This window comes from Dendrobates tinctorius, unplaced genomic scaffold, assembly GCF_039654945.1.
Source record: "Dendrobates tinctorius isolate UK_male_01 unplaced genomic scaffold, ASM3965494v1 ptg000064l, whole genome shotgun sequence".
NCBI classification, from domain to species: domain Eukaryota; kingdom Metazoa; phylum Chordata; class Amphibia; order Anura; family Dendrobatidae; genus Dendrobates; species Dendrobates tinctorius.
In genome coordinates this window covers 5,872,413-5,981,123 of record NW_027361732.1, presented here as the reverse complement: position 1 = coordinate 5,981,123, position 108,711 = coordinate 5,872,413, and the positions used below count along the sequence as shown (strand labels likewise).

General features: G+C 44.7%; 1 protein-coding gene across 2 annotated transcripts; it reads left to right on the top strand.

Moving 5' to 3' along the window:
• Nucleotides 1-7,332: 7,332 nt before the first annotated feature.
• On the top strand, nucleotides 7,333-80,710 carry LRRC63 (leucine rich repeat containing 63). Of its 2 annotated transcripts, none has more exons than XM_073580261.1 (11): nucleotides 7,333-7,448; nucleotides 10,152-10,277; nucleotides 12,106-12,222; nucleotides 14,718-15,203; nucleotides 43,603-43,656; nucleotides 45,648-45,796; nucleotides 49,269-49,367; nucleotides 56,270-56,406; nucleotides 56,840-56,923; nucleotides 78,584-78,820; nucleotides 80,268-80,710. In XM_073580261.1, the coding sequence occupies exons 2-11, from the start codon at nucleotides 10,154-10,156 to the stop codon at nucleotides 80,449-80,451; spliced, it is 1,671 nt and encodes a 556-aa protein (XP_073436362.1). In that variant the 5' UTR covers nucleotides 7,333-7,448; nucleotides 10,152-10,153; the 3' UTR covers nucleotides 80,452-80,710. The 2 variants fall into 2 exon arrangements, with proteins under 2 accessions (XP_073436362.1, XP_073436363.1); XM_073580262.1 differs by having other exon boundaries at nucleotides 7,349-7,425.
• The last annotated feature ends 28,001 nt before the right edge of the window (nucleotides 80,711-108,711 follow it).

Below are 108,711 nucleotides of genomic sequence, written 5' to 3'. Positions count from 1 at the left end.
GCTAAAACTGCTGCGGGTCCGCAGCGGCCAAAACCGCTGCGGAAACGCAGCGGAATCCGCAGCGTGTGCACATACCCTTAGAATAATGGGGACACGAACCAGTTTATAAATATAATTCCTTATTATCTGTTATAAACCCCTATGCGTGTTCAGCATTATTATAGATGTAACTGAGGTGGAGAAACATCTTGTGAGGTCATTTTCACCACAAATGAATGAACACAGTTTAAAAAATGGAAGAATTATTTTTTCCACAGTTTTACCACATTTTAAACCTTTTTCCCTGTTTTCCAGAACATTGAGTGATAAAATAAATAGTGGCCTGCAAAACTACAGCTTGGTCCAGTAAAAAAAACAAGTCCACATACAGCTACATTGGCAGAAAAATTTAAAAAAAGTTATGTGTTTTCGAAGCAGGGAGGCAAAAAACGGAAAATTACTCCGTCAACAAGAGGTTAACAAATATAGTGCCAGAGCATATATTATAATTTTAAACAGAATTATGTAAATGAGCAGGGAATGTCTAATATTTGGGCTTTTCATTAATCAAAACTGTCCAATAGCAAAAAAGTTCCTGTTGCCCATAGCAACGAATCACAGCACAGATTCCATTTCTTAACATTCTATAGAACAATGAAAGCTGCATTGTGATTGGTTGCTATGGACAACAAGGGCAGTTTTTCTGCAATTTGGATAATTGTGACCAGTGCATAATATTAGGAGCATAATCCCCTTCACCCCAGTCTCATTATACAGAGCAATTTCCATCTTACCTGGCTTCTCTTTATCCGGTGAGGTGTTTGGTGGAGAATCACTCAGCTGTTTGTTCTCTGGGATGGAGATGTTCTCAGCTGATGTCCTGGACCTCCGTAATGCACCATTCCCATTTACAATGGGTTTGACATAGATGAGACGTCTCCTACATTGGACAACCCAGTCTCTACTGTTCCTGATCCTCCTCTGGGCTGCCACTCTTTGTAGGTTCTGTGTCTCCAGACTTTCAGATCTGGAGAGTGTGACATGTCTCTGTGTTTCCTGGAGAACCTCTTCCAGCTCTAACTCTCCGCTGATGTTTCTCCGCTTATTGAGGATGTCATCTTTGTTCCTCCTCCGTATTTCAGGGACCAGATCTCCGATTTTTTTCAAGGAAATTATAATGGCCCTCTGAAGCTCAGCGGAGGCTGCAGAGTGAGACTCCATGAGGGTCTCCATTTTCCTTTTCTCTGTAAGGATCTCATGTCTTTTGGTCTTTCTCATTTTCTCCAGAGTTTGATGTTTGGGCGCCATTTCTGAGGCGCCAGTGTCCATGTCCGGTAGAGTAAAGTCTTTTCGCCCTAAAGCGAACAATGGTATCTGCTCTTCATTAGTTCCTCTCTTCTCGCTCAGAACCCGATCTCTTTGGGCTCTTCTTCTGTCTTTATCCATTTTGTAATCAATTTTTGCTTCGTTTGTCACGAAAAACAAAAGGGGTTGCCTCATCCTTGGGAGTCTGTAAGGCTATGATTTCCCTTAGGCCGCAACAATGAAATATAGAATGTGATGATGTCATCACATAACTTGTGACATCGGTTTTATTGTGATGTCACCATGAGAGAGATGATAGGGAAGATAGATAGATAGATAGATAGATAGATAGATAGATAGATTTTTTTCTTTATAGATTGATAAACATAAAATTTGGAGTATGCATGCCAAACTTTTTCTGGTGTATACATATATATAAATATATGCACTGTGCGTTCAAGTTGTATTTTTGATGAAACCTTTAATTATTGAACAACTACAGCACTGTCGGATAGTTCAAAAGGTTAATAAACCTAAACCCTGAATATTTAGGAAAATGTAAGTGAGGCTTGGTCTTTCTTATGAGAATATCTATGTGCAGAATTATTATTGTTACAATCGTTGGTAAATTTTAAAACAATGTTGCAGGTATTGTATCGCACAATTAACAATAGATAACTGCAATACAGTAAAATATATTAATATATAGGACATTGCCCTCAGCTGCAGTATCAGAATTATGTGAATGTACCAGAGATCAAAGTATACTTTAATTCAAGAAAACAGTATACTCTTCTTGATCCATTTTTTATTCAGAACCTCATCATCCCATGAATTAAGGGATCTGGAGCACATCTGGCTTTTCCTATTTATTATTATTATTATTATTATTAATTCTTTCTTAGTAATGTTTTATTTTTTATTACTTATTGTCTATTTTTCATTTTTTTCTCTTTTCTCTTTGTTTTTTGCCCTTTTTTATTTTTATTAATTTTATTTTTTATTTTTATTTTTTTCATGTTTATTTCTCTTTTATTTTTCTTTTCATTTATTCAGTGTTTTCTTGTTGTTTTTTTTTCTTCCCTTACAATTTTTATCTGCTCCTAGCATGGTTACATTTTCCATCTCTTTCTCTTTTCTCCTGTTTTCTTTACATTAAGGCTATGTGCACATGGTGCATATTCTGTGCATGCATTTTCTGTGCAGAATTCACAAAATCCGCAGGTCAAATCACCTGCATTTTTCGTGCGGATTTCTTCCTTTTTTGCGGTTTTCTTGCGGTTTTTGTGCGGTTTTCCACTGCGGTTTTCAACATGCGGATTCCTATAGTGGAGTAGGTGGAAAACTGCAGGAAAACCGCACAAAAGAAGTCACATGTTTTGCTGTGTTGTTTTTCACACAGATAGTAAATTCACCCCCACACAGTAAATACCACCAACACCCAGTGAATACCCCCTCCACACAATAAATACACCCTCACAGGCGGTAAATACTCCCCCAGGCAGCAAATCCCCACCACACAGTAAACACCACCCACACCCAGTAAATATTCCCCCACACACAGTAGATACTCACCCAGGAAGCAAATACCCTGCAAACACATTAAGCACACCAACGCACACAGTAATACCCCCCACACCGTAAACACCACCCACACCCAGTATATACCCCCTCCACACTGAAAATACACCCTCACTAAATTCTCCCCCAAGTTGTAAATACCCCCTACATGCAGTAAATACTCCCCCCACAAGCAGTAAATACCCCCCTCCCCATCTTCGGTGTGTTCAGCTCCACCAATAATCCTGGAGTTTAGCGCTTCACTTGTACTTGTGTCTGTAAGACGTGAATACTATTGATTAGAATGAATTGGCTAATTTATGCGCTAAACTTTCTCATTTTTTCATATTCCTAGTGCAGTAATGCAATTCAATTTTCATATTTCATATTTGCATGCGCTACAGAGTGCTGCTTTATTTGTTTGATTGTATATGAGTTGGTGACTCTAGGTAAGCACCTGTTCACAGCTAGTTTATGTTTGGATGTGACGGTCAGTTCCTTGATTTGTATTCATTAGCCTTCTCACTGAGGACTCCACCTCTTAGGCCCCTTTCACACTTCAGTTTTTTGCAATCAGTCACAATCCGCCAGGTTTTGAAAAAAAACGGATCCTCAATTTTTTTTTGAGGATACGTTTTTTCCCCATTGACTTGCATTAATGGCGGATTGTGACGGATGGCTGTCCGTTTTTTTTGAGGATCCGCCAAAAGTTGCTGTCCGTCACCATCCTCAAAGATTTCAAAACGGAGCTTGCAACGTTTTTTTTCTGGCGGATCCTCCAGAGACTAATTTAACCCGAAATTCTTTCTGGTTGCCGGACAAAATGAAGAAAATCAATATCTCTCTCTCTCTCTCTCTCTCCTTCCCAGCCAGCGTTTCCTTTAAATTTCCTCATTTTCAGGATCCCGTGCCATCCGTTGACATCAGTTCAGAACGGATCCGCTTCTCTGCCTTTTTGGCGGATTTGAACTGATGCAAAAAAACTGAAGTGTGAAAGAGGCCTTAGCCATTGTTAATCACATCAGGACCCTAACCCCTCCACAGAGATATAGATTTCAGTCAAAGAGAGGATTCACATTAGGTTCCCATACAGATGAAGACTTTAATCTAAGAGAGGATTGGCCTTAAGTTAGGCCCTGGAAACAAGAATTGCCTTAACATGTCTTCCAAGTACACATGAATTGGCCAATTTATGCACTAAGCAACCTCAATTTATCATACTTCTAGTGCAGTTTTTATATTTCATATTTGCTACAGAGTGCAGCTTTATTTGATTGTGACCTAGTGGAATCACCCATGACTACCTCCCCTCTGCCAGCTTGTTACAACTAATAATAATCTTTATACAGCACTAACATATTCCACAGCACTTTACAGTTTGCACACATTATCATCACTGTCCCCAATGGGGCTCACAATCTAAATTCATTATCAGTATGTCTTTGGAATGTAACCAGAGTACTCAGAGGAAACCCACACAAACACAGGGAGAACTTACAAATTCCTTGCAGATGTTGTCCTTGGTAGGATTCAAACCCAGGACTCCAGCGCTGCAAGGCTGCAGTGCTAACCACTGAGCCACCATGCTGCCCAACTGCATATGAACAGAAAGAGACTGCACATGATGAAGTGGGGGCAGGGGAACTGCACATAAACAGAAGGGGACTGCACATGATGAAGTGGGGGGGGATGGGGGACTGTAAATGATGAAGTGAGGGGGAGTGAGACTGCAAATTATGAAGTGAGGAGAGAAGGGGGACTGCAAATGATGAAGTGAGAGGGAGGACAATAAATGATGAAGTGAGGGGGACTGCAAATGATGAAATGAAGGAGGGGATACAGCAATTGAATTAAAGGTGGGAGATGGGGAGATCAACTGAGGACCTGGGGAGAGCAAATAATGATGAATTTTGAGGGTGATGGGAGTCAATGATGTACTGAATGTGGGGGAGAGCAGTTGATAATGAATAGAGGGTGGGAGAAAGAGAAGACATGACAATGAATTGGGGCAGAAGGGGCATGTACATATAATGAATAGGGGGAGTGGGAGGCACATAGTGGGGGCATTGAGGATGCAGTGACTGGTAATGAATTGAGGGAAATAGTACAAGGGGTATTATGAATGGGTCACCGAGGAGAAAAAAGCAAAACAAGCTAAGTCACAGAAAACCAGAGAGGTTGGTAACTATGCAGATTGCAAATCCCTGATCCTACCACACAACTAGCAGTAGCCGTGGAGCGTACCTACGATGAACCTAGACGCTTCGTCACAGCCGGAGGACTAAATAAGCCTGAAGCGTGAAAAGGGGAAAACTAACTGCCCCAGAGCAGACCCCAAAGGAATAGATAGCCCCCACACATGTATTGACGGTGAAACAAGATGAAGGCACAAACACAGGCAGGAAAATAGGCTGAGCAAACGATGGGGCCAAAACTAACTAGAAAGGAAAGGAAAGGAAAGATACTGTCTGCAACCTGCAAAAAACCCTACAAAAATAATGTCCAAAACTTCTGATAGCAAAATTAACCCTGAAGTCACTAGACTTCTCCCACTATATCAGCACTCTGAAATATTCTGAAACAGAGCAAAAAGAGACCAAACTAGTAAGGGACAAAAAGCAAATTGGAAAAATACTGATAAATAAGAGTGGAAATTCAGCACAGCCCCCAGCCGGGGCTGGCTGACCACACAAAAAGCTGAATAGACCAACAAAATCAAGTGTGAACATTAGCAGAAAAACTTAGCTTTAGATCACTGGAACAGAGCTGAAAACCAAGAGCTGACAAGCCAGAAGGAATCACCAGCAACTGAATAGGGCGTCGGCTGTCTTAAATCCAATCTGAGACTCCTGAGGTCCAATTGTCATCCTCATTCTCAGGTGGCAGATCTCCACCGATCAAATCAGCCTCACTAACTCCTGTTACCACCAGAGGTAGTCTGGAAGGAGAACTCACAACTGGTGAACCAGAGAATGAACTCAAAACACAGGGGCTAATTAATGTATATATTAGGTGGTGAAAATGGCTATTTGTAGTTGGTGGGGGCGCAGTGGTGGATTATAATTTATATTTGGAATGGCGGATTCCATAATAGCTAATTATATATTAATGGTGGGTGCACGCCTGTATTCAGATGTGTAGTGTAGAAGAAACGGAAAAAATGGGGAATGTGCTCTGGAAGCCGGGCTCTAGGTAACTTTGTTATTTTATGCAGAGACAAGTCCTAGCTGGAAGAAATTATGGCGGTCTGCGCTGCATGAAAAAGACAAGCAAAGATGATGGACTTCAGGTAGAGATGTCACTGGTGAGTCAGTGTGTTACCTGTACAGTGACACTATACACTCTATTACCTATTCGATGTACACTAAAAACAGAGCTCCTGTATATAAAGTCACTGGTGATCACTGTATTACCTGTACACTATATACTATTTACAGCGCTCCTGTGTATAATCTCAGTGGTGATCACTGTATTACCTGTACACTGACATTATATACAGAGCTCCTGTGTATAATGGCATTAGTGTTGTGTTTTTTATTAATGATTAGTATTGTAGTATTCGTTCACTATGTGGTGGTAATATGTGATCTGGTCATGGAATGGAGGTCTTTGTTCCTTGTATGTGGTATTATTTGGTCACTATGTGGTGGTAATATATGGTCTGGTCATGGTGTGACAGTTTTTGTCCCCTGTATGTGGTATTAATGGTCATTCTAAAAAATATATATGACTAATTCCCTTAAAGAAAAATAAATAAAAATAGACCTAAAAAGAGTTTTGGATATTTTAAGAAACGTTTAATAGGTTAGAGTAGGGTCCCGCCAAAAGAGTCTACCTTGTCGAGGTGGCTGCTTAAAAATTCTTTTGGCCTAAACAAAAGTTGCTGGCTATGTATGTGATCTGGTGTCTGCTGGGAACAGTTAATATCAGATTGGTAAGAACTTGGTGCAGAAGATGAGTTTTTGCAAGAGCGAGCGGTAGGACTGTGGAAGGTTTTGTTGTATGGAGGCGGAGCTGCGGTGGAGCCTGGGTGGGATCTTAAGGGGGCATGAAAATTTTGCCAGTATGGGGCCCCGAAATTCCTAGTGGCAGCCCTGCCTTACTGTACGTAAGAGGGTAAAATAATACGTATGTGTACAGACTGTGGCAGATTTACCTTTTCCTATAAAAATGTTCCAAAATTATATTATATTCCAAAACTAATCTGTGACTTGTCCCCACAAAAGTCAGACTGACTGGGGACAAAGCCAAAAACATGTGTTATATGTGCTCCTGAAGCTCAAAAATGGCTTAGACGATTTTTTATTACGAGAAGTATAGCGACGATACTCGGCGTATGGAGGGGACGAGTGCTGAGAGAAATGAACATTATGGGATACATGAGAGACCGGAACGTTATGGGATAGATTACACGAGCGCACATTGCTGCAGAGGATGCTGCCTCTCGCCATTGATCGACAGCACGGGGCACTGCTGCGCATGCGCTCTGGGAGCCGCTGTGCTGCGTCGTCAGGGCCGGTTGCTAGGGACACTGAGGACTCGGAGCGGTTGTGAATCCATGAAAGGTCGGATTTGTGGAAGGTCTGTGGTCACGTGACAGGCGGGTGAGAGGACGCAGGGTGTAATATATGAGTTCTGTGGTGTCGGCAGTGGCAGGCACGCTGGTGCTGCAGCGTCTGCACAGGATATATGAGTGCTGCGAGACCGAGGAGCCACTTGTGGCTTCACAATGGCCAACTCCCAGCAGTGAGGCCTCCAGTGGCCGGGCCCTGTCTGCGCCATTATTACTGCCTGCTCCTTCTTTGGCCTTTTTGTGTTGTATGGCAAATATGAAAAAACCACCATGAATTTCACGCACTTGTCGTCTTTATTTGCCAGAAATGTTTTTTTTTTTCTCAGTCATTTTTATGACTCTTACATTGTGCTCATGCTGTGCCAGTAGCTGCTACTGCTCAGGCAACGGCGGCGCCATCTTGGTGGAGACAATTTGTTTTTTCTCTAGCAAGATGCTACTCCGCCGGCGCAGCCGCTGCCATTTTCAAACTTTTGTAAGGAATCTATGGATAACATGAAAGAAAAACAAAAGGATATATATGTATAATATTCATTATGTAAACTAGGGGGACAATTTTCAGAAAATGTACATGTTTATAATTCCGCACCACTGAGCCTTTTTTACCCCAACATCGTCTGTAGGGGGTTTGGAGGGAGTTGAGAGATGACCTTGACTAAGGACACAGTTTTCAAAGCTTTTACTCCCAAACAGTGGCACTGAATCTTTGAAAAGTCTCAAAATGTTGGTGCAACTTGCAGTTGTGCCAAAAGTTTCTGACTTTTGGCATATTAACGCCAATTTCTCTAATCTCTGCAGAGCTGGGGTGTGAGACAACATCCATAACAAGCGTCTAATTCATAACTAGCAGTGGCAGTCCCTGACTGGAGTAAGATTTCTGGTGTAACGGACGGAGGCACAAACCACTCGTCAAACACTCCAGATTCATGACACCTCTTCATGAAACTGGAGCTTCTGACTCCACTACGCCCCATATCAAGACTGGCGAGCCTCGATGAATCAGGGCCACTGTGTGATGGAAGTTTATTAGTGTTGTGTCTGTGCAGAACTTTCTCATCAGTTTTACTTCTATTTAATGACTGAATAAAGAATTTTTTAATATGGCGATTAAGATGAAAGTGGAGGTACTGGGCCTGGGACTTCTAGTGCACTTTCTATAATCAAGCATAAAAGAACTGAAAAATTTGTGAGTTCTTGCAAGTTATTTTACCATTTGTCACTTTTTGGGTCAAAAACTGACATCAGTATTTAGATAGTCTTGATTCTCATTTCTCCTGGCTGAATATTATATATAGTAGCTTCTCCTGCCCAGTTCTGCATTAAATTGGATGTAAATCATCAGCTCCTCATTTCCTTTGCAATGTTTTTGAATCACCTAAAAACTGTTACGTTTGCTTCCACCATAACTAGTGATGAGCAAAGGTTCTCTGATAAAGTGTTATCGGCGCCTGCTCGTGTGCTAACCGAGTGACTTTGGCGTGCTCCAGTAATACGTTCGAGTCATGCAGCCATGCGGACTCGAACATATTTTTCGAGCACGCCGAAGACATTTGGTTAGCACACAAGCATGCTTAGATAACACCTTATCAGAGCACATTCGCTCATCACTACTTAAAAGCAGACATTTAGCTACTGACAGACCTCCACCCTCCAGCACTGCCCTGATCAGTTGCTATTTTAGCTTACAAATTGCATACACAATAGTTAAAAGTCATCCGAACCTCCTGACGTTGGGGGGGATCGCCCAGCAGTCTAATGGGTATAGGGGACACCTGACACTCCCTAGACGTCATAGGAGAAATATCCGGCCCGTTGGATCTCCAACGCCGATCCTTTTGGTTTCCCAGGACATAAGCAGCTGCCAGAGGAGTGTGACAGCGGCTCTCTCATAGAGAATACAGCAGTACTGAAGGAGTTGGGAGAGATCGCTGCCAAATGATCATTCCGCTGACAGCTATTTAATGTAAATCTGAGCCTTTAGTTGTTAATAGTATTAGCTGAGTTTATCAACTGGGCTGTGGAGTCGCTAAGCCAAACCTCTGACTCCAACCCCCTCAATTTCCATGACTCCTGCTCCACCAAAATGGGCTCCGACTCCACAGCCCTGTTTATCAAGATGTATAAAACTCAATTTACACAGAAAAAATTGATTTTATTTTCCATTGCCGTTCTTGGTTGGCAGCATCATTATTACCTTGCAGCAGCTTTCCGAGGAGCACAGTGAACAATAGACAGTTATTAAAAATAAACTTTACTAAAAATTCCAACTTTTTTTCTTGTTTATCTAAGGATGACATTTGACATCACATTTAATATGTGTTACGTCTGCCATTCTCAGTAAGCATTTCCTTCAGTAGGACTCATCACAGCTTCAGTTTTGGTTCAGCACTCAAATGATATTTCCATTTCTGTTTGATTTTGGCCTGGTTCAGATGGTCGTATTCGACCACAGTTCAAATACAGACGCAGTACAAAGCCTGAGCGTGGTTCTCCTGTCCCACAGTTGCAATCTCATCTACGCCTCTCAGGTTATACGTTCGTCTCAAGAGACCTGCGCTCAGTCTGGACATAGCACTCAGTCTACACACCATGAAATGTGACTGTCTGAACCAGACCTTCTTATCTGGGTTATAAAACAAAATAACTATTGGTTGCTGTTATCACATTGGTGGGATTCTGGCAGGTGTATGATTCCACCAGCATGATAGCAAAATTTGCATTTCTTTCTCTTTAGTAATGGAGCTTCCATGTCTGCCGCTGAAATGTTTGTTGGAACCACCAAAGCTCTTGCGTAGACCACTTCCTCCAAAAATCCTACCTGCACTCAGTGGAAAACAACCAAACTCAAGCCAAAAGACAGGTAATGTGAACTGTAGCTACTGTTTAACTCAGAATGCCATTTATCTCATGCCACAAAAGTGGAGCTAGTTATTATAGGACATACTAGCATATACTGGACTTGGGCTTAGGTATGTCCTCTTGCCGAATTCCACATCCAATCTCTTGTGTTGGCAGGAAAACTCTGTATAAATTACTCACCTTTTTGATGCATTTTTTACGTATGTTTTTTGTTGTATTTTATTCCCCACTCATTAGTGTGAGTCAAATCTGCTGCAAAAATGCTGAAAGAATTGACATGCTGCAGATTTAAATCTGCATCAAATCTACAAGGAAAAAAGCATCATTCACTTTGCTGGAAATCCTTCAGGCTTTGTGAAAAAACTGCCAAGAAAAAAATGCCACAAAAATGCATCATGTGCACAGACCCTTACAGTTCTAGAGAAATGAATTGGATTCATATAAATTTCATGCCCACTGTGCTTTTTTTTTAACTGCGGTGAGTTTTCAAAATCCGCACCATATACATTTTTTATATTGAAGTAATGAGGATGTGGAAAATCTGCAGGTAAAAAAATGAATATGTGTTTTATTTCTTTTCCCGCAGTGAAATCTGCACATGACTTTATCAATAATATGTTATCAAAGCTAAGTACCAGGAAATATTCAAACATTATTTGTATTTAAAACATTACTTACTGAAAGGAGACAAAAACTGCAGCTGAAAAAAGCATGTTAAAAAAAACACACTCAAAATGCAGTGATAAAACACAAGTAGCTTCATTTAGCTAATTGGTGCAAAAATGCTGCACAAAATCCTCAACATCAAAAATGCACCAAATAGTCATCATGGAAACGTAGCTTTAGGCCTCTTTCACACGTCCGTGTCTCCGGTACGTGTGGTGACAGTTTTCACACGTACCGGAGACACGTACACACGTAGACCTATTCAAATGAATGGGTGTATGTACTGTACATGTCAGTGTGTTTCCATGGACCGCGTGTCCGTGGGCAAAACACTGACATGTCCGTTTTTTGCTGTCATCACGGACAGCAAAACGTGCACACGGAGAAGAGAACACACATTGATGCCCTCCGTGTGCAGGGACGGCCGCCGGGGATGGAGTGCTACTGTAAGCGCTGTTCCCCGGTGGCTGGTGCTGAAGCCGGCTGTCTTTCTGCCCACGAGCAGAGGAGAATGATGAGCGTTATATTAAAGTCCGAACGACAGCAGGTGGGGGCTTTTGGGACTGTTACCCCATCATCCAACACCTGCTGTCGCTAATAACAGTGACAGTAGGTGCGGATGACACTCCGCACAGGAGACACGATGGAGGGACATCATCACTTCTACTGTCTCAGTTGCACACGCTGAATGATGGAAGAAGGAACCAGTTTCATGTTCCACTATTATATTTGCATCCTGAGAATACAGATGGCGGTTAAATCGGGTCTCTGAGTGCATGTTGCGACCCATGGGTTATTGTTTTCAGCCCTTTCTAATTGATGCAGCCATCTGTGTTTATTTCCCCACAGAAGTTCCATATATAAGTTATCTGAGGTTTAAGAGGTAGTCCAATACTTTTACATTGATGCGCTATCCTTACAAGTAGACAGCCAAGCTCCTTCACCACCTGCACCGATAACTTCTGATCGGCGGGGGTGCCGAGTGCCGAACCCTGGAAGATCAGATATTGATGATGCCCTATACTCAGGAAAGGGCATCAATGTAAAAGTAGTGGAGACAACCTTTTTAACAGAGAACAACCAAACAGTTGATAGTATATTAATGAAATTAGCTTACATTAAAACCTAAGGTCTAAATATAAAGCCTGTATTTGCGTTTTTAGGAAGTCCACCTTGTTGTACACGAGAAAACCAACCACAGCTCTCATTGCTACAAAGATCAAATCATGGAAACAATGCATCCAACGATGTTATGGAAAAGATGGACCTTCTCACTGAAAGTATGTATGTTTATATAGATCCTTTTAAATGACAGCTAAAGCCTTGTAAACCCACCAGACCTCTAAAGACTGATGCTTACATAATAGAGCCCCAACCAGATTGTTATTATGTATGGTTTGCTTTGTTATGGCCTAGCTATAGCAAATCAAGTGGCTACTTTGCAACTGTTCTACAGTTCCTATCTAGACCTTTGTGTCTCCATAGCAACAGACTACAAGCAAATTCTGTGTAGTCTGATTCTGTAGCCACATTCTGTTTATCTGTCTTCTACTCCTAACTAATATACATTTGGTAGGTTAGCAAGACGCAGTGGAGAAATGATGGAAGACTTGTTTGTAGTCGGCAATCAATGAGGGTTTTTTTCATCAGGAATAAGTACGTAGTTATTAATTATTTACAGTGGGGAAAAAAAGTATTTAGTCAGTCAGCAATAGTGCAAGTTCCACCACTTAAAAAGATGAGAGGCGTCTGTAATTTACATCATAGGTAGACCTCAACTATGGGAGACAAACTGAGAAAAAAAAATCCAGAAAATCACATTGTCTGTTTTTTTTTTTTTCATTTTATTTGCATATTATGGTGGAAAATAAGTATTTGGTCAGAAACAAAATTTCATCTCAATACTTTGTGATATATCCTTTGTTGGCAATGACAGAGGTTAAACGTTTTCTGAAAGTCTTCACAAGGTTGCCACACACTGTTGTTGGTATGTTGGCCCATTCCTCCATGCAGATCTCCTCTAGAGCAGTGATGTTTTTGGCTTTTCGCTTGGCAACACGGACTTTCAACTCCCTCCAAAGGTTTTCTATAGGGTTGAAATCTGGAGACTGGCTAGGCCACTCCAGGTCCTTGAAATGCTTCTTACGAAGCCACTCCTTCGTTGCCCTGGCGGTGTGCTTTGGATCATTGTCATGTTGAAAGACCCAGCCACGTTTCATCTTCAATGCCCTTGCTGATGGAAGGAGGTTTGCACTCAAAATCTCACGATACATGGCCCCATTCATTCTTTCATGTACCCGGATCAGTCGTCCTGGCCCCTTTGCAGAGAAACAGCCCCAAAGCATGATGTTTCCACCACCATGCTTTACAGTAGGTATGGTGTTTGATGGATGCAACTCAGTATTCTTTTTCCTCCAAACACGACAAGTTGTGTTTCTACCAAACAGTTCCAGTTTGGTTTCATCAGACCATAGGACATTCTCCCAAAACTCCTCTGGATCATCCAAATGCTCTCTAGCAAACTTCAGACGGGCCCGGACATGTACAGGCTTAAGCAGTGGGACACGTCTGGCACTGCAGGATCTGAGTCCATGGTGGCGTAGTGTGTTACTTATGGTAGGCCTTGTTACATTGGTCCCAGCTCTCTGCAGTTCATTCACTAGGTCCCCCCGCGTGGTTCTGGGATTTTTGCTCACCGTTCTTGTGATCATTCTGACCCCACGGGGTGGGATTTTGCGTGGAGCACCAGATCGAGGGAGATTATCAGTGGTCTTGTATGTCTTCCATTTTCTAATTATTGCTCCCACAGTTGATTTCTTCACTCCAAGCTGGTTGGCTATTGCAGATTCAGTCTTCCCAGCCTGGTGCAGGGCTACAATTTTGTTTCTGGTGTCCTTTGACAGCTCTTTGGTCTTCACCATAGTGGAGTTTGGAGTCAGACTGTTTGAGGGTGTGCACAGGTGTCTTTTTATACTGATAACAAGTTTAAACAGGTGCCATTACTACAGGTAATGAGTGGAGGAAAGAGGAGACTCTTAAAGAAGAAGTTACAGGTCTGTGAGAGCCAGAAATCTTGATTGCTTGTTTCTGACCAAATACTTATTTTCCACCATAATATGCAAATAAAATGAAAAAAAAACAGACAATGTGATTTTCTGGATTTTTTTTTCTCAGTTTGTCTCCCATAGTTGAGGTCTACCTATGATGCAAATTACAGACGCCTCTCATCTTTTTAAGTGGTGGAACTTGCACTATTGCTGACTGACTAAATACTTTTTTTCCCCACTGTACATTATTTTTCATTGTAATTTTATTGAAATTTTGCAAAGAAGTAAAGGGAGAGTAAATCAAGAATCAACACTTTCAGACATAACCAAAGTATCAAAATCTGAAATGTCAAGAACCACATAAATAAAAGCATGGGCAGTATTAGTCCCAGGTAAGATGGATGAATGAAAAAAATAGAAAAGTGGTCACGAGAGCAGTATAGTGCTTACATATAACTTCTGCCGAATAGGTAAAGAACCGTTTTTTTATCCAAAATTTATCAACACAGATTTACAAAGTAGCAACTCATCCATAACTGTGTACGTATGATCATGGTTGTTGGTAATCGTAGTAAGCACATTACTCTTGTGGGCGAACCTCTGGATTGCTGCTTGCGTTCAAATGAAAATAGGAAATTAATTAGCATATTGGGCAACCAAACCAAGATAGAAGCATACGTTAAACAATATGTAATATCCAAATAAACACTGCGGTTTTTACTTGACAGATTGGATCCCTGACAATGAAGCCCCTACCCCAGCTGCAAGTCGATTACACAGTGATGATTACCCATTACACTGGAACAATATGAGCACATTGAGTGGTAACCATGGACCACACAAGTATGCTATCTCTGAGCAAACACACAATGTGGAGTTAATGCACAGCAGACCTGCAGACTTTCCATTAAAGGGGCGCCACAAACGGCAAGTAGTAAATGTTCTATCAAGTGAGAATGAAAGTCTTTCCTATCAACTTCCGCCTCCAGAATTTACCTGTAATGACATTATCACAAGGACAGATCACCATGCAGGAAACCTAAGTGATTTATTAAAGACGCAAACAGTCTCCAAATTGCACTACAGGATCATGGAAGACAACATCGCTAGGTTACAACAGAAAACGCAAGAAAAGGTTCACAGCGTGGTATTACCATCTCATCACCTACCTGAGATATCAAAACGAATCCCACCACGACTGCAGCTTGCCCTCGGTAACATATCTTGTTATTTACATTGTATGACACATTTATTGCTGTTGATATGTCTTAACATATTACCTGTTTTCACTGACTAACAGTTGGAAATCTGACTATTGGAGAGTACTTATCAAAATTGTTTGTAGAAAAAAAAATCTAGTGTTCCTTCCTCCTGCAGCATAGCGCGGTGTTAGTTCTACTCTTTTAATAGATTGTTAAGAGTTTATTATGTGGATTATCCAAAGGATGAGGAAAAAGCCAATATGCTAATTGACTTTTTTCAACAGTATTTACACTGTCAGACTAATCTAATGAGTTTCTATGAAGAGGTAAGTTCCGGAATGGACCAAGGAAATGCAGTGGACGTAGTGTACATGGACTTTTCAGAAGCTTTTGATACGGTGCCACACAAAAGGTTGATACATAAAATGGGGATAGGGGAAAATATGTGTAAGTGGGTTAAGAGCTGGATCAGGGATAGGAAACAAAGGGTGGTTATTAATGGAACACACTCGGACTGGGTCACTGTGGTTAGCAGTGGGGTACCACAGGGGTCAGTATTGGGCCCTCTTCTTTTTAACATATTTATTAATGACCTTGTAGGGGGCATAGAAAGTAGAATTTCAATATTTGCAGATGACACTAAACTCTGCAGGGTAATCAATACAGAGGAGGACAGTTTTATATTACAGGAGGATTTATGTAAACTAGAAGCTTGGGCTGATAAATGGCAAATGAGATTTAATGGGGATAAATGTAAGGTCATGCACTTGGGTAGAACAAACAAGATGTATAATTATGTGCTTAATTGTAAAACACTGGGCAAAATTGTCACTGAAAAAGACCTGGGTGTATGGGTGGACGACACTCACATTTAGTGTCAGGCAGCTGCTGCAAAGGCAAATAAAATAATGGGATGCATTAACCCCTTCATGACCCAGCCTATTTTGACCTTAATGACCTGGCCATTTTTTGCAATTCTGACCAGTGTCCCTTTATGAGGTAATAACTCAGGAACGCTTCAACAGATCCTAGCAATTCTGAGATGGTTTTTTTGTGACATATTGTGCTTCATGTTAGTGGTAAATTTAGGTTGATAATTTTTGCATTTATCTGTGAATAAAATGGAAATTTAGTGAAAATTTTGAAAATTTCACAATTTTCAAAATTTGAATTTTTATTCTGTTAAACCAGAGAGTTATTTGACACAAAATAGTTAATAAATAACATTTCCCACATGTCTACTTTATATCAGCACAATTTTGGAATCAAAATTTTTTTTTTGTTAGGAAGTTATAAGGGTTAAAATTTGATCAGCGATTTTCTCACTTTTACAACAAAATTTACAAAACCATTTTTTTTAGGGACCACCTCACATTTGAAGTCATTTTGAGGGGTCTATATGGCAGAAAATACTCAAAAGTGACACCATTCTAAAAACTGCACCCCTCAAGCTACTCATTCAAGAAGTTTATTAACTCTTCAGGTGCTTCACAGGAACTAAAGCAACATGGAAGAAAAAAATGGACATTTTAATTTTTCCAACAAAAATTTTGTTTTATCATCAATATTTTCATTTTCACATGGGTAACAGGATAAAATGGATCCTAAAATTTGTTGGGGAATTTCTCCTGAAAACACCGATACCTCATATGTGGTCATAAACCACTGTTTGGGTGCACAACAGGGCTCAGAAGGGAAGGAGCGCCATTTGACTTTTTGAATGGAAAATTAGCTCCAATCGTTAGCGGACACCATGTCGCTTATGGAAAGTATGTAGTGTATGTCAGGTTGGTGTGTGGTGTAATATACACCACACATACGACAACAACATGATGTACACTATATTACACCACACACCACCCTGACGTACACTACGCCACACACACCAACCTGACACTACTGTACGTCAGGTTGGTGTGTATGGTGTAGTGTACGTCAGGTTGGTGTGTGGTGTAGTGTACGTCAGGTTGGTGTTTGTGGTGAAGTGTACAGCACACATACTCACCAACCTGACGTACACTAGGTCACACACACCAACCTGATGTACACTACACCACACACACCAACCTGACACACTACGTCAGGTTGGTGTGTGTGGTGTAGTGTACGTCAGGTTGGTGTGTGGTGTAGTGTACGTTAGGTTGGTGTGTGTGGTGTAGTGTACAGCACACATACTCACCAACCTGATGTACACTAGGCCACACACACCAACCTGATGTACACTACACCACACACACCAACCTGACACACTACGTCAGGTTGGTGTGTGTGGTGTAGTGTACGTCAGGTTGGTGTGTGGTGTAGTGTACGTCAGGTTGGTGTGTGTGGTGTAGTGTACAGCACACATACTCGCCAACCTGACGTACACTAGGCCACACACACCAACCTGATGTACTCTACACCACACGCACCAACCTGACACACTACATCAGGTTGGTGTGTGTGGTGTAGTGTATGTCAGGTTGGTGTGTGTGGTGTAGTGTACAGCACACATACTCACCAACCTGATGTACACTAGGCCACACACCAACCTGATGTACACTACACCACACACACCAACCTGACACACTGTGTCAGGTTGGCGTGTGTGGTGTAGTGTACGTCAGTTTGGTGTGTGTGGTGTTGTGTATGTCAGCCTAGTGTGGGTGAGTTCTGTCGTGGAATGTCTGGATGTGTTTAGTCCATGGATGTGTGATGAATTCTGAAGCATTCATTCAAACACAGTCCAGGTTTGTCAGGACAAGTTTCACATTGGAAACGAGTCGTTCTTCTTGTCCCCCTTTTATAGCACACCCGGCACCTTTTTCTTGTTATCCCCTCACTGGGAAAATGTTGCCCTGGTACCATACGGGAAACTTGAGTTCCAGGGGTGCTGGGGCGCGCTCCGTCCTCCTCTCCAAAAATCATGGCCTTTATCACCGCCTCCTGGATCTGAAGGAAGGTGTGGGTCTGGCCTGCACATCGTGATAGCACGCATGCGTTATACAGTGCCATTTGTACGATGTGCACAGCCAGTTTTTTGTACCACACCTTCACCTTCCGCATGGCACTATAGAGCTGAAGGACTTGATCAGAAAGATCAACTCCCCCCATGTGATGGTTGTACGCCAGGACACAGTCCGGTTTGTGGACCGATGCTGGGGTTACCTCGAACGGTAGTGGCCGTGGTGCCGGGACCATGGATTGTGGTCAAGACAAAGACGTCTCTTTTGTCTTTGAACTTGACCACAAGCATGTTGCCGCTACATTGGGCTCGGCTCTCACCCTTTCGGAGAGGCTGCTCAATTAGCGGCAAATGGTGGACCAAATTCTGAATAAAAGAAAGACTATGCAAAGAACTAATTTAGGATCACCACACTGATAACTAATAATTGTGAAAAAATCATGAATTTTATTGTACATCAGGTCATGAAACACTACACACAATAAAAACATTTAAAAACAAGGTAAGGGATTGTAACAAACAAAAGGTCCCATAGTCCACAGTATGTCCACCAACTGCCTAGACAATATACAAATCACATATAAATTACTATTTAGTAGTAGTATGCTGCTGGTTGTTCCATTTAGGTAAGACCATAGGTTGTGTCAAACAAGACCTGATACACAGTAGTTATAGTATACTCAGATAAAGTGTAATGTCACATCAAGCATAATAACTAAATAAATAACCACACAAAGAATGTGTTCAATCCCATTAGTCAATGGCTATAGCAAATCAGAAGTGAAATGCTGAAAGATGCACTAGCCCTGGTTGTAGTATAGCTATACATCACCATTTCCCTATCAGGATAAGTATCGGAGTCCGGTCACCCAGTCAGCAGTCAGACAGGCAGCCCATCAGGTGGCATAAAGAAACCCACGCGTTCCGACACACAAGGTGTCTTCCTCACCTTGAGGAAGACACCTTGTGTGTCGGAACGCGTGGGTTTCTTTATGCCACCTGATGGGCTGACTGCTGACTGGGATGACTGGGTGACCGGACTCCGATACTTATCCTGATAGGGAAATGGTGATGAATAGCTATACTACAACCAGGGCTAGTGCATCTTTCAGTATTTCACTTCTGATTTGCTATAGCCATTGACTAATGGGATTGAACACATTCTTTGTGTGGTTATTTATTTAGTTATTATGCTTGATGTGACATTACACTTTATCTGAGTATACTATAACTACTGTGTATCAGGTCTTGTTTGACACAACCTATGGTCTTACCTAAATGGAACAACCAGCAGCATACTACTACTAAATAGTAATTTATATGTGATTTGTATATTGTCTAGGCAGTTGGTGGACATACTGTGGACTATGGGACCTTTTGTTTGTTACAGTCCCTTACCTTGTTTTTAAATGTTTTTATTGTGTGTGATTTGGCTTGTATCCTAAGTCATACTACAAGACTCGTTAAAGGGTTGATTGTGACTTGTAGGATCGCTACTACCAATAGGTGGCGCTGTAGAGTAAAAGTCCTCTTTCTTTCTGAAGAGGCAATTTGCATTTTATTGTGTGTAGTGTTTCGTGACCTGATGTACAATAAAATTCATGATTTTTTCACAATTATTAGTTATCAGTGTGGTGATCCTAAATTAGTTCTTTGCATAGTCTTTCTTTTATTCAGAATCTATAGTACTTCTATGTAAATTTGGTGATCCCAGTAGGTTATATTTTTGTACTATTTACTGATGGTGCCCGCTTAAATTGTCTTTGAAAATGGTGGACCAAATCCCACATTATTTTCCCACTCACCCCCAAAGCAAGTGGACATTCTGGGGGCTGGATCCTACTGTCCTTTCCTTGGTAAACTCTAAAGCTGAGAGTGTACCCTGAGGTACTCTCACACAGCTTGTAGAGTTTTATCCCGTACCTCGCCCTTTTGCTGGGCAGGTACTGATGGAACTGAATCCTCCCTTTGTAGTGGACGAGGGATTCATCCACACAAATTTCCCTTTCGGGAATGTACACTTCAGCAAACTTGTTGCTGAAGTGTTCGATGAGTGGCCGAATTTTGAACAGTCTATCAAAATTCGGGTCATCGCGGGGAAGACTTTCAGTGTTGTCCCTGAAATGGAGAAATTTATGAATCGCCTCAAAACGTTCGTTTGCGAAACATAACCATGCCAAATACTGGAGTTTGATATAAAATATCGGTACTCCAGTATTGGCGAATTGCTGGTTTCTTCACAATCCCCACGTGAAGGACCAGTCCCCAATATTTAATCATTTCTACAGAGTCCATGGGACTCCAAGTAGAGAATGAAGAAATTGGGTGTTCGGCCAAAAATTGCTGGGCATACAAGTTTGTTTGTTCCACCATGAGACTGACGATTGACTCAGAGAAAAAGACTTTGAAAAAGTCTATTTCCCTGAAGTTGGCAGTCTCAAACTGGATTCCTGATTGGGTAACGAAATCAGGAATCCATGGAGCAAAATTTTCAGGGACGGGGGTCCAGGAGGGAGCACTAGTGCTAGGTTAGGCGTGACTAGCACTAGGTTGGGGGAAACTCACACTTGACTGTGGGACTTCCTCCACGGTACCCGACTCTTCCTCTAAGGCCTCCAACTCTTCCTCCCTGGGCTCCGGACGATTTCTCGTCCTGCGACATCTTGGTGGTGGCAAGTCTATGTCGCTGGAAGAGGAAGAGTGGGAGGTATAGAGAAAGGTGGGGTCCTCCTCACTATCAGTTTCGGAGGCAATAATTTCATATGCCTCCTCAACTGAGTAGACCCTTTGTGACTGGGGTGACTGGGATGAGCGGGACATTGTGTGTGCGTGTGCAAAAAAGCTTTATTATAGTGTGCATGGGCGTGTGTATGTGCGAGTGTTTGGTGAAAAACTTTCTACTGCAGGATGGGGCTGTCAGGTGCGGGTTGTTAGGCGGGGGCTATCAGGCGCGGGCGGGGGCTATCAGGCGCGGGCGAGGGCAGTCAGGCGCGAGCGGGGCAGGAAGGGGCTGCGGAGATGCAGCAGATGGAGCTGGCAGTAGCAGCAGGTGATCAGCGGGGCAGGGGGTGATCAGGGGGGCAGGGGGTGATTGGGGTGATCACTGGGGGGGTGATCACCAGGGGAGGATGGGGCTATCAGTCGCGGGGGGGCAGAAGGGGAGTAGAGGACCAGCTACAGATGGAGCCGGCAGCAGCAGCTGATCAGGGGGGATCAGGGAGGCACGGGGTGATCAGGGGGGCATGGGGTGATTACTGGGGGGGGTGATCACCAGGGGAGGATGGGGCTATGAGTTGCGGGGGGGCAGAAGGGGAGCCGAGGACCAGCTACAGATGGAGCCGGCAGCAGCAGGTGATCAGGGGGTGATCAGGGGGGCACGGGGTGATTGGGGTGATCACTGGGGGGGTGATCACCAGGGGAGGATAGAGCTGTCAGGTGCTGGGGGGGCAGGAGGGGAGCAGAAGGGGAGCAGAGGACGAGCTGTTTATGGCGCCGGCAGCAGCAGTAGGTGATCAGGGGGTGATCAGGGAGTGATCAGGGGGGCACGGGGTTATCAGGGGGGCACGGGGTGATTGGAGTGATCACTGGGGGGGTGATCACCAGGGGAGGATGGGGCTATCAGTTGCGGGGGGGGGGCAGAAGGGGAGCCGAGGACCAGCTACAGATTGAGCCGGCAGCAGCAGGTGATCAGGGGGTGATCAGGGGGGCACGGGGTGATTGGGGTGATCACTGGGGGGGTGATCACCAGGGGAGGATAGAGCTGTCAGGTGCTGGGGGGGCAGGAGGGGAGCAGAAGGGGAGCAGAGGACGAGCTGTTTATGGCGCCGGCAGCAGCAGTAGGTGATCAGGGAGTGATCAGGGGGGCACGGGGTGATCAGGGGGGCACGGGGTGATTGGGGTGATCACTGGGGGGGTGATCACCAGGGGAGGATGGGGCTGTCAGGTGAGGGGGGGCAGGAGGGTAGCAGAGGACCAGCTGTAGATGAAGCTGGCAGCAGGTGATCAGGGGGCAGGGGGTGATCAGGGGGGCACGGGGTGATCAGGGGGTGATTGGAGTGATCACCAGGGGAGGGAGGATGATGCTGTCAGGTGCGGTTGGGGGCAGGAGGGGAGCAGAGGCCAGCAGAAAATGTAGATGGCAGCAGTAGGTGATTGGGGGGGCAGGGTGTGATCACAAGGGGAGGAGGACAGAAAATGGAGCTGTCAGGCGCAGGGGGGGGCAGGAGGGAGGAGGGGAGTAAATGGAGCCTGCAGGAGGAGGTGAGCAAATGCAGCAGGTGATTAGGGGGGGCAGGGGGTGATCACCCATTCAGGTGGTGATCGGGGGGCAGGGGGGAGGGAGCTGAGGTTGGGGGAGTGGAGGACAGGAGGGGGGAGTACCTGTCCTCAGCACACAGCAGCGGTGGTGCTAGCGGCGGCGGCAGTGGCAGCAGCAGCGGCGGCGGGCAGCGGCGGCGATCGCGGGCTCTGTGGGGCAGGTCAGCGGTCAGGCACCTCGCTCCTCGGCTTCCACAGATGGGATGAAGCTGAGGAGCGAGGCAGACATTGTTTTTCTCCGCCCCTCCACATCTGATTGGAGGGCTAGCGTCACATGGACGCTAGCTCCAATCAGATCAGAGGGGGGTGACAAAAAGGTCACCAGGAGTGATCGTAGACCCGGGGCGGCTAAGCCACCCCCCCTGGGGTCAAGTATAGGTCCCCCTGTACCTGCGTGCCGGGTGACCTTTCATTCACCCCGGTCACCCGGCCCACAGGAGGGCGATCATTCTGTGACACAGGGTATGCGTCACAGGACGGATTGGCACCGACTTTCATGACACATACGCTGTGTCACAGGTCGGGAAGAGGCATAGATGCTCATGAGGAGAACATAATTTTACCTCTATACAAGTCACTAGTGCGACCACACTTAGAATACTGTGTACAGTTCTGGTCTCCGGTGTATAAGAAAGACATAGCTGAACTGGAGCGGGTGCAGAAAAGAGCGACCAAGGTTATTAGGGAACTAGGGGGTCTGCAATACCAAGACAGGTTATTACACTTGGGGTTATTTAGTTTGGAAAATCGAAGGCTTAGGAGTGATCTTATTACAATGTATAAATATATGCGGGGACAATACCAAGACCTTTCTAATGAACTTTTTACTTTTAGACCTGTGACGGGGACAAGGGGGCATCCTCTACGTCTGGAGGAAAGAAGGTTTAAGCATAATCACAGACACGGTCTTTACTGTAAGAGCAGTGAGACTATGGAACTCTCTGCCATATGATGTTGTAATGAGTGATTCCCTACTAAAATTTAAGAAGGGCCTGGATGCTTTTCTTGAAAAGTATAATATTGCAGGGTATATACACTAGTTTCCTTAATATTGCGTTGATCCAGGGAACTAGTCTGATTGCCAAATGTGGCGTCGGGAAGGAATTTTTTTCCCCAATGTGAAGCTTACTGTTTGCCACATGTTTTTTTTTTTTTGCCATCCTCTGGATCAACATGTTAGGGTAGGTTAGGATAGGATATGGGTTGAACTAGATGGACTTAAAATCTTCCTTCAACCTTAATAACTATGTTACTATATTAAAGCCGTCCATTAGTTGGCTTAGGCTAGTTTCACACTTGCGCCTTTTTGCGCAGCGTATCGAGCGCACAAGAAACGCATGTCAAAAGCGCATGCAAACGCTTGTAAGCGCTGCGTTTTTTTGTTGCATTATTGTGCGCATAATGACAAAAAATTGCAGCGTTTTTATGCGTTTGTAAGCGTTTTTCATGCATTTGCATTTTTTATGCGCAATGGTGTCACTTCACAGGAGAAAAAATCTTTGAAAAATTCTTGCAACACACTCCACCAATGGGACAGCAGTGGGCGTGTCTTATGGAAATTCTTTATATAGACCCTGTTTACAGCTGAATTCTTCACATTTGCTTGCATTTGACTTGAGAAACATGGATCTGCGCTGGAAGAGCTTTTACTTTGACTTGGATCTAGACATGAGGATGTCTCAGGCTTAAGCAGTTGCTTGCCATGAACAGAGGGAGAGAGAGAGGCAGCGAAGATGGCAGCGGCGGCGTTTGTGGATACATCCCATTATTGAACTCCGGGAGAGCCGTGGAGCGTACCACACCCTCTACAGCAAGTTACAGGCAAACCCGGATAAATTTACGGATTATACCCGGATGACCCAAGAAACCTTTAACTATTTGCTTGGTCGGGTGCAAGAAGTCATCCGGAGACAGGACACGCAGCTCCGGCGTGCGATTACTCCTGAGGAACGGCTCCTGGTCACATTAAGGTACGTAGTTTTGCAAAACCAATGCCTGCAGAATTTTATTAGTTGTGACATGTACTCTTCCAAATCTGGCAGAATTAGAGTTCTGCCATGTATTTAACAAAAGGCCGCGGTAATTTTTTTTATGGCATGTATGAACAAAAGGCTGCAGATATATAATTTTTTTTTTTACTTTTACGTGTGTACAAAAATCCCTAAACACAAATATTAATTTTTGTTTTTTTCTTTGTGTTACAGATTCCTGGCTACTGGAGAGACCCTCTCTTCACTGCACTTCCAGTACTGGATTGGAATCTCCACGTTGTCTGGAATTGTAGCGGACACCTGCCGGGCTTTGTGGAACGTTCTTTGTCTAGAATTCATGCCCCTGCAAACCGCAGAAAAGTGGTTGGAAATCGCCGAAAGATTTTGGACTGCCTGCAATTTCCCTAACTGTTTGGGAGCGGTGGATGGAAAACACATCCGGATTATCAAGCCCAAAAGAACTGGATCAGAGTACTACAACTATAAAAAGTACTTTTCTACTGTACTCATGGCCATTGCGGATGCAGACTGTATGTTTATTGCAGTGGACATTGGGGCATTTGGCTGTGGGAATGACTCCCAGGCTTTTAAGAACTCCGACATGGGCAGGAGGTTATATGGCAACAACTTCAATTTCCCCATGCCACGGCCTCTTCCCCACACCGAAGCTCCGCCACAGCCCTTTGTAATGGTTGGTGATGAAGCGTTCCAGATGTGCCAAAACCTTTCAAGCCCTACTCCAGCCGGGACTTGGACCACAACAAAAGAATTTTCAATTACAGGCTGACCAGGGCCAGGAGAACTGTAGAGTGTGCCTTTGGTATACTTGTATCTAGATGGCGCATTCTTTGCACAGCTATTAATCTGAAACTGGAAACAGTGGATGAGGTGGTGAAGGCCTGTGTTGTTCTCCATAATTTTGTAATTGCTCGAGAGCACCCGAACTTAGATTTTGATGATGTTGCTCCTAATCCATTGCCTGAATTTACACAGCACCCTCTCAGGTCATCCGTTGAAGTTGGCCAAATGAGGGACCAATTTGCGGCCTACTTCAACTCAGATGTAGGATGGGTGGAATGGCAAGAGCAAATGGTGTAAAAAAAATTTCTTGTTGGTATGTTAATAACAAAAACTGTTTTGATACCTGTTGTTGGTATGTTAATAAAAAAAACTGTTTTGATACCTGTACTGAGTGCATTCTCTGTTTTTACACCCCAATACCATTAGCAAGTAGCCAGGTGTATCAGTGAATTTATGATGCTGTGTTTTGTGCATCATGAATTCTTCACTAATACTCCTGAGTAGGTAAGTAAACATACACACACAAGTTGTATTATCTTTATAATCTCTACAGTCAATATTAATCAGTTTCTTCAACACACGCAATAAGAGTATGTGGTTAATTACAAGGTATATCTATAGTTCCTTGTCTTTTCTATAATAGTTAAATGAGGACGGTACAAAAGATGCAAGGTAACAATAGATATGCCTTGCACTCAACACCATCCTCTATGACAGGGTTTTCAAAATCTATTCCTAAATGTCCACCAACAGATCATGTTTTAAGGATGTAATTTTTTTTCCCTCAGGTGATACTGTTATCACCAGAGTAATGGAATTACTTAAAACATGATTTATTTGTTGGCATTGAAGAATGGAGTTGGGGAACCCTGCTCTGATGTTTCTTGTGTGAGTATAGGACAAATTCTGACTTGTCTTTTCCACAGCAGTCTCTACATTCTTTTAATATTGTACAGACTGGATCCAGCAGGGTTCCCCAACTGCAGTCCACCAACAGATCATGTTGTAATGAAATCCATAGCTCCGTTGATAACTGCTTCACAAGAGCCAAAATAAAAAAGGATTCCATACAACATGATCTGTTGGTGTCCCTTGAGGACTGGAGTTGGGGAACCCTGCTGGATCCACTCTGTGCAATATTACAAGAATGTAGAGACTGCTGTGGAAAAGACAAGTCATGTAGATTGGTTTTGTTGACAACACATATCTCCAAGACTGACACAAGAAACATGTCTCAGTAATGGAGAGATCTGGTGGCAAAAACGCTAAGTGTACGGCGCAGTGTGTGTACTCGGCGATTGACACAGTAACCAATCCAAATATTTTGAAAGCACAATTGCACATTTATTTTTTCACAAAAACTAAAATAAAAAAAAAAGTTTTATTAGGAATGACGTTTGGGGGAAGATTGGGATACTTTGGGGGTGTGGAGAGACGAGGAACGACTGGAAGTTGAGGAAGGGGTTCTAGGAGAAGGGGCGACAAAAGTACTGGGGGAAGGGAGCTCTGGAATGGACATGGAGGCAGGTTGAGAGATACTAGGAGGAGAGGGTGGATGAACGAACAAAGTTTTTGTTTTTTCTTTGGCGCAGGAGTATCCTGCCTGGACCGACTTTCACCGCGTGACCGCCGTACTTTGCTCGACCGCTTGGTGATGGTGGACCGTGGCGTTGCCCTGTAAAAGATGGAATGCGGGTCACCAATTTGCTCCTCTGTGGTGGCGGTGGCTGTGCTCCTAGAAGTGGCAGTGGTGGTGCTCCTAGAAGGGGACAAAGTTAGGTCGGTGCTCAAAGAAGTGGCGGTGATCCTTGGAGATGTTGTTGTGTCCGTGCTCCTAGAAGGAGGCTGCCTGTCTGGGATCTGAACAGAAGTTCTGGCGGGACTACGAGGAGGAGAATTGGTGGCGGTGCTCTTTGGATGAGGAGTGCTGGTGGTGCTCCTTTGTTGAGGAGTGCTGGCGGTGCTCCTTTGATGAGGAGTGCTGGCGGTGCTCCTTTGATGAGGAGTGCTGGCGGTGCTCCTTTGATGAGGAGTGCTGGCGGTGCTCTTTTGCTGAGGAGTGCTGGTGGTGCTCTTTTGCTGAGGAGTGCTGGCGGTGCTCTTTTGATGTTGACTGGTGGTGTCGGTGGCCCTAGCAGGTTCTGTGGTGGTTTGGCTCCAAGGTGGTGGTGCTGTGGCAGTGGTGGTGCTCCATACAGGAGCAGCGCTTGACATAGTGGTGGTGGCGGAGGAGTGTCCAGCAGCACTCAGACTTGGGGTGGTGTAGTGGTGTCCGGCTTCGCTGAGAATGCAGGTGGCCGTGCTGTGGTATGCAGCAGAAGTCAGTAGGGAGGTGTAGCGAGTCAGCGGTGGAAATGACACCACTGACTGCTGCACATACCGATTCTGCTGAATAGCCTGCAAGTAAGCAGTGTTGCAGGCCTGTAACACACTCAGCTGTTGCTCAGGACTAAGGTGTTCCGCCATGCCCTGTTCAATTTTACTGAAAAAATGGTGCGCTGGTCTGTTGAGGTCGGCCTTCAGACGGTCAAGACGCTGGTCGACAGAGTGGAAGCGGTGTTCCATGTGGTTAAAACCACGTTCCATCAGGGAAAAAACGCTTTCCATTCTGGCGGACAGCGCCTTGAGGCTGGCCTGAAAGGCCTCGCTCAAGTGCATGAACTCGGGCATGACAGGCCTGTCCAAGGCCCGCTGCCCCTGGCAGAGACCTGGAACAGGGGAACACCTGATGGACCAGCTTCCTGGTCACCAGCTGTCTGTGTTGCTGACCTGCAAGATGCTTCCTGGCTGTCGGGTGGTTGGGACGGGTCCGAGGTCGATCGATGAAGAACCGCTCCCGGGACAGGTTGCAGGGTGCTGCTCCAAGTGCTGTGGAAAGAAAGGGAAAACATTAGGATCATGCATTAACAAGAAGCATCCGCTGTGGAATAGAAAAGCACATAGTAATAAAAAAACAAACAAAAAAAACTTACGCTCTGCTGGCAAGGACCGGTCTCAGGAAAGCCAACTCGCAATGATAGCGGTACTTTCTTCTGTGCCTTGCCGCTGAACCACTGCGAACCTGTCCCTTTAGCATGAGCATCAGTGTTGAAGCTGTCCTTCATCGAGCGCCAACGTGTGCGGATTTTGTTCACTGTTGGGAAAAAAAAATAAAAAACGTTAAACAATGCACTGAAGGCAACATAATTATCAGCACACACACCTGATAGAACTTTGCAAACAGTCAATGCTGCAGCACAAATACATTTTAGACACAATGCAGTCACTGTTGATCCTGAGGACACTGTTATGTTTCCTGCTAGAATATATGTAGCAGCCAAAACAACAGTATCATCAGGAGCAAGAGTGAAAACAGGATCAAGACAGCAGTTGAAAAAGCAATCACTGTTTCCCACAAGGCATTGGTGTGTTTGATGCAAGAATATATCTTGCCACAAACACACCAGCACCATCAGGACCATAAATCAATGCAGCTTCAAGACAGCAGTTCAATACAAAAAGCAATCACTGTTTTCCACAAGGCATTGGTGTGTTTGATGCAAGACTGTATCTTGCCACAAACACACCAGCACCATCTGGTCCAAAAATCAATGCAGTATCACAGAGCATCGTTATACTTACTGAACGCCCTTTTTGAAGTTGGAGAGGCGCTGTCCCAGCCATCCATCATTGCTGCGGCCACCTCATTCCAGAGCTGCCGGGTCACCACTGTGTCTTTGTACTGCTGGTCACGGCTGTCCCACAATGGGATACGCTCCTCAACAAGGCGGATCAGTTGCTCGTTGTCTATGTACACTTCTTCGTCATCCCGTTGTGGAACCTAGAAAAAAAAAATATTAGAATATTTGTAATTTTGGAGAATGAAAAAGATAGAAAAAGAAACAGAGAAGACGCAAGATAAAAGATGAAAATAAAGACAGAAAAAAAAAAAGGACAGATTATATACTAACATTGCGTCTCCTCGCCACGACTTGACTACGCTGCTCCCGCTCAGAATCCTCCCGCTCAGACCGCTCCCGCTCAGACCGCTCCCGTACTTCACTTTCACTGGCCGTGTCCGATGTCTGTAAAGGAAAAAAAAATTATAACACATTTCTAGAGGCAGCTAAACTTACCCAAAGGCAGCAACATCCTCACCTCACGATCAGCTTGGGCCAGTTCTTGCCGAGATGGCGAATAGACCGATCCAGAAGAAGACATGCTGAAATTTAAACAAAAAATACATTAGTACATTATAAAACTGTACAGGACACACAGACATTATGTTGAAGAATACTCACATTTTGGCTTCTGAAGCTTGAATCCACAGTAGGAAAGCTCTTGTAGGTTCTTGTCTGGTCTCTGCAAGGCTGTCTGTAGAGTATTGGTCTGACCCTGAAGACACTTTCTTTTATCTAGACTCCTCTCAAACAATGTTGCTTGTTTAGGGGGAGATTTAGACAAGTGTCTAGACATTGTTTACTCAAATCACGTGCGCGCACAAAGCGCTGACATGCGCGCATCCAAGCGCATGTCAGCGACCCCAAAGACTGTAATGCTATTTTTGGGTGCACATCGAGCGCAAACGTGCGAGCGCGATTTTTTTAACTATGTAGGCGGAACAAAAAATGCAACATGTAGCGTACGGTGCGTCAGGGTGCGCACCTGTAAAATGCGCAGCGCGCACTAAACGCTGATGAGCGCGTACAATCGCAAGACCCTGCGACCACCATGTTAAAGATAGGGGAACATTGCGCGTGTGCCCGATAGCGCACGATGCGCTGCTCGATAAAACGCTAGTGTGAAGCCAGCCTTACTTTGCTTGAATAATTTGCAGCAAAATTATTGACCAATTTTGATGCATTGTGTTTAGCAAGTAGCAGATCCATCCGTGGAATTTGAGTCACTTTGAAATTCAATTTGTGATTTACAAAAATAAATTGCACCATTTCCCACCCTAGCGAAGCATCAGAGAGTGGACTAATGTACTTTTGCGAAACCAAGTGAGCTCCCCGTAATGTCCTACAGCTATGACATCCTAGTTTATCAAGCAGATAATCATACCTTTTACAGTGGTGGTTAGTAAACTACTGGTTCATCTGAGATCAGCACTTCCCAGCGGAGTACAGTCAGCAGTGGACTGGTGATATGTACAATAGAGCTGGATTGTTGGATTCAATCTCCAGTCTCATGGGGGAAGACAGATCATATCGAAATGATATGTATTATAAATTTGGATGTTCTCCCTCTCTCTGATTCTCCCATTAAGTATGAATTTATTTGCCACAAATCATATTTTTCGGCCAAAATTTGACAAAGTCAGGTAATAAAAATTTCAATTGATCTTCTCACTTCTAACCTTGCTGCATCTCAAACAATGCCCTGGTTACCATGAAGCCTCATCTTTTCTAAGCCATGTCCTCCATGGAAGAAAAAGTGGCTAAAAACACATAAAAAAAACAGTGTAGGATATGAAAGATAGTGTTTTATGCAAATTCAGCCCGAATTCAGGTATATTTAGTTTGTAAAGCCCCATAGTGTAAGCCCTGCTAAGCCTTCTTGCTCCTCTCTGTCCTGAATACTGAATATTTTGATTACTGCGGACAGTCTATTATTACTATTACAGTGTCTGGGATTGTTACTCCACAATTCAATATTTAGCGACTCTGTCTTTTCACAAAAGACCCAAAAGATCCCTATGCATTATATGGGGTGACCAGTACAGTACTGAATCCCTAATACAGACTTTTAATTGGGCCGAGCAGCTTCAACTTACGTCATGTATGACTCGATTGTCCATCTCAAAGCTATGTTGGCACTGTGATAATAGTGAAGGGAAAAAGCCACTCGGCAGCTGTCATGTCTCCCCTTTTTCCCCTATTTGGGCTCCTGGTGTTTTGTTGGACAGAATCCTCTTAAACCAGTGAAACATTTTACCAGTATAGTCAGATGACTTATGATGGAAATAAGAATTTTGTCAACATGCAAATCTGAAGACAGAAGCAGATAGACCTAAAGCAGCACTCCAGCGCTCGGTTTTTACTTTACTGCTGGAGTGGTTGAGTGGTTCTTCTAATATAAGGTCCCTGCCCCTACTCTCACACTTACCTACCGCCATCTTCTTCTATCGCCACCGCTCCCACTGGTCTCCAGGAGCTTGTGTCCTGCCGGATTGCTTCAATGTCTCATGGAGCAAGCCTGAGGTCACTTTTCAATACAAGTGTATGACAGCCTCGTTCTGCCTCACATAGACTTGTACTGAGAGCGTGTGATGTAACGTCCGATTTTCGACCAGTCAGAAGCTGCGTTTACAAGATCGCGCCGAAAAAAGGGTGAAAACGGCAGTGGGTGAGGATAAGACTATGGTTAAGGACTTCACAGTAAGATAAATGCTGGAGTGGTACTTTAAAAAGTAACCGTTGTTTTAATTTTTAATTCCTAAATCAATAGTACCGTGTAATACATCTTATGAGGCAATTTTCGGCTTCTTTTTCCAACTGGACTGATATCTCAATCTCAATTCAAGAGTCAATATTAATAAATCAGTAAATACATGTAATTAGCAAATCATTATCATTTTGTCTAGGGAGGTAATCACTATAGAATTAAAATGGCTGCCGCCTTGTTACACTGATAGAAACCTGTCCTACAATGTTAGCACAGGTGCCTGTGAGCATGTGCAATAGGAAGCTCCGCCACTGAGACCTGGAGATACTGATATTGTTATTCAGAAAGACAGGGCACACAGCAGCGGCCTCTTCTTCCCTCAGAACTTCTGGTATCTCCGGTAATATTAGTGGAGCACATCTTCCTACGTCTGAAGGAGGGCAGCGCTTCCTACTGCACATGCTCCAAGGTACATGGCCTAACACTCTAGTTCCTCACTTTGAAACAAGGCGGCCATTTTAATTCTAATTAATTATCTCACTGGACACAATGTATTGTGATTTGCTATTTAAATATATTTAAAAAAAATATTTAAATTGACTATTCTTTAGTTATTTAGTTTTCTCCATTAACAGAGAACCCCTTTGAAGTGTAACTGTCATTTTAGAACTTACAGCATAATGTCAGTGTCTTCCTCTCGCTCCACCTACCCTCACCACTGAATTGTATCTCAGTAACAGGAATATCTGTCTTCAATGAATACAGATTCTACCTGGGGAAGTCAGTAGCAGATTTCTCTGATAAGATATGTTACACAGTTTCTTATTTTCATATATAATATTGATTTATGAAATAAAAATTAGATTGACAGTTACTTTTTAAAGAAATTATATATACACTCACATTTTTAAAATCATGGCCAACAGTAATTTATATGAATTAACAAATTGTATTTTTGCTCCTCTACAGTTCATGGGTGTATATATTTTTTGGTTCTTTTTTGGTCTATATATAAAACCTGTGGCTCTTAGATTAACCACAGATATTGCCTTGTAGTATTCTCACATATATACAGTTAGGTCCATATATATTTGGACAGAGACAACATTTTTCTACTTTTGGTTCTAGACATTACTGCAATGAATTTTAAACAAAACAATTCAGATGCAGTTGAAGTTCAGACTTTCAACTTTCATTTGAGGGTATCCACATTAAAATTGGATGAAGGGTTTAGGAGTTTCAGCTCCTTAACATGTGCCACCCTGTTTTTAAAGGGACCAAAAGTAATTGGACAATTGACTCCAAGGCTATTTCATGGACAGGTGTGGGAAATCCCTTCGTTATGTCATTCTCAGTTAAGCAGATAAAAGGCCTGGAGTTGATTTGAGGTGTGGTGCTTGCATTTGGAAGGTTTTGCTGTGAAGGAAACATGCGGTCAAAGGAGCTATCCATGCAGGTGAAACAAGCCATCCTTAAGCTACAAAAACAGAAAAAACCATCGGAGAAATTGCTACAACATTAGGAGTGGCAAAATCTACAGTTTGGTAAATCCTGAGAAAGAAAGAAAGCACTGGTGAACTCATCAATGCAAAAAGACCTGGGCGCCCACGGAAAACAACAGTGGTGGATGATCGCAGAATAATCTCCATGGTGAAGAGAAACCCCTTCATAACAGCTAACCAAGTGAACAACACTCTCGAGGAGTTAGGCGTATCAATATCCAAATCTACCATAAAGAGAAGACTGCATGAAAGTAAATACAGAGGGTTCACTGCACGGTGCAAGCCACTCATAAGAAACAAGAATCAAAAGGCTAGACTGGACTTTGCTAAAAAAAACATCTAAAAAAGCCAGCACAGTTCTGGAAGAACATTCTTTGGACAGATGAAACCAAGATCAACCTCTACCAGAATGATGGAAAGAGCAAAGGCGTGGTACAGCTCATGATCCAAAGCATATCACATCTGTAAAACACGGCAGAGGCAGTGTGATGGCTTGGGCATGCATGGCTGCCAGTGGCACTGGGTCACTAGTGTTTTTATTGATGATGTGACACAGGACAGAAGCAGCCAAATAAATTCTGAGGTATTCAGAGCTATACTGTGTGCTCAGATCCAGCCAAATGCAGCCAAACTGATTGGTCGTCGTTTCATACTACAGATGGACAGTGACCCAAAACATAAAGCCAAAGCAACCCAGGAGTTTATTAAAGCAAAGAAGTGGAATATTCTTGAATGGCCAAGTCAGTAACCTGATCTCAACCCAATTGAGCATGCATTTCACTTGTTAAAGAATAAACTTAAGACAGAAAGGCCCACAAACAAACAGCAACTGAAAACCACCACAGTGAAGGCCTGGCAGAGCATAAAAAAGGAGGAAACACAGCGTCTGGTGATGTCCATGAGTTCAAGACTTCAGGCAGTCATTGCCAACAAAGGGTTTTCAACCAAGTTCTAGAAATGAACATTTTATTTACAATTATTTAATCTGTCCAATTACTTTTGGTCCCTTTTAAAAACAGGGTGGCACATGTTAAGGAGCTGAAACTCCTAAACCCTTCATCCAATTTTAATGTGGATACCCTCAAATGAAAGCTGAAAGTCTGAACTTCAACTGCATCTGAATTGTTTTGTTTAAAATTCATTGTGGTAATGTCTAGAACCAAAATTAGAAAAATGTTCTCTCTGTCCAAATATATATGGACCTAACTGTACATACGAACATGTACTGAGACATATAGTGAGGGCATAAGATGATGCAGTTGTGTGAAAGTGTTTTTCCCCTCCTTGATTTCCTATTCTTTTGCATATTTGTCACAGTTAAATATTTCAGATCACAACACAAATTTAAATAGTAGACAAAGATAACACAAGTAAACGCAAAATGCAGTTTTTAAATGAAGGTCTTTATTATTAAGGGAAAAAGAAATCCAAACCTACAAGGCTCTGTGTGACAAAGTGTTTTCCCCATCCCCTAAAATGTAAATTATCACATCTTTGGTAAGTTGAGTTCAAATTCCCTTGCCACACCGAGGCCTGATTACTGCCACACCTGTCCTCAATCAAGAAGTCACATAGGACATGCTTGACAAACTGACATAGGCCAAAAGCTTCTCAAAAGCTACACATCATGCCACGATTCAAAGAAATTCTGGAACAAATGAGAAACAAAGTAATTGAGATCTATCAGTCTGGAAAATGTTATAAATCTATTTCTAAAGCTTTGGGACTCCAGCGAACTACAGTGAGAGTTATTATCCACAAATGGCGATAACATAGAACAGTGGTGAACTTTCTCAGGAGTGGCTGGCCAACCAAAATTACCCGAAGAGAGAGTGATGACTCATCCAAGGTCAGTGTTCATGACTCCACTGTAAGAAAGAGGCTGAGCAAAAATGGCCTGCATGACAGAGTTCCAAGGCGAAAACCACTGCTGAGCAATAAGAACATAAAGGCTCATCTCAGTTTTGCCAGAAAACATATTGGTGATCCCTAAGACTTTTGGGGGAATACTTTGTGGACCGACGAGACAAAAGTTGAACTTTTTGGAAAGTGTATGTACCATTACATCTGGCGTAGAAGTAACACAGCATTTCAGAAAAGGAACATCATACCAACAGTAAAATATGCTGGTGGTAGTGTGATAGTCTGGGACTGTTGCTTCTGGACCCTGGAAGACTTGCTGTGATAAATAGAACCATGAATTCTGCTGTCTACCAAAATATTCTGAAGGAGAATGTCTGGCCATCTGTTCGTGACCACAAGCTGAAGCGCACTTGGGTTATGCAGCAGGACAGTGATCCAAAACACACCGCAAGTCCACCTCTGAATGGCTTAAGAAAAACATGAGCCGTGACCTAAATCCTATTGAGCATTTTTGGAAAGAGCTGAAACATGCTGTCTGGAAAAGGCAACCTTCAAACACGAGACAACTGGAGTAGTTTGCTCTTGAGGAGTGGGCCAGAATACCTGTTGAGAGGTGCAAAAGTCTCATTGACAGTTACAGGAATCATTTGATTGCAGTGATTGCCTCAAAAGGTTGTGCAACAAAATATTAAGTTAAGAGTACCATCATTTCTCTCAAGGCCTATTTCATGAGTTTTATATTTTTTTTAAATTCTGTGGAAGCATGGTTGAAAAGCAATGTCTGACTTTCATTTGTTCATTTTTATAGATTTTTGATTTATTATTACTTTTGTCCGATTCAAGTTATTTCTGTGACCATTGTGGGCTTTTCTGTCATTAAACGAGGGGTACCAACAATTTTGACCACCTGTGTAGATATCAGGTATAAACAATACTAAAATGTTAGGGTATACATAGATACTGTGACGCTAGTCACTTCTCACGGTCAAGCCGTGAGTCAGAGTGGTCAAGGAATCCAAGGTCAGAAGCCAGGAGGGTACGTCATAAACAGAAGGAAGAGACAAAAGCGTAGTCAGGTACCGTTCGAGAGGTCAGAGTACCAGGAGGATATCGAATCGGAGAAGAAGGGGTTAAACAGGCGGATGGTCAGAACGAAGTCCAAGGTCAGGCAACAGATCAAGCACACAGAACTCAAGACACAGGGAAGCACAAACCTCATGTATTGAATGTACATCTGGCGGTGGTCTGGAAGAAGCTGCTCGGATAAGTAAGCATGGCAATTACCCAGGATATTGATCACCTGAGACAGCCAACACCTCCCAGTTACAGATTGGCTAGTCGAGCTGTCAATCAGCACACTGACAGCTCAGCATGCCCCTGAACCAGATTGGATGGCCATGCTGTCAGTAACTGCATCCCAGACACCCTGAGGGGTGGAACCATGACAGATACACGCAAATTTTACATGGGTATAATAACTATGAAGGACACAGTTAAAGAGAGTTCTTGAGACAAACACTCCACTGAAAAGTATAGGACTGGAGGAATCAAGTTCTTGAAAACATAGACCTTAAAGTATAGTGTGTGTACACCGTTAAGGGGCAAACAGTAAGGTGGCTAGCTCAAGATTGATTCTCACCCATGTTGGTCGCAGTGTTTGGCAGCAGACTGCCCACCCCGTATGCCCAAATTACAACAATTCTGCAAAGATGAGTGGGCCAAAATTCCTCCAGAGCATTGTAATTAACTCATTGCCAGTTATTGCTGCTAAGGGTGGCTCAATCAGTTATTAAGTTTAGTGGGTGTGAGACAGTGTGGGGAATTATATGCGAGGGATTTTATGTATCCGCTAGAATGTGCTCAGAAGCATATTGAACCCGAGGAAGTAATCACTGTGGTTGCAATGTAAAATAAAAGTAAGTGTAGACTTGGTCAAGTTATTTGACCAGGTCAGTTTTAGGAAAACTTGATATGGGCTTTTTTTTTGGAGAGCCCGATAGGATTGATAGTGGGATGGGTCTCTCTCTCTCTCTCCACTCTGGGTTTTGGGAGTGGCCCATGTCCACAATTCGAATTTAACCCTTTAATGACAGCCAATATGTCTTTTTACTAACCTGAGATATAAGTGAATAGCATCCCCATACATGTGACAATCCAGCATCTGTCGGCTGTACACTATAGCTGACAGCTTGCTGTATAAGCCACGATTAGTGTTGGCACCGACTATGGTCATTTAACCCCTTATATGCTGCTGTCAATAATGACTATATCATATAAATGCTTAACAGAGTGTGGGGGCTTCCTCTTTAACCCCATTGGCACCCTGAGATCTTGATTGTGTGGTCCTGATCTTTGCCATGGCAATTAATGGCCAAATAATGACCTTACCGTCTGCTGGCTGTAGTAACCTGTTCAGAAGTTAGCGACATTTAGGTGGTAAAAATGCACTTTTTCATTCCTGTCATGCAACTTTGCATTAATTCCTGAAAATCACCAGAAGGGTAAATACACTACCTGACAGCAGTTTTCAATATGTTGCGGGGTTCTGTTTTTAAAATGGTATCACTTCTGGAGGTTTTCCAATACATAGGTCCCTCAACGTCACTTCAAACCTGGATAGGTCCCTCAAAAAAATAAATTTTGTAAAATAACATTTTACTAATGGTGCTGACATAAAGCAGACATGTGGGAAATGTTATTTATTAATGTGTTTGTGTGGTGTGAATTAAAGGGATAATCATTCAAAATTTGAAAATTGCTTTTTTTTTTTTAATTTTTGTCAAATTTCTGATATTTTTTGTAAATAAACACAAAACATATCAACCTAAATTTAGTATTATCATAAATTATAATGTGCCATGAAAAAACAATCTCAAAATTACTGGGATTTATTGACGCATTCCAGAGTTATTAACACATAAAGTGCCATTGGTCAGATTAAAAAAATTTGGCCTGGTCACCAATGTGGAACTTGACACAGGCCAGAAAAAACAAAGCCACTGATGCACCCACAAGCGATACTGTGGTGTAGCCGCCCATGGCAACAGAGTTAGGGACTGTTATGCACGATCCAGCTGTGATCCGGAGGATAACGTTTGCCTTTTTGGTGTGATTTGGCAAAATAAAGACTTTTAAGGCCTCTTTCACACATCAGGTTTTCGCCGTCAGGCGCGATCCGGCGCTTTTGACAAAACCGGATCCGGCGAAATGCAATGCCAGATCCGGTTTCCCCCCCATTGACTTGCATTAGAGCCGGATCGAGCCGGATGGCCATGCGTTTCATCCGATTTTCGCCGGATCCGGCAATGTGACGCGATCCGGCGTCTGGAAAAAACGGCTACTGTAACGTTTTTTGTCTCCGGCGAAAAAGCCGGACACGCCGGATCCGGCGTGTCCGGCTTTTTCATACAATGAAAGCCTATGAGCGCTGCAATGTGCCTGATCCGGCGACAGCCGGATCCGGTGGCCGGATCCGGTTTTTTTGGTCTGAGCATGCTCAGTAGCTCTGCCCACAAGACATATATAAAAGCAAGACAGTGGGACCCTCAGCCACACCCAACATGCCACCCAAGCCAAGAACCAGGAGCAGGAGAAGGCAGCAGACATCTGCAGCAGCACCATCAGCACCACCCCAAATGGAGCAGCATGCTGAACAACGGGAGGGGAGTCCAGCAGCAGATGAGAGACGGTAATTATCAAATCCCCCATTCCTCCAAACTAGGGCTATGGAATATCAAGATATTCATTGGCCCTTTGTTTCTCTTTATTCAACAGCCGCCCAATAGATGCAGCAGCAGCAGCAATGGCAGCAGCAGGAACACCACCCACAGCCATGGAGTCTGGCCATCAGGAAGACAGCACATCTTCTTCTGGGAGCCCTCCCTCGCATCGTCAGCGTTTGACGGTAAGTTTTTATTTCCAAAATCCATCATCTCTGTAATATATGTCTATTCATTGCCTTTTATTTCAAAACAGGAATCACAAGATGAAGAGGAGCTCCCAGAAGAAGAAGGAAGGGGTGGACAGACACTTGGAGTGGGCTCACAATTGGTAAGTTTTTTGCATCAAACACAGAAACACAACATCACACTACACACAACACATAGAAAACAATGTTCTGCAGACCACACACAGCAAACAAATGCCTACATCCAAAGACATAACATTTTTTGTTTTCTTCTCTAGTCTTCCCAATCTGGTGCTCGGCCAAGAGGTCCTCGCAGTGCCTCCCAGGGTCGTCGGCGACAGCAACGCGGCGGTCACCAGCGTGTAAGTATAAATATTTTTGCTTTGTTTTTTTGCACTTTTTATTTCATTTCTTTTGTGGAGGCTAATTATGTTATTTTTGTCTTTTTCTTTAACAGCCTTCACAGCGTGCTCCCGACTCTGACGGTGAGGATGGAGGAATCGATGTGGACCACCTCATCAATCTCGTCAGAGAAAGGGAGCCGCTCTGGAATATGGCTGACCGCTGCCACGCTGACCTTATCGTTACCCGACGACTCTGGGAGGAAATCTGTTCGCTCCTTGTGGACCGCTGGGAGGACCTCGAAGCTCGGGCCCAGATTAAAGAGCGTAAGTATATACAGTACCGGTTGCTTGATTTAAACCAGTGTTTCCCGAACTCCAGTCCTCGTGGTCCCCGCGGATCATGTGTTCAGGATTTCTATTTACTTTGGAAATCCTGAAAACATGACCCCCGGGGACCATGAGGACTGGAGTTTGGGAAACACTGATGTTGTATACTAACCACTTTGTCCTTTCTCGTTTCAGGGGAGAGAATTGTGAAGCGGTGGCGGTCTGTGAGGGATCGTTTCAAGAAGGAGTTCAATAAAGAGATGCGGGCCCCGAGTGGATCTGGAGGACGCAGGAGCAAGTACAAGTACGCACGAGCCCTGTCGTTCCTCTGGAAGACAATGCTCACCAGAAGGTAAATATTACACACCACATGTGACAAAAAAATGTTTAGATGTAACTTTTTTTTTTCAGCCAGGGCCATACCATGTCACTATTTTAATTGTTTTTTTTTCTCTTTATTCCACAGCACGGTGAGCAGCACTCGGGAGCCTGCACGATTGGACCCTTCTGAGGCGATCCCTGAGGAGACCGGCACCGAGGGACACTTCGACCGCCCCGGTACATCTGCACCTTCCCAGCCTTCCCACACATTCGACCCATCTGTTCCATCCACCAGCACAGGAGCATCGTGGCCGCCTACATTACATGAAGCTGCTGGTGAGGAGATCGCTTTCCCTTTACCCCACCCTTCTGCCCCTGCCACCTCTAGTACACCTGCGGGTACTGGGCGGCAGCGGCAGAGGGGTCAGGAAAAGAGTTATGCGCCAGAGTTCTTGCATCTGAATGCATCTTTCCAGAACTGTCTAAAAGTCTTGTCAGAGCAAATCTCCGCAGGCTTTCAGCAGATCAACTCCAGCATTCTGGAGGTGAAGACACTTCTGCAAACCATGCATTCAGAAGCAAGATCTTCGCCAAACCACACCTTTTTCAGGTCTGTTGTGGAGCGCATGGCAACACTATCTCCTACCCAGCAGATGCATGTAATGCATTCGTGCCACGGTGCTCTACAGCAGGTTACCTCCCAACCTCCACCTCCCACCACTGTAGCTCCACCACCTGCACCCCCTCCAGCCACTTTCCATCCTCCCCCTCCTATTACATACCAGCAACCTCCCCAGTACCAGCAACCTCCCCAGTACCAGACATCTCCCCACTTCCAGCAACCTGCCCCGTACCAAACTCCTTCCCCGTACCAAACTCCTTCCCCATACAACTTTCCATCAACATCATCTGCTCCTACAGTCCCTGCCCAACCATCCACTCCACCGCCCACCACCTCTTCTGCCTCCCACATGTCCACCCATTCTGTAGCTTTTTCCACACCATCACCTCTAACTGTTCCTTCCCCACCACGATCCCAGTCCTCTCTCCACACTCCCATTGTCGAAGTGTCCCGCAGCCCCTCCAGCAGTATTTCCACCCCACACTACACAGATTTATGATGTGTTTTGTAATAAAAATGCCCAGTTGGTTTCAAACCTTTATTAAAAAAGTTTTTTTAACTTTAAAAACAGTTTACAAAAAAAAAATATTTTAAATAAAAGTTAAATTATTGTTTACACTGGTTGTCTGTCATTTCTTTCTGCGGCGAAATATGTTTCAAAAAAAGGTTAAATACAGGGTATTTAAAAGGTAAAAAGGTATTCAAAACCAGGTATATAACTGTGGGTAAATTTTAGCTTTTTGCCACAGTTGTGTTCCTGGTTGTGTTTGAAGCAAAGTATTTCACCTAAAAAGTTGTGTTTATTGTTGGTGATTTCCTAACAATGTACACAACTTTTGTTAAAAGGTGAAATACTTTGCATAAAACACAACCAGGTACACACCTGTGGCCTAAAGCTAAAATTAGAGACCATAACAAGATAGCCAACTTTGGTTGGCAAAGGTATATACTGTTGGTACAGAAGGTACACAAGTTTGGTTAGGGCACAAATCTTTCACACTCTGTCATCCTGCCAGTGTACTCTGCCTTGAGGTGACATAAAGTATAGTGCAACAGAACTTCTAGTGGTAATGTCATGGTAATCTTGCAAGGTGGTTTCTTCAGAGGTGTCCTCAATGGAAATGGGTTCCTTGCAGATAACAAAATTGTGGAGTACCATGCAAGCTTTGATCACCTCGTCAACAGTTTCTGTCTTGAGGTTGATCGCAGTCAATAGGACCCGCCATTTGGCTGTCAGAATACCAAAGGTACATTCAACCATTCTTCTTGCTCTTGTGAGGCGGTAATTAAAAATGCGTTTTGGTCTTGTCAATCCTCTGCTAGAGTACGGTTTCAAAAGGTGTTCTGACAGCTGGAAGGCTTCATCCCCTACACAGACAAATGGCATAGGTGGACCAGATGTTTGCGGCAGCGGTCTAGGTGGTGGGAACTGGAAGGTGTTTCCATACAGTTTACGCCCCATGGCAGACAGTTTGAAAACTTGAGAGTCATTGGAGCGGCCATAGGCCCCAATATCAACAGCAATAAATTTGTATTCCGCGTCAGCGATGGCCATGAGGACAATTGAAAAATATTTCTTGTAATTGAAATATTCCGATCCCGATCCGGCTGGCTTTACAATGCGGATATGTTTCCCGTCCACAGCGCCCAAGCAGTTGGGAAACTGACATATCTGTTGAAACTTGTCAGCAATTTCAATCCACCTCTCTGTTGTGGGCTCTGGTAAAAACTCTTCAGCTAAGGAGTCCCACAGTGCACGGCATGTGTACTTCACTATTCCAGATATGGTGGAAATCCCGAGTCTGTACTGGAAATGCAGTGACGAAAGGGATTCTCCAGTTGCAAGAAATCTGTGGGGAATTAAAAAACAATAAATTAGTTTTAAATCACAGCATTACATACCAAAACTCAGCTATAACACTTGGAGATACAAACTACCACCAACAAGATTGCAGTGAAAGTGTGCTCTGATGCGATCACATCCAATAAATGTGGCTTACCTTAAAGTCACCATCAGACGCTCTGCGGGTGAAACAGAGAAGTGGCAATAGGTGTCCGCTTTTCTTATGAGGTGTGCAATGCGCTCCACCAAGTAATCAAAATTCTCCATTTTCATCCGAACATATCCAAAAAATTTATCCGGGTTTCGTCGAAGGTCCATGCAGAGTGTAGAATAGACCCCACGCGTCATTCTCTTGGCTGTGATGGGGTGGATCCACAAACGTCGTCTACGATGCCTGATGCGCTGCTGTCTCGCTCTCTCCTTCTCCAGAACAATCACCCTCAAACGATTCGCCTCCGCTATAAAATCCACCAAATTCTTCAAAATATTTCCAATGACAACATCCATCTTCGCCAGTAACTTGCTCTTCTCTCCAAACTGCACTTTCTCCTCTACAACCTGTCAAAGAAGGGCTGTAGGAACATGCTATATATAGTTTTCCAGTAGCCAATCCCGTTCGGAAGGCCACAAGGGTCAATTTTAAAAACCGGATCCGGCGTAATCCGTCGAAAAACTGATAGAAAAACGGATGAACCGGATGAGACGGATCCGGTTTTGTCTGTCAAGAACAAGACGGATCCGGCAGAAAACCGGATCCGGCACATCAGGTTTTACAAAACATTTGCCGGATCCGGCGTTCCGGCACGACGCCGGATCGCGCCTGACGCCGAAAACCTGATGTGTGAAAGTAGCCTAAGATGGACTAACCTGGGTTACTGCCTCTTTACCGCACTGAATACTGCTGCACTACAGGGGCAATCACTTTTTCACACTGGGCCCTGTAGGTTTGGATTTCTTTTTCCCTTAATACTAAAGACCTTCATTTAAAAACTGCATTTTGTCATTACTTGTGTTATCTTTGTCTAATATTTAAATTTGTTTGGTGATCTGAAACATTTAAGTGTGACAAACATGCAAAAGAATAGAAAATCTGGAAGGGGGCAAAAACTTATTCACACAACTGTATATGGAGTCTGGTAAAGTATAGGAATGTTTTTCATACATAGTGTGTGGCTTTAGGACAGAAAACAATTAGAATTTTAAACACAGCACCACATTTATTAGGATATGTGCACTTACGTGTTATGTTCTTGTAATTAACAGAACAGCAGCAGGCCATGATAAAAGAGGAAGAAGATGCCAACCTGCAAAATCTAAGTAAGTGCCTGCCATTAAAACTGTGCTGCTCTGTTGAAAAGTGATTCAGCTCAATATATCATTCTTGTCCTACCTTATTACAAGGCCGCTTGACTACACCCGTCTTTGTTAGCCTGCCGATGTTCTGTTCTTACGGCTTGATATATCCATATACAGAGATGGAGCAGAATTAGCAGTAATTCCATTCGGCAATTGAGAATCATGATGGCTTCATTTGTCACAATACAATACAGTTCTTAAAGGCAATTTGCCATATAATTTGTCAATAGCTGTGTTATTTGCTGCATCTCTAGCAGTTCTCTAATGCTGAGCTCTGCATGACCCTGCCCCCACCACTGATTGTTAGCTTTCTGTATACACTGTGCATAGGCAGAAAGCTGCCAGTATATAGTAGTGGCAGGGTTATACGGAGCTCATGAATGTGGATGATTACACAGCAGCAGGTTTAATAGTCCTCTAGTGGTAATACACAGATTTTATTAAAACTGCAGCAAGCAGCACAGTAAGTGACACATCAATGGATTCAGGGTTTCTGTCTCGACATCATGCTGCTGTCAGAATAGATAACAAAAATCTGGTGACAGATTCCCTTTAACCCCTTGCAGTCCAATGACGGACACATTCCGTCATGGCCAGATATCAGTTCCCGCACCAGGACGGACTGAGTCCATCATTCATTTAAAATATGACTGCATGTAAACATGCAGTGATAGTTCAGTGCCGACAGCTGTCTGTGACAGCTGAGAGGCACGGGAAGAGGTGTGGGGACCCGTGCTGCCATTCCTCGCACCCAGATCGCTGTGATCGATCAGTCAATCTGACTGACCGATCACAGCATGATCGCGCAGGAGATGCTGAAATATCAGCACCTCCCGCCCGATCAGTGCAGGAGCTCAGCACTGCCAGTGGCTGAGAGTCTACACTAACAGCCAGGAGCGGTGTCAGTGCCGCCCATGGCTGTTAACCTCCTAAATGCTGTGATCGAGCCACATGGGGCTCGATCGCAGCACACATCCCCATGTATCGGCGTACTCAGGAGAAATTGCACAACAAATATTGTGGTTCCTTTTCTCTTTATACCCTTGAGAAAATTCCAAAAATTGTGTCCGAAGTAAAATTTTTGTCAAAAAAAGTTGTGTTCATTTTTTCTTCCACATTACTTCAATTCTTGTGAAGCACCTGAAGGGTTAATAAACTTCTTGAATGTGGTTTTGAACACCTTAAGGGGTTCAATTTTTAGAATTGTGTCACTTTTGGGTGTTTTCTGTCATATAGACCCTCAAAGTCTCTTCAAATGTGAGGTGCTCCCTAACTAAATGGTTTTGTAAATTTTGTTGGAAAAATGAGAAAAGTCAACTTTTAACCCTTATAAGTTCCAAACCAAAAAAAATTATGTTTCAAAAATTGTGCTGATGTAAAGTAGGCATGTGGGAAATGTTATTTATTAACTATCTTGTGCGACATAACGCTCCGATTTAGGAGCATAAAATTAAAAGTTTGAAAATTGTGAAATTTTCTACATTTTTACCAAGTTTACATTTTTTTTCACAAATAAACACAAGAAATTTTGAAGAGATTTTGCCACTATCATAAAGTACAATATGTCACGAAAAAAAAAATCTCAGAATCAGTGGGATCCCTTGAAGCGTTCTTGAGTTATGACCACATAAAGTGACACTGGTCAGATTTCAAAATTGAGACCTGGTCATTAACCTACAAAGTGGCTTGGTCCTCAAGGGGTTAAATCACTTCCTATAGTAATTACTTCACTTCTTTTAGCTTCTCTTTTTTACCAAGGTGCTTGGTGGGTGAATCTCTATAGCGCTAAATGTAATCTGGAGCAACTGTCAGAACAAACCGATGACCACCAAAGATTGGGAACGGACTTGGTTTCCTGTGAGAATATGCGTCTTCTGGACGTTCATCTCTCACTATCCAGGTGCCTGAGCAGTAGGAGTCATTTCTCTCATTTCTCTCTTGTGATTTTGTAGGGGAAGATTCCATTCATCAGCTCTTTAAATCACAGAGGTTGCAAAATTATCAAACTTTTTATAGTGAGCAAAGTAAGATCTTAGAGACTCACTGTGACCTTGCGATGCTGGACTGTCTTGTGAATGGAGGACACGCTTTAAGTTTCAAGGTGAGACGCTATGCCTGTTAGGACATTATGATATGAAGTGATCCCACTCAATTGCAGCCAGCAGCCACTCTCATAAGAGTAATATGAGTGCCTTTGTATCCCTGCAAAACTTAGTACGATTGTGGTCTTTCTCCCAATCTCTAGGTCCTTGGTCTTTATGATACTATTATTCGGATGTAACGTCCCCCAGTCTAGTCACCCATTTATGTAACTCCATATATTCTACCCCATTGGCCGTAGTTTACTAAGGGATAGAATTCAGTGTATTTGGAAGAGTTCTATATGAAAAAATGTTTCAGTATCCATGGAGGGAAAATTACTTTCTTTCAACTTTTCAGACAATTTAAATGTGATGTGAACAACTCTCATCCATATGCTGCAGACATTTTCCAATAAAAAATAATTTTTGCTGATTTGTTAAAATCTTTTTTAAGAGCCCCGTCACACATAGCGATCTCGCTAGCGAGATCGCTGCTTAGTCACTAGTTTTGTGACGCAACAGCGATCTCACCAGCGACCGGCCCCCTTGCCGGTATCGCTGATCGTTGATGGAAAGCCCTGGACATTTTTGGGGTCGCTGGTCTCCCGTTGGTCAGCATGCATCGCTGCGTGTGACAGGCGGGAGACCAGCGAGCAGGAGCTGGTAACTAAGGTATACATCGGGTTTCTAAGGGGGCGCGCTGTGCCTAGAAACCCGATGTGTACCTTAGTTACCAGCGCGCTGATGCAGGGAGCTGGTAACCAAGGTACAGATCGGGTTTCTAAGTGACGCACGCCCCTTAGAAACCCGATGTGTACCTTAGTTACCAGTGCGCTGGTAACTAAAGTACACAGTGACGCCGCGCGCTCGGCGTCGCTGGTGCTGATCACTGGTGAAGCTGTCTGTTTGACAGCTCACCAGTGATCATGTAGCGACACACCAGCGATCCTGACACGTTGATATCGTTGTCGGGATCGCTGGTGAGTCGCTATGTGTGACGGGGCCCTAAGCCTTTCTGCCGAGGTTGATCTGGATTTCACCTTCTGCTACTCTGATTTTCAGCACTGCTTAGTTTTTTTTTATCTTAGGAAGATCTGCCATATAGAACTTTCCAATCCTTGATGGCTGCTCAAGTAAAAAAAAAAATGCCGTTATTCAATTAGGGTTAGCCGCGCATGCGCGGCGACGAGCGGCTCCCCGCACATGTGCACTGAAGCTGTGTGCAGTATCCAGCTTCACTGACTGTGCGGCCGGAGCCGCTCGTCACGACGCATGTGCGGCTCCCTGATCGACACTGCGCAAGTGCAGCTCCATGATACACTGCACAAGCGCAGGATTTTCAAAATGGATTTGAGTGGATGGTGCTAATCGTGACTGAATAAAATGAACCACACCCTTATGAGCAGGTACGATATAACTATATAAAGTGTTTTTTTCAACAGGATTAGACCACCTTTTTTCTTGAAAGAAAACGTATTAGTGATGCACATTGCATCAGTAACAATGCACTGGGGACAGCTTACATGCTACAAAAGACATGACAGGTTCCCTTTAAAGTGATTTATAGAGGCGTAATAATATATTAGAATCACAAGATATTATCTCTTTATATACACCATAATATCTCGCTAACTTTTGTGGCTGCTGCTTGACATTGAGTACTGCTGCTCAGCTTACTTGTAACCAGAATACCCAAGTCCTTAACCTGTTCTGTAGTCCCGAATGTACTCCCATTTAATGTATATGCAGCAACATGATTACTGCATCCTAAGGGCATTACTCTACATTTATCAACATTAAACTTCATCTGTCAAATGTTTGCCCATTCAGTCATCTTATCCAGATCGTTTTGTCATATTATACTCTCAAGCTCATTTGTTATTAACCTACAAAGTTTTATGTCATTGGGAAAGACTGAAACTTTACTTTCAGTCTCATTCACAGGGTCATTAACCCATTCAGAACAAGACAATTTTTTGTGTTTTTTTCTTCCCTTTCAAGAGCAATAGCTTTTATATTTTTGTATATAGTTGTATGAGGGCTTGATTTTTGTGGGACATATTGTAATTTTGAATGACACCATTCATTTTACCATATCATGTTCTGAAAAATGGGGAAAAAATTTCAAAAGTGAAATTGTGAAAAAAACTGCAATTCCACAATTGTTTTTACGAAATTAATTGTGCATTAAAAATACCCTGGCAACAAGATTTTACAGATCAGTACAATTCTGATCATTTCAAAATTGTCTAGTTTTTTTTTTATATTCTAGTAGTAAAAAAGATCTGCAATCAAAATATAGAAAGCTGAGTGTATGTATGTGTGTATGTATCAAGCCACGCCCACTCCACATAGCCACACTCATAGTCTCCTCCTTCTCTGCCGTGAGGAGATAGTAGCGATATGGGAGGTATCTCCTCCAGGGATCGGTGCTGCCTCTCTGATTAATGCCCTCCTTGCCTGGGCTGAGAGTGTTGGTTGGTGGCCCTCTCTTTGCAGGTTTGTTGTGGTACCATATTCTTTACCTTTGATGATAATGGATTTGATGGTGCATTGGGGGATAATCAGATTGGGAGAGATTGGGATATTTGGATATTTTTTTATAACCCAACTCTGACTTGTACTTCTCAAAAACTTTGCCCCTTAATTGTTTGGAGATCTCCTTGGACAAAGCACAAGGGGCTTAATAAAGAGATTAAAAAGAATTGAGCGAACATTGATCCATGTGTTACACGCTGCTGTATTATTTGTAGAGTGTGCCATTATCACTGTTTGTTTTCTGTCCTTTAACCAGTTTCTTACCCATCTACATACAGTTTCTCTTAAGGCCCTTTTACATTTAACGATGCACCAGCGATCCGACCAGTGATACGACCCGGTCAGGATCGCTGGTGCATCGCTAAATGATCGCTAGTGAGCTGCCACACAGGCAGATCTCACAGCGATGCAGCAGCGACGCAGCGGACGATAGTCACCTTTCACACACAGCGATCCAGACGTCCTCCCGCCCGCGTCCAGCGTCGCTCGTCTCACACAGCAGGAAGCCCAGCAGGAAGCAGATGACGAGAAATGGAGCCGCCCGATCTCGCGCGATCAGCGACAGACAGCGGGGGAGCCGGTCGGAGGTAAGTATCACATATCATATAACGTCACAAAATCAGTGACGTTTTAGCGATATTGCTAGCGATATCGCTATGTGTAAAACCCCCTTTAGTCCCGGCTTGTGAAGCTTCAGTACAAGGCTGCTGTCTTGTACAGTATAAAATGCCTTTGCAAAGTCCATATATATTATATCAGCTGCATGGCTAATGTCCATAAGTGCCCCATTATGATTGACCTCTGTGAATGCTAGTAGAAGCACATTGTCTATGGCACAAACAAGGTTAAGATCCCTAATATAGAATTTCTAAAAGTGAGTTTTAATAACTATCTGCAGCAGTATACAATGTTAATAAATCTTCTTCCTGCTATAAACAAGTCTTTCTATTTTAGGCATACTTTATATCCAAGCTTCCAGACCTGACACCTTTGTATAATTCTTTATTCTACCTCAACCTTTCCTTTAATGAATTCTGGCAATTCCCTGTAGAGGTAAGTTGCATTTTTATTAAAATGTATTTTTGCATTGCTGGGTTTAGAAGCTCTGCTTAAAGAAAATCTGACACCAGGTTTTTGCCCCGTATTCTGAGAGCAGCATAATATAGAGACAGAAATTCTGATTTCAGCGATGTGTCACTTACTGTATTGCTTGATGTAGTTTTGATAAAATCAATGTTTTACCTCTAGAGGACTAGTAAACCTGCAACCATGTTGTCCTCCATATTCATGAGCTGTTTATTACCCTGCCCCCCCTCCACTAATTGGCAGCTTTCTGTCTATGCACAGTGTACACCAAAAGCAGCCAATCAGTAGTGTGGGCGGGGCTATACAGAGCCAAGCATTCAGAGAATTTGTAGATCTGCAGCAGATAAAACTGCTCCCAGATGGTTTAGCGAGAGCCTGGTTAAATTAGATTTACCCTATAAATCAATGCTGTAATATGAGTTTTTTGTTTTGAGGCTGGCATATTATTATGGGCACTATAAAAATAATATTTGGAAGCTGATTGTGTCATGTTATGTCACATGCAACTAATGTATCTTTCCAACCTTAGAGATAGAAATCTAAAAGTACACAAAGCAGTGGTTAATTATAATAAAACATGTTTCAATAAAATAACATTGACTGTACTTGAGGAAACATTATGTCAAACATAAGCTTGATAAGCTTGAAAGACTTCTTTCACCTCCAATGACTTTACTGGGACCACAAAAAACATCATACTTTAGTGGATTAGTGGGAACAAAATAATAGCAAAAGCTGGCAATTTTTGTCTTTGTGACAGATTCTGATTAAGAGGGTACTGCAGGCAGGGCTTTCCACATGGTATGTGGATAATTGAGGACCAGGACAGTAGAGCATGCAGTACAGCAGGCAGACTAGCAGATCAGTAACAGAACCAGAAGTGTAGATTTACACAGGAACAGAAGTGTATAGTAAGTCTAGAACTTTCAGCTATCAAATGATTAATCAGCAGACTGATAGTCGATGGCAGAGACATATGCAATCAGCAAGTGGGTGGTTAACTGCATTACTGATGAACAAGTAAACTGGATACTTACGCAGAAAAAGGTTACCGTTGCCGCAGTGTGATAGTGTGTGCAGCTCCAGTTTTAGCAGAGAAGAGTTATTCTTAGGCCTCTTTCACACATCAGGTTTTCGCCGTCAGGCGCGATCCGGCGCTTTTGACAAAAACCGGATCCGGCGAAATGCAATGCCGGATCCGGTTTCCCCCCCATTGACTTGCATTAGAGCCGGATGGCCATGCGCTTCATCCGATTTTCGCCGGATCCGGCAATGTGACGCGATCCGGCGTCTGGAAAAAACGGCTACTGTAATGTTTTTTGTCTCCGGCGAAAAAGCCGGACACGCCGGATCCGGCGTGTCCGGCTTTTTCATACAATGAAAGCCTATGAGCGCCGCAATGCGCCTGATCCGGCGACAGCCGGATCCGGTGGCCGGATCCGGTTTTTTTGGTCTGAGCATGCTCAGTAGCTCTGCCCACAAGACATATATAAAAGCAAGACAGTGTGACCCTCAGCCACACCCAACATGCCACCCAAGCCAAGAACCAGGAGCAGGAGAAGGCAGCAGACATCTGCAGCAGCACCATCAGCACCACCCCAAATGGAGCAGCATGCTGAACAACGGGAGGGGAGTCCAGCAGCAGATGAGAGACGGTAATTATCAAATCCCCCATTCCTCCAAACTAGGGCTATGGAATATCAAGATATTCATTGGCCCTTTGTTTCTCTTTATTCAACAGCCGCCCAATAGATGCAGCAGCAGCAATGGCAGCAGCAGGAACACCACCCACAGCCATGGAGTCTGGCCATGAGGAAGACAGCACATCTTCTTCTGGGAGCCCTCCCTCGCATCGTCATCGTTTGACGGTAAGTTTTTATTTCCAAAATCCATCATCTCTGTAATATATGTCTATTCATTGCCTTTTATTTCAAAACAGGAATCACAAGATGAAGAGGAGCTCCCAGAAGAAGAAGGAAGGAGTGGACAGACACTTGGAGTGGGCTCACAATTGGTAAGTTTTTTGCATCAAACGCAGAAACACAACATCACACTACACACAACACATAGAAAACAATGTTCTGCAGACCACACACAGCAAACAAAACCCTACATCCAAAGACATAAAATTTTTTGTTTTCTTCTCTAGTCTTCCCAATCTGGTGCTTGGCCAAGAGGTCCTCGCAGTGCCTCCCGGGGTCGTCGGCGACAGCAACGCGGCGGTCACCAGCGTGTAAGTATAAATATTTTTGCTTTGTTTTTTTTGCACTTTTTATTTCATTTCTTTTGTGGAGGCTAATTATGTTATTTTTGTCTTTTTCTTTAACAGCCTTCACAGCGTGCTCCCGACTCTGACGGTGAGGATGGAGGGATTGATGTGGACCGCCTCATCGATCTCGTCAGAGAAAGGGAGCCGCTCTGGAATATGGCTGACCGCCGCCACGCTGACCTTATCGTTACCCGACGACTCTGGGAGGAAATCTGTTCGCTCCTTGTGGACCGCTGGGAGGACCTCGAAGCTCGGGCCCAGATTAAAGAGCGTAAGTATATACAGTGCCAGTTGCTTGATTTAAACCAGTGTTTCCCGAACTCCAGTCCTCGTGGTCCCCACGGATCATGTGTTCAGGATTTCTATTTACTATGGAAATCCTGAAAACATGACCCCTGGGGACCATGAGGACTGGAGTTTGGGAAACACTGATGTTGTATACTAACCACTTTGTCCTTTCTCGTTTCAGGGGAGAGAATTGTGAAGCGGTGGCGGTCTGTGAGGGATCGTTTCAAGAAGGAGTTCAATAAAGAGATGCGGGCCCCGAGTGGATCTGGAGGACGCAGGAGCAAGTACAAGTACGCACGAGCCCTGTCGTTCCTCCGGGAGACAATGCTCACCAGAAGGTAAATATTACACAGCACATGTGACAAAAAAATGTTTAGATGTAACTTTTTTTTTCAGCCAGGGCCATACCATGTCACTATTTTAATTGTTTTTTTTTCTCTTTATTCCACAGCACGGTGAGCAGCACTCGGGAGCCTGCACGATTGGACCCTTCTGAGGCGATCCCTGAGGAGACCGGCACCGAGGGACACTTCGACCGCCCCGGTACATCTGCACCTTCCCAGCCTTCCCACACATTCGACCCATCTGTCCCATCCACCAGCACAGGAGCATCGTGGCCGCCTACATTACATGAAGCTGCTGGTGAGGAGATCGCTTTCCTTTACCCCACCCTTCTGCCCCTGCCACCTCTAGTACACCTGCGGGTACTGGGCGGCAGCGGCAGAGGGGTCAGGAAAAGAGTTATGCGCCAGAGTTCTTGCATCTGAATGCATCTTTCCAGAACTGTCTAAAAGTCTTGTCAGAGCAAATCTCCGCAGGCTTTCAGCAGATCAACTCCAGCATTCTGGAGGTGAAGACACTTCTGCAAACCATGCATTCAGAAGCAAGATCTTCGCCAAACCACACCTTTTTCAGGTCTGTTGTGGAGCGCATGGCAACACTATCTCCTACCCAGCAGATGCATGTAATGCATTCGTGCCACGGTGCTCTACAGCAGGTTACCTCCCAACCTCCACCTCCCACCACTGTAGTTCCACCACCTGCACCCCCTCCAGCCACTTTCCATCCTCCCCCTCCTATTACATCTGCACCCCCTCCAGCCACTTTCCATCCTCCCCCTCCTATTACATACCAGCAACCTCCCCAGTACCAGCAACCTCCCCAGTACCAGACATCTCCCCACTTCCAGCAACCTGCCCCGTACCAAACTCCTTCCCCGTACCAAACTCCTTCCCCGTACCAAACTCCTTCCCCATACAACTTTCCATCAACATCATCTGCTCCTACAGTCCCTGCCCAACCATCCACTCCACCGCCCACCACCTCTTCTGCCTCCCACATGTCCACCCATTCTGTAGCTTTTTCCACACCATCACCTCTAACTGTTCCTTCCCCACCACGATCCCAGTCCTCTCTCCACACTCCCATTGTCGAAGTGTCCCGCAGCCCCTCCAGCAGTATTTCCACCCCACACTACACAGATTTATGATGTGTTTTGTAATAAAAATGCCCAGTTGGTTTCAAACCTTTATTAAAAAAGTTTTTTTAACTTTAAAAACAGTTTACAAAAAAAAAATATTTTAAATAAAAGTTAAATTATTGTTTACACTGGTTGTCTGTCATTTCTTTCTGCGGCGAAATATGTTTAAAAAAAAGGTTAAATACAGGGTATTTAAAAGGTAAAAAGGTATTCAAAACCAGGTATATAACTGTGGGTAAATTTTAGCTTTTTGCCACAGTTGTGTTCCTGGTTGTGTTTGAAGCAAAGTATTTCACCTAAAAAGTTGTGTTTATTGTTGGTGATTTCCTAACAATGTACACAACTTTTGTTAAAAGGTGAAATACTTTGCATAAAACACAACCAGGTACACACCTGTGGCCTAAAGCTAAAAATAGAGACCATGACAAGATAGCCAACTTTGGTTGGCAAAGGTATATACTGTTGGTACAGAAGGTACACAAGTTTGGTTAGGGCACAAATCTTTCACACTCTGTCATCCTGCCAGTGTACTCTGCCTTGAGGTGACATAAAGTATAGTGCAAAATTGTCCCTCATTACTGAAACCGTCACAGATCTTCTAGTGGTAATGTCATGGTAATCTTGCAAGGTGGTTTCTTCAGAGGTGTCCTCAATGGAAATGGGTTCCTTGCAGATAACAAAATTGTGGAGTACCACGCACGCTTTGATCACCTCGTCAACAGTTTCTGTCTTGAGGTTGATCGCAGTCAATAGGACCCGCCATTTGGCTGTCAGAATACCAAAGGTACATTCAACCATTCTTCTTGCTCTTGTGAGGCGGTAATTAAAAATGCGTTTTGGTCTTGTCAATCCTCTGCTAGAGTACGGTTTCAAAAGGTGTTCTGACAGCTGGAAGGCTTCATCCCCTACACAGACAAATGGCATAGGTGGACCAGATGTTTGCGGCAGCGGTCTAGGTGGTGGGAACTGGAAGGTGTTTCCATACAGTTTACGCCCCATGGCAGACAGTTTGAAAACTTGAGAGTCATTGGAGCGGCCATAGGCCCCAATATCAACAACAATAAATTTGTATTCCGCGTCAGCGATGGCCATGAGGACAATTGAAAAATATTTCTTGTAATTGAAATATTCCGATCCCGATCCGGCTGGCTTTACAATGCGGATATGTTTCCCGTCCACAGCGCCCAAGCAGTTGGGAAACTGACATATCTGTTGAAACTTGTCAGCAATTTCAATCCACCTCTCTGTTGTGGGCTCTGGTAAAAACTCTTCAGCTAAGGAGTCCCACAGTGCACGGCATGTGTACTTCACTATTCCAGATATGGTGGAAATCCCGAGTCTGTACTGGAAATGCAGTGACGAAAGGGATTCTCCAGTTGCAAGAAATCTGTGGGGAATTAAAAAACAATAAATTAGTTTTAAATCACAGCATTACATACCAAAACTCAGCTATAACACTTGGAGATACAAACTACCACCAACAAGATTGCAGTGAAAGTGTGCTCTGATGCGATCACATCCAATAAATGTGGCTTACCTTAAAGTCACCATCAGACGCTCTGCGGGTGAAACAGAGAAGCGGCAATAGGTGTCCGCTTTTCTTATGAGGTGTTCAATGCGCTCCACCAAGTAATCAAAATTCTCCATTTTCAACCGAACATATCCAAAAAATTTATCCGGGTATCCGGGTCCATGCAGAGTGTAGAATAGACCCCACGCGTCATTCTCTTGGCTGTGATGGGGTGGATCCACAAACGTCGTCTACGATGCCTGATGCGCTGCTGTCTCGCTCTCTCCTTCTCCAGAACAATCACCCTCAAACGATTCGCCTCCGCTATAAAATCCGCCAAATTCTTCAAAATATTTCCAATCACAACATCCATCTTCGCCAGTAACTTGCTCTTCTCTCCAACCTGCACTTTCTCCTCTACAACCTGTCAAAGAAGGGCTGTAGGAACACGCTATATATAGTTTTCCAGTAGCCAATCCCGTTCGGAAGGCCACAAGGGTCAATTTTAAAAACCGGATCCGGCGTAATCCGTCGAAAAACGGATAGAAAAACGGATGAACCGGATAAGACGGATCCGGTTTTTTCTGTCAAGAACAAGACGGATCCGGCAGAAAAACGGATCTGGCACATTAGGTTTTACAAAACATTTGCCGGATCCGGCGTTCCGGCACAACGCCGGATCGCGCCTGACGCCGAAAACCTGATGTGTGAAAGTAGCCTTACAGCAGACAAATGGTTAAACGCAGCCAGGAGGTACATACAGATAGATAATAATCAAGCAGGAGTTCAATGAAGAGATGATTTAACTTGTGAGAGAAATGAATGATGAAGCAAAACTCCTGGAGTACATGTGCTAACTGAATGCAAAGCTATGGAAAAAGGCAGAACATAGCTGTCGGTCTTATAAAACCTTGTGTGATGATGTCAAAGAAGCTCTCCGGGTTACTTGAAAAAAAAGCAACGTGGAGAAGAGAGGTGGCCATAGGGAATGGTAGCAGGACCTGAGGGTTAGATAAGTGAATCCGTATAGGCTAGGATCCCGCAATGTGGCTTACAGCCATGCCTGCTTTTGGCATCCAAGGAGTGCATGAGCTTGTAGTAACAATGAAGTATTATCTGTCAACGTGTGCTCTTTTGCCCATGCAGGCGGGATTGGCAGTGGGTAAATGCAGCAAGGCTTATTGTGGTCACTATTTTACATTACAGATGTGCTGCCATTAGCTCACTAACTGCCGGTAGAGCTTCATCCACGCAACTAGCCACAGCTTGTGACTGCATCCTTACTATTTCTGCCAAATTAATCTTACTTCCCTTTATTGCAGGTGTACAATCTTGAATATTTGGAATCACTTAAACTAAGGAACAACCCCATGAAGGAAATCCCATATGGTATTCACAAGCTGAAGAGGCTCCGAACTTTCATCGTATCATTCTGTTCTTTGTCATCTCTTCCTGCTGGGTATGACGCTCACAACACCGCGAAAAGCTTAAAGGAGGATTTCCATCTGTTATATGTATAGCATGTCCACAGAATATGCTACGAATGTGTGAGAGATGCACGGCCCATCTAACTCAAGGACAGACCTTACTGTGGGCGGCTGCCAGTGAAGAGTTGGCCTAATAGCCAGCTCTCCCTTATTATGTTTTACACTTACTAAAGTTTGTACAGAATTTTATCAGAATTTTATATAATATACTTTATGTAAAATAGTTTTACTTTAGTTTTATACAGTATTAAACATTGGTATAACTCAAACGTGCTCGAAACCATACACGTTACATTGGAATAGTGGATATTTTAGACCATACCGGTCTTCTTCTCTACATCAGTGTTATGTCTGTGTGTTTCATCTTTGTCTCTTTGATAAACATTATTTTTAATATTTTTGTAGGCTGTTTCTACTGCCATATCTGCAGGTGCTGGATGTGTCCTACAATAACATTACTTCAATTCCAAATGATATATCTAATCTCAGGTAATAAATAATAAATGAATATTGTCATACTTGCATAAAGGCAATTCTAACTTCGCTTGTGACTTGTTTTCATATCCTGCCAATGGCATTACTGGGCTGTCACTACATAAATATTTAGTCGATATAAACATTAGACTAGGCTATCTGATAATGAGCCAGATTTATAACCGTGGATCCTGGATTGTATTTTCATATCCAAAAAAATGGACAGTTTGAGCTCTAATATAGTTTTTTTAACACGTGATCCGTAATTCATCTGTTTATCTGAAGTTGTCATCCACATTACATCTGTATTGCATCCTTTTTATACAGGAGAATTGAAAAGAAATTATACAAGGCCTATGATATATTAATAGCAGTGGATCCATACCACGAGGGTGTCACGTCCCCTTGGGAGACCTGGAGTTAGAAGGTCACACCGATTAATGAATCGCAGGTCCTTTTTAAAAACAATCTTATTCATGTCCCATTTTAAATGGATTTCCTGTCCACAGTGCTGAAAGGTTTAAGGGCTCATTCCTTGCTGGCTGAGAGCATACAGCCTGATTGTTCTCAGTTGCAACTGCTTATCATTTACTCTTTGTATATATACTGGCTCTGGGTGTTTCTTCCTTGCTGGTGAAAGAATCTTCCTGGAAAGAGATGTACTGTGTTAGTTGGGAGTAGTAGTTTAAGGGATCTGTATGCAGTAGCACCATGTGTGTTTATCTCCTTGTCCTTATTCCTATTTAGTTTGTTTATTTCTCTCTTTCCCTATCCACCTCCTTATTTGTTGATGAGTACTTTTGTACGATAGTGGTATTCATGTATCCCCATTTGTCTATGTGTCTTGTTTTCCTCATATTTCTGTCCCATGCCTCATGGGGTGGAGGAACCGAAGCATAGTAAGGTAAGATACCCAGGCCTCGCTACCATTAAGAGTACCCCTGGGACAGGGATAGTTCCACTTCCATGGACTGTTTTAGGCCTCTCTCCCTTATTTCAGACCTTCACATCATGACAATCCATTAAAGAATGGATGCCATCCTGATGGTATCCTTATAACATCCATTTTTAGTGAATCCATTGAGTTTATTTAATTACTTGTCTCCCTGATGAAGTTGTGTAAAGGACGATAGACGTGAGCTTTCTGTGCATTCCAGGCCTGTGACTTAATCCCCAACAACCCCAAGTATTTGTACTTGCCTTTTAAGGTATAGGAGGGTCTGTTGAGACACAATATTGTGTTGATTGTCCTGTGGAATTGTGTTTATTTTTAGAAGTTTTTATAATATATGGATGTTTGTCTTATTTTGCTGTTTACCGGTAATTGCATTTTATAGAGATTTTTATGTTTTACATATTACTTGGATATGTGACTGAGTCAGCTTCTGCTGAGTCGATTTCTTCAGTGGACCCTCTGGGTCGTGGCACCCACCCACCTAGGGCGAGCTGACCTTGTGAGGAACCACCCCCTATACAGGGAGTGTCAGGGACACGACCAAGGGGGTGAGTCACCACGACAGCTGGATCCAGACGACCGGCCCAAGGAAGACACAAGTGCGAGTGTCTGGCAACAGGGAACGTGCAGGGTACAAGACAAAGCGTGGTCACAGGGTTTCTTCAATAGAGTGTGGTCTCAGGGTTTAATCAGGTTCAAGACGTGATAACAAGGAGAAAGTGATACATAGCAAGGCGCGTGCGAGGGCACACCAAGGTCCAAGGCATGATACCTGCTAGGTGGCACGCCAGGGTTCCGGTAAGGGTTAGATGGCATCAGACTCCCGACATCAGGTAACGATCGACAGGCTCCGGACATCAGGCTGTGGACATCAGCTCCGGACGTCAGGCTGCAGTCATCAGGCTCTGGAACTCTGGCAGCGATCGGCAGGGTCCGGGCATCCGGCAGGCAAGCCAGGGTTCAAGCAAGGAGGCACGCCAAGGTCCAAGGCAGGGTTCAAGGCAGGGTGCATGCTAGGAGACACACCAGGGTCCAAGGCAGGGTTCAAGGCACGGTGTGTGCTAGGGGGCACACCAGGGTCCAAGACAGGGTGCAAGGCATTGTGTGTGCTAGGGGGCACACCAGGGTCCAAGACAGGGTGCAAGGCAGGGTGCGTGCTAGGGGGCACACCAGGGTCCAAGGCAGGGTGCGTGCTAGGGAACACACCATGGTTCAGGCTAAGGCAAGGGCCTGCGCATGCTAGGAGGCACGCCAGGGTTCAGGTTAGGGCCTGTGCGTACGTGCCAGGAGGCACACCAGGGTTCAAGGCAGGACCTGCGCATGCTTTAGAGAAGCACGGGGAGGTGTGCCAAGGAGCAGGCTAGGGCCTGCACATGCCAGGAGGCACGCTAGGGTTCAGGCTAGGGCCTGTGCGTGCTAGGAGGCACGCCAAGGTTCATGGCTGGAGCTGCGCGTGCTTTAGAGATGCACGGGGAGGTATGCCAAGGAGCAGGCTAGGGCCTGTGTGTGCCAAGAGGGCATGCAATGCACAGTCCAGTGACAGCGTGAGTGCAAGGAAGCACAGAGAGCACGGCTGGGGCACTGGCTAGCTGGTCGGGCTGAGGCTCAGACAGGCGGGCAAGACTGAGGCGAGCACGGCTCAGGAACAACAGGCGGACACAGCTAAGTCACTGGCCGATGAGCACGGCTGAGGCACAAGCAGGTCGGCACGGCTAAGGCAGGCACGGCTGAGGCACAAATAGGCAGACGAGGCAAGGCCAGGCGCGAGCAAAGGGCACACGGAGAAGCAAGGCAAAGTACAGAACAAGGAGCAGAACGTAGGCTGAAGCACAGAGCCGGGTACAAGAAAGAGAAGCGGAGCATATGCTAGAGCCCAGAGCAGGGTAACAGACGAAGCACAAGGTACAAGACAGGGCTTGTGCTAAAGGAGCACAGAAAGGCAGAATACAAAGATAAGACAGAAAACAGAGTACATGAATAAAGCGCGTACAGAACGCACGGCAAGGCACTGTACAGAAACAGGCTTTGTGCAAGAGAGCACAATAGGACAGAGTGAAAGAAAGAAGCAGAGCTTGTGTTAAAAGAGCACAATAAGACAGAGTACAGAGAAAGCATACAAGGCAAGACACAGGACACAAGGCAAGATACAGGACACGAGACTAAGACAAGACACCAGAAGAAGTACAAGACAAGGACAAACACAGGACACCAGACTAAGTACAAGCACAGAGCGTGTGCGAAGAAGCACAACAGTGCAGAGTGCATGGGGCACAGAATACAGGGAGCAACCGAGCATACCAAGCAGCCTATCAGGGAAGCAACACGATACTCAGGCCCTGACCATAGGAAGGGGCGGTCTGATATAGGGCATTAGCACCTGGACTTCTAGGTCAGGACCCTGAGGGGAACTTCCGGGTCAGGTCCTCAAGAACCATAGAGCGGATCGCTGGGTCAGGTCCTCCTGGACCATAGAGAGGATCACATGATCGGGTCCTCCAGGGCTATAGAGAGGATAGCTGGGTCAGGTCCTCCTGGACCATAGAGAGGATCACATGGTCGGGTCCTCCAGGACTATAGAGAGGACTGCTGGATCAGGTCCTCCTGAACCATAGAGAGGATCACATGTTCGGGTCCTCCAGGACCATAGAGAGGATTGCTGGATCAGGTCCTCCTGCACCATAGAGAGGACCACATGGTCGGGTCCTCCAGGACCATAGAGAGGATTGCTGGATTCGGTCCTCCAGGACCAGACAGGACTGAAGGAGGCAGAGCAGAGATGGGAGCGCACACAGCAACGGCATGCAGCCATTGTGAGGTAGGCGTGCACACTAGCGCTGGCGCACAGCCATGAGATGAAGCGCACAAGCAATGACGTACAGCCATGGGGTAGAGCATGAGTGCGCAGCAGCAACGGCAGGCAGCCATGAGATGAGGTGCACATGCACACTGCTTCAAGGGTCATGCAGCACAACAGACATGACAGGATATTCATTACTGTCTTTATCTATATGAAGTGTGCTTGTTTTAAGGCCCCGTTACACATAGCGATGTCCCAGCGATCCCACCAACAATCCAACATGATGGGATCGCTGGGACATCATTAGGCTGATCGCTGGTGAGCTGTCACAAGACAGCCCCTCCAGCGATCAGGACCAGCGACGCTGGACGCCGGTTTCCAAGGTAAACAGCTGGTATCCAGGAGCCGCGCGGCTCCTGGATACCGGATGTTTACATTAGAAACCAGGATCGCTGGTCTCTCGCTGCAACACGCAGTGATGCGTGCTGGCCAGCCGGAGACCAGCGATCGAAAAACGGCCCAGGACGATCAGCGATAACTGGCAGGAGGGCCAATCGCTGATCCCCGTCACACGCAACGATCTCGCTGGCGAGATCGCTGTGTGTGACGGGGCCTTTATTGTACTTTGTTCTGATCCAAAACATGAATCAGACTAATACAGGCAATGAATTTTACAAGCTGACTATTGCAGTAAAAGTTTAATCTCAACTACCCATTGGTTTACAATGGTCCATTTGTCTGTTTGGCACATGTACCGCATACGGAACAAAGCTACACTCATTTCAAAGGGCCCTGAGAACTATTTTATTCTGCACACAAAATGTAAGGTATGCACTCTTTAAAGCTAAGCCATGCCCTCTCTGTGGGGCCAATTCTCTTTTGCATGAGGAGTATACAGGAAGTATAAACTAATGGTATATACACACAATGTGTTTTAGACGCCAGTTGTATTCATTGAGTTTTTCAAACAAGATGGTTTAGGAAAACGCCAACGGTGGTTTTTCCTAAAGCATCTTTTTTACCATCTTTCCTATCAATTTCATGGAGAAGCAGAGTCTTTCTGAAGAATGGTCAGGTCACTTCTTTTACCTACTTTGCAGCTTTTTTTTTTAGAGCTGACTGAAAAAGATGTTGTGTGCACATACCCCCTAGACCAGAAAGACTTATCAGCATGGCTCATGCTGTTTGAGAAATTTAATGCATCTTTAGACTACAGTGTCATATGAGTTTAAGATACTCATTAGTTGGCTTCCTTTGCACCAATAATTTAGGACCAAATTTTTCAAATAAAGCCTTTTTCACCAGCCCACATCCCTAACCAAGCAAGTCACAAAAAGCTTCTAAAACATACAATAAATGTGGCTCAGTGCATTTACAACAGGTTTTTTTGCATAGCTTAATTTCTGGTTTGTCTAGCTTGGTAAATCTCCTCCATGTAATAATGAGGTCTAAAGCTACACATGACAATTTGCTAAAAAATGGGGCATTTATTGGCAAAAATGTGACTCTCACATTATTGAATCTGCCCCATTGTACTTGAAATAGTATTGGAGTTGATAATGCATTGAGGGATGCAGTGTTTTACAAGCACTTGTTGCCTTTCGCAATCAGATACAGCTGAAACCAGAAGATAACATACACTATATAAAAAAATAAGACACACATGCATGTTTTTCTCAATATCTGTCATGAAATCAGAATAAACCTTTACCGTTTAAGGTCAATTGGGATTGCCATAATTATTAATATTTGCCAAATGCCAGAATAATGAGCGAGAGAGAGACTGTTTTAAGGCATCTTTATGACTTACTGGAAAGTCAAAAGTTTACATACATTTCATTAGTATTTGGTACCATTGCCCTTAAACTGAATGACTTGGGTCAAACATTTGGGATTTCCTTCCACAAGCTTCTCACAATAGTTGGTTAGAATTTGGGCCCATTCTTCCTGACAAAACTGGTGTAACTGATACAGGTTTGTAGGTTGCCTTGCTCGCACCGGCCTTTTCAGCTTTGCCCATAAATTTTCAGTAGGATTGAGATCAGGGCTTTGTGATGGCCGCTCCAAAACATTGACATTGTCATGAGTCATTGTCCATTTTGAAGACACATTTCCGCCCAAGCTTTAACTTCCTGGCTGATGTTTTGAGATGTTGCTTCAGTATTGCCATATAATCTTCCTTTCTCATGATGCCATCTATTTTGTGAAGTTCATCCTGCAGCAAAACAACCCTACAACATGATGCTGTTGGGACGGTGTTCTTAGGCTTCCAAGCTTCTCCCTTTTTCCTCCAAACGTAACGATGGTCATTATGCCCAAAAAGTCTTTATTCCTGTGTGCATCTGCAAACATTAATCTGTCTTTTTTATGTTTCTTTTGGAGTAATGGCTTCTTCCTGGCTGAGTGGCCTTTCAGCCCATGTTGATACAATACTCGTTTCACTGTGGATGTTGACACAATCTTACTAGTTTCCGTCATCATTTTCACAAGGTCTTTGGCTTTTGTGCTTGGGTTGATATGCAAAGCACATCCATCTCTGAGACACAGAACCCATTTCCTTCCTGAGCCGTATGATGGCTGGACATTTCCCATGATGCTACACAAAGAAGTAGTGTGTGTCAGGTGTGCATGAAAATACATCCACAGATGTGTCTCTAATTAAGTCAGATATTGCCAAAAAACACGTCATAATCATATTGGCAGTCCAGAATTGTTTAAAGGCATAGTAATCTTAGTGTATGTAAACTTTTGACTTTGCAGTAAGTAATAAAAATGCGTTAAAACATTGTCACTCTCATTATTCTGGCATTTGGCAAATATTAATAATTATGGTAATCCTAATTGACCTAAAACGGAAAAGGTTTGTTCTGATTTCATGTCAGATATTGAGAAAAACATGCATATGTGTCTTTTTTTATATAGTGTATGTAAACTTCTGGTTTCAACTGTACCTTTGTCAGTATCTAGTCCTGGAATCTGTTTCTCTTGCCCTTAGACTTGCCCTTAGTTAACATGGATCTTGATGTTTCCACGTCGGCCATCTTGCTTCCTGCCAAAGCTGTATATAAAGCCAGCACCTGCTCTGATTCATTGCTTGTGTATTATGTATTGGACTTTGTGCCTCTGCAGTCCCAAGCCTGGACTTACTATCCCTGTTGGTCCTCTCTTAACGGCGGAGTCCTCTGCCAACCTGCACGTCTGGATCCCTGCCTGCTGACCGAGTGATTGCTGAACACTTGACTTCAGGAACCTCTGCCTGACTACACCTGCGGTGAAGTAAGAACTCCAGCCAGCTAGTGTGTTCCTCCGCTCTGCAAGAGTCTGTGTCTTGTGCCCGCATTGCTCAGTGACTTTGCATGCTGTGTCGCAGAGTATCAGCTCTGCTATTACCTTTTATCATATTGACTGAACATTTATCTGGACTTATATGCTATATTGCATTCAGATCATTAATACAATATTGCTTGCACAACCCACTGTGTCTGTAGTCTCTTTGACCTAGCCACTGGTGTCCATTTGTATCCACTAGTATCGTGACAGGATACACAAGCCTTAAAAATGGATGCCGCTGGGTCAGAGACTTTAGAAGTGCGTGTTAAGAAGCTAAATAATATCACTGCCACTGTACACGCTGAAGTGCAGACATGGAAGAGCAGAATAGAAGGCCTAGAGGGGCAGACTAAATATGATATACAAGTGCTCAGTCAGACCCTTCAGGAATTGCGTGGCCGAGTTGCGGCTCTGGAGGCACAATCTCAGGCTTCTGTTCCTACCATCCCCAAACTACCACCATTTAGGTTTGGTGGCGACCGAGACAAGTACCGTGGGTTTCTGAACCAGTGTCGATTATACTTTGCTGCACATGTCACACAGTTTCCTACAGACCGATCCAAAGTATTGACTATCATCATGTTGCTGACTAATAAGGCCCTTGCCTGGGCAAACCCTCTGATAGAATCACAGGATGCATGTCTGAATGACTTCAATATGTTTATCGCCGCCATGGGGCAGATGTTTGACGATCCGAACCGTGGCCTTACAGCTGAGACGGCCCTGCTGAATTTGCGTCAAGGTAAACGCCCAGTGACTGAGTATGCTATGGATTTTAGAAGGTGGGCTCAGGACACCACCTGGAATAGTGCAGCGAAGTACTCTATATTTAAGAAGGGGTTGTCCAGTTCTATCAAGGACGAGCTTGCACGTGCGGAGGCTCCCACTTCTCTAGGTGATTTCATCAATCACTGTATTCGCCTAGACGCTCGCATCTCCGAACGAAAACTAGAAAGGTGGTCTGAGATGAAACGCAGCAATAAATCGCTTCTTCCTTTCCTTCCTAAGGAGATTCCGGACTCAAGTCCTCAGGAGTCCACACCTGAGCCGATGCAGGTAAATTCCCTACGAAGTCGAGTAAGTGACGAACGGAAGGAATTTCGCTTCAAGGAGAATTTATGTTTTTACTGTGGGAAGTAAGGACATTTTATTATCAACTGCCCCAATCGTTCTCGCAGAACAACCGCAGCCGTGGTAGAACGCGACTTCTCTGAATCATACTCCATGACTTCCGAATCAGGGCCACCCGAAATTGCAGCAACCACTCCTGATTATGACTTTTCAGATATGAACTCTGTTACATCCGAAACGATACTACCCATTAATGCTGTTATTCTATCTTCTGCAGTTTCATACCCTTGCAATAAGAAAAAAGATTCACATTGTTACCTTCCTATTAAGATCTGGATTGACTCCCGTTGGGTGAACAGTTCCGCCATGATAGACTCTGGGGCTAGCGGTAACTTCATGGACACTTCTTTTGCTAAGGAATATGGAATCCGATCACAGAGAAGAGTGTCTTCAATTCTGATGGAGACTGTGGATGGGTCCCCTTTGACCTCGGGGCCCGTAGACCAGCAGACTGAACCACTGAAGGTCCTCATGGGAGATGATCAACAGGAGAAATTGCCCTTCCTTCTGATTTCCTCTCCACATTTCCCTATTATCTTGGGTTTACCCTGGTTGCAGGCTAAAAATCCCATCATTGACTGGGAGACTAAGAGATTGCGCTTCCCAGCTAAAGAGGTAACTTCTGAGAAATCGACTGATCCATCTCCGGCCAACCCATCATCGGACCTAGAGTTACCGGCAGTTTATAAAGAATTTTCGGACGTGTGCGATAAAAAGAATGCAGATAAATTACCACCACACCGCTCTTATGACTGCCCAATCGAGCTTCTGCCTGCTGCTACCATTCCTTTTGGTAATATTTATCCATTGTCCGGTCCTGAGCTCAAGACTCTCAAAGAATATATCGACGAGAACCTGTCTAAGGGGTTTATACGCCCCTCATCCTCTCCAGCCGGTGCACCCATCTTTTTCGTTAAAAAGAAGGATGGATCCCTCAGACCCTGTGTTGATTACCGGGAAATTAACAAGGTAACCATCAAGAACCGCTACCCCCTGCCATTAATTCCGGAGCTTCTCGAGAGAGTTTGTCAGGCCAAGGTCTTCTCAAAATTGGACCTACGCGGGGCATACAATCTAGTCCGTATAAGACCTGGAGACGAATGGAAAACAGCATTTAGGTCTCGATATGGACACTTTGAGTATTTGGTCATGCCATTTGGACTTTGCAATGCCCCAGCAACGTTCCAACATCTCGTAAATGATATTTTCAGAGACATTCTTGATATTTTTGTCGTAATCTATTTGGATGACATTCTGATTTTTTCTAGCTCCATGGAGGAACATCAGCAACATGTCAAGACTGTCTTACAGCGGTTGAGGGAACACCAGCTGTACATCAAGCTGGGGAAATGCGAATTTCACAAGTCGGAGATTCAATTCTTAGGTTATGTAATTTCTCCACAGGGTCTGAGTATGGATAACAGCAAGATCAAGGCGATTCAGGAGTGGCCATCCCCAAGAACGTCAAGGAGGTCCAACGTTTCATCGGGTTTGCTAACTTCTACAGACGTTTCATCAAGAACTTCTCTGACATCGTCTCGCCCATCACCCGGTTGACACAAAAGAAGACAGCATTTATTTGGTCCCTTCAAGCCCAAGAAGCATTCTCTCGGCTCAAGACCAAGTTCACGTCAGCACCAGTACTGATCCACCCTGACCCGGAACTCGCCTTCATTATTGAAGTGGATGCCTCAAACTGTGCCACCGGGGCTATACTGTCCCAAAGAACAGGTGAGAAGAATTTACTTCATCCTTGTGCTTTTCTTTCCAAGCGACTGTCTCCTGCCGAAAAGAACTACGATGTAGGAAATAAAGAATTACTGGCTATCATCGCCGCCTTCAAGGAGTGGAGACATCTTCTGCAAGGAGCCTCACAGCCGATCGTGGTCCTCACGGATCACCGCAACCTTGAGTTCATCAGGTCAGCAAGATGCCTGACCCCACGGCAGGCCCGCTGGAGTCTTTTCCTTAATCAATTCAATTTTACAATCTCTTATAGACCAGGTTCTCGCAATGGAAAAGCAGATGCTCTATCCCGGATGTTCTCCACTGACGCTGTTCCAGATGCTCCACCTAAGACCATACTTTCTGATTGCAATTTTGTAGGAGTCATTCAGAATCAAGATTTGCTGCAGGTCATCAAAGAAGCTTACAACTCTGATCTTTTCCTGTCTCAGCCATCTGATGAGGTAAGCCTTCTTTTTAGGAATGGAGTTTGGACCCGGGAACGGCGCCTCTACATTCCTGAAGCCGTGAGGTTAAGAGTGTTGAGATTGGTTCATGATTCCAAGGTTGCAGGGCACAGAGGAATTCAGAAGACTCAAGAATTCTTATCTCGCTTCTTCTGGTGGCCAGGTTTTCGGAAGGATGTCCAGAAGTACGTTTCATCTTGTGAGGTATGTGCCAAATTCAAGGTTCCACGTGCCTCCCCTACTGGTCTGTTACAGCCTTTGCCGGTGCCGTCTCGCCCGTGGGGATCCATTTCTATGGACTTTATTGTAGAACTGCCCCTTTCCGAGGGAAAGAGTACGATTTTGGTGGTGGTCGATCGCCTGACCAAGGCGGCCCATTTCATCCCTTGTTCCGGTTTACCCTCTACGAAGGACACTGCTGACCTAATTATCCAGAACATCTTTCGCCTGCACGGGGTTCCGGATGAAGTTGTTTCTGACCGTGGAGTTCAATTTACTTCAAAGTTTTGGCGAAGCTTTTGTTCAGCATTAGGCATAGAAGTTAACTTATCTTCTGCTTTCCACCCACAGTCCAACGGGCAGACAGAACGTACCAACCAAACACTAGAGCAATACCTTCGCTGCTATGTTTGCCATTTGCAAGATGATTGGGTAAGGTTACTCCCCTTGGCCGAATTCTCTTATAACAACTCCCAGAGTGCCTCCACCAAACAGTCTCCATTCTACGCTAACCTGGGATATCACCCTAGCATTCTTCCCAGATTACCGGTAGATACATCTTTACCAGCAGTTGCCGACAGGATCTCTTCACTTCAACAGAACCTTGAACTTCTGAAAGAGACTTTGGGTTCCGCACAAGAGAGGTACAAGAATGCAGCTGACAGATTTCGCAAACCAACACCAACATTTAAGGCAGGAGATTTAGTCTGGTTATCTACGAAGAATTTAAAGATGAAGATCCCTTCCCCTAAGTTGGGACAGAAGTACATTGGTCCTTATAGGATCAGTGGTCTGGTAGGTGCTGTTGCATGTCGCTTAAAACTCCCAAGAACACTGAAGATACATCCTGTCTTTCATACTTCCCTACTAAAGACTGTAGTACCAAATCCTTTTCCAGGATGTTCATCTCCTCCTCCCGATCCCGTTCTTGTGGATGGTCAAGAGCAGTTCATCGTTGAGAGGATTCTGGATTCAAGAATCTACAGAAATCGACTGCAGTATTTGATTAAATGGCAAGGCTATTCCTCAGAGGAGAATTCCTGGGAACCCGTGGATAATATTAACGCCTCCCGACTGATTGAGCAGTTCCATCAAAGGTACCCTGGCAAGCCTGGTTTAGGGTCGTCCGGAGGCCGTTCTTGAGGTGGGAGTAATGTCAGTATCTAGTCCTGGAATCTGTTTCTCTTGCCCTTAGACTTGCCCTTAGTTAACATGGATCTTGATGTTTCCACGTCGGCCATCTTGCTTCCTGCCAAAGCTGTATATAAAGCCAGCACCTGCTCTGATTCATTGCTTGTGTATTATGTATTGGACTTTGTGCCTCTGCAGTCCACACCATGGACTTACTATCCCTGTTGGTCCTCTCTTAACGGCGGAGTCCTCTGCCAACCTGCACGTCTGGATCCCTGCTTGCTGACCGAGTGATTGCTGAACACTTGACTTCAGGAACCTCTGCCTGACTACACCTGCGGTGAAGTAAGAACTCCAGCCAGCTAGTGTGTTCCTCCGCTCTGCAAGAGTCTGTGTCTTGTGCCCGCATTGCTCAGTGACTTTGCATGCTGTGTCGCAGAGTATCAGCTCTGCTATTACCTTTTATCATATTGACTGAACATTTATCTGGACTTATATGCTATATTGCATTCAGATGTGCAGGTTGGCAGAGGACTCCGCCGTTAAGAGAGGACCAACAACCCACAACCCACTGTGTCTGTAGTCTCTTTGACCTAGCCACTGGTGTCCAGTTGTATCCACTAGTATCGTGACAACCTTCTTTACTTTCTAGCCTTCCATTGCAACTGTCATTACTTGTACTACTCCTGATACGTAGGCTACACTGGTGTAAAATGTGTATTCCCACACCTTCTATCAAACCTCTGAGGCCTCACTTTGTTTTTGAGAAGCACTTTGTTCCTGTCATTGAAACTTATGTAGAGGTATCAAATTGAAAATATGTAACATATATATTCTTATATTTCCATGTATGTTTTTTGAATGTTTATGAGCACAAGTTCATGGTTTCTCAATCCCGAGGCCAAAGCAGGACAGAATATTGGTCATAAACCACAATCATGTGTCAGCACAATCTGCGAGTATTTCACACTCTCCCTTATGGGGCTGAACCGAGAGCTGCAGCATCTTTTTCATTCATTGCAGTATAGGAACAACGAGCACCTTCAAACCAATTTCTGCTTCCTCTATTCAAATTTTTGTATTTAAAATGAAATAAACATAGTAGCTAAAGAGACTTTTATAGCCAAGATGTTTCAGCAATGTCAATAGCTGCAGAACGCTCTCCCAGCTTGGATTTAAGATATGTCAATGACATGGAAAGGGGTAATGAAAAACTGTCACCCAAATCCATTTTTTTTTCCCATGTGGATGAAACAGCAATTTTAGGCCTGGGTCACACTTGCGAGAAACTCGCACGACTCTCGCATCTCAATACCTGGCACTTCCGCCAGCACTCGGTACCGGAGTGTATGTCTGCATGTGTTTCTTTGCAGCTGAGTGTCTGCGGCAGTGCCGGGTATTGAGATGTCCAACTCGTGCGAGTTTCTCCCCCGGCCTTAGATTTATATACAACATATATTCAGTGAAATGTGAGGGTCATTCACTTTATACAACTTTAAAGAGAGTTTGTCAGCAGTATTGACCCTGCAAAACTTCTGATGTCGATAGATAGGAGAAGTGCAGTGTCGTTAGATAGGAGAATCATTGTGTAAGATTTTTGCAGCAGCATGACCGAAAATTGTGTACCGTATATACTCGTGTATAAGCTGAGAGTTTCAGCCCATTTTTTTGGGCTGAAAGTCCCCCTCTCAGCTTATACGCGAGTCATATACCAGGGGGGTTGACGGGGGTGTCAGAGTTCATACTCATCCCCTCCTGTCTCGTCTCAGCAGCCCCCCTGCTTGTTCCATGTTCTCCGCGTTCCTGCTTCAGCGGTCACGTGGTACCACTTATTAAAGTCATGAATATGCGCATATACATGAGTTTAATGAGCGGTACCACGTGACCGCAGAAGCAGGAAGAGCAGCGGCGCCGAGATTGTGGAACAAGCAGGGGGGCTGCGCTGCAGAGACGAGCGCCAGGAGGGGGTGAGTATGAACGGGAGGAGCCATATTCACCTGTCCCCATTCCACCGCTGCTCTGCTGTCTTGCATCCTCTGCAGTGACATTCAGGTCAGAGGGCGCGATGACATAGTTAGTACGCACCCTCTGCCTGAACAGTCACTGCAGTGCCGGCAACGCTGATGAGCAGCGGGCAGCGACTGAGGTGAGTACACAGGTTTTTTTTTGTAACGGAGGCAGCAGCAGCAACATGATGGGGCCACTCACTGTCCTCATTATCTGGGGCCAGTCACTATGCAACAAAACTGGGGCCACTCACTGTGCAGCAAAACTGGGGCCACTCACTGTGCATCATTATTTGGGGCCACTCACTGTGCATCATTATTTGGGGCCACTCACTGTGCAGCAAAACTGGGGCCACACACTGTGCAGCATTATCTGGAGCCACTCACTGTGCAGCATTATCTGGGGCCACTCACTGTGCAGAACAACTGCGGCCACTCACTGTGGAGAACAACTAGGGCCACTCACTGTGCAGCATTATCTGGGGCCACTCACTGTGCAGCATTATCTGGAGCCACTCACTGTGCAGCAAAACTGGGGCCTCTCACTGTGCAGCATTATCTGGGGCCACTCACTGTGCAGCATTATCTGGGGCCACACACTGTGCAGCATTATCTGGGGCCACACACTGTGCAGCATTATCTGGGGCCACTCACTGTGCAGCATTATCTGGGGCCACACACTGTGCAGCATTATGGGCCACTCACTGTCCTCATTATCTGGGGCCACTCACTGTGCAGCATTATCTGGGGCCACTCACTGTGCAGCAAAACTGAGCCACTCACTGTGCAGCATTATCTGGGACCACTCACTGTGCAGCATTATCTGGGGCCACTCACTGTGCAGCAAAACTGGGGCCACACACTGTGCCGCATTATCTGGGGCCACTCACTGTGCACCCTAGGCTTATATGCGAGTCAATGAGTTTTCCCAGTTTTTTGTGACAAAATTAGGTCGGGTCGGCTTATACACGAGTATATACGGTAGTCTTATTCTCTCCAAAATGGAATTTCACCAGACCTCATCTTTAAAGAGGCACTATGAATTTTTTGATTCCCTAAACCTGTGTAGTGTATATATGTGTATTAGGCTATGTGCCCACGTAGTTTTTAGGTTGTGCGGATTTTGTTGAGAAATCCGCACGACAAAAGTCCTGCGGTTTATCTGCGGATTATCCTGCGGTTTTGCCCTGTGGTTTCACACCTCATAATAATAAGGTGTGAAACCGCAGCGGAAACCGCACAAAGAATTGACATGCTGCGGATTGTAACCCGCAGCAAATCCGCGCGGAAAAATCTGCAGTATGTGCATTGCTTTTTTTTTTCCATAGGAAATAAAGGTACTGTACAACGCAGCAGAATCCGCAGCGTGTGCACATACTCTTAGGGTATGTGCACACGTAGTTTTTAGTCTCTGCGGATTTTGTAGAGAAAACCGCAGGAAATCCGCAGGACAAAGTGCTGCGGTTTATCTGCGGATTATCTGCGTTTTTTCTGCGGTTTTACACCTCATAATGGATGAGGTGTAAAACCGCAGCGTTTCTGCACCAAACAATTGACATGCTGCGGATTGTAAACCGCAGCAAAACCGCGCGGAAAAAAACGCAGCATGTGCACAGCTTTTTTTTATTTCCATAGGAAATAAAGGTACTGTACAACGCAGCAAAATCTGCTGCGTTTCTGCAGAGCCAAAAACGCTGCAGAAACGCAGCAGAATCCGCAGCGTGTGCACATACTCTTATGTAATGTAGTGTTAGGGCAGAGACAGACTGCTGTATAACTCGTTCGATCATCGCTTCGCACTGCATGAACTGGCACAGCACCTCTCCTGACCTGAGTGTCACAGTGTAATGTATTTCTATGCAGCTGGTAAGCTCAGGTCAGGAGAGCCGACAGCAAGAACGAGGTTTACAATGCAATCCTCGCACCAGTTATATAACAGACTGTCTCTGCCCTAAGTGTGATAGGTCTTGTTCATATGTTCCTTTTTGCTGCTTTTCTTAATGCAAATTTTCAGCTGCGTTTTACAGTACCAGCAAAAGCGATGAGATTTCAGAAATCTCATGCACACAAATTGTTTTTTTTCATGACCGAATAGGAAAACTGCGATGTTTTTAGAAACTGCAGCATGTTACTTCGTTCAGCGTTTTTGCAGCGGTCTTTCACCCATAGAGAGCAATGAGTAAGGCTGGTTTGACACTTGCGTTTGGAGGTGCAGCGGACACTCACCGTGAAGCTCCGCCCCCTACCGTGCCTCCTCCGGTCAGCTCCGCCTATGGGCGCATGCTGCTGCATGCGACCTGCGTACCCTATCTTTAGCATTGGGTACGCAGACCGTGCGCAGGTATGCTTTTGCCGCCGCATGCGTCCTTTTGACGGTTCCGGCGATCGCACCAAAATGCAACACGTTGCATTTGGCGCAGGTCGCCGCACCGTCAAAAGGACGCATGCGGCGGCAAAAGCATACCTGCGCACGGTCTGCGTACCCAATGCTAAATAAAGGGTGCGCAGGTCGCATGCAGCAGCATGCGCCCATAGGCGGAGCTGACCGGAGGAGGCACGGTAGGGGGCGGAGCTTCACGGTGAGTGTCCACTGCGCCTCCAAACGCAAGTGTGAAACTAGCCTATGTGCAAAAAGGCAGGTATCAGGTTTTGCTGCCTTTTTGGTTCAAAAACCTAAGGAAGTTGCATCATATTTTCTTTTGGGGCACTAAACTCTTATCAGGATGCGCAAGAGACAATAAAAACGCAGAAAAACCGGCTTTTTGTAAGCAGCTTCTTTACTGCCAAGAGACCAGGTTGTGCCTGCAAAAAAAAAAAAAAAACGCAGCAAAAATGCAATGTGTGAACATATCCTAAATATTCTTAGTGTTTGATGTCTTCCCCAGTTTTCAGCACCGCTCCGGTCCTCTTCCGACTCATGTGACTTGTTAGATCTTACTTGGGTCTGTGTGTGAGCTGGAAGTCGTGTTTACAATGTAAGCTTATGGAACCTGACATTCCATTGCTTTACACTGTAAGGGTATTTTCACACGAGTGTATAAAAAAATCGGTCAGAGTTTCATCCAGAAAAATTTGATGATTTCTTTTTTTTTTGTCGCTTGTCATCCATGCGTAGTCTGTATGCAACCCGCTTTTTTGCAGCAGCAGCTATTAAAGGGATCCTGTCACCATGAAAGTGCAGACCAATCTGCAGGCACTTTGTTACATTGTAGTGGGAGCTGAGTCGTTTAAAGGGTTTGTCCGGTCTGAATTGATAAGTCTGCAGTTACTGTGTGCTGCGAGGATAGGCCGGTTTGTGAGCGGGAACCGCAGTGATGCTTGTGATATGTATACTCCTGGGCAGAATCCATCTAGTGGGCTCTGCCTTGCTCCATGCACTTGTATTGAATGAGGCCGCACCTACTAAATGGCCATGTCAACTGGACGGCCGCATCACTAGACGGGGCGCGGTCTCTCTCTATACAAGTGTATGGAGCGATGCCGCAACCACTAGACGGATTACACCGGGAGTAGACATATCGCATTCATCATTGCCATTCCCGGCTCAGAAATATTAACGCCCTTACCCTACATTTCATACACATTTGCACAGGTTTACAGAATAAAATATTTTTTTTGTGGGAGTGCTTCTTTAAATGATTCAGAAAAAGATTTAACTGAACACTATTACAAGTTAAAAAAATATTTTAGGGTCTGGGGTTTATTTTTTTCAGCAGTCAAAAACACCAAGTTTTCTAGGGGAAACTGCTTGAGGAAACTCTTTCTTTGGGGAGCTTTGAGGAGTTTTTAATTTCCGTGAAGCTTTTTTTTTTTTTTTTTTTTTGCTGCCTTTTGATTGGACGGTGCCTAGATTGTAGCGTTTTCAATCAGGTGACACTTTGAAGTGACATCCACTAACCTTTTCATTACTAGGCGTTTTTGAAATACTGAAGTATTTAAAAGGCACTCAAAACACTGGATAAACATGATCATCAAGTCGTTTTTCCATAAAAGTGAAGACGAAGATTCTTTTGGGCATTTTGTGTGGACGCCTCAAACTACATCGGAAAAAGACGTAAACTTTTATGCCAGTGGTAGATTAAAAACTAAAAATCTGATAAACAAATTCTGATATTCACTTTCTTGTTCTTGTATTTTGCTCTGCAGTCATTTCTAGGCAGCGATTTTTTTTTTTTTTTTTTTTTTTTTTTTTTCCCCCCCCCATCACTGCCTCCCAAGAAATATGCATGTTTTATTTTTTCAATGACATAGCCACATGAGTCCTTGTTTTTTGTAGAACTAGTTGTATTTTTGATATTTAATTTACTAAAAAACTTTTAAAAGGTTTTATTTTTGTGGAGTAGAATGGAACAAATAAAACTATTCTGTAACTTTATAGCATTGTTTTTTGGGTTCTGTTTTGATGGCATTCCCTGGGCAGTAGAAATTTTAAATTTACACACTGGCTTTCTTTTGTGGGTCAGTATGGTAATGGTGATACCAAATTTATAGAGTAGTAGTATTATTTTTAATGCTCATAATGTTGCTTTTACATAAAAAAAAAAAAGAAAAGAAAAAAGAAAAGTTATGGCTCTGAGAATAAGGTTACATAAACTAAATAAATGATATGGAACTTGTGTAATGGCTCTTCTCGGGGGTGCTGCAGTTTATATTTACTACTGTGTTAACCAACAGATGTGGTGGTATCGTTTTACATATTTATATTTTATATACAACATATTTTAGTATTTTTTGTTTAGATTTTTTAAGTTATTATTGGAGAAAGATTTGGTACTGTATTTTATTCCTGACTATTTGCCCGTTTGGACAGGCCAGCAAACATCTGAAGAACAAGCGAAATGCAAGTTTAAAACCGGACATGTGCTGCCAATCACAAGGTGTTCTACAGACACAGAAAAATGATTTTGTAACTTTTTTTTTATTCACATAGATTTCTGGTTGACCTGTGTAAACAGATCAGGAAACAATCTGCGATATTCTTGTATGTCTTCGATCAGCGGTCATTTATCAACCTTGCTTCTGCCATGTAAACCTGTCATTTACCTGTCAGTGTGATGCTAATTAGCCCGGCCATTACTCACTATTGTACTACAGGAAAGATGTATATCTTTGTACCGTGTTAGCCAGTAGATAGAATATTTAGAATTGAGAGTCCTCAGTGGTTGATACCTTTTAATGGCTAACTGAAAAGATGGTAACACATTGCAAGTTTTCGAGGCTACGCAGGTCTCTTCATCAGGCTAGACTAATACAAAATCTGAAGAGTCACATATTTATACACAAGACAGCACAGAAATAACGCAATAGATAAGACAAGTGACGTGAAGCAGAAGTCATTATGGGAGAGGGATAAACATAAATATTGGAGCAGTTCATAGATAAGGAGCGTGAAAGTTTTATTTCCCTCTGATTGGGGTCTAGTTCTGTGTTGTGATGACCCTAGTGGTCTGAAGAGCAAATTCCTTAATTGATGTAAAAAGACATAAATCCATGTGACACATTCATTCCTGCGCTGAGTGTGTCAAAAGTTGTCATAAATTTGTACTCCCAGACTCTTCTCTCTCTCTGAGACTTGAAGTTACCTTTTAATATAAGTAATTTAATATCCATCATGCTATGACCAGGGATGCAAAAATGTTTTGCCACAGGTAGATCCATTCTTTTTTCTCATTGTGTGACGATGAGAATTCATCCTTGTTCTCAGTTTTTGCTGTCTCCCCCACATACAGACCCCCAGCTGGACATTTAGTACAAATAATTAAGTACACTACATTAGATGTAATGCAGCTGAAAGTACCTGGGATCTTGTAGTCCTAATGTGAATTGGGGATCTTTATCTTGTCTGTGGTCATTATATATGGACAGATTTTACATTTTTTCTGGTGCAATTTGTTACCATTTTTTCAGTTAGCCATTAAAAGGTATCAGCCGCTGAGGACTCTCAATTCTAATTATTCTTCTTCACTATTGTACTGTGATCATTTGGTTGGTGGCTAATTATGTTTTTCTTAGCATATTTTTAGGGTCATGCTCATGTCGATACATCACATTTATTGCAGCCCAGGTTTTTATTGTCAGTAGATGGTTAATACAGTAGTTTTGCTGAACCGTGCAGATACGATGCGGTTCTTCAAAATGCCTCAATGCAATTAGCTCTGTAACTGAGTAAAAAGAACAGTGTGTGCCTGACTAATAAAGAGGTAAAAGGCAGATCGGAAACAAGTATTCAGGACATCTACATCATCAGTGAATACTTGTGCAATATGCAAGTGTATATAAAGGTACTTTGTTACTGAAACATCCAACTTAAATAGTCAATAACTAGATTTCTCCGAGGGGAACCCTGAGCCAAAAAACACTAATCAGTATAAACATCCTCTAATTAGAATTCATGCAACTTTGATAAAAATTATTCATTCTAAAATATGTGATGAATTGATATTCACACAGGTTTTACTGTGCCCCAATCCTTTGGTATCAATACTATAACAGGAGACTACAGTTTTACCTATGAAAGGGCATCTGTCAGCAGGTTTTGCTATTTAATATGAGAGTAACCTAATGTAGGGCACGTGAGCCTGATTCTGACGATGTATCACTTAGTTTACTGGGTGCAGCAGTTGTGACACTTATCAGAGTTTTTACATGTGGCGTGCAGCAGAGCTGAGAAAGCTGACCCCGCCCACACCAGATTCTCTATGTACATAGTCTATTGACAGTGAGCTGCTTATCAGAGGAGGGGGCGTGGTCAGACCAGGGCTCAGGGGCTGTTGAAGGAGTTGGCGGATGTTTTAGTCCAGGTCTGGGAGAAGATCCCTCAGGAGACCATCCGCCGCCTCATCAGGAGCATGCCTAGGTGTTGTAGGGAGGTCATACAGGCATGTGGAGGCCACACACACTATTGAGCATAATTTCCCTGTCTTGAGGCATTTCCACTGAAATTGGATCAATCTGTAATTTGATTTTCCACTTTGATTTTGAGCATCATTCCAAATCCAGACCTTCATGGGATATTCATTTGGATTTACATTGATCATTTTTATGATTTATTGTTCTCAACGCATGTCACTATGTAATGAAAAAAGATTTGCAACTGGAATATTTCATTCAGTGATATCTAGGATGTGGTATTTTAGTGTTTCCTTTATTTTTTTTGAGCAGTGTAGTTCTATATATAATGGCTCTGCATAACCTCGTGCACACCACTGATTGATAGCTCTCTGTTTACATTGTGCATTGGCTGAACGCTGCCAATCAGTGGTCAGGGTGGGGTTGCACAGAGCAGGAGGACTGCATGACACAAGACAATTAGTCCTCTAGTGATAATCTCCTGCTGATAAAACACTGATTTTATTGATTTTACATTAAGCAGTCCAGTAAGTAACACATTGATGGAATCAGGGTCTCTGTCTCAACAGATTACATTGCAAAAACCTGATTTCCTTTAAGAATAAGCAGGCACATGTTTTAAAGTTTTTCACCATGAAAATATTGAGCTCAATCTATATAATATTGGCACTACATGCCCTATTAGTGTATATAATATAGCGTTTGTAGCCACTGTTGGATGTATAAGCTTAATAGGAATACATCCAAAAAGGCCGACAGTCTAGATGGATGCCTAAACATCTGTCCACAATGGGGACCAATTGCAAAAATGAAAAAAAGTATACCGCACAGCATAGGATTTTTTTGTGGTGTCCCGCTGAATTAGAAACTACCCTTTGCTATGCCGTTAAATAAAAATGATGAGGCTGCAGAGAAATCAGATGGAGGCAAAAAGCCCACACTTTGGGATTCGGCTTGGTGAAATGAGGCTATGGCAGTGGAAAAGTATCAGGAAAAACTTTTGGGTTTTCGGCTAAACTCTGAAACTGCGGGACATGTGTAAATGGAATAAATGTATCTTCCTAGGGCGCTGGAGTTCCTAAACGTGGAAGGAAATAGTTTACCTGCATTACCCTGTGGAGCGCTGAAGCTGAAGTTAAAACACCTACGTGTGGGGAACAATCGGATGCACCCTCTGTTCTGGGGGGAAAACACCCGCATTCAACCACAACGGCTACTGGACTTGGCAGCCATGTCCTTTGGCAAAAACATGTTTCGTTATTTCACAGCTATTCCTAGCGAAGTGACACACATACTACAGAAGTAAGTCCTTCCATCCTCTTAGTTGTAAGTATAATAGCAAAATTGGGTGTCAGGAGTAGAAAGTGCCACAAGTACCTCTATATATGCCTATTAAGAGAATGTGAAAATGTAGCATAGATGTTCACACATACAACCGCATAATAACATAACAAACAGGAAGTTACAATACAGACCATGAACAGAGAAAAAGTGAAATAACAAGTAATAGAAATATTAAGTCCTATGAATATTGTACCAATCAGCCTGGTTCGCACAGCACAGGTATTATTGCATCCAGTGTAATACGTAGAAATCATCAGGCCCCATAGCAAAAGTCCTAAGTGCTCCCCTTGACCACACCTCTCTCCCCCTCAAAAAAAATTACAACGAAAAAACAGCGGAGAAGGTTGGGTCACGGCCCATCGGCATAGTCACAGAAGGGTGTATCTCTCAACCTTCAAATAGTGAAAGACACGTACTAAAGAATTTACAAAGTAATTTTGCCTCTACTTAAGCCCCTTAGTGTTCCCACCAATTATGAAAGCACTTCATGGCCTCCATAAAGACTGATGTCAACTAAAATGCCTCCCCCTCCCCAAAACAGTATGATACACCCCTGAGTGAATTCCCCAACAGTACCCTCCACACGTAAAGTATAATGCCACCACAGTTCCCCCAATACAGTGATGTTCTTACTGTTCCCACATACATATTATGAGTCCCCCGAGTGACTGTAACACATTATGATGGCCCCACAGTCCCATAATACAGTATAATGGCCCCCACAGCCCTCCACTCAGTATAATGGATCACACACAATGTGAATGCCCCCACAGCTCCACACACTGTTTGACCACCACAGTCCCCCCACATACAGTTGATGGCCTCCCAAGCTCTCCACACTTTATGATAGACCAACATCCCCCTACACACATTATGATGGCCTGAAAATATATACCCCGCACACAGTGTATCCACACACACACACACAGTATATCCTCATAAACAGAATTATAGCTCCATACTAGTTGCTGAAAAAAAGACACATCTAACCACCATTCCCCCACTGATCCAATTTCTGCAGTGTGTTTTCTGAAGCTCCATGCAATGGGCGCATTGTAGTGACGTTATTGTGCCCGCTGCACTGTGAATCAGAGCTTAGTTGCACAGAGTGAATGATGGAACAGTGGGCATCCTAATATATACAGTAACGGGCCAACATAGGAACTCCATACATATCACACATTGTTCCAGAATATGTTGGCGTTAGATGAGTAAAGATTATTATTGTAATTATTTTGACTAGTTTTAGGTCTGTCCTTTTCCTGCCTTGAAGACTCACTCTAGGCTTTGATGTAGATTCTAGGTTTTCCGTATTTTAGTTTATCTGCCCTGTGTGCACTTGACCTTAGTTTGTCTTAATGTTAACAACATCTAAGTTTAATATGATATTCCCTTTTCTATCCAGCTTAACAGTCTGTGACTGCTGCAGAGGTGTCTTATCAGGGGAAGGACTTCGCTTTATTCGACCTTGTGATAAAATCTTTGGAATCCGCAAGCTGCCATTTATCTTTCATAGCTGCTCGTCCTCCTGTTACAGAAGTTTTATGTGCCAGACAGAGTCACTTACTCATCATCTCTATGACAGTTGATGTGCATTCTTCATAGTAGTTAATGAACAACATCTTTTTAAGTAATGAGAGACCATCAAGTCCCAAGCCGCCACCCTTACAATTTACAGGCCTATTCCTTCCATCCAGGAAAGTAACAAACATTTCTACCTGTTCAATAACAACTTTAAATTAGCACTCCCAATATTTTTTTTATAAGCTAAACCTGTGTAAATGTGTGTTACTGTAGTGTAAGTGTGTTAACCCCTTTTACCCCAAGGGTGGTTTGCACGTTCATGACCGGGCCAATTTTTATAATTCTGACCACTGTTCCTTTATGAGGTAATAACTCTGAAACGCTTCCATGGATCCCACCAATTCTGACATTGTTTTCTCGTGACATATTGTACTTCATGTTAGTGGTAAAATTTCATTCAAATAACTTGCGTTTATTTGTGAAAAAAATGGAAATTTGGCGAAAATTTTGAAAATTTCGCAATTTTCCAACTTTGAATTTTTATGCCCTTAAATCACAGAGATACGGCACACAAAAAACTTAATAAGTAACATTTCCCACATGTTTACTTTACATCAGCACAATTTTGGAACCAGATTTTTTTTTTTGTTAGGAAGTTATAAGGGTTAAAAGTTGACCAGCGATTTCTCATTTTTACAACACCATTTTATTTTCATGGACCACATCACATTTGAAGCCACTTTGAGGGGTCTATATGATACAAAATACCCAAAAGTGACACCATTCTAAAAACTGCACCCCTCAAGGTGCTCAAAACCCACATTCAAGAAGTTTATTAACCCTTCAGGTGCTTCACAGGAATTTTTTTAATGTTTAAAAAAAAAATGAACATTTAACTTTTTCACAAAAAAATTACTTCAGGTCCAATATTTTTTATTTTACCAAGGGTAAAAGGAGAAATTGGACTGCAAAAATTATTGTGCAATTTGTCCTGAGTACGCTGATATGTGGGGGGGAACCACTGTTTCGGCGCATGGCAGAGCTCAGAAGGGAAGGAGTGCCGTTTGACTTTTTCAATGCAAAATTGGCTGGAATTCAGATTGGACGCCATGTCACATTTGGAGAGCCCTTGATGTGCCTAAACAGTGGAAACCCCCCACAAGTGACCCCATTTTGGAAACTAGACCCCCCAAGGAACTTATCTAGATATGTGGTGAGAACTTTGAACCCACAAAGGCTTCACAGAAGTTTATAACGTTCAGCTGTACAATTAAAAAATCATATTTTTTCAGCAAAAAATGATCTTTTCACCCCCAATTTTTATTTTCCCAAGGGTAACAGACCCCAAAACTTATTGTGCAATTTGTCCTGAGTACGCTGATACCCCATATGTGGGGGTAAACCACTATTTGGGCGCATGGCAGAGCTCAGAAGGGAAGCAGCGCCATTTGACCTTTTTGGCTGAAATTGGGATTAGACACCATGCCGCGTTTGGAAAGCCCCTGATGTGCCTAAACAGTGGAAACCCCCCACAAATGACACCATTTTGGAAACTAGACCCCCCTCAAGGAACTTATCTAGATGTGTGGTGAGCACTTTGAACCCCCAAGGGCTTCACAGAAGTTTATAACGCCCGGGCGTGAAAATAAAAAAATCATATTTTTTCCACAAACATGATCTTTTAGTCCCCAATTTTTTATTTTCCCAAGGGTAACAGGAGAAAATGGACCCCAAAAGTTGTTGTCCAATTTGTCCTGAGTACGCTGATACCCCATATGTGGGAGAAAACTACTGTATGGGCACACGTCGGTGCTCGGAAGGGAAGTAGTGATGTTTTGGAATGCAGACTTTGATGGAATGGTCTGCGGGTGTCATGTTGCCTTTGGAGAGCCTCTGATGTACCTAAACTGTTGAAACTCCCCACAAGTGACCCCATTTTGGAAACTAGACCCCCCACGGAACTTATTTAGATGTGTGGTGAGCACTTTGAACCCCCAAGTGCTTCACAGAAGTTTATAACGCCTGGGCGTGAAAATAAAAAAAATCATATTTTTTTTCAACAAAAATGATATTTTTGCCCCCAATTTTTTATTTTCCTAAGGGTAACAGGAGAAATTGGAACCCAAAAGTTGTTTTGCAATTTGTCCTGAGTAGGTTGATACCCCATATGTGGGAGAAAACTACTGTATCGGCACACGTCGGGGCACGGAAGGGAAGTAGTGACGTTTTGGAATGCAGACTTTGGAATGCTCTGCGTGTGTCATGTTGCCTTTGGAGAGCCCCTAATGTACCTAAACAGTGGAAACCCCCTACAAATGACACCATTTTGGAAACTAGACCCCCTAAGGAACTTATCTAGATGTGTGGTGAGCACGTTGAAAAAGTCAAACGGCGCTCCTTCCCTTCTGAGCACTGCCATGCGCCGAAACAGTGGTTCCCCCCACATATCAGGTATCAGCATACTCAGTACAAACTGCACAATAACTTTTGCAGTCCAATTTCTCCTGTTACCCTTGGTAAAATAAAAAAAATTGAACCTGAAGTATTTTTTTTGTGAAAAAAAGTTAAATGTTCATTTTTTTTTTTAAATATTCAAAAAATTCCTGTGACGCACCTAAAGGGTTAATAAACTTCTTGAATGTGGTTTTGAGCACCTTGAGGGGTGCAGTTTTTAGAATGGTGTCCCTTTTGGGTATTTTCTATCATATAGACCCCTCAAAGTGGCTTCAAATGTGATGTGGTGCGTAAAAATAAAATGGTGTTGCAAAAATGAGAAATCGATGGTTGACTTTTAACCCTTATAACTTCCTAACTGCTGATGTAAAGTAAACATGTGGGAAATGTTACTTATTAAGTTTTTTGTGTGCCATATCTCTGTGATTTAAGGGCATAAAAATTCAAAATTGGAAAATTGCAAAATTTTCGCCAAACTTCCGTTTTTTTCACAAATAAACGCAAGTTATTTGAATGAAATTTTAACATGAAGTACAATATGTCACGAGAAAACAATGTCAGAATCACCAGGATCCATGGAAGTGTTTGAGTTATTACCTCATAAAGGGACAGTGGTCAGAATTATAAAAATTGGCCCGGTCATGAACGTGCAAACCATCCTTGGGGGTTAAGGGGTTAAGTTGCATAGAGAATTACAGTATGTAAAAGCTGATGTTAAAAGCTCATTTCATGCGAATATCATACAGATGTCATATGGATGCTAGGTGAGCAAAACAATGTGCACTGGCATGACATACTGATGTTAAGTGAGAAAAGAAACGCCTGGCACTTTCCTGACAGGCTCCAACTTTTCATGCTGAGAATCGCAGAGATCTTATGTACGCAAATGTGAGCAAACCCTAAAAGCCATTTTGGCTCATACTTAGACCCCAGTTTGATCCAGGTAGTTAGAACAAAAGTAACGTGAATGTGAAGATGACTGGAGCAGCACTGAAAATTGGGAAAGACACTGTAGTATGTTAACACAATTGCACTAAATTACACACACGTTTACACAGGTGTAGCTAATAAAAAAAAATATTGTGAGCTTCTTTAATTTATCTCTTTTCATATGGATACCAGCCAAGACTAGTCCAGCGTCAGATCTATAATTATGCCCCGCTTATGTTTTTATCCCTAGAAATCTTGTGTGCCACACACTCTCTAAAAGGCTATGGATTGTATAGATCATAAGTAAATCAAACTTATTAAAGATTTAGGCTTTAATATAAAAATATTCAGTGCTTACAATAAAAAGGTAAAAATAAAACGACACAGAAAGATGAAAAACAGTTATAAAATAAAAAGGGAGAAAGAAAATAAATACCTATTGTTGTTCTGTTTCCTTGGGGGAAGGAGAAAATTAATTATGGATCACAAGCAACCAAGAAAGGCCTCTGATACTGAACAACTTTCTTTTGTGCCACCCAGATTTTTATAGTCCTGACCATAGGCTCATATTTCCAGGATCACCTGAATTGCACTATTTAAAAATTGCTGTTTATGGTTGGACGGTGAGCTAAGGACCTTGCATTTAAAATATTTTGTGTCCCCCCACTCTTCTTTATATAGTAAATAGGAAATATCCTGCCTAGTTACAGATGATTTGTTTCCCTTTGAAGCTCAGGGTCCAGGAGCTCACGTACCATGGATTAAAAACACACATGTGACATGCACAATGTGAACAAGTCTGTTGGACCATGTTCACACCACCCTGACTGAAACACAAACAAAAAGCACAGAATGACAAATGTGCAAAAATACCTTGCAATAAGACATAACAGTAATCAGCAAGTGCTGATAAAAGGTAATAACAAACACAGGGTATTTAGTCGATACGTTTTTTTGCAAAAAATGTATGCCAAGCTGCCTCACCAACGTCAAGAAAACCCATATTGAAGCAGTCCCTATCTAATGTATTTAAAACCTGAACATATGAACAGTGTCTAAATGAGCAGGATTAAGACAGGCGCTTTCTGGTATGGGCACGTGGTGCAAGACAGCTCCTTATGTGCATGTCACACAAGAGAGGGGTGTGGTCTCTCAAATGCATAAGCATGAAAAAAACTGGATTAAAAACACACATGTGACATGCACAATGTGAACAAGTCTGTTCGATCATGTTCACACCACCCTGACTGAAACAAAAACAAAAAGCACAGAATGACAAATGTGCAAAAATACCTTGCAATAAGACATAACAGTAATCAGCAGGTGCTGATAAAAGGTAATAACAAACACGGTATTTAGTTGATACTTTTTTTGCATGTTTGACACCTTCAGCAAAAGTCACATTGTGTTTGCAATACTGTTATATCCAGTTTCACCCTTTTGTCAACTAAATGTAAAGCCCCCGTCACACACAGCGAGATCGCTAGCAAGATCGCTGCTGAGTCACAAGTTTTGTGACACAACAGCGATCTCACCAGCGACATCGCTGTGTGTGACACTTATCAGCGACCGACCCCCCCCTGCCGGGTATCGCTGATCATGCTCGAATGGCCTGGACATTTTTTGATCGTTGGTCTCCCGCTGGCCAGCACGCATCGCTGCGTGTGGCAGGCGGGAGACCAGCGAGCTGGTAACCAAGGTAAACATTGGGTTTCTAAGCGCCGCGCGGCGCCTAGAAACCCGATGTGTATGTTAGATACCAGCGCGCTGGTGCAGGGAGCTGGTAACCCAATGTTTACCAGCGCACTGGTATCTTAACGTACACTGCGGGTAACTAAGCGATGTGCGTCGCTTGTTACCCGCGTGTCGCTGTCCTGATCGCTGCTGAGATCTGCCTGTTTGGCAGCTCACCAGCGATCATGTAGCGACACATCAGCGATCCTGACAAGTTCATATTGTTGTCGGGATCGCTGGTGAGTTGCTATGTATGACGGGGCCCTAACTCTGCTACTGTTATATTTTTCCCCTACTGATTATATATTTCCTTCACCAGCCCATGAGCTTTTATTGAAGTAAATGGAACCTGAGCTGCAGTACTGAGGAACGTCCACTACGCAGTGCAGTAGGCTGTGCTGTTCTGGCCCTGTACACTGTACATACGGAGAAGCTGATCGTTGCGGGGATTCAGGATGTTGGACCACCACCAATTTCATACTGATGTCCTATCCCAGGGATAGATCATCTACAGCTCTGGCAAAAATTAAGAGACCAATTGCAATTTTAAGAGAGGAGATCCACTGAGGACCATACTTAAGGCCTCTATGTTGTGCTGGTCGTGTGTATGCAAAAGAAAGACTAGCTCTTCCTCTTTTTCACTCGAGAGGTTGAGACTCCCTTATCTGTCTCCTGTCAGGACTTCTTTAAGATCTATGTTCGACAGCTGGACCAAATTTCCGATCACTTTTGTAGATGACTTGATGGACAATAATAGAGTCATACCCTTTGAGTCATTAAAGAATAGATTTGGGGTTCCCAATTCGGAGTATATGACATATCTCCTACTCAAGGAAGAATACAACAAATATAAGAAATACCTTTTTAGAGTAGTTCCAATTGACCATACTATTAACAATTTTTTATTTAATATGTCATTTAGACATAAGAGTTATCTTAGACCCTTATACAATAGCCTGACCAACAAAGACACCTTCACTAATGAAGGATGCTTTGAAAAATGGGAAACCACATTACAGAGACAGCTATATATCTATTTCTTGACAAAACATGGGAAAATCTCAAAATTGAAGATTTAAGTTTTATAATTTTTAAAGGGAACCTGACAGTTGATAAATGCTGCCCGTCATGCCACAGGCATTTATCAGACACTGGCTGTATACTGTAATTTCAGCCCCATATATTTAACTCTGAAATTCTGTGGCATTTCAGAGAAAAGCATACTTTAAAATCCATCGAGTGTAACCAGGTTGCGGGATGCAGTGACAAACCGGTAGGCAGAGCAAGGGTTACAAATTTAATTAACAATAAAGGTACACCTCACAGGGAGATAAACACTTAAACTGGGAAAGAATAAGGGTGAATAGCAAAAAAAGCAACAGTTCACTCAGTAAACTTATCGTGTCTATGGTTTCCTCAGCCGCAAATGTTCCGATGAGAGTAGCAGTCCTTGTAGCTGTCAACAAAATGTCATCAAGAGGGGCCTAAGGTTAGCGATCCGTCATCTGGCAACAGTGGTCGGTCTCTGCTACCTTCCGCTGAGCCCATAGTCCATAAGCTGGTGCAGCCAACTCAACAATAGCTGCAGCAATCCAGGGGTTAAACGAGGGTTGTGGTACGCTGTCCTGCAGTAAGTTTCGCAGTGTACTGTCCTGCAACCGGCCCTGGGCTCTCTGCACGTGCACCGACTTTACTGTCACTGGGTGCGCCGTGCCTTCTACACTAGCAGTCTCGCTGGTGGCACCGGAAGATGTCTGCTGCAGTCCGTCACAGCGCCGGTGCTTCAGGTTTCCTGTCTAAGCACGCCCCCACTGCCCAGGTCATGGGGCCTGTCCAGTCCCCCATTCCTTTCCCCCAGGAAACATGGGATGCAGCCTCGACAGTTCCGGACCCGGCTCAGTACAGGTACTCGCAGCCCGGGCTTCCTCCTTACACGGGGACCGAGCCACACTGGAGACTAGTCGGGCAGGTGGTTCCTTGGCAGCTTTCCTCCACCTGCTTCCCTGGAGTGACAGGTCTCACCCTGTATGTGTATAGGGAGAGACCATTGATAGCGGGTGGTGAGAAGCTAGACCCACCTTTCCGACTTGACACCCTTGCGACTTGCGCAGCATTGCAGAAGTAAACATATATGGCTAAAATCACGTAGCAAATGTCTGATGAATGCTGCCATAGATCGACGTGTCAGCTGATAAACTCTCCTTAAGGTTGAAAGTATATGTTCTGTTGTTTCCTGTCATGGGTCAGACTCCTTGGATATCTCCAGGCTTTTTATTACATGAGACTTGTGAAGCATTCCTCCATTACAAGATGTCTGCTAACAACTAGCCAACAAGTTCTTAAACTCTATAGTACACACATCAACGTAGTGAGACCCCTAGAGGCCATATCATCTTATAACATAGTGCTACAGTATACTTCATCCTAAGGGAATAATCTCACTTTAACTTGATTTGTCATCCTTAATTACACACAACAAAGGGAAGAGGGTAGAGAGATTTTTTGTTTGGGGGGGTGGGAGAATTTGGTTTGTAACATGTTTGAACAATGGTTTATATGCTTGCTACTCATGTTGTATAAAGCTCTGTCTATTGCCAACTTGTGTAGCTCTTGACATTGGTTTTAATATATTTCTTCATTAAGAAAAAAGGTTGAAAGTAGAAATAAGTCAGTTGAGTTTAACCTATAACATGTTGATTCAGAGGAAGGCAAAAAGCCCAGGAGTCAGATGCTAATTGTCCCATATTAGGAGATAATTTCCTTCCCGACTTCACATACAGCAATCAGACTAGTTCCCTGGATCAACATCCCATCAGAGAATCTAGTACCCATAACCTGTAATATTATGTTTTTGAAGAAAGGTTTCCAGGCCTCCTTGTACTTTAGTGCATCGACAATTACATCATGTGGCAGAGTTCCATCGTCACACTGCTCGTACAGTAAAGAATCTCCATTTCTGATTATGACATCCTTCTTTCCTCTAGATGTAGAGGATGTGCCCTTGTCATCATTGCTGTACTAGATGTAGAAATATCATTAGAAACACCTCTGTACTGTCCCCTGCTATATTTATACATTGTAATAAGATCGCCCATAATTGTTTGCTTTTCCAAATGGAATGATCCCAAATTTGATAACCTGTCTCAGTATTGCAGGCCATCCTTTCCCTTAACCCCTTAGGCCTGTTTCACACATCAGTTTTTTCAAATCAGTCAAGATCCGCCATTTTGCAAAAAAAAACGGATCCGCCATTTTGCTTGGCAGATCCCTTTTTTTCCCATTGAGTTGCATTACCGGTGGATCTTGACGGATGGCCATCCATTGGATCCTTTTTTTGTGGATCCGCCAAAATTTTGGCGTCCGCCGACATGTCTGGACGGACAATGCAACGTTTTTTCGGGTGGCCGAATCCACATTTTACATTGCGCATGCCCGGAGGATTTGCCTTGGTCGCAAATTTTTTTTTATAACCCAACCCTGACTTGTACTTCTCAAAAGCTTTGTCCCTGCATTGTTTGGAGATCTCTTTGGTCTTCATGGTGTTGTTTGGTTAGTGCTGTCTCTTTCTTAGGCTACTTTCACACTTCAGGTTTTCGGCGTCAGGCGCGATCCGGCGTCGTGCCGGAACGCCGGATCCGGCAAATGTTTCTGAAAACCGGATGTGACGGATCCGGTTTTCTGCCGGATCCGTCTTTTTCTGGACAGACAAAACCGGATCCGTCTCATCCGGTTCATCCGTTTTTCTATCCGTTTTTTCGACGGATTACGCCGGATCCGGTTTTTAAAATTGACCCTTGTGGCCTTCCGAACGGGATTGGCTACTGGAAAACTATATATACCGTGTTCCTACAGCCCTTCTTTGACAGGTTGTAGAGGAGAAAGTGCAGGTTGGAGAGAAGAGCAAGTTACTGGCGAAGATGGATGTTGTGATTGGAAATATTTTGAAGAATTTGGCGGATTTTACAGCGGAGGCGAATCGTTTGAGGGTGATTGTTCTGGAGAAGGAGAGAGCGAGACAGCAGCGCATCAGGCAACGTAGACGACGTTTGTGGATCCACCCCATCACAGCCAAGAGAATGACGCGTGGGGTCTATTCTACACTATGCATGGACCTTCGACGAAACCCGGATAAATTTTTTTGGATATGTTAGGATGAATATGGAGAATTTTGATTACTTGGTGGAGCGCATTGCACACCTCATAAGAAAAGCGGACACCTATTGCCGCTTCTCTGTTTCACCCGCAGAGCGTCTGATGGTGACTTTAAGGTAAGCCACATTTATTGGATGTGATCGCATCAGAGCACACTTTCACTGCAATCTTGTTGGTGGTAGTTTGTATCTCCAAGTGTTATAGGTCAGTTTTGGTATGTAATGCTGTGATTTAAAACTAATTTATTGTTTTTTAATTCCCCACAGATTTCTTGCAACTGGAGAATCCCTTTCGTCACTGCATTTCCAGTACAGACTCGGGATTTCCACCATATCTGGAATAGTGAAGTACACATGCCGTGCACTGTGGGACTCCTTAGCTGAAGAGTTTTTACCAGAGCCCACAACAGAGAGGTGGATTGAAATTGCTGACAAGTTTCAACAGATATGTCAGTTTCCAAACTGCTTGGGCGCTGTGGACGGGAAACATATCCGCATTGTAAAGCCAGCTGGATCGGGATCTGAATATTTCAATTACAAGAAATATTTTTCAATTGTCCTCATGGCCATCGCTGACGCGGAATACAAATTTATTGCGGTTGATATTGGGGCCTATGGCCGCTCCAATGACTCTCAAGTTTTCAAACTGTCTGCCATGGGGCGTAAACTGTATGGAAACACCTTCCAGTTCCCACCGCCTATAACGCTGCCGCAAACATCTGGTCCACCTATGCCATTTGTCTGTGTAGGGGATGAAGCCTTCCAGCTGTCAGAACACCTTTTGAAACCGTACTCTAGCAGAGGATTGACAAGACCAAAACGCATTTTTAATTACCGCCTCACAAGAGCAAGAAGAATGGTTGAATGTACCTTTGGTATTCTGACAGCCAAATGGCGGGTCCTATTGACTGCGATCAACCTCAAGACAGAAACTGTGGACGAGGTGATCAAAGCGTGCGTGGTACTCCACAATTTTGTTATCTGCAAGGAACCCATTTCCATTGAGGACACCTCTGAAGAAACCACCTTGCAAGATTACCATGACATTACCACTAGAAGTTCTGTGACAGTTTCAGTAATGAGGGACAATTTTGCACTATACTTTATGTCACCTCAAGGCAGAGTACACTGGCAGGATGACAGAGTGTGAAAGATTTGTGCCCAACCAAACTTGTGTACCTTCTGGACCAACAGTATATACCTTTGCCAACCAAAGTTGGCTATCTTGTCATGGTCTCTATTTTTAGCTTTAGGCCACAGGTGTGTACCTGGTTGTGTTTTATGCAAAGTATTTCACCTTTTAACAAAAGTTGTGTACATTGTTAGGAAATCACCAACAATAAACACAACTTTTTAGGTGAAATACTTTGCTTCAAACACAACCAGGAACACAACTGTGGCAAAAAGCTAAAATTTACCCACAGTTATATACCTGGTTTTGAATACCATTTCACCTTTTAAATACCCTGTATTTAACCTTTTTCGCCGCAGAAAGAAATGACAGACAACCAGTGTAAAATAATTTAACTTTTATTGAAAAATGTTTTTTTTAGTAAACTTTTTTAAAATTTTAATAAACTTGTTTAATAAAACTTTGAAACTATAAAACTGAAACCATAAAACTGGTCATTTTTATTTAAATACACACATTATAAATCTGTGTAGTGTGTGGTGGAAATACTGCTGTAGGGGCTGCGGGACACTTCGACACTGGGAGTGTGGAGAGAGGACTGGGATCGTGGTGGGGAAGGAACAGTTAGAGGTGAAGGTGTGGAAAAAACTACAGAATGGGTGGACATGTGGGAAGCAGAAGAGGTGGTGGGTGGTGGAGTGGAGGGTTGGGCAGGGACTGTAGGAGCAGATGATGTTGATGGCAAGTTGTATGGGGAAGGAGTTTGGTACGGGGCAGGTTGCTGGAAGTGGGGAGATGTCTGGTACGGGGCAGGTTGCTGGAAGTGGGGAGATGTCTGGTACGGGGCAGGTTGCTGGAAGTGGGGAGATGTCTGGTACGGGGCAGGTTGCTGGAAGTGGGGAGATGTCTGGTACTGGGGAGGTTGCTGGTACTGGGGAGTTTGCAGGTACTGTGGAGGTTGCTGGTACTGGTGAGGTTGCTGGTGCTGGGGAGGTTGCTGGTGCTGGGGAGGTTGCTGGGGAGGTGGATGGTGCTGGGGAGGTGGATGGTGCTGGGGAGGTGGATGGTATGTAATAGGAGGGGGAGGATGGAAAGTGGCTGGAGGTGGATGGTATGTAATAGGAGGGGGAGGATGGAAAGTGGCTGGAGGGGGTGTAGATGTAATAGGAGGGGGAGGATGGAAAGTGGCTGGAGGGGGTGTAGATGTAATAGGAGGGGGAGGATGGAAAGTGGCTGGAGGGGGTGCAGGTGGAGGAACTACTGTGGTGGGAGGAGGAGGAGGTTGGGAGGTAACTTGCTGGAGAGCAGCGTGGCATGAATGCATTACATGCATCTGCTGGGCAGGAGAGAGCGTTTCCATGCGCTCCACAACAGACCTGAAAAAGGTGTGGTTTGGCGAAGATCTTGCTTCTGAATGCATGGTTTGCAGAAGTGTCTTCACCTCCAGAATGCTGGAGTTGATCTGCTGATAGCCTGCGGATATTTGCTCTGACAAGACTTTGAGACAGTTCTGGAAAGATGCATTCAGATGCAAGAACTCTGGCGCATAAGTCTTTTCCTGACCCCTCTGCCGCTGCCGCCCAGTACCCGCAGGTGTACTAGAGGTGGCAGGGGCAGAAGGGTGGGGTAAAGGGAAAGCGATCTCCTCACCAGCAGCTTCATGTAATGTAGGCGGCCACGATGCTCCTGTGCTGGTGGATGGGACAGATGGGTCGAATGTGTGGGAAGGCTGGGAAGGTGCAGATGTACCGGGGCGGTCGAAGTGTCCCTCGGTGCCGGTCTCCTCAGGGATCGCCTCAGAAGGGTCCAATCGTGCCGGCTCCCGAGTGCTGCTCACCGTGCTGTGGAATAAAGAGAAAAAAAAACAATTAAAATACTGACATGGTATAGCCCTGGCTGAAAAAATTTTTTACATATAACATTTTTTTTCACATGTGGTGTGTAATATTTACCTTCTGGTGAACATTGTTTCCCGGAGGAACGACAGGGCTTCTGCGTACTTGTACTTGCTCCTGCGTCCTCCAGATCCACTTGGGGCCCGCATCTCTTTATTGAACTCCTTCTTGAAACGATCCCTCACAGACCGCCACCGATTCACAATTCTGTTCCCTGAAACAAGAAAGGAGTGGTTAGTATACAACATCAGTGTTTCCCAAACTCCAGTCCTCATGGTCCCCAGGGGTCATGTTTTCATGATTTCTATAGTAAATAGAAATCCTGAACACATGATCCGTGGGGACCACGAGGACTGGAGTTCGGGAAACACTGGTTTACATCAAGCAACCGGTACTGTATATACTTACTCTCTTTAATCTGGGCCCGAGCTTCGAGGTCCTCCCAGCGGCCCACAAGGAGAGAACAGATTTCCTCCCAGAGTCGTCGGGTAACAATCAGGTCAGCGTGGCGGCGGTCAGCCATATTCCAGAGCGGCTCCCTTTCTCTGACGAGATCGATGAGGCGGTCCACATCAATCCCTCCATCCTCACCGTCAGAGTCGGGAGCACGCTGTGAAGGCTGTTAAAGAAAAAGACAAAAATAACATAATTAGCCTCCACAAAAGAAATGAAATAAAAAGTGCAAAAAAACAAAGCAAAAATATTTATACTTACACGCTGGTGACCGCCGCGTTGCTGTCGCCGACGACCCTGGGAGGCACTGCGAGGACCTCTTGGCCAAGCACCAGATTGGGAAGACTAGAGAAGAAAACAAAAAAAGTTATGTCTTTGGATGTAGGCATTTGTTTGCTGTGTGTGGTCTGCAGAACATTGTTTTCTATGTGTTGTGTGTAGTGTGATGTTGTGTTTCTGCGTTTGATGCAAAAAACTTACGAATTGTGAGCCCACTCCAAGTGTCTGTCCACCCCTTCCTTCTTCTTCTGGGAGCTCCTCTTCATCTTGTGATTCCTGTTTTGAAATAAAAGGCAATGAATAGACATATATTACAGAGAAGATGGATTTTGGAAATAAAAACTTACCGTCAAACGCTGACGATGCGAGGGAGGGCTCCCAGAAGATGTGCTGTCCTCTTGCTGGCCAGACTCCATGGCTGTGGGTGGTGTTACAGCTGCTGCCAGTGAAGCCAGTGCTGCTGCTGCTGCTGCTGCTGCATCTCTTGGGCGGCTGTTGAATAAAGAGAAACAAAGGGCCAATGAATATCTTGATATTCAATAGCCCTAGTTTGGAGGAATGGGGGATTTGATAATTACCGTCTCTCATCTGCTGCTGGCCTCCCCTCCTCAGCATGTTCTATTTGCTGCTCCATTTGGGGTGGTGGTGGTGCGGATGGTGCTGCAGTGGTCTCCTGCCTTCTCCTGCGCCTGGTTGCTGTCTTGGGTGGCATGTTGGGTGTGGCTGTGGGTCCCACTGTCTTGCTTTTATATATGTCTTGTGGGCAGAGCTACTGAGCATGCTCAGACCAAAAAAACCGGATCCGGCGCATTGCGGCGCTCATAGGCTTTCATTGTGTGAAAAAGCCGGACGCGCCGGATCCGGCGTGTCCGGCTTTTTCGACGGAGACAAAAAACGTTACAGTCACCGTTTTTTCCAGACGCCGGATCGCGACACATTGCCGGATCCGGCGAAAACCGGATGAAACGCATGGCCATCCGGTGCGATCCGGCGCAAATGCAAGTCAATGGGGGGGAAAACGGATCCGGCATTGCATTTCACCGGATCCGGTTTCTGTCAAAAGCGCCGGATCGCGCCTGACGGCGAAAACCTGATGTGTGAAAGAGGCCTTAATGGTGTTGTAGCCTCAGAATAGGTGTGTATATTCTTACAGACATATGACACTTAGATTGTACACAGGGGAACTTCCTGTCACTAAGCATGTGACATATGAAGGTAATTGCTTACACCAGAAAGTTTTAGGGTATGTGTCCACGAACCGGATATACAGCTCTTTGGACGCAGCTGAAACCCGGCTCCACCCAAAGCGCTGCCCCCTTTTGTACGCGCGGTGATTCCGCATGTGTTCATTGGACACATGTGGAATCACCGCATCTTATTCATAGACTGGGTTATTTATCTTGCGGAGACGGAGCGTATCCACAAAATAAATAGACACGCTGCGGTCTATAAAGACGCGCCGCATGTCCGGTTACGCAGGGCTGCCGAATGCGACCGTGCACGCATAGTGGAGATGGGATTTCATGAAATCCCCTCCACTGTGCTGTAACATCTGGACGCTGCGACTGGACACAGTGTCCAATCCGCAGCAAATCCTGAAGGAATCCTGACTGTGGAAACATACCCTTAGAGGCTTCATCGCAAAAGGAGTGAATACATATGCACACGTCAATTTTTAGCTATTTTATCAAATAAATGTAATTTATGCTTTTATTTTTCTCACTTCGCAAACATAATATTAAGTGCTGATGCATCAACACAAATCGGATTACAAAAATATTTAAAGACAAGTTGTAATGTGACAAAATAGGTGAAAAGGCAGGGGTTGAATACTTTTGCAAGCCACCTTTCATGTGGCTCTGTATCTAATTTTTATGCATTATTAGTGTGTGACCTCTGTCTCCCTCCTGTTGTCTTCCATGACATTGGCAGATCACCTTTCTCATAATCGAGCTGTAGCATAATTGTCTCTTTATAAACGTGTGATCCCTGGTGCGAATGACAGTATCATTGGTCATGTGCCATATATTCAGTCACCACACTGAAACCAATTAACGGCAGTAGTGGTTATCTATGAATGTATGGGCTGTATTGAACAACCAGAGACCACCGAGGCGCCTGTGCTGCAGCGTGGAGGCGGAATTAACGGACAAGTTACTTATTAACATTCCCTGCTTTTAGTAAAATTTCTGGAAAAAACCCTTTTAATTAGGTCTCCCTTGTAAGCATTCCAAACATAGCTGATTCACATTGAAAGCTGGGGGTTCACAAGGGCAGTGGACTTTCTGCTCTCCTTCCCTGATCATCCCTTTACCTCTCCTCCTAGGACTATGATGGACACAGGCTGTACACGCCTGCCATCTGCTGGACCAGAGGGAATTTACATGATGGTTTACTTTTAATCCCTGAGATGGCAGAATAGTCAGATAGCAGGGGGGCTTCACAGCTCCAATATGTGGCAACAGCATATTCCTACTGTGCAGAACTCTGTCCTAGCACCTCTCCATCCTTGTGCATCTGCATGTTGATGGATGTAATGTCCCGTTTGGTAAATGCGGTGTATGTCCCTTTTGGTTGTTGTACCTATAAACTTCACTCATCAATGCAACATTAATTTTATTCATTTATCTGATAATTTATGACTGATGCCTCCCAGAAACAAATGGATCTGGCTGCAACAACAAGACAGACCGATAATTGCCATATAAGAGCACAAAGTACAGACCCCACCTGTCGATCCCCTCATCTCTAGTCAGAGGATGTACTAGGCCCCCTGTTTAGGACCTTTCAGCAAATGCTCTTAGAAGTATTCCAAACCGTACTCAGACCGTGAATAAGACTCATCGCAACGCGTCGGTCCGAGACCTCTTTTGCGCCACCGTTTTGCCAGTCAGTCCTTACGGAGCACTTTTATATGGCTACGATAAAAGCTATGCTTTAGATGTTACATTTGTTTCCTCGCTGAAACTTTCCTGCCTTTTGATGTTCGTGCTGCAGCTTCTCTGGCTCCGTGCGTGCGAGGAACCTAGAGCTCCACACCCTGAAAGGTGAGCGGACCACTGGTGGATTTTTTTTATTGCTTTCAACAAATGCTCTTAGAAGTATTCAAAGGAGCGCTTGTTCCGGTCATACTGGCGGAAAAATAAAACATTAATTTGCGGGCCGACTGGTTGGTGTTTTAAGGGGGTCTGCAAATCATCACTGTCGCCAGCACATCCCCCTGTGAAAATAGGGAATGTGCTGCCGACAACATGCATGCTGTATGAGGACAGAACAATTGTATTAGGCTGGGTGCCCACTATCCGGAACTAGCAGCACTGTGGACGCAGCGTATATTCACTGCACCCAAAGTGCTGCCGTTTATCGAGCATAGGTAAATCCGCATGTGATCACTGAGCCGGGCGGATTCACCACGTTCAGTACATTCTATGGGTGACATTTCTCTTGCGGAGACGGAAGTCTGGAAAGACGCGCCACTTGTCCGTCTCCGCGGGCGTCTCTGGACGCATAGTGGGCATGCGAAATCCCATCCACTATGCTGTTACATCTGGATGCTGCACAAGTGCGCAACGTCAAAGCCACAGCGATTACTGATCGAGTGCACATACCCTTAATCATTATTGTGTCCTTGTACAGTTTATTTTGACCTTTGTGAAAGGGCCCTTAACCCCTTTGTGACAAAGCCAATTTTCAGCTAAATGACCAAGCCCCCATTTTTCAAATCTGATCCGTGTCACTTTATGTGATAATAAATCTAGAACACGTCCATATATCCTGGTGATTCTGTTTATTCGTGACACATTGTACTTTACACATTAGCAGTAAATTTAGGTCGATACATTTTTATTTTTTTGTGAAAATATCTGAATTTTGATGAAAAGTAAAAATAAAAATTGCTATTTTCCAACTTTGAATGCTTATATCCCTAAGGCTACTTTCACATTTCCGGATTTTAAATCCGGCGGGCTGCGGCGAAAAGTTGTCAAACCTGATCCGGTAGGAGCCGCAGCCCGCCGGATCATGTATTTCTGCCGGATACGGTGCCGGAGAGGGAGAGGGAAAAAGAGTCTTTGCGCATGCGCTCTGCAAAAAAGCGGTCCGGCGCTGTCAAAAAACGTTGCATGGAACGTTTTTTTGCAGACGCCAGACAGGCATTTTTTGCCGTTTCCGACTAAAGCCGGACACGCCGCATGGCCATCAGGCGCAATGCGGCGATAATGTAGGTCTATGGGAAAAAAGCCGGATCCGGTGGCAGCAGGCGCCGGATCCGGTTTTTCCATTTTTCGCCGCATCGCGCCTGATGCTTCAAAACGGAAATGTGAAAGTAGCCTAAAGGGAATGTGTTACCAGGTTTATACTACCTCATCTCTGAGCTCCTTGGCCAGTTCCTTTGACCTCACGATTCTCATTTAGTCTGACATGCACTGTGGGCTGTGAGGTCTTATATAGACAGATGTGATCTATTTCAACTGTTTATTTCTGTTAATGTTGATGATTATGACTTACAGCCAATGAAAACCCAAAAGTCATTATCTCAGTAAATTAGAATTAACAAACAACACCTGCAAAGGCTTCCTAAACTTTAAAAAAGGTCTCTTAAGGTCCCGTTACATTTAGCGATGCACCAGCGATTCCGACAACGATATGACCCGGTTAGGATCGTTGGTGCATCGCTAAATGGTTGCTAGTGAGCTGCCAAACAGGCAGATCTCACCAGCGACGCAGCGATGCTCAGCGGTCATTACTTACCTGTCAGACGGCAGCGATGATGACGTCTTCCGCCTGCGTCCATACATCGCTCATCGGCGCCAGCAGGACTCCAGCGAGAAGACAACGGCCCAGGACATTCTTGCGCGATCAGCGTTATCCAGCGGGGGGGCCGGTCGGAGGTAAGTGTCACATGTAGCGAGATCGCTAGCGATATCGCTGTTGTGTCACAAAATCGGTTTCGCTTTAGCGATATCGTTATGTGTAAAAGGCCCTTTAGTCTGTTTCAGTAGGCTCCACAATCATGGGGAAGACTGCTGACTTGACAGATGTCCAGAAGGCAGTCATTAACACACTCCACAAGGAGGGTAAGCCACAAAAGGTCATTGCTAAAGAAGCTGGCTGTTCACAAAGTGCTGTATCCAAGCATATTAATGGAAAGTTGAGTGGATGGAAAAAGTGTGGTAGAAAAAGGTGCACAAACAACCGGGATAACCGCAGCCTTGAAAGGATTGTTAAGAAAAGGCCATTAAAAAATTTGGGGGGAGATTCACAAGAAGTGGACTGCTGCTGGAGTCATTGCTTCAAGAGCCACCACACACAGACGTATCCAGGACATGGTCTACAAGTGTTGCATCCCTTGTGTCCAGCCACTCATGACCCATAGACAAAGCCAGAAGCGCACTGGACTGTTGCTCAGTGGTCCAAGGTGTTTTTAGATAAAAGTAAATTTTCCCGTCTCCCATGACGGCACACATGAGAGAGGGGATCCGCCCAGTCAGGACAAGAACCCTACTGAAGATAAAAGGGCGGTACCTCTCCCTCGCTTCAGTTGGGTTTCCTGTCCTGACAGAGACCCGTGTGCTGAAGACCGCGGTCCAGGAAAGCATACCTGCCCACCCCCGTGCCAGCGTGGAAGATCAGGCACAGCCTGTGCGCTGGGCGTCGGGGGTGGAAGCGCCGTCCGCGGGTCCTCCGGGGCTCAGCGTCCGAGCGGGCGTTAGCGCAGCACGGCCTGGGGTCCAGGGGCTCTTCTGTGTCTGCCACGCCGCCCTCCTCCCTCTGCCGGTGTCCAGGAGGGGCAGCCGCTGCTGGGTCACGCCCCTCTAACGTCACGCGCGAGGCACGGTGGGAATGGGCGAGCTCACGTGATGTCGGGGGCGGAGCCGAAATCCAAAATGGCGGCGCCCATGGGAAAAACGCCGGCCAGCAAAAGATCATCCCGGCGGCTTGGCAGGGGGGAGGGGCTTTGAATGGGCACCGGAGGAGGCGGAGAGAGCAGTGGATCCCTCTCATAAAGAGGGATGACCACAGAAGACGCACTCATGCTCAAAACTTCACAATGTAAGTGGGGCAAGAAGAGCAGCAGCGACAGCAGCAGCAGCAAGAGCTCTCGCCAGATGCCGTGCCGAGCCGCCAACATACCAGGAGTAGCCGCTCGAGTGGGAGCGGCAGTCGTAAACACGACCGGCATGACTCAGACATCCAGGAAAAAAGTCACGAGTGCATCTGAGGAGCCTCCGAGGTACCCTTGATTGACAGCGGTGGTGAGTGATCTACGTGAATGTCACCCTTATGGTAACGGGGTTCCATTTTTTCTGTTTGATCACTAGGGGTCAAGGAAGTCTAGCGGCAAAACAAAAAATAGAGAATGTGCCCTATGCAGAGACCCGCTGGCAGATCAGTGGCAGAAAGACCTCTGCACTGACTGCATAAACAAAACCATACGGGAGGAAACCCCTGATTTGGTGACTAGCCTTAGGGCTATAATACAAGAGGAGGTGAAAGGCTCCCTAAAGGCAGCCCTTAAAAAGACGGATAAAAGAAGCCGCAAAAGGGATTCTGATTCAGAGGCCTCGCTAGTGCAGAAAGGTCGAGAAAGATCCCTGTCCCCCTCCACCTCCTCTTCCACTACTCAGTCCTCAGAATCCTCCTCGGACAGCGATATAGGGGGCCGTCCGTGTTTCCCAACAGAGGACGTGGAAAAGCTGGTCAAAGATGTCAGGTCTACAATGGGCCTTAAGGAGGAAAAGACTCCTAAATCATTGGAGGATGTTATATTCGGAGGACTGGAGGAAAGGAAAAAACGCACCTTCCATGTAAATGATAAGATAAGGGCCTTAATTGACAGGGAATGGAAAAAACCTGAGAGGTCCGGTGCCTCTACATCAAAAAGGAGGTACCCATTTGAACAAAAAGACTCAGAAACCTGGGAAAAAGTTTCAAAAATTGATGGTGCCGTAGCTAAATCCTCAAAAGAGGTATCCCTACCATTAGAGGACTCTGGCATAGCTGGTACTTGTACCGCTCGTGCCCTCATGGTCTGGCTACAACAAATAGAGGACCAGATCAGGGATAAAGTTCCTAGGGACGAAATACTGTCTAATCTGACACTGGTACATGGAGAAGCGGCTTTCCTAGCAGATACCTCAGCAGATTCCACGAGATTAACAGCTAGAGCGGCGAGCTTGTCAAATGCGGCAAGACGAGCCCTGTGGCTTAAAGGGTGTCCGGGGGATTTGCCATCGAAACATAGACTATGTTCCATTCCATGTGATGGCCAATTCCTCTTCAGGAAAAAACTAGAGGAAATTTTGGAGCATGCGGGGGATAGGAAGAAAGGCTTTCCCCGATTTCCGGGTGAACCCAAAAAGCAGCCCTTTCGGAGGAGAAGATTTGACAGGAGTCATCCCCTGGGAGATAGGAAAAATTGGGACTTTAAAGAAAGGAGAGGATCGGGCTATATGTTTAAAGGGCCCTCTACTTCCACCAAAAAATCTCCCCAATGACATCAGGTCGGAGGTAGGGGGAAGGCTTTCGCTCTTCCTTTCCGCCTGGGCAAATATCTCCCCCAGTACATGGGTCCTAAGCATAATCAAGGACGGGTTAAAAACGGTAATTAGACCTACCGGTAATTGTGTTTCCAGGAATCCATCCTGACAGCACACTTGGAGGACGTCCTTCTCATCCGCAGTGGGACAGGAAACCACGAGAGTTTAAAAGGACCCTCCCCCTACCATCCCACAGTGATTTCGCAAAGTAACACCTCTGGATGGATTCAACAAAAAATTTTATTTAAACCAACATTTTCCATACACATGTTACATCACAATTGCATGGACGTGTTTGTCGGGAGGGAAATAATAGTGCTGTCAGGATGGATTCCTGGAAACACAATTGCCGGTAGGTCTAATTACCGTTTTCCAGGTCACCACCTGACAGCACACTTGGAGTAGTACCAAAGAATATTGGTCCTAGGGTGGGACTACCGCGTGGAGTACCTTTCTTCCAAAAGCCACCTGTGCAGAGCTCACGTCTAATTTATAGTGTTTAGAGAACGTACTGAGACTGGCCCAAGATGCGGCCCTGCAGATTTGTTCTGCCGAGGCTCCGCCCCTCTCTGCCCATGATGTGGCCATGGCCCTAGTTGAGTGGGCTCTAAGGCTCCCCGGTGGGCTCTGACCCTGTGCTCTATATGTTGTGCTAATAACGGATTTAATCCACCTTGCTATTGTGGATTTCGATGCCTTTTTCCCTTATTAGGGCCTCTGAACTGGACAAAGCGATTACTATCCTGCCTCCAAGGCCTGGTTGCGTCCAGGTACCTGAGCACTGTTTCCCTGACATCCAGGTTATGGTAAGCTTCCTCCTTGCTATTTTTAGGAAACTGACAAAATGAGGGGAGCACTACCTCCTGATTCATGTTCGAGTCTGAGACCACCTTGGGGAGAAAAGCCAGGTCCAGTTTTAGGACTAACCGGTCGTCGAATATTTGTAAGTAGGGATCCTAAACCGATAGGGCCTGAAGTTCCCCTAATCTTTTGGCTGACGTAACAGCCACTAAGAACGCTGTCTTCAGAGAGAGGTTACCGATAGTTATTTCTACCCCTAGCTGGTATGGCTGTCTACATAGCGCGTTAAGGACTAGGCTAAGGTCCCAAGGCGGGACGGTCCTTCTTATCAAGGGCTTAAGTCTCTGCACAGCCCTTGAAAACCGGGCTATCCAGGGGTGAGATGATAGGGTTGTGTCATAGAACACGCTTAAGGCCGCAATCTGTACTCTCAGGGTGCTGGGTCTGAGGCCCTTTTTGAACCCTGCCTGTAAGAAGTCAAGGATCTTCGGGATCTGGGGTTGGTCAGTTTCGACTGTCACCTCTCCACAAAAGCTGCAAAATTTTTTCAAAATTTTGTTATATATTGCTGCTGTTACGGGCTTCCTACTTGCTTGTAGAGTGGTTATAACTTCATCTGAAAGACCCTTTGTTCTTAGGATCTGCCGCTCAGGATCCAGGCTGATAGCTTGAGGGCTTCTGGCCTTTTGTGGAAGACCGGACCCTGGTGAAGAAGGTCTTCTCTTTTTGGCAGAAGAATGGGATCTTCCCATGATATCTTCCTGAGCAGAGGAAACCAGCTTCTTCTTGGCCAATAGGGAACCACCAATATGACCCTGGCTCTGTCCTCATAGATCTTCCTGAGAACCCTTGGGATGAGAACTAGAGGCGGGAAGGCGTACAGTAGGCCCCTGTTCCAGGACTGCGATAGAGCATCTATCCCTGTCGGGTTTCCTGCCAGGTTTAGGGAGTAGAAGGCTTTGACCTGTGTAATCCCCTTGTCTGCAAACAGGTCTATTTCTGGTTGTCCCCAGTGATTGCACAGGCTGCTGAACACTTCTTCGTTGAGTTCCCAGTCCGTTGCGGTTATCCTTCTGCTGAGAAAGTCCGCCACCTGGTTGCTGGTGCCCTCCAGATGTACTGCTGAGATTGAGATGACCTCTCTTTCTGCCCATCTGAAGATCTGCTCTGCTAAGCCCTGTAGTGCTGGGTGTTTCGGTCCGCCCTGATGGCGGAGAAAGGCTACTGTCGTGGTATTGTCCGAAAATATCTTGACATGCTTGTTCTTCACCCGAGGCCAGGCAACGAGTAGTACCTTCCAGACCGCAAGTAGCTCTCTGAAGTTGGAGGACCTGTTGCTGTCCTCCCGACTCCATCGCCCCTGATAGTACTCTGCTCCGATGTGTCCCCCCCAGCCATACAGACTTGCGTCCGTGGTTACTATGATCTCTGGGGACTGAATCCATGAGACACCGGTTTTTAGGTTTCTTGGGACGGTCCGCCACAGCAGCGACCTTTTGACCTGGGGAATTAATTGTATCTTCTTGTCTAGTGAGCCTTGCCTTCTGTCCCAGGACGCTAGGACTGCTTGTTGTAGTCTGCATTAGTGGAACTGACTCCATCTGACACAGGAGATACACGAAGTCATCAGCCCCAGAATCCTCATTGCGTCTCTGATCGACACCCGGTTCTTTGAGAACTGGCGGATCTTTTTTGGTATGCTGGTCTGCTTTTCTTCTGGAAGATAGGACATTCTTCTTTCCGAATCCAGCATGACCCCTAAGAATTTTATTCTGGGCTTGGGTATAAGATCTGATTTTGACCAATTTATTATCCAACCCAACCTTTGCAGTGTGGCGATTGAGGACTGACAGTCGACTGTGAGCTGGGCTGCTGAATCTGCTACGATCAAGAAGTCGTCTAAGTATGGGACCACCGTGATGTTTTGGGCTCTTAGGCAGACCACAACCTCTACCATTACCTTCGTGAAAACTCTTGGGGCTGATGCTAGGCCGAAGGGGAGACAGCGAAACTGGTAGTGGTGAACCCTGCCCTCCTTTTCGACCGCAAACCTGAGATATTTTTGGTGGTCTGGGTGGATGGGGACATGGTAATATGCGCTTTTTAGATCTAAAGTGCACATTACCACTGCTTCTCCCAGGAGCGGAATCGTGGAACTTATTGATTCCATCTTGAAGCGTTTGTATGATACCCACTTGTTTAAGGGCTTGAGATTTATTATGGTCCTGGTCTCCCCCGACGGTTTTTTTATCGCGAAGAGGCTCGAGTAGTGTCCCCTTCCCTCTTCTTGCGTGGGAACTGGTATGATTGTCCGACCTCCCCCATGTGGTTAGATATCCAGGACCTCCTAGAAATGGAGGCAGAGTCGAGAGCTGGTCACTGGGAACCTGTTCGACGGTAGGGATTTGAATTCTATCTTGTATTCTTGTGAAATTACTTGCAGTACCCAGGGGCTGGTGGTAACCTCTCGCCATTCTTCCCTGAACCTGAGCAGTCGCCCCCCCTACCCTGGTGGCGTCATTTCTTCCGGGAGCTAGACCCTGGGCCGTAGAAGATGGTATCTCTGCTCCTATTTCTACCCTCACCCCCTTTGGGGTAGCTCCATCGACCTGACTTCCCCTTCCCTCTGTAGTCCGTTCTCTGGTTATAACGGGGTCTACGAAAGGGCTGATACCTCTTACGTTTCTCTTTAGGGAACCCCCTTTTTTCATCTGATGCCTTCTCTAAGATATCGTCAAGCACAGGTCCGAAGACTCTACCTCCCGAGAAGGGAATTGAGCACAGCTTATTCTTTGACTGCATGTCACCCGACCAACTTTTAAGCCAGATAGCTCTTCTGGCTGTGTTGGACAATGATTGGGTTCTGGCCGTAAATCTAACGGACTCTGCTGAGGCGTCAGCCAAAAACCCTGTGGCTAATTTTAGCAAGGGAAGGGATTTTAGAATAGTTTCCCTCGGAGTTCTATCTGACAAATGTTCCTCTAAATCATCTATCCATAGATGCATGGAGCGTGCCACTGATGTCGCGGCTATATTTGTCTTTATGACTGCTGCTGAACTTTCCCAGGCTCTCTTCAAGAGCCCGTCTGCCTTCCGATCTAGGGGCTCCTTTAAACTTGAGGAGTCTTCGAACGGAATGGCTGTCTTTTTTGATACCCTCGCTACTGGGATATCGATTTTAGGGACCTCTTCCCAGACCTTGACCTCTTCTGGGTCAAACGGCAGGCGAAGCCTGAAGTCTCGGGGGATAGTCAATTTTTTCTGTTTCCTCCCATTCATCCAATATCATGGCCAGTATATGGGCATTTACTGGGAAGACCATTGAGGTTTGGGAGCGCAGCCCCCCGAACATCTCATCTTGTATTGAGAGGGTAGTCGGGGGTTCCTCTATCTGCATAGTCTGCCGGACTGCCCCTAATAGCTCATCCGTATCGCCAGATGCAAAGAGATACTTTCTTCCCCTTTCCGGGTGTTCTTTGATCTTCTCCTCCTCCTCCTCTGCGTCTGATTCGGACAGGATGTCCTCAGAAGACGTGCCTGACTCCCTCTTCCTCTTTCTGGATGCCTGAGGGTTCACCTGCAGGGCTTGGGACATGGCTCCGGATACCGAGGACTGTACTTCCTCTCTAATTATTGCCCTCATGTTCGACATGAGCGTAGCCTGTTCTTCCCCCATTTTACGCTTTGTACATGCTTTCTGGATGCCTGAGGGTTCACCTGCGGGGCTTGGGACATGGCTCCGGATATCGAGGACTGTACTTCCTCTCTAATTATTGCCCTCATGTTCGACATGAGCGTAGCCTGTTCTTCCCCCATTTTACGCTTTGTACATGCGTCGCAGAGGGTTTTTTGCCATGTGTCCTTTAGCTTTTTAGAGCAGACTGGACACTTCTTGTCCTTCTTCTTCCTTTCTGAGGTGGAGGTTCCCCCCTGGAACACAAAGTACGTGTTCTGTGGGGTCTGTTTTACTGGGGCCCTGCCATGACCTCATATGAGGCTACTCACGTGACCCTGGCTTTCCGTTCCTGTCTCCGTCTTCGCCTGGTCCTCCTTCCCTGATAGATAAGGTTCCTTGTGGCTGCGGAGACACCAAAACGTGTAAGTGACCGGGAGGTGTATCCGGTTCTTACACCGCAGGGCCCTGCATACCGCTGTCTCTCTCTCTCCTGCTGCGCTGCTGATCCGCTCCACCGCCCAGAGTCTGCCCCCTCTCAGAGATGATGCCGGCACTCCTGAACGCCGGGCTGTCGCCTTTAATGACGCGACCGGAAGTGACGTCCGGGCCCGGTGACGCGACCGGAAGTGACATCCGAGCCTGGTGACACGACCGGAAGTGACGTCCGGGTCGGAAGTCCCACCTGTCCTGGATGACGCGCACGTGCCCTGCTGGTATGGGTGGAAGTAGCGTGCCTAGGTCCCAGGCCGGGAAGGGGGAGAGGTGCGGCAATCCTGTGCCGGGGTCCACTTACGGGGCACGTGGAGTCCGTAGAGGCGGCCCCGGTACCAACATCGGTGGTGGCAGTGGCGTCCGGGGTCGAGAGCCTCCGTCGGGAGGAAGCGATCCCTTCTCCACGAGCAGCGCTACACTGGAGGGGCTGAGGGACCCTGTGCCGAGTTTCAGCTTGCAGAGTTTACCAGGTAGGAAGGGAAAGGCTGGGCCCCCCTGATCCTGACTCTCTGCGTGGAACGGCTGGATCTTCCTCTCGTCGTTCCTATCCGCAGTGGGACAGGAAAAACACTGTGGGATGGTAGGGGGAGGGTTCTTTTAAACTCTCGTGGTTTCCTGTCCCACTGCGGATGAGAAGGACGTCCTCCAAGTGTGCTGTCAGGTGGTGACCTGGAAATAAAATTCACCCGTCCGCCCAGGCGAACCTTTATAATGACACCCCGAAGGAAAGCCCAAGAGCAACAACTGGCCCTGGAGACGGAAGTCTTGGGACTAGTGCAAAAACAAGTCCTACAGGAAGTCCCAATTCAAGAAGAAGGAAGGGGGTTTTACTCCCCCCTTTTTAATACAAAAACCAGACGGCTCTTGGAGAACCATAGTCAACCTAAGGAAACTCAATCAGTGGGTAGACTATTGCTCCTTCAAAATGGAGTCAATCGATACGGCCACAAAGATCCTGTTCCAGCACTGCCTCATGGTAGTGATAGACTTAAAAGATGCCTACTATCATATTCCAATCCATCGGGAGTATCAAAAGTACTTGAGAGTAGCGCTCTATGTCCAAGGTCAGGTCAAACACTACCAATACCCAGTCCTTCCGTTCGGCCTGTCTACAGCCCCCAGAGTTTTCACCAAAGTGATAGCCGAAGTAATGTCGTTTCTTCGTTCCCGGGACATAGTGATCGTCCCATACCTGGATGACTTCCTTGTCGTAGGGAGGTCGGAGACCCATTGCACACACCAAGTGAAGGAAGTGATATCAACTTTAATAGGACTAGGATGGATAGTAAACATCCCCAAGTCAAGATTAACTCCAGTAAAAGTGCAATTCTTCCTAGGGTTAATACTGGACTCCGAGAAACAGCGCTGCCTCCTACCAGAGAACAAAGTGAAAAGGGGGTCGAAAAAACACAAGCAGACTTCGTGAGTCGCAGGCACCTAAGACAAGGGGAATGGTCCCTAAACCCCCAAATCTTCCAACAAATAGTTCAGGCTTGGGGCAAACCAGAAATAGACCTGTTCGCCACCTCACACAACAGGAAGGTCAGGAAGTTCTGCTCACTGAATCAAAGAGAAAATCCCTTCGCAGTAGATGCCCTACAAATACCATGGAAGTTCTCCCTGGCCTATGCATTCCCCCCCGATAACAATGATCCCCGTAGTAGTCCGGAAAATCAGGGAGGATCGAGCGAGAACAATTCTTATAGCGCCGTTTTGCCCGAGGAGGCCTTGGTTCTCCCTTCTGAGACTCATGTCAGTGACAGATCCGTGGATCTTACCGGAGGTTCCAGACCAGCTTTCCCAGGGACCAGTGGTCCACTCTCAGGTGAAGGGCTTCCATCTGGCAGCCTGGAATTTGAGTCGCCAGGGATTCTCACTAGGGTTAGTCTCCACCCTGTTGAATAGTAGGAAACCTATAACATCCCAAATCTACAGTAGAACGTGGAAAAAGTTCCTAGACTTCCTGGGGGAACCTTTAGGGGATGTAGCTCCAGTGGGACCTATCCTAGAATTCCTACAGTCGGGGCTGCAACTTGGGTTAGCTACTAATACCCTCAAAGTCCAAGTCTCAGCTCTGGGGGTCCTATATAACTGCAACCTAGCAGCCAATAGGTGGGTGTCCCGGTTCATAAAGTCCTGTGGCAGGTCAAGGCCGGTCATTATCCCAAAGATACCACCCTGGGACCTGAATCTAGTCTTAGAGGCTTTAACCAAAGATCCCTTTGAACCATTACAAGAGCTGTCACCAAAACTACTCTCTTAAAACGTATTATTGGTAACCTTAACATCGGCCCGTAGAGTGAGCGACCTACAAGCTCTATCTATATGCCCTCCATGTGCACAGATCTTGGATGACCGAGTGGTTCTAAGACCAGACCCGGCCTACCACCCCAAGGTGGTCCAAAAGTTTCATAGGACTCAGGAGATCTCCTTGCCATCTTTCTGTAATAATCCTAGAAACCCTGGGGAGCAAAAGTTCCATATATTGGATGTAAGGAGAGCCATATTACAATATATGTCAATAACTAGTCAGTGGAGGAAAGATCAGTCCCTGTTTGTAGCTTTTCAGGGTAGTAAAAAGGGTACAGGGTAGCTAAGAGTACCATTGCCAGATCGATCAGTGAGGCCATTATGTTATCCTACTCTGCAAGTGGCGCTCCGGTTCCAGAAGGCATCAAAGCTCACTCCAGCAGAGCCGTGGCTACCTCCTGGGCAGAAAAGGCTGAGGTATCGATTGAGCAGATTTGTAAAGCCGCTACTTGGTCCTCACCTTCAACCTTTTTTTAAGCA

Excerpts from the sequence above, each read along its gene's own strand:
- LRRC63 (XM_073580261.1), top strand. The coding sequence starts at position 10,154 with ATGGAGCTTCCATGTCTGCCGCTGAAATGTTTGTTGGAACCACCAAAG. Across the intron at positions 43,657-45,647 it reads TGCCAACCTGCAAAATCTAA|GGGAAGATTCCATTCATCAG; the intron begins GTAAGTGCCTGC and ends GTGATTTTGTAG. Across the intron at positions 45,797-49,268 it reads GACACGCTTTAAGTTTCAAG|GCATACTTTATATCCAAGCT; the intron begins GTGAGACGCTAT and ends TTTCTATTTTAG.